General features: G+C 49.9%; 2 protein-coding genes and 3 long non-coding RNA genes across 7 annotated transcripts; 3 read left to right on the top strand and 2 right to left on the bottom strand.

The window, feature by feature from the left end:
• The first annotated feature begins 60,036 nt into the window (after positions 1 to 60,036).
• On the top strand, positions 60,037 to 105,118 carry SLC25A33 (solute carrier family 25 member 33). 2 transcript variants are annotated; one of them, XM_015147599.2, is made up of 7 exons: positions 60,037 to 60,295; positions 76,069 to 76,248; positions 91,820 to 91,897; positions 94,478 to 94,578; positions 97,329 to 97,395; positions 101,993 to 102,273; positions 104,648 to 105,118. In XM_015147599.2, exons 1-7 carry the CDS (start codon positions 60,240 to 60,242, stop codon positions 104,848 to 104,850), a joined length of 966 nt encoding a protein of 321 aa, XP_015003085.1. In that variant the 5' UTR covers positions 60,037 to 60,239; the 3' UTR covers positions 104,851 to 105,118. The 2 variants fall into 2 exon arrangements, with proteins under 2 accessions (XP_015003085.1, XP_015003027.1); XM_015147541.3 differs by lacking the exon at positions 60,037 to 60,295 and adding an exon at positions 60,423 to 60,936.
• Positions 63,582 to 64,868, top strand: LOC144336499 (uncharacterized). Its single transcript, XR_013408357.1, has 2 exons — positions 63,582 to 64,226; positions 64,550 to 64,868. It is a non-coding gene; the product is annotated as an uncharacterized LOC144336499 (long non-coding RNA).
• Positions 72,134 to 78,456, bottom strand: LOC144336545 (uncharacterized). Its single transcript, XR_013408425.1, has 3 exons — positions 77,834 to 78,456; positions 73,763 to 75,631; positions 72,134 to 72,805 (listed from the first exon to the last, which is right to left on the bottom strand). It is a non-coding gene; the product is annotated as an uncharacterized LOC144336545 (long non-coding RNA).
• Positions 84,766 to 87,466, bottom strand: LOC144336526 (uncharacterized). Its single transcript, XR_013408386.1, has 2 exons — positions 87,332 to 87,466; positions 84,766 to 85,864 (listed from the first exon to the last, which is right to left on the bottom strand). It is a non-coding gene; the product is annotated as an uncharacterized LOC144336526 (long non-coding RNA).
• Positions 105,119 to 111,501: 6,383 nt separating the features above from the next.
• Positions 111,502 to 137,594, top strand: TMEM201 (transmembrane protein 201). 2 transcript variants are annotated; one of them, XM_002802162.4, is made up of 11 exons: positions 111,502 to 111,748; positions 118,564 to 118,684; positions 119,525 to 119,719; positions 121,114 to 121,290; positions 123,805 to 124,157; positions 124,771 to 124,974; positions 130,186 to 130,418; positions 132,691 to 132,762; positions 133,351 to 133,650; positions 134,602 to 134,739; positions 135,790 to 137,594. In XM_002802162.4, exons 1-11 carry the CDS (start codon positions 111,636 to 111,638, stop codon positions 135,885 to 135,887), a joined length of 2,004 nt encoding a protein of 667 aa, XP_002802208.3. In that variant the 5' UTR covers positions 111,502 to 111,635; the 3' UTR covers positions 135,888 to 137,594. The 2 variants fall into 2 exon arrangements, with proteins under 2 accessions (XP_002802208.3, XP_077831206.1); XM_077975080.1 differs by having other exon boundaries at positions 134,602 to 134,775; positions 135,604 to 137,594.
• Positions 137,595 to 141,351: the final 3,757 nt, after the last annotated feature.

Genomic DNA, 141,351 nt, shown 5'->3' with positions numbered 1-141,351 from the left:
CAAAAGGAAACTCCCTACCCATGAAGCAGTCACTCCTCCTCCTCACGCCCCATCACTCCCATCACCCACTAGTCAGCATTCTGACTCTATGATTTATGCATTCTGGGCATTTCATACAAATGGAGTCAGACATCTGCACAGCTCCCTTCTCTCCTTGTCCTGGCCTCCCTTCAGTCCCCGTGGCTGCCTCACCCCCTGCTTTCAGGGGCAGGCACATGGCCCAAGGTGTGCAAATCAGAGTCATCATGATTAGTTTCTGAGGGGAGCTTGTGACTCAATCCCAGCCCATGAGAACACTCTCAGGACATCTGCTGAATCTGCAGGACAGGAGGCTGGAGTCGCTGGCAGTCACCTTTGCTGCCACACAGGGCACACCCACCTGAGAATCAGACATACATGGAGGAAAGCAGAGACAAAGGGGAGGCCCATTCCTGTCAATATCACCTAAGCTCCTGGATCCAGCTCTGCCTGAAGGCAGAACTAGCCTTAGAGGCCGTTTACTTTTGAAAACCATTAATACCTTCTGTACTTAAGTTAGTTGGAACTAGTCTGTAATTTGCAACTAAAAGAGACCTGATTAACATTTGTGGCAAGCAGGACTCCACCTTCACTCTTCTGCCCTGGCACCTTCCCATTCCTTGTGGAATAAAATGCAACCTCCCTCTTAAGGGGTCCTTCCTCTCCTTTGAGGCTTTGTACCCCTGCCTCTCAGTTAACACACCAGCCCCACAATTTTTCTCACACACACACATGCATGACACACCCACACGCACACACACATATGCACCCACAGACACACACACATATACACACACATACGCACCCACACACATATACACATGCGTACACACACATGCTTCACACATATGCACACACATGCACATACACGTATACACACATATATACACACATATATACACACATGCATACACATATGCTACACATACATATGCACACACATGCACCCACACACACGTATACACACATATACACACCCGCATATACACATGCATACACACATGCTACACACACATATACACATACATGCACCCACAAACACACGCATATACACATGCATACACACATGCTACACACACATATGCACACACATGCACCCACAAACACACGCATATACACATGCATACACACATGCTGCACACACATGCACCCACAAACACACGCATATACACATGCATACACACATGCTACACACACTTATGCACACACATGCACCCACAGACATACGCATATACACATGCATACACACATGCTACACACACATATGCACACACATGCACCCACAAACATACGCATATACACATGCATACACACATGCTACACACACATATGCACACACATGCACCCACAGACACACACATATACACATGCATTTACTCACAAGCATACCCACACGCTAGACACACACACACAGGCACCCACACGCATACACATGTATACTCATGCACATACACACATTCATACACACACGCTACACACACACATATGCACCTACAGACATACACACACATATACACATGCATATACATGCATGCATACCTGCACACAACACTTCCTCCTGCCATAGGGTCCTTGCTCTTGTCTCCTCTGCCTGGACACTCTCATTGCCCCTCCCAGCCCCTAAACGCTTACTCATCCTTTCACACTCGATTCAGGCGTGACCCCATCCAAAAACACTTCCCTGACTCAGCACCCTGCTCTCCTCCATCTGGAAGGCAGCCTCCTGGGTCTCCCACAACCCCACATGTGGTTCCTCGCAGCACTGGCCCTCACGTTCCTGTCAGTTATCTGTCTGTGTCTCCCGTCCACCCCCAGCACAGCCACACTGCGATTTTTCAGGGCAAGGTATGTATCTGGCCATGGCTGCCCAGTACCATGCTTGGGCCATATTAAGACCTCAGTTCACCTTTGTCGAATGAAGGAATTAACACAATGTGCTGGAACACTGTTTTAAAAGAGAGGTTATTGGCCAGGCGCAGTGGCTTACGCTGTAATCCTAGCACTTTGGGAGGCCGAAGTGGGTGGATCACCTGAGGTCAGGAGTTCAAGACCAGCCTGACCAACATGGTGAAACCCCATCTCTACTAAAAATACAAAAAGTTAGCCAGACATGGTGGCATGCACCCGTAATCCCAGCTACTCAAGAGGTTGAGGCAGGAGAATCGCTTGAACAAGGAGGCAGAGGTTGCAGTGAGACAAGATTGCGCCATTGCACTCCAGCCTGGGAGACAAGAGCAAAAACTCCATCAAAAAAAAAAAAAGAGGTTATTTTCCAAGTTTTCTCCAAAGATACAGAGTTTAAATTTATGCCAGCAGCCTTTATCCAAGCAAGTGGCCAGCTCCCATTCTGTCCCATATTTAAGGATGCAATTTCTAATACTGCAGCCATCAGCTGTTGCTTCTGCTGAGGTCAACCTCTGGAGCCCCCCTGCTCCCTTGCCTGCAGTGGCTCACAGGGAGACCTCTGACACCAACAGCTGGAGGAGGGGTGGAGGTCGCCCCCCAGACCCAGTGATCTGACTAGGCCTTTCAACACCACCCAAAGTCTGTCTGATGCTCTCATAGTGACTGCATTCATGGGTTTTTGTTGTTGTTGTGTTTTTTTTTGAGACGGAGTCTTGCTCTGTCGCCCAGGCTGGAGTGCAGTGGCTCAATGTCAGCTCACTGCAGCGTCTGCCTCTCTGGTTCAAGGGATTCTCCTGCCTCAGCCTCCTAAGTAGCTAGGACTATAGGTGCATGCCACCACGTCTGGCTAATTTTTGTATTTTTAATAGAGGTGGGGTTTCATCATGTTGGCCAGGCTGGTCTCGAACTTCTGACCTCAAGTGATCCTCCCACCTCGGCCTCCCAAAGTGCTGGGATTACAGGCTTGAGCCACCCCACCCGGCCGCATTCTCGTTTTTCAATGTGAGAGCCCAGAGACTGTTAGACAGGGTCATCCACTGTCCCCCCCTTCCTCACTTGATTCTAACTTGGAGACCAGCAAAGATAGTGATGTCAGGCCTTTCGCCTGACCATCGCCTCTGGATGCCAGCTAAGGTGTGGACAGATGGGTGGGGCTAAGCTGGGTGACCCAGGACTGCTTGGAAACTGGCTACCAAGAGAGGACCTGAGCCAAAGGACCGAGATGCATAGTTCCTTCGAACTGCAGGCAAGACCAGTTATGATTCCTTGGGGTGGACTCGCTCCCCTGCTGGTGCCACCGTGGACTTGTCAGGGAGCAAAGGTTGTTTTTCCATGCCCCTTGGAGCTGCTGGGCTTTGGCGCCAACTGTCATATTTACCTCCCCTGGACCAGCTCCACACCCAGCCCCTAGAATTCTTTTCTTTTTTTTTTTTTTTTTTTTTTTGAAGTGGAGTCTCACTCTGTTACCCAGGCTGGAGTGCAGTGGTGCAATCTCGGCTCACTGCAACCTCTGCGTCCTGGGTTCATGTAATTCTCCTGCCTCAGCCTCCCAAGTAGCTGGGATTACAGACAGCCGCCACCACGCCCGGCTAATTTTGTACATTTAGTAGAGGCGGGGTTTCACCATGTTGGCCAGGTTGGTCTTGAACTCCTGACCTCAGGTCATCCTCCTGCCTTGGCCTCCCAAAGTGCTGGGATTACAGGTATGAGCCACCACACTCGGCTCCAGCCCCTAAAATTGTAATAAATTAGTCTCTCCTAAGACTTCGCCTAAAAGAACAAACAAGCCCCCCTTTCCACACTGTCCCGGGGGAACCCAGCACTGGCTGAGTGCCAGCAGGTGTGGCTTCTCTCCTGTACTCAGCCCGGCAGGTGCTGGCTGGCCCAAAGCTTCGTCCTCTGGAAGCCTCCTTCACCCTCCTGTCGTACAAGCACCTACTCTTCCCTCCCTGCCACGCGCTCACTTTGGGCTCACTTAGCGAACCTCCAAGTTCCCAGCCAGACCCAGCATCCGTGATGGATGACCCTGGAAACATGGACTCAGCTTTGAGATTCCTTTGGAAATTACAGTCAAAGCTTCCTTCACAGGGACTCATTTTTCCAGGAACATTTTCTACCAATTTGGGGAAGGTGGGAGTGTCTTATTCATTCATTCATTTACCCAGCACCTACACTGAGCCAGGTGCTCTGCCAGGTAATGGACGGGGCACAGATATTTCAGGCAGTGCCCACCCTGGACCCTACAACAGAACAACCAGGTGCTAGAAGAACACAGTCATAAAGTGCTCTGGGAACAGAGAGAAGGAGAGAGCTAGGGTACCTCTGAGGACTACCCTCTGTTCGTTTATGTCACAAAAACACATAGAACATTCTGTGCCACCATTGTTTTGCAGTGTGCAAATCTGTGCAAACCTACCCCCAAAGTCCAAGGGAGCTGAGAGGTAGAACAAAGAGGCTGATAAATTCTTTCTGAGAAAGGAACTTTTTTTCTCTGTCTTTGAGACAGAGTCTCGCTCTGTCACCCATGCTGGAGTGCAGTGGGTCCAGATCTCGACTCACTGCAACTTCTCCCTCCCGAGTTCAAGTGATTCTCTTGCCTCAGCCGCTCAAGTAGCTGGGATTACAGGCACCTGCCACTGCACCTGGCTAATTTTTGTATTTTTAGTAGAGACGGGGTCTCACCATGTTGGCCAAGCTGGTCTCAAACTCCCGACCTCAAATGGTCCACCTGCCTCGGCCTCCCGACATGCTGGAATCACAGGCATGAACCACCGCACCCAGCCTCAGAAAGGAACATTTAATAGGTACTTAGGTACAGAAGCTATCATTTCAGGCGGCCGCAGGGCAAGATGATGGATCCCTACGCCATTCACTCCCAGACCCAGGGCTTATACACCAATAGGGAAGCAATGTATAAGACAATTGTAGAGAAAGGTAAGCATGCCAAATGAATCTGTCTAAGGTCAGGGCTTATGGTCCAGGTTGTTCTGGGACTGAGTATGGTGGCTCTTACCCGTAATCCCAGCACTTTGGGAGGCTGAGGTGGGAAGATCTTTGGAGGCTGGGAGTTCAAGACCAGCCTGGGCAATATAGTGAGACCCTGTCTCTATTTATATTCTTTAATATATTTTTTGAAAGGTGATTTTGACCTAAAGGCAGAATTTGCTATAAGTACGTATTCTTACACAAGAGCAGTAGACAAAATAAAAATCTTAGAGGCATTCCTGGAACTGGTGTTAATCAGACGTCAACACAGCGGGTTAGTGTCCTAGACAGAGCTGCTTTGGCCTGCACACAGGCATTGTTCTAAGTATGTTACAAATGCTAAGTTGCTTAATTCTCATAAAGACTTTACGAGGCAGGCACTATTATTACCACATTTTATAGATGCAAGGGCACAGAGAGGTTAAGCAGCCTGCCCGGGGTCACCCCATTGCTAAGTGGCAGAGTGACATTTGTATCCCAGCACTCTGGCTCCAGGCCCCTGCTGTTAGCCACTGACAAGGCTGCCTCTGCTGATGGAGGGGCTCTCCAGCTGAGCAAGGGTGCCAAGCCTGAGCCAGCTGCCGGGCCACTCAGGGAGCGACACAGGCATATCTTGACACGAAGGAGCACAGAGGGAGCACTCTGGGAGCACCCTGCTCAGCCAAGCAACCTTGAGGTCAGAGGCCTGCCGAGCCAAGAGGCTCCAAGGGGAACTATGAACTCCCGGGCTGGACCGCTCCATCTTTGTTCACAGCCTTCAAGGGAGAGCTCCAAGGACCGTGTGAGTCTCCGCAGGGGAGCCATGGGAGGTGGCCTCCCCTCCCCAGACAACAAGGTTTGGTGCCTGCCCTTGAGTGAACGGTTTGTCCCTGAAGGAAAAACAAAACAATAAAATGCAGCTCAGGGTAAAGGATGTTCCCGCTGCTACTCCACCAGGGAGAGGGAGTGCACTCATGAGAAGGACTCGCTTTTGTAGAAGCAGGTATGTGTTTTTCCTGGCCTGGAGCCCATGACAACCGTGTCATAAACGGCGTGCCAGAGAGCGTGCTCTGCGTGCTCTGCGCTGGCCCCATGAGGCCCACATCACCTCTCCCAGAGGGCTGGAGAGCGAGCAGCAACACAGGAGGTTCCGGCAGGTCCTGGCCTTAAGGGTCACCGGCTCCTTGTGACAGCTGACTCCACTCCTGGAAAGAGGAAAAGGAGAAATCCTAGAACCAGGAGCCAATCCCATCCAAGTGGTCTCTGCCCTCAGAAACAGGCAATGCTGGAGACAGGCATCCCCCTCCAGGATGGAAACCACACGGGCCCCAATTTCTGTCTGTCCTGTTTGCCACTGGGTCCCTAAAATACCACTGGGTGTCTAAAATACCATTTTTTCTCTAAAGGATTCGATGTGAGAAGCTTAGGCTTTGCAGTTCACCAGTCTCGGTGCAAATCCTCCACTTGGGGCAAATCCTCCACTCCGCCATTGGAGAGCACACACGGCCTACAGCTTCTGAACAGATGAAGCCTTGTCCCAATCAAACGTTATATATGGACACTGAAATGGGATTTTCTTTTCTTTTTTTTTTTTTTTTTTTGAGAAGGAGTCTCACTCTGTCATTCAGGCTGGAGTGCAGTGGCATGATCTCAGCTCACTGCAACCTCCACCTCCCAAATTCAAGCAATTTTCCTGCCTCAGCCCCCTGAGTAGCTGGGGTTACAGGCACCCACCACCATGTCCAGCTAATTTTTGTATTTTTAGTAGAGATGAGTTTTCACCATGTTGGCCAGGCTGGCCTCGAACTCCTGACCACAAGTGATCCGCCCACCTTGGCCTCCCAAAATGCTGGGATTACAGGTGTAAGCTACCACTCCCAGCCTGAAATTTGATTTTCATATCATTGTCAGAGGTCATGAACTACTACCCTTTTTTTTTTTATTTTTTTTTTTTTTTGAGATGGAGTCTTGCTCTGTTGCCCAAGCTGCAGTGGTATGATCTCGCCTCATTGCAACCTCCACCTCCCAGGTTCAAGTGATTCTTCTGCCTCAGCCTCCTGAGTAGCTGGGATTACAGGCATGCACCACCACACCCAGCTAACTTTTGTATTTCTAGTAGAGATGGGGTTTTGCCATGTTGTCCAGCCTGGTATCAAACTCCTGACCTCAGGTGATCCATCTGCCATGGTGTCCCAAAGTGCTGGGATTACAGGCAGGAGGCAATGCGCCCAGCCATGAACTATTGTTCTTCTTTTGATTTATATTCCCAACCATTAAGAAAAGCACAAACTTGGCCTAGCGCAGTGGCTCACACCTGTAATCCCAGCCCTTTGGGAGGCTGAGGCTAGAGGGTTGCTTGAGCTCAAGAGTTCAAGACCAGCCTGGCCAACATGGCAAAACCTCATCTCTACTAAAAACACAAAAATTTAGCCCAGCATGGTGGTGTGCACCTGTAGTCGCAGCTACTTGGGAGGCTGAAGCAGGAGGATCACTTGAGCCCAGGAAGCAGAAGTTGCAGTGAACCAAGATCATACCACTGCACTCCAGTCTGGCAACAGAGTGAGAACCTGTCTCAAAAAAAAAAAAAAAAGTAAAAACCGTCCTTTGCTTGCAAGTTGTACAAAAACAGGCGGCAGGTGGGGTTTGGCCTGCAGGCTATAGTTTGCTGACCCCTGACACCTGATTTTGTGGCCACAGCCCCATGGAATTAAACCCAAATAGAAGGCTCCCAGTGCTCTGCCAATGAGGGATCCCCTGCCCCTCTGCATGGACCCCCATCTAACGACTGCAGTTCTCAGTTCTCAGTTCGCACCTCTCCTGTGGGCTCTCGGGATCATGCTTGCCCCTCCCTTTCCAGCACTCACTTGTTTTTTGAGACTCAGTTCCAGTGTCTCAGGCTCTGGGAGCCCTCTCTGGATACCCTGTAGGGTTCTGATGCACCTCTCTTTACTGCCAAGCCCCAGCAACTAGCCCCTCAATGCACTTGTTGCCAAGTCTGATGGTGGCGGTTTGTTACTTGGCCTCCTCCGACGGCCCGGAAGCTACTGGAGGGCCAGGCATGGGTCTTCCAGCTCCCTCTCCCAGTGCTTGGAACGTGGTACATGCTCTGTAAGTGCTCATTGGGATCCTCTGTCCAGCCCACTCCCTTCTCCTCCTCCTCTTCCTCCTTCCCCGAGTCTCTCAGCCTCTAAGATTGGCTGGCGCAGAACTCAAGACTGGAGTCTTGTTTTCTCCACCCACCTTCACATCGTAAGTGAGCTCTCCCCAACTCAGGGCTCTAACGTCATCTACATGGTGACAACTCCCAAACATATATCTCCAGCCCCAACTTTTCCCATGAACCCCAGATCTGGAATGTGTTTAGCCACTCTTAAGGTTGGCTTCAACTACTAACAATGAATAGATAAAGGAGGCAATTGACCTGAAATTGGTAAACATGAGGGCGAGTCAGAAGCGTTGAGGCATCGTGACCCCATGGGACAGAGGATTACAGAAGTCAAAGAAACTGTCCCAAGAGAAACCAGTCAAATGGGGCCGGGCATGGTGGCTCACGCCTGTAATCCCAGCATACTGGGAGGCCGAGGTTGGTGGATCACCTGAGGTCAGGAGTTCAAAACCAGCCTGGCCAACATGGTGAAACCCCGTCTCTACCAAAAGTACAAAAATTAGCTGGGCATTGGTGGCGGGTGCCTGTAATCCCAGCTACTCAGGAGGCTGAGGCAGGAGAATCGCTTGAACCCAGGAGGTGGAGGTTGCAATGAGTTGAGATCGTACCACTGTACTTCAGCCTGGGTGACAGAGTAAGACTCCATCTCAAAAAAAAAAAGAGAGAGAGAAAGAGAGAAAGAAAAGAAACCGGTCAAACGTTTGCTCAGCTCAGACCAGAGACCAGAAGCCCACTGACTGTTTACCCCTAATATTCCAAGAGCATCCCACTTCATCTGTTTGCTCCTTCATCCTTCGCCCCCTGGCGGGATGAAGATGATCTCTGGCTCTTCCACCCATCTGCTATTTGAGACTCTCCTAGAAGGAGCAGAAAGCAGGCGTGCTGGTCCTCTTTGCTGAACTCTCCTCCCAGCCTGTGTTCCAGGGCCAGAGCCCTGTCCACAGCCCAGAAGATCGAGGCTGCAAACCCACACAAACGTGTGAAAGAGGCAGAGAGCCTGGAGATGAAACGCCCAAGTTGGGGAGGAGATGGTCACTCCCGACAGAATAGATCCTGAGACTTGATCTTGTAAAACGTTGACTGTATCAAGCAATGGAGTGTTTCCAGGGCCCTTGGGAGACCATTATTCTCCTCAACGGGTTTTTGGCCCAGAAATCGTCTTGAACCTCAGCCTATCACTTCCTTTTCATAATAGCACTTCATTCCTCCTCCTCACATCCTCCCAGACTCTCCCCAACTTCTCCTTCCATCTGGACCCTTAGCATCAGTCAGCATGAGGCCGCGTCTCCCCCAGGTCTGTGCCACAGCCAAGCTGTCATTTCATCTCTCCTCATAATTAGGCCCGACAGCCTCTCCATCACTTTTATTGCCTTTTCTCCTCAAAATTCCCTCCAAAGTCATCACTGAATTCCATACGGGAAGACTCAAAAGAAAGGGAAGGCCCCTGATAAGAAGCATCCTCTTATTTCCAGGGGTGCTTTTTGGTGTGAGTACTTCTCATCAGCCTGATTACAGACGCGGCTGCAGCCAGATGGAGAATGTTTGCAATACTCACGGGTTTCTGTTCTGTCTGAGCCTGAATCCAGCCTGGGTTTTCTCCCCTCTTTCTGGCCCGCGTTTCTGCCCTCTCCGGATCCTCTTTGTCAAGCCGTAAGAGGAGACTGCTCCCTGTTATGTCTCTGTTTCTCCCCGCAGAACATTCCATCCGAGAGCAGAGCCAGGAGCCCAGTGGGGAATCTTGGAGCCCCAAGTCCATTCCCACCAGCTCCTCCTGTCACTCCAGCATCCTAGGCCTCCTGTAAATGTCAGTGGAGGCCAGACATATGTGGCTCATGCCTGTAATCCCAGCGCTTTGGGAGGCTGAGACAGGAGGATCTCCCGAGGTCAGGAGTTCAAGACCAGCCTGGCCAACATAGTGAAACCCCATCTCTACAAAAAATACAAAAACTGGCCAGGTGTGGTGGTGTACACCTGTAGTCCCAGCTACTCTGGAGGCTGAGGCAGGAGAATTGCTTGAACCCTGGAGGCAGAAGTTGCAGTGAACCGAGATAGCATCACTGCACTCCAGCCTGGGTGACAGAGTGAGGCTCTGTCTCAAAAAAAAAAAAAAAAAAAAAAGTCAGTGGAGCATCTCCCATGTGCCCAGCCTTGCCGGGGAGCTTTGCCACATTGTCTCATTCCATCAAACAAACAAACAAACAAACAAACAAAATCCAGGTTTATTTTTTCCTTTTATTTTTCCTTTTTGTTCCTTTCTTTTGAGACAGGGTCTCACTCTGTTACCCAGGCAGGAGTGCAGTGGTGCAACTGTAGCTCACTGCAGCCTCCACCTCCTGGGCTCAAGTGATTCTCCCACCTCCACCCCCCTGGGCAGCTGGGAACACAGGTGCCCACCACCACACAGTCCCAGCTACTCAAGAGGCTGAGGCAGGAGAATTGCTTGAACCTGGGAGGCAGAGATTGCAGTGAGCTAAGATCGTGCCACTGCACTCCAGCCTGGAGGACAGAGCGAGACTCCATCTCAAAATTTTTTTTTTATTTTTTGTAGAGACAGGGTTTCACCATGTGGCCCAGGCTGGACTTGAATTCCTGGGCTCAAGTGATCCTCCAGCTTCAGCCTCCCAAAGTGCTGGGATTACAGGCGTGGGCCACCACACCCAGCCACCTTAACCCTTTTTTTTTTTTTTTTTTTTTGAGATGGAGTCTCACTCTGTTGCCCAGGCTGGAGTGCAGTGGTGCAATCTTGGCTCACTACAACCTCCGCTTCCCGGGTTCAAGTGATTCTCCTGCCTCAGCCTCCCGAGTAGCTAGAACTACAGGCGCGCACTACTGCCCCCAGCTATTACTTTTTGTATTTTTTTTAGAGACAGGGTTTCACCATGTTGACTAGGCTGGTCTCGAACTCCTGACCTCGTGATCTGCCTGCCTTGGCCTCCCAAAGTGCTGGGATTACAGGCATGAGACACTGCACCCGGCCCTACCATTTTTAAGTGACACCAATATTGCTGGCCTGAGCAAAATGAAGGATGGGGCTGCTAGGAACAAGGATAGGGAGGTCTGGGAGAAGCAAGTTTCCACCAAGCAAACGGAAGTGGCTTTGCAGAAGTTAAGTATGAGCTTCTCAGCGAGCCTCCCGTGGAGAGGCTGAGGAGGCAGCTCGGCATGGAGTCTGCAGTAAGGGGACACTTGGGGCTGGACTGATGGCTGGGCGTTACTTACAGCCTGAGACCTGCTGAGAGCACCTGGGGGTGAGCTGACCAGCAGAGAAGCAATCTAAGGACATGTAAGCGTCAGCAAGCTGGCAGCAGACTGAGAAGGGGCAGTCAGGGAGGCAGGAGGAGGATCCAGAGTGCTGTGGTCCCAGAAGCCAGGAAGGACATGCAGAAGAAGAGGAAGGCCAGGTGCAGAGGCTCACACCTGTAATCCCAGCACTTTGGGAGGCCGAGGCTGGCAGATCACGAGGTCGGGAGTTCGAGACCAGCCTGGCCAACATGGTGAAACCCCATCTCTACTAAAAAATATGAAAATTAGTTGGGTGTGGTAACTCGTGCCTGTTATCCCAGCTACTCGGGAGGCTGAGGCAGGAGAATCGCTTGAGCCTAGGAGGTGGAGGTTGCAGTGAGCCCAGATTGCACCACTGCACTCCAGCCTGGGCAACAAGAGCAAAATCCCATCTCAATAAAAGAAGGAGGAGGAAGAGGAAGAGGAGAAGCAAGAGGAGGAGGAGGAGGAGGAGGAGGAGGAGGAGGAGGAGGAGGAGGAGGAGGAGAAGGAGAAGGAGGAGAAGGAGAAGGAATTTGTTTGCTAGTTGAGTAAGACCAGGGCTGAGACAAGGTCACCGGCGAGCTTGACAAGGCTGATTTCAGGGGAGCAGTGAGGGCAAGTGGCTACCCAGAGAAGGTTTCAAGGCCTGCCCCTCACCATGGTTCTAGAAGGAATCCTTAGACATCCTGCCCACCTCGCTGGCCAAAAGGCAGCTCCTGCATTTCAGTCTATTTTTTTAAACCCTCACCATTTTTACCATTCTAAAGTGTATAACTCACTGGTTTTTAGCATATTCACAATGCGGTGTCATCATCGCCACTGTCTAATTGCAAGACACTTTCATCACACTGAAAAGAGACTCCATACAACAGTCATTCCCCAGCCCCACCTCCCCAGCCCCGGGCAACCACTAATCTATTTTCTGTCTTTACCAATTCGCCTGTTCAGAATATTTCATAACAATGGAATCATACGCTCTGTGGCCTTTGTGTCTGGCTTAGCATCATGTTTTCAAGGTTCATCTATGTACCAGTACTTCATTTCTTTTTATAGCTGAATAGTTTTTCTTTTCTTTTTTTTTTTTTTTTTTGAAACAGAGTCTCGCTGTGTCGCCCAGGCTGGAGTGCCGTGATGTGCAATCTCGGCTCACTGCAATCTCTGCCTCTCGAGTTCAAGCAATTATCCTGCCTCAGCCTCCTGAGTAGCTGGGACTACAGGTGCGTGCCACCATGCCTGGCTAATTTTTATTTTTAGTAGGGACAGAGTTTCGCTATTTTGGCCAGGCCGGTCTCGAACTCCTGACCTCAAATAATCCACCCGCCTTAGCTTCCCAAAGTGCTGGGATTACAGACGTGAGCCACCGCGCCTGGCCTGAACAGTATTTCATTGTGTGTGTTTTTAAAAATCTACACATTCTAGACCAGGCATGTTGGCTCACGTCTGTAATCCCAGCACTTTGAGAGGCCAAGATGGGCAGATCACCTGAGGTCAGGAGTTCAAGACCAGCCTGACTAACAAGGTGAAACCCCGTCTCTACTAAAATACAAAAATTAGTCAGGCCTGGTGGTGTGCACCTATAATCCCAGCTATTCAAGAGGCTGTGGCAAGAGAATCACTTGAAACCGGGAGACAGTGAGCTGAAATCGCACCATTGCCCTTCATCCTGGGCAACAAGATCAAAACTCCATCTCAAAAAAAAAAAAGAAAAGAAAAGAAATCTACGCATTTCGTTTATTTGTTGATGGACATTTGAATTGTTTCTGCTTGGGGGCTATTATGAATAGTGCTGCTAGCGGCAAGTTTTTGTGCTGACATATGTTCTCAATTCTCTTGGGTATATACATAGAAGTGGAATTTCTGGGTCATATGGTAACTCCATGTCCAGCTTTCTGAGGAACTGCCAATCTATGGGCCATTGCAATCGATTTTCCAGTCCCCATAGAAATGTCTGGGGGTGGGGGGTTGGACCCTTGTGAACTGTAATGTCTCATCTCCCTGGTCTGATTCCCTGGGCGTACACATGGGCAGCACACATATGTACATTGTGGGATGTGAACCCGTGCTGTAGACCCCAACTCATCAGAGTCTGCTTTCCAAGGAGCCAGTTTCATCAAGCAGTCTAGAGGCTGTCGTAGTAATCTGCAACTTCCGTGTTCTGGACCAAGCTCGCCCAGGGAAAGGGCAGGAGGCCCAGGGGCCCCCATCATACTCTCAGCTCCAGCATGGGAGGGAACGAAGCCTGCTCACGGCTGGGCACAGTGGGTCATGCCTGTAACCACAGCATTTTGGGAGGTGAGACAGGAAGATCACTTGAGGCCAGGAGTTCAAGGCTGCAGTGAGCTATGATCGTGCCACTGCACTCTAGCCTGGTCAACAAAGACCCCATCTCAAAAAATCAAATAAGGCCGGGTGTGGTGGCTCACGCCTATAATCACAGAACTCTGGGAGGCCCAAAAGTTGGCCTTCGCCTTCGCCTCATGCACATCTCAGGTTTGTGTGTAAAGTTTCCCCCAGCAAGGCGTCTGCAATCTTGGCAGATCTCAGAGCGGGTCACCCAGGTTCAGCCCTTGCCCAGCCTCTCTGTCCTGGGCGGGTTAGCTTGGTCTCGGGCTCCCCCTGGCGGACACTGAGCCATAGAAAGCCGCATCTGGAGGCAGGTGGTGGCTGGAGCAAGTGTGACTTGTCCAGCACTTTCTCCCAGCCCACTGCGTGCCTGTCATAAGGTAGGTCCCTTCACACCCAGATAAGGTGAGTCCCAGCCCCTGCAAAACCTCTTTTCCAGTTGTTAAGAACATTATATTATGGAGAGTTTCAAACATTAAAAAACAGAATAATCTCATGAACAATTAACACTCGGCCGGGCACAGTGGCTCACGCCTGTAATCCCAGTACTTTGGGAGGCCGAGGCAGGTGGATCGCTTGAGGTCAGGAGTTCGAGACCAGCCTGGCCAACATGGCAAAACCCCATCTCTACTAAAAGTACAAAAAATTAGTGTAGTGACGAGCGCCTATAATCCCAGCTACTCGGGACACTGAGGTAGGAGAATCTCTTCAATCCCGGAGGCGGAGGTTTCAGTGAGCCAAGATCACACCACTGCACTCCAGCCTGGGCAACAGAATGAGACTCCGTCTCAAAAAAAAAAAAAAAAAAAAAAAAAAGCACTTGACCAATCGCGTTCTCATTTCATATTCACCTGTATCCACTACCCCCAACTGTACTATGTTAAAGCAAATCCCAGATAACATGTTATTCCATCTGCAAATATTTGCACATGCATAAAAGATACGGACTCTTTAACATCAACACAATGTCATTACACACACCTAAAACAATTGATTCAACATCACTCACTTATCAGTGTCATATTATCAACAGTCTTATCAATGACAGAAATGTTCTTTTAAAAAAATTTTTGTAGGGCCTCACTATGTTGCCCAGTCTAGTTTTGAACTCCTGGCCTCAAGAGATCCTCTTGCCTCGGCCTCCCAATATTGAAGTTTAATGTCATTGATGTCCCCCTGGAAATCGGGGTGCCACCAGGAAACTGGCTCTGTGGCCGGTGATCAGGGCTGGAGGATGGCTGACTTTTTTTGGCAGGAGTGGAGAGCAGTCAAGGGCTCCTAGTCCAGACTGTGGCCGAGCTATGGAGCAGGTGCGGGGAGAGGCCAAGCAGTGGCCTCCGCTGCTGAGTCCAAACCTGGTCTCAGGTGCTTGGAGTTCCTTGTATATTTCACACCACAGGATCATTCACAGGCTGACTCATTCTTCTCAAGAGGCTCAGAAATCTCAGAAGGACTTAGACAAATGCTGGTCATTTGAAAGAGTGTAGGGGTCAATTGTACAGTATTTTTCCTTTTTTCCCTGCCAGTGCCTCAGGTACATTTTCTGTTTAAAAAATAGCTTTTCTGTAAAAATGCGATAGAACCACAGAGAGTTGGAGAAACTAGGACAGAAAGACGAATAAAGCCCCTAGAGCTCCGACCACAGAATTCGCTGACTCAGTTCATTAACACATGACCCTGTTCATTAACACAACTGCAATCCCAGGCCACGTGCAAATCTAAATTATATGTTAAAATAGAAAACTCAGTTTTTTTCAACAAGTGATTTGCAAGTTAAAAACAAAAAGGTAAACAGAGAACCTAAAGATAAAAAGATTTAAATGGAAGAACAACCAATCTCAGTGGATCTTAATTCAAACTGATTTTTAAAAAAGAACAGCTGGGTGCAGTGGCTCACACCTGTAATCCCAGCACTTTGGGAGGCCAAGGAGGGCAGATCAGGAAGTCAGGAGTTCGAGACCTGGCCAACATGGTGAAACCCTGTCTCCACTAAAAATACAAAAATTAGCCAGGCTTGGTGTCGCACACCTGTAATTCCAGCTACTTTGGAGACTGAGGCAGAAGAATCACTTGAACCTGGGAGGCGGAGGTTGCAGTGAGCCAAGATCGTGCCATTGCACTCCAGCCTGGGCAACAAGAGCAAAACTCCATCTCAAAAAAAAAAAAATTCAATATTGTATATTGTGACCAACTCAGATGTCACTTTGGGCCAACACAGCCCTTTGAAATTTAGACAAACATGGCTCGAATGCCCTGATTTCACAGCCTGTGCAGGTCCACACTAAAATCACAAACACATTTGGGAAGCCGAGGCAGGCGGATCACTTGAGGTCTGGAATTTGAGACTAGCCTGGCCAACACAGTGAAATCCCATCTCTACTAAAAATACAAAATTTAGCCAGGCATGGTAGCAGGCACCTGTAATCCCAGCAACTCGGGAGGCTGAGGCAGGAGAATTGCTTAAACCCAGGAGGCGGAAGTTGCAGTGAGCTGAGATCACACCACTGCATTCCAGCCTGGGCGATAGAGCAAACTCTATCTCAAAAAAAAATAAAAATAAAAATAAAAATCACAAACACAGACACAGTCACACAATTTCTTCCAGTTCTCAGTTCACTCCCATCATGCTTCCCAGTCTGCTCTTCCGGCTGTGGCTGTGCCACCACCCAGCTGTGGGACAGCTCACCTGCGCCTGTTGGCCAGTGGCCTCCAGAATCCAGCCACATTCAGGATGTCCTGGGACTCACACCTTACTAACAAGGAAGACCTGGGGGAAGGGGGGACTTCAGGGCTCCCTCAAAGGAGGACACAGGGGTGGCTATTAGCTGGCCAGGGGCCCATTTACATGAAAGATGTCATCAGCCATCAGAGGACAATAACAGAAAATAATACAAAAAGATGTTATTGGGCAGGTGTGGTGGCTCACAGATGTAATCCCAGCACTTTGGGAGGCTGAGGCGGGCAGATCGCTTGAGGTCAGGAGTTCAAGACCAGCCTGACCAACATGGTGAAAGCCCGTCTGTATGAAAAATACAAAAATTAGCTGGAAATCGCTTGAACCCAGGAGGCAGAGGTTGCAGTGAGCCAAGATCGTGCCACTGCACAGAGCAAGACTTCATCCAAAAAAAAAGATGTTATCAATAAATACTTTATCCTCGACCAGGCAAGGTTGCTCACACTTGTAATCCCAGCACTTTGGGAGGCTGAGACGGGCGGATCACGAGGTCAGGAGATCGAGACTAACCTGGCAAACACGGTGAAACCCGTCTCTATTAAAAATACAAAAAATTAGCTGGGCGTGGTGGCGGGTGCCTGTAGTCCCAGCTGCTTGGGAGGCTGAGGCAGGAGAATGGCGTGAACCCGGGAGGCGGAGCTTGCAGTGAGCCGAGATCGCCCCACTGCACTCTAGCCTGGGCGACAGAGCGAGACTCCATCTCAAAAAAAAAAAAAAAAAAATATATATATATATATACACACACACACACACACACACACAAATTTTTATTTGGAGTTGCTGGGAGAGAAGGAGGGGCAGGTAAAGCCCTGACACCCTCTCCTTTCAGCATCACCTTTGCGTGTCTTAACACCCAGCCTCCCTCAAAAACCAGGTGGCAGAGCCCTTCCTGGACTTCTCGCTCATAGTGGAAGGGTCCTGGGAGGGGGCCTCTCTGCATTCCCCACCCTGGCAGCTCTGGCTTAGTGAGTGGATGGGCTACCCTGGGCTGGTGTGGGCATTCCGTGGGGAAGGAGTTTTGCCTCTCTCCGCCTCTTGGGGTGTGTCCTGGGAGAGCCCGAGGGGCAGAGCGGGGAGGGGAGGGGCTTGGTCTTCGTCCTGGGTAAGGTTGGTAGTGGCTGGGTAAAGGGCTTTAGGGTACCATCTTCCAGAGGGGCCGCCAAGGGTCCACCAATCTGGTTCTGAAGATGGCGGCTCAGGACCCTCGAGAAAGCAGGCGGGGAGAAGACTCAGCGTGGCTACCGTCGGGGACCTTGATTAGTAGGTCATACCGCAGTGCCCACCGCAAGGGTGGCCGCTGGGGAGGCGAGTGCGGTCCCGCCCCAAGTAGCGCCCCAGAGCGGCCGCTCCTCGTGCAGCCACCAGGGGGCGCAGCGGCGCCAGCAGGAAGCACGGGAAAGGGGCCGCGATGGCCTGCGAGAAGAATGCGCCCGCCGCCGGCCGCGCTGCGTCATGCTCTGCTACCCCTCGGTCCTCACCAGCACTGCGGGCATGGGGTGGTAACTACCCTAGCTGGAAGGTGAGGGCGCCGGGATGTAAGCCCAGGGGAAGGCTCTCAACTGCCCCCGCCCTTGCTTCTCAATCGCCCTGCACACAGCCTCCCCCGAAACCAAAACCCCCCCAGGAGAGTGTGGTACCTCCCTTACAATCGATATGTCATTGTCACTAAAGTCAGAGCTGACACTGGGGCTCACTCCTGGTAGTTTTCATCCTACGGGCTTTGACAAATGTAAAATGTGTTATAGCGTGCATCCACTATTGTAGCGGCATAAGAATAGTTGTACTGCCCGAAAAATCCTCTGTTCTTTGCCTGTTCACCGCTTCCTGCCTCCCCCAACTCCTGGCCACCACTGAACTATTTACTGTCTCCACAGTTTTGTCTTTTGCAGAATGTCACATAGCTGGAATCATGCAGCATGCAGGCTTTTCAGACTGGCCTCTTTCACTAGTGATATGCACTCAAGCCTCCTTCTGTCTTGTCTTTACTTGGTAGCTCATTTCTTTTCAGCACTAAGTAATATTCCACTGTCTGAAGTTCCACCGTTTTGGGGATTTTTGGTTTTCTGTTTTGTTTGTTTGTGAGACAGAGTCTCACTCCGTCACCCAGCCTGGAGTGCAGTGGCACAATCATGGCTTACTGCAGCCTGGAACTCCTGGGCTCAAGCAATCCTCCTGCCTCAGCCACCCAAGTAGCTGGGACCACAGGCACACACCATCATGCCTGGCTAATCAAAAAAAAAAAAAAAAAATTATAGAGATGATGTCAACCCGGGCATGGTGGTTCATGCCTGTAATCCCAGCACTTTGGGAGGCCAAGGCAGGTGAATCACTTGAGGTCAGGAGTTCAAGACCAGCCTGACCAACATAGTGAAACCCTGTCTCTACTAAATACAAAAAATTAGCTGGGTGTGGTGGCGCATGCCTGTAATCCCAGCTACTCGAGAGGCTGAAGCAGGAGAATTGCTTGAACCTGGGAGGCGGAAGTTGCAGTGAGCCGAGATTGCACCATTGCACTCCAGCCTAGGCAACAAGAGCAAAAACTCCATCTCAAAAAAAAAAAAAAAAGAGATGATGTCTCACTATGTTGCCCAGGCTGGTCTCAAACTCTGGAACTCAAGCGATCCTCCTGCCTCAGCCTCCTGAAGTGCTAGAAGTGCTAGGATTACAGGAGTGAGCCACTGCATCCAGCCCTAGCATATCTGTGGAAGGGAAAGGTGATCAAGATGATTGTGAAGTAAACTGTGACATAGGGCTGGAGAGCTGATATACCCATGAGCCAAGACCGTCAAGGGGCATTGCTGGTCTGATCAGCTGGAAGCAAACTGCTTCTGGTGGGCCTTATGGACAGGTATAAAGAGAAAGGCATTCATCAGATCAACAGCTGCATGCAGTACCAGGGACCAGACATGTGTGAACTTTGGAGTCACCACTTGGTTAAGTTTACAATAATCCACTATCAGTTTCCAAAGTCCATCTGTCTTCTGCACCAGCCAAATCGGAGAGCTGAATGCGGATGTGGTGGGGACCGCCACCCCTGCATCCTCCAAGTCCTTGATGGTGGCGTTAATCTCTGCAGCACCACCCCAGGGACGCAATGTTGCTTTTGATGTACTATTTTCCTAAGCAGAGGCAACGCTAATGGTTTCCATTTGGCCTTTCCCACCATAATAGCCCTCACTGCACAAGTAGGGAACCAGTGTGGGGATTCTGCTAGGTGCTAAGTATGTCAATTACGAATCTGGAACCAGGAAATAACCACAGGATGGGTTCAGGGATCCATGCGAGCCACCAGGAGTCAGACCTAAGCTAAAACTCCGTTGATCACCTGACCTCCATAAGATGTCCTTATGTTGCCCAGGCTGGTCTCAAACTTCTGGGCCCAATGATCCTTCTGCCTCGGCTTCCCAAAGTGCTGGAATTACAGGTGTGACCCACCACACCCAGCCCACAGTTTATTTATCTGTTCACCCATTGGAGGACATCTCGGTTACTTCCGAGTTTGGGTAATTATGAGTAAAGCTGCTACAAACATCCACGTGCAGCTTTTTGTGTGGACATAAGTTTTCAATTCATTGGCTGGATCGTATAGTAAGAGTATGTTTAGTTTTGTAAAAAACTGCCAAACTGTCTTCCAAGGTGGCTGTGCCATTTTACATTCCCACCAGCAGTGAATGAGGGTTCCTGTTGCTGCACATCCCCGCTGGCATTTGGTGTTGGTGTTGTCAGTGTTGTGGACTTTAGCTATTCTGTTTGTTTGTTTGTTTGTTTGTTTGTTTGTTTGTTTTTGAGATGGAATCTCGCTCTGTCGCCTAAGCTGGAGTTCAGTGGCACAATCTCAGCTCCCTGCAACCTCCGCCTCCCAGGTTCAAGCAATTATCCTGCCTCAGACTCCCGAGTAGTTGGGATTACAGGCGTGTGCCACCTCGCCTGGCTAACTTTTGTATTTTTAGTAGAGACGGGGTTTCGCCATGTTAGCCAGGCTGTTCTGATCCACATGCCTCAGCCTCCCAAAGTGCTAGGATTACAGGCGTGAGCCACCGTGCCGGCAACGTTGGCCATTCTAATAGGTATGCACTGTTTTCATTTTTGATTTACTTTGCAGTTCTCTGATGACATATGATATTGAACATCTTCTCATATCCTATTAGCTATCTACATATCTTCTTTGGTGAGGGGTTGGTCAGGTATTCGCCCCATTTTAAAATCAGGTTGCTCATTTTCTTATTGTAGAGTTATTTGTATATTTTGGTTTTTTGTTTGTTTGTTATTGTCATTGTTTTGAGACAGAGTCTTGCTCTGTCACCCAGGCTGGAGTGCAGCGGCACAATCTCAGCTCACTGCAACTTCTACCTCCCAGGTTCAAACAATTCTTGAGTCTCAACTTCCCAAGAAGCTGGAATTACAGGCATGTGCCATCACACCTAGCTAAATTTTGTATTTTTAGTAGAGACAGGGTTTCACCATGTTGGCCAGGCTGTTCTCAAAGTCTTGGCCTCGAGTGATCCGTCCCCCTTGGCTTCCCAAAGTGCTAGAATTACAGGCGTGAACCACTGTGCCGGCTTATTTGTATATTTTGAATAACAATCATGTGTCTGTGTGTTGGATTTTGTTTTGTTTTGTTTTTTGAGACAGGGTCTCATTCTGTTGCCCAGGCTGGAGTGCAGTGGTACAATCACAGCTCTCTGCAGTCTCAACCTCCCTGGCTCAAGCAATCCTCCCACCTCAGCCTCCCAAGTAGCTGAGACTACAGGTGTGCCACCACATCCAGCTAATTTTAACATTTTTTGTAGACAGGGTCTCCCTATGTTGCCCAGGCTGGTCTCGAACTCCTGGACTCAAGCGATCCTCCTGCCTTGTTCTCCCAAAGTGCAGAGATTACAGGCATGAGCCTCCACTCCCAGCCCAAACTTTTATCAGATATGTCTTTTGCAAATATTCTCTCCTGGGTTGTGGCTTGTCTCTGCATTCTCTTGACAGTGACTTTCGCAGAGTATAAGTTTTTAATTTTAATGGAACTAGCCTATCAGTTCTTTTTTTTTATGGATCATGCCTTTGGTATTGTGTCTGAAAAGCCCTCACCATACACAAGGTCATCTAGATTATCTCCTATGTTATCTTCTAGGAGTTTTATTGTCTTATGTTTTATGTTTAGGTCTATGACCCATTTTGATTTTACTTTTAGTGAAGGCTATAAGATCTGTATCTAGATTTTTGTTGTTGTTGTTCTGTTTTGCATGTGGAAGTCCAGTTGTTCCAGCACCATTTCTATTTTTTGTTTTCCAGCACCATTTCTTGAAAAGACTATCTTGGCCGGGTGCAGTGGGTCATGCCTGTAATTCCAGCACTTCAGGAGGTCGAGGTGGGTGGATCACCTGAGGTCCGGAGTTTGAGACCAGCCTGACCAAAATGGAGAAACCCCGTCTCTACTAAAAATACAAAAAATTAGCCTGGTGTGGTGGCACACACCTGTAATCCCAGCTACTCGGGAGTCTAAGGCAGGAGAATTGCTTGAACCCAGGAGGTGGAAGTTGCAGTGAGCCCAAATCACGCCATTGCACTCCAGCCTGGGCAATAAGAGCGAAACTCCATCTCAAAAAAAAAAAAAAAGAAAAGAAAAGAAAAGACTATCTTTGCTCTATTGTATTACTTTTGCTTTTTTGTCAAAGATCAGTTGACTGGGCCGGGCGCGGTGGCTCAAGCCTGTAATCCCAGCACTTTGGGAGGCCGAGACGGGCGGATCACAAGGTCAGGAGATCGAGACCATCCTGGCTAACATGGTGAAACCCCGTCTCTACTAAAAATACAAAAAACTAGCCGGGCGAGGTGGCGGGCGCCTGTAGTCCCAGCTACTCGAGAGGCTGAGGCAGGAGAATGGCGTAAACCCGGGAGGCGGAGCTTGCAGTGAGCTGAGATCCGGCCACTGCACTCCGGCCTGGGCGACAGAGCAAGACTCCGTCTCAAAAAAAAAAAAAAAAAAAAAAAAGATCAGTTGACTGTACTTATGTGGGTTGATTTATGGGCTCTCTATTCTGTTCCATTTATCTATTGATCTATTTGTCTATTCTCTCACCAGTACTACACTGTATTGATTACTGTAGCTTTAGAGTAAGTTTTTTTTGTTGTTGTTTGTTTGTTTGTTTGTTTTTCTGAGACAGAGTTTTGTTCTGCTGCCCAGGCTGCAGTGCAGTGGTGCTATCTCAGCTCACTGTAACTTCTCCCTCCTGAGTTCAAGCAATTCTCCCGCCTCAGCCTCCCAAGTAGCTAGGATTATAGGCACGCACCACCATGCCTGGCTAGTTTTTGTAATTTTAGTGGAGATGGGGTTTCACCATGTTGGCCAGCTGGTCTCAAACTCCTGACCTCAAGTCATCTGTCTGCCTCGGCCTCCCAAAGTGCTGGGATTACAGGCGTGAGCCACCATGCCTGGCCAAGAGTAGCTCTTGAAGTAGTGTCAGTCTTTCAACTTTGTTCTCCTTCACTGAGTTAGCTATTCTGGGTGTTTTGCTTCTCCAAAAAACTTTAGAATTGGTTTGTTGATATCCACAAAATTAAATGCTGAGAATCTATATATAAAGTTGGGAAGAACTGACTGGGCTCAGTTCACAATATTGAGTCTCCTATCCATGAACATGGATTATTTCTCTATTTATTTAGTTATTTGATTTCTTTCATCAGAGTTTTACCATTTTCCTCTGATCTTGTACATATTTTGTGAGATTTATACCTAGGCATTTCTTTTTTTGAGACAGATTATCTCCCTGTTACCCAGGCTGTAATGCCGTGGCTTGAACTAGGCTCACCAGAACCTCTGCCTCCTGGGTTCAAGTGATTCTCGTGCCTCACCCTCCCAAGTAGCTAGGACTACAGATATACACACCATATATGGCTAACTTTTGTATTTTTAGTAGAAACAGTGTTTCACCATGTTGGCCAGGCTGGTCTCAAACTCCTGACCTCAAGTGATCCACCTGCCTCAGTTTCCCACATTCTGGGATTACAGGTGTGAGCCACTGTGCCCGGCCTTATTTTTGAGGGATGCTAATGTAAATAGTGATATGTTTTTAATTTAAAATTCCACTTAATTGCTGGCATTAGGAAAGTAATTGACTTTTGTATATTAACCGTTATCCTGGAAACTTTCGTCACTAGCCTTCTCCCGGGACTGGCATCTCACCCTTTAGATTAGAACCCCATGACAGCAGGCAGTGGCACTGGGACATTTGAAGGCCTGGACAAGGCTGCCCTGTAAGGGTGGGCAGGGTGTGCACACTGCACACTGAAGAGAGAGGCATTCACATCACCTACATACTGGATATTGTAGATTTGTACGTTTTTGGTGTCAATTTCCTAGCAGTCAAGCGTCTTGAGGAAGAGATACTGTTTTCTAATTCTCACAGAGGAGGCTCTGATCCCGCGATGGCCCTGGTCAAGGCTGGAGTAAGCCGGCTGCCTCCTGTGCTGGGCGATACCGAGGACATGGCTGAATGAAGACAAGGGAAAGGGCTAGGAGGGAGAGCGTGGGTTCAGATGCAACTGCGGGCCTGCCGTTCTCTCTGTTCTGTACTTTCTCCTCCTGGTGTTGCCCACTGGGCCAAATGCAACCAGCTACTGATTAACAGAGGCCTCCGGGCAGCTGTGTGTGGCTTTTTCCAATGAACCAAGTGTGTAAACTTTTTCAAAGTCGAATGTGGGTCAAGAGGCATTAGGCAGAGAGGTTAAGAATAAGGCTCGTGGGGCCAGGTACAGTGGCTCACGCCTGTAATCCCAGCACTTTGGGAGGCTGAGGCGGGCGGATCATGAGGTCAGGAGATCGAGATCATCCTGGCTAACATGGTGAAACCCCATCTCTACTAAAAAGAATACAAAAAATTAGCCAGGCATGGTGGCGGGCGCCTATAGTCCCAGCTAGTCGGGAGGCTGAGGCAGGAGAATGGCGTGAACCCAGGAGGCGGAGCTTCCAGTGAGCTGAAGAGCCTGGGCTGCAGAGCGAGACTCCAACTCAAAAAAACAAACAAACAAAAAAGAATAAGGCTCGTGGAGTGTGACGAGTCATGGGTCTAGTCCCAGCTGTCCATGACCTTGGACAACTTATCTGATGTCTCAGCGTCTTTGTCTGTGGGTACAGTAGGTAGCAAGGGTACCTACCCTACAGCCTGTTGTGAGGAAGAGATATGAGTTTGCATGTAAATCACTTCACATGGTAAACCTTGATAGCAGAAACAAAGAATAAAACAGCGAAGGGAGGGTGACACCAGCACCCCCAGGACTGACTCAGCATTTGGGCCCAGGGGCTCTGCTACATTTAGGACCCTGAGAAAATGTTTTAACTCCTTTATAAAATCAGGAGGAAATGACCAGGCTTGGTAGCTCACTCCTGTAATCCCAGCTTTTTGGGAGGCTAAGATGGGCAGATCACTTGAGGTCAGCAGTCTGAGACCAGCCTGGCCAACACAGCAAAATCCCCTCGCTCCTAAAAATACAAATACAAAAGCTCCAGCTCCTAAAATTAGCTGGACGTGGTGGTGCACACCTGTAATCCCAGCTACTTGGGAGGCTGAGGCAGGAGAATCACTTGGAGCCAGGAAGTGGAGGTTGCAGTGAGCCGAAATGGCACCACTGCACTCCAGCCTGGGTGACAGAGGGAGACACCCTCTCAAAAAAATAAAAATAAATAAATAAATCAGGAGGAAAATGTGAATATAATAATAAATATATATCATAATGACTCCAGCTTGGATTTTGTCTTTATACCAATGTAGCTATAATTTTTAAAAAATTTTCACAAAGGAAGGTACTCACGAAAGAAGAAGTACCCAGGGCCTGTGAAAAGCACAGCACAGCCCTAAGTCCTATAAAATATGTTTTTGAAGCCTTGTCTCCAAGGACTTCAGTCTACTTTGTAAATAAAAATGAAACTCTCGGCTGGGCGCAATGGCTCATGCCTGTAATCCCAGCACTATGGGAGACCGAGGTGGGAGGATCGTTTGAGCTCAGGAGTTCAAGACCAGCCTGGGCAACGTGAGGAGACCCCCATCCCTACAAAAAAAAAAAAAAAAAAAATTAGCCAGGCATGGTGGCACATGCCTGTAGTCCCAGCTACCTGGGGGCTGAGGCAAGTGGGTCGCTTTACCCTGGGAGGTGGACATTGCAGTGAGCTATGATCGTGCCACTGAACTCCAGCCTGGGTGACAAAGTGAGACCCTGTCTCCAAAAAAAAAAAAAGAAGAAGAAGAAAAGGAAAGAAAGAAGGAAGGAAGGGAAGGGAAGGAAGAAGGAAAGGGAGTTCGATATGTCTGTCTCTGAGAAAGGACACCATTGGGGCAAATTCTAGGGAGAAGCTCTTGGGAGCACCTCCCCCTCCAGCCCATAGCTCCACTGTTTCCTTCCCACAGCCAAGATATTTGTCCAGAGGAAAGGTGGAAGGAAAACCTCACCTTTGAGCTTTTGAGGGCTTGAGTGTGTCTGGTGAGCAAGTATTGATCCAGTGATTTGATTCTGGGATTCTGTCCATGCTCAGATGCAGATTCTTATTGGAGAAAAAGAAAGAAAAAGCTTGGCACCGGTGACCCAAACAAGCCAGTCTGATCCAGGCACATTGGAGGCAGCCAGGGCTTATAAATAACCACGCCGGCCAGACCTGGAGGAGCCTGGGCCACACAGCCTGTCCCCACGAGGGGCCGGCGGCTCCTGGGCCCGAGTTTCACACCATGGCATCCGCTGAGCTGTTATTTCACTCCGAGGAGAGGAGGGAACACAGGGAGGTGGCTCAGGTGACTTTCCCGGGTGCCTGTTGTTCACTTGTTCTGGCCGGACAGCCGGACGAGCTCCCCAGCTGGCATTGGAAAGGTCACAGGGCTAAAGGTCACTTGCCTTGAATGAGCGTTCCTCAGAGCCCTGCACCTCAGGACCCACACCTGTTTATTATTCATTTTTTTATTTTATTTTTTGTTTCTTTTATTATTTTATTTATTTATTTATTTATTTATTTATTTTTGAGATGGAGTTCCACTGTTGTTGCCCAGGCTGGAGTGCAATGGCACAATCTCAGCTCACCATAACCTCCGCCTCCCGGATTCAAGCAATTATCCTGCCTGAGCCTTCCAAGTAGCTGGGGTTACAGGCATGTGCCACCACACCTGGCTAATTTTATATTTTTGGTAGAGACAGGGTTTCTCCATGGTGGTCAGGCTGGTCTCCAACTCCCGATCTCAGGTGATCCGCCTGCCTCGGCCTCCCAAAGTGCTGGGATTACTGGTGTAAGCCACCACACCCAGCCTATTTTTTTATTTTTTATTCATTGTTTTATTTTTTTGAGACGGAGTCTTGCTCTGTTGCCCAGGCTGGAGCGCAATGGTGCAATCTCAGCTCACTGCAAGCTCCGCCTCCTGGGTTCACGCCATTCTCCTGCCTCAGCCTCCCGAGTAGCTGGGACCGCAGACGCCTGCCACCACGCCCAGCTAGTTTCCTGTATTTTTAGTAGAGACGGGGTTTCACCGTGTTAGCCAGGATGGTCTGGATTTCCTGACATCGTAATCCACCCGCCTTGGCCTCCCAAAGTGCTGGGATTACAGACATGAGCCACTGCGCCCAGCCATATTTTTTTTATTTTTAAGACAAGGTCTCACTCTGTCCCCCAGGCTGGAGTGCAGTGGTGCAATCTCCACTCCATGCAGCTGGTTCACTGCAACCTCCATCTCCTGGATTCAAGCAATTCTCCTGACTTAGCCTCCCGGGTTCAAGTGAAGAGAACTTGGGTTCCAAACTCCCGCAGGTGCTTCACGCGGGGGCAGACCCAGCTTAAGCTGCAGGGACTCCAGCAATGGGCCTCTGCCAGTCAAATGTTTTTGCCAGACTTGCAAAGGGGAAGTGGTTAAATATGACCCCTTTCCATTTTGACCTCCCACTATGCACTACCCCTCCTGTCAGGGATCATTAAAATGGATGCAGGTGTTTGGGATCTGATGAGAAGGTGGGTTAAGTTTGGTGGTGAATATCTATGCAGTTTGTGGTCAAGTCTGTGTATGTAAAATTCTTATAGGAAAGGCTTCTGTAGCCAGGCATGGTAGTGCAGGCCTGTAGTCTTAGCTGCTCAACAGGCTGAGGCAAGAGGATTGCTTGAGGCCAGAGTTCAAGGCTACAGTGATCTATGATCACACCACTGCACTCCAGCCTGGGCAACAGAGCAAGACCGTGTCTTTGAAAAAGAAAAAAAAGTCTGGGCATGGTGGCTCATGCCTGTAATCTCAGCACTTTGGGAGGCCAAGGCGAGAGGATCACTTAAGTCCAGGAGTTCGAGACCAACCCGGGCAACATAATGAGACTACATCTTTACAAAGACATTTCAAAAATTAGCCAGGCATGGTGGCATGAACCCCTAGTCCCAGCTACTCAAGAGGCTGAAATGGAAGACTCACTTAAGCCCAGAAGGTCACGGTTGCAGTGAGCCATGTTCACACCACTGTATTCCAGCCTGGGTGACAGAGCAAGACTGTCTCACAAAAAAAAAAAAAAAATAGGCCAGGCGCGGTGGCTCAAGCCTGTAATCCCAGCACTTTGGGAGGCCGAGGCGGGTGGATCACGAGGTCAGGAGATCGAGACTATCCTGGCTAACACGGTGAAACCCCGTCTCTACTAAAAATACAAAAAACTAGCCGGGCGTGGTGGCGGGCGCCTGTAGTCTCAGCTACTCGGGAGGCTGAGGCGGGAGAATGGCGTGAACCCGGGAGGCGGAGCTTGCAGTGAGCCGAGATCACGCCACTGCACTCCAGCCTGGGAGACACAGCGAGACTCCGTCTCAAAAAAAAAAAAAATTGAAGAAAAGACTTCTAGAAACACTTTCACCATCCACTACAGCTCACCCTGAACAATGACAGGTCAGTGCGTCAGTGCGGGGTCAGAAAATGTGCTGCCAAGTGTAGGGGAAAGAATGCTGGGAACGCCAGGCTGCTGATTGAATTTTAAAGATTTTTTAAAGATCTTTTTTCCTGGATTAAATGTTTGTTTATACTGTTCCTTACTCCAGTCTTCTGGTCTCGTGGAGGGCAACACGAGAACAAGGTTGGTTTGAGTTCTGCTGTGTCGCAGGCACCGATTTTCCATCCTAGCGGGACATTCCACGGAGGCCAGGTGGAGCTGATGCTCAAAAGGAAAGTCAGGGAGGAGTCAACACGGCAGCCCCCAGCACACAGGTGCTTATCAAATCCCGGAAACGGAACGAGTCACCAGACAGACAAGGCAGAGTGGGAAGTGATACAGGAGTTAAGAAAAAATTGCTTAGGCAGATAGCGAAGGTACAGAAATCTTCAGTAGGGTTTTCCTTTTCATGAAAAGCAGCCCAAAATTGTTTTCCCTTCTGACAAAGAGCAGCCCGTAAAATCGAGCTGCAGACATAAATGCCGGCAGGTGTGCCAATCGTGTTCAAGGTGGCGGCTCCATCTTCCCTTCTCTTGTCTGCTCGCACATGTATAGTAAGGAGCAGACAAGACGACCCGGCCAAGGGGAAAGTCATTTGCATAATAAGATTAGGGTAGGGCAGCCAGCCTTCTGGGCACACTATGTAACTATGATGCTTGATCAAACCAGTCTGTGAGCCCTATGTAAATCAGAAACTGCCTCCTCAAACGTGACTGTAAAATCCCTCCCATTGCCTGGACGTGGTGGCTCACACCTGTAATCCCGCCACTTTGGGCGGCCAAGGTGGGTAGATCGCCTTAGGCCAGGAGTTCAAGACCAACCTGGCCAACATGGCGAAACCCCGTCTCCACTAAAAATACAAAAATTAGCCGGGCATGGTGGTGGGTGCCTGTAGTCGCAGCTACTCAGGAGGCTGAGGATCGCTCGAACCCAGGAGGCAGACGTTGCAGTGAACCAGAGGTTGCAGTGAGCTGGGATCATGCAATCACACTCCAGTCTGGGCGACAAAGTGAGACTCCGTCTCAAAACAAAAACAAAATCCGGCGCCTCCACCACTGGCTGGCCTTTTCCTCTCAGAAGTCCCCTCTCTCTCACTAGAAAAAGAGTTGTGTCCTCTTTCTTTCTCTTTCTCTTGCCTGTTGAACCTCCACTCCTAAATGCCTCATGTGTGTCCGTGTCCTAAGTTTTTCTGGGGCAAGACGACGAACCCCAGGGTATTTGCCCCAGACAACACAGCTGCTTCAGAAGGGTGGGCCTGGGACCCAGCACAGCGGACAGAAGATAAGGAGCCACAGAGGAGGCCACGCCAGGCAAGCAGGGAGGGCGAAGGGAAAGCAGCAGAGGCAACGCGGGGAAAAGACAGCTTTCATCACCTGGAAGCCATGGCATTCCGTGATCGGTTCTTTCTGCCCCGCTGAAACTGCCATTACAAAATTTGAAAGACAGCTGACCTGACCAACTCCATCTTGCTTCTAACCTCCAAGTTGTCCTGGTTCATTCCTGGGTGTAGGCTGAACTAACTTTGGGAAGAACTTAGTTTAGAGTTTATTTTTATTTTTATTTATTTATTATTTGGACACAGGCTCTTGCTGTGTTACCCAGGCTGGAATGCAGTGAGCCAAGATTGTGCCATGATGGAACCTCCACCCTCCAGGTGTAAAAAGTAAAATAGAAGTTCCTCTTCAAAGATGTTCTTGCGCATCTAATTAGGAATAAATAGTAACATCTTTTAGAAGCAAAATTTATTGAAAGACCTGTGCTAATATTCTTAAATATCCGCTAGCCATAATAAAGAAATTGATGTGGCCGGGCGCGGTGGCTCAAGCCTGTAATCCCAGCACTTTGGGAGGCTGAGACGGGCAGGTCACGAGGTCAGGAGATCGAGACCATCCTAGCTAACACGGTGAAACCCCGTCTCTACTAAAAAATACAAAAAAAACTAGCTGGACGAGGTGGCGGGCGCCTGTAGTCCCAGCTACTCAGGAGGCTGAGGCAGGAGAATGGTGTGAACCCGGGAGGCAGAGCTTGTAGTGAGCCAAGATCCGGCCACTGCACTCCAGCCTGGGTGACAGAGCAAGAATCCGTCTCAAAAAAAAAAAAAAAATCAATGTACTTTATGTTCTTAGCTCCCACAATTTAGCCTAAATGTTTGTCCTGGCATGCTTACACTGGTCCAAGCAAGCATTAGGTCATAGCCTGTTCCTCTTCCTTATTTGAAGGTGTTTTTAGCTTTCTCAGCATTCCACGAGTTACTTCCTCCTTCCTTTGTTCTCCTCTGTCTTTGCTTCTTTTAAAAGTTCTAAGTTGCGGCCAGGTGCGGTGGCTCACGCCTGTAATCATAGCACTTTGGGAGGCCGAGGTGGGCGGATCATGAGGTCAGGAGTTTGAGACCAGCCTGACCAACATGGTGAAACCCCGTCTCTACTAAAAATACAAGTTAGCTGGGCATGATGGCACATACCTGTAGTCCCAGCTACTCAGGAGGATGAGGCAGAAGAATCGCTTGAACCCGGGAGCTGGAGGTTGCAGTGAGCTGAGATTGTGCCACTGCACTCCAGCCTGGGTGACAGAGCAAGATTCCGTCTCAAAAAAAAAAAAGTTCTAAGTTGCTAAGCTGCTAGCCAATCAGGACAAATGCAGAATATGAGGTCCTGTTCCAGCCAATGGAAACCAGACACAGCAGTAGGGTGGATGCATCAAGTTATAAATGACCCTGTCTCCTTTGTTTGGTGTACTCTTGTGGCAAAACTGCTGGCGAGGGTACCCTTTCTGTAGAAAGTAAAAAATTGCCTTGCTAAGGAAATTAAATTTATGTTCAAGTGCTATTTCTTTACGGCACCAGGGAACAAGCATTCCTAACATGGGTTCAAGTGATTCTTGTGCCTCAGCCTCCTGAGTAGCTGAGATTACAGGTGTGTGCCACCACGGCCAAGCTAATTTTTTGTATTTTTAGTAGAGACAGAGTTTTGCTTTGTTAGCCAGGCTAGTCTCAAGTGATCTGCCTGCCTTGGCCTCCCAAAGTGCTGAGATTACAGGGGTGAGCCGCTGCACCCTTTTTTTTTTTATAGTTTAAAACAGACAATAACAGCCCTTTCCCCAAACAAACGTTCCTCTTGCCTAGGAACTCGACTGCCTTTGCGGGACTAACAGATTAACCAAAAGATTAGGAATAATGGTTTAGGAGTCATGCAGCTGCAGACTACAAGATTCTGACCCTCTCCAAACTGCTCCTGGGGATAACATCCCTGTTGTGAAACCTAAAACCAATGCTTGAGATATTTTGCAGACCCTGCACTTGATGGATCAGCTGGCATCACCCAGATCAGTAAACTGGCTCATCTGATCTTGTGGCCCCCACCAAGGAACTGATTCAGTGTAAAATGACAGCTTCGAATCCCTGTGATTTCATCTCTGACCTGACCAATCAGCACTGGACTCACCGTCCCCACCCCCACCAAGTTATTCTTTTTTTTTTTTTTTTTTTTTTTTTTTTTTTTTTTTTGAGACGGAGTCTTACTCTGTCGCCCAGGCTGGAGTGCAGTGGCGCAATCTCGGCTCACTGCAAGCTCCGCCTCCCGGGTTCATGCCATTCTCCTGCCTCAGCCTCCCGAGTAGCTGGGACTACAGGCGCCCGCCACTGCGCCCGGCTAATTTTTTCTATTTTTAGTAGAGACGGAGTTTCACCATGGTCTCGATCTCCTGACCTTGTGATCCGCCTGCCTCGGCCTCCCAAAGTGCTGGGATTACAGGCGTGAGCCACCGCGCCCGGCCGACCAAGTTATTCTTAAAAACTCTGATCTCCAGCAGGGTGCAGTGGTTCATGCCTGTAATCTCAGCATTTTGGAAGGCCGAGGCAGGTGGATCACGAGGTCAGGAGTTAGAGACCAGCCTGGCCAACATGGTGAAACCCCATCTCTACTAAAGATCCAAAAATTAGCTGGGTGTGGTGGCACGCGCCTGTAATCCCAGCTACTCAGAAGGCTGAGGCAAGAGAATCTCTTGAACCTGGGAGGCGGAGGTTGCAGTGAGCCAAGATTGTGCCATTGCACTCTAGCCTGGGTGACAGAGCAAGACTCCGTCTCAAACAAACAAAATAAATAAATAAACTTTGAAAATGAGTGAAGACTTTAAGACCAAAGACAAACGGTGCCACTCATAAGTACTGTCCTCTAGTTGCTAAAGTTGTTTCTCATGGAATGAACTTAACAATTCAGAGCCACTACACACCACTTATATTAGGATTAAACAAGTAAATAGATGGTGGATGGCGGGGGCCAGGTTTCTCACTGTTGGAGAGGAGAGGTAGAGATGGGTAAGGGAAAAGGTTAGAATGAACCATGTGATGCTGGATTAGAGTTGGAGACATCAGTGTTAATTCCTTTTAGCTGAACATAAACACAGATGGATAAATATGGAAAGTATAGATATGTGTATATACACAGGTTATTTTTGTCTATATATTTCCAGTTTTGTCCACTGAGAGAGTGGAGAACAACACCACCCAAGTAGCAATGAGCAGTGAGGTCTTGATTTCTTTTTTTTTTTTTCTTTTTTTGAGATGGAGTCTTGCTCTATCACCCAGGCTGGAATGCAGTGGTGCAATCTTGGCTCACTGCAAGCTCTGCCTCCTGAGTTCACGCCCTTCTCCTGTCTCAGCCTCCCGAGTAGCTGGGACTATAGACGCCCGCCACCACGCCTGGCTAATTTTTTTTGGTATTTTTAGTAGAGAGGGGGTTTCACCATGTTAGCCAGGATGGTCTCGATCTTCTGATCTCATGATCCGCCCGCCTCAGCCTCCCAAAGTGCTGGGATTACAGGCGTGAACTACCGCGCCCGGCCAAGGTCTTGTTTTCTAATGCATTCTCCCCAGTAAAAGAAACCAGGGCTCTTTGGAGAAATGACTGATTCCAAAACTGGAGTGGGGTCTTTTTTTTTTTTTTCCGAGACAGAGTCTTGCTCTGTCCCCCAGGCTGGAGTGCAGTGGCTCAATCTCGGCTCACTACAACCTCCACCTTCCCGGTTCACGCCATTCTCCTGCCTCAGCCTCCCGAGTAGCTAGGACTACAGACGCATGCCACCACGCCTGGTTAATTTTTGTATTTTTAGTAGAGACGGGGTTTCATCATGTTGGCCAGGCTGGTCTCGAACTCCTGACCTCATGATACGCACAGCCCCCCCCCCCCAGTCTCCCAAAGTGCAGAGATTACAGGCATGAGCCACCACACCTGGCTGGGATAGGGTCTTTGTAAGATAAGCTTGAAGCATCTTGTAAAGTCAGAAAGTAAGGAAGAGCTTAAAAAACAAAATGATGGGGTGATGACAAAGGAACAAAGAGCCAGCTGAAACAGCTGAGTGCCAAAAGAAATAATATTGCATTGAATAACAACTCAAAGGATAAACTAAATACCCAGGAGCCCACGTTGATACAAATAAATAAGTAAATAACTGGGGGAGACAAATCTCCAGTACAGAATAATTCTAAATAACTTTTTTTGCCAGGCGCAGTGCAGTGGCTCACATCCCTAATCCCAAAACTTCGGGAGGCCAAGGCGGGTGGATCACCTGAGGTCAGGAGTTCTAGACCAGCTTGGCCAACATGGTGAAACCTCATCTCTGCTAAAAAGAAAAAAATACAGGCCAGGCACAGTGGCTCACTCTTGTAATCCCAGCACTTTGGGAGGCCAAGGGGGACGAATCACTTGAGGTCAGGAGTTCGAGATCAGCCTGGCCAGCATGGTGAAACCCAGTCTCCACCAAAAATACAAAAATTAGTCAGGCGCGGTGGCTCACGCCTGTAATCCCAGCACTTTGGGAGGCCGAGACGGGCGGATCACGAGGTCAGGAGATCGAGACCATCCTGGCTAACACAGTGAACCCCGTCTCTACTAAAAATACAAAAAATCAGCCGGGCATGGTGGCAGGTGCCTGTAGTCCCAGCTACTCAGGAGGCTGAGGCAGGAGAATGGCGTGAACCTGGGAGGCGGAGCTTGTGGTAAGCCGAGATCGCACCACTGTACTCCAGCCTGGGTGACAGAGCGAGACTCCGTCTCAAAAAAAAAAAAATACAAAAATCAGCCAGGCATGGTGGTAAGCACCTGTAATCTAGGCTACTCGGGAGGCTGAGGCAGGAGAATTGCTTGAACCTGGGAGGCGGAGGTTGCAGTAAGCTGAGACTGCACCATTGCACTCCAGCCTGGGCAACAAGAGCGAAACTCCATCTCAAAAAAACAAAACAAAACAAAAATTATCCGGGTGTGGTGGCACCTGCCTATAGTCCCAACTTCTTGGGATGCTGAGGTAGGAGGATAGCTTGAACCCAGGAGGCAGAGGTTGCAGTGAGACAAGGTCGTGCCACTGCACTCCAGCCTGTGCAACAGAGTCTCTGTCGAAAGAAAGAGAGAGAGAGAGAGAAAGAAAGAAAGGAAGAAAGGAAGGAAAGAAGGAAGGAAGGAAGGAAGGAAGGAAGGAAGGAAGGAAGGAAGGAAGGAAGGAAGGAAGGAAAGAAAAAGTAAAGAAAGGATAAATGATAAGTCTGGGCACAGTGGCTCACGCCTGTATTCCCAGCACTATGGGAGACGCGCGGATCACGAGGTCAGGAGATCGAGACCATCCTGGCTAACACAGTGAACCCCGTCTCTACTAAAAATACAAAAAACCAGCCGGGCATGGTGGCAGGTGCCTGTAGTCCCAGCTACTCAGGAGGCTGAGGCAGGAGAATGGCGTGAACCTGGGAGGCGGAGGTTGCAGTGAACCGAGACCGTGCCATTGCCCTCCAGCCTGGGTGACAGAGTGAGACTCCATTTCAAAAAAGAAAAGGAGAGAGAAAGAGGGAGAGAGAGAGAAGGAAAGAAAGAAAAAGAAAGAAGGAAGGAAGGAAGGAAATATTCTAACCCAAGCCTCAGTGAACGCTTTGTTAAGGGCTGAATAGTAACTATTTTCAGCTTTGCAGCCACACAATCTCTGACCTGGGTGTGGCTAGGTCCCAATAAAACTTTATTTATAAGCAGGAAAATGTGAATTTCTATGCTTTTCACATGTTGCACAATATTCTTTTTTCTTTTTTTTTTTTTTTCTCCCCAAGCATCTAAAAATGTAAAAATCATTCTTACCCAGACCTGGAGATACAAAAACAGGCCTACCCATGGACTGTAGTCTCATGAGCCTTCTGCTAATTTAAAAATCCAGATGTATAATAAATGTATGTCCTGACATATGACCCTGGGACAGATTACTCAGTTTTTCTTTGTTTCAATCCCTGTGGATGGATCTGATTCCTGATGTCAAATCTGAGCTATAAAATATATAAAAGTTGGCCAGGTGTGGTGGCTCATGCCTGTAATCCCAACACTTTGGGAAGTGGGTAAATTGCCTAAGCTTAGGAGTCCGAGACCAGCCCAGGAAACATAGGGAGATCCAGTCTCTATTAAAAAAACAAAAATTACTCGGGCATGGTGCCATGCACCTGTAGGCCCAGCTACTTGGGAGGCCAAGCTAGAAGGATCACTTGTGCACGAATGAGCCGTGATTGCGCCACTGCACTCCAGCCTGGGTGACAGAGCAAGACCCTGTCTCAAAAACAAAAAAAGAAAAAAAGAAAAAAAATCAATATATAGTTAAGTGAGGGTTATTTCCACAGATAGATGTCCCTACATCCACCCCCTCCTAGGGACTTGATATTTGAATGAAAACACGTGCTCATGGTCACCTTCCCAGCTGCTCCTCATTCAGGACTTGTGACTTAATCTGCCATCCAGGAACAAGATGCTTCTAAAGTTCTGGGGCTGGAAATGTGATCCATGATCATCAGGGGTGCCTGTGAAGGTGCAGAGGAGGGGGCCAAGTCCCCACCATGTCCTCACTGTATGACCAGGGTGGAAGAGCCAGCCCAGCTTCTGGGCCAGAAGATTGGCTTGTCTGCTTGCCTAAGAAGTGCTGGCAACTCCAAGCTTCTCCTGGAGGATTAGATGATCCCCACCCCCACCACACCCCACCTCCCTCAGAGGGAAAGCCCTTGGCGTGAGAGGGAACAGCTGTAGGAAGAAAACATCACCAGCCCTCTCCTAGGACACCAAGTTCCCAGGGACTGCAGGCATCCTGCCAGGACAGGCCAGTCTCCCATGGACTCAGAAATAGGGAAGGGAAGGCAGCCCCAAGTCAGCCCCACGTGCCTCAAACTAAGAGGTGCATTTAAAACCCCACTGATTATGTGATGACTTGCAGTTTGATTTTTAAAAAACTAAAACAAACAAAATATACTGGTGCCCACACCTTGAAGGGAGACTCCATCTAAAATCCACAGATGATTTTTTTTAAAAATGAAATGCCAGGCACAATGGCTCACACCTGTAATCCCAGTACTTTGGGAGGCCGAGGCAGGCGGATCACTTGAGGTCAGGAGTTCGAGACCAGCCTGGCTAACACGGTGAAACCCCATCTCTACTAAAAATACCAAAAATTAGCCAAGCGTGGTGGCACATGCCTATAATCCCAGCTACTTGGGAGGCTGAGGCAGGAGAATGGCTTGAACCCAGGAGACAGAGGTTTCAGGGAGCCAAGATCGTGCCATTGCACTCCAGCTTGGGCAACAAGAGCAAAACTCCATCTCAAAAATAAATAAATAAATAAGAAAAAGAAATGAAATGTTACGATGTTCATGGACAGCGGTTCTTGAAATCAAGTTCTACCTCTCTTTTGCAGTAAGACTCTCCCTTGATGAAGGGATAAGAGGGAGGTTGGGGAGGGCACACCTTCCACAATCCCGTTAGCTGTTCGTGTTACACAGGCGATGCAATAAAAACCAGAGCAGGAGAGACACACAGAAACAAATGTGTCTCCATGGGGACATCGCTGGGGCACTGAGGGCGCAGGCAGAGGTGTGGTTAGCGAGGGCTGGGGAGGGAGAGCAGCCAGGGCTCCACATGGAGGTGGCATTGGAGGTGACTCTACCAGCAGGAAAGGGCAGGCAGGGGCACAACATGTGCAAAGGCTCAGAGGCATGGCAGATATCACATGGTGAAAGGATCTGCAATTACGTACATATATAATTTTTGAGGCGGAGTCTCTGTTGTGCAGGCTGGAGTTCAGTGGCATGATCTCGGCTCGCTGCAACCTCTACTTCCCGGGTTCAAGCGATTCTCCTGCCTCATCCTCCCGAGTAGCTGGGGTTACAGGCATGCACCACCACGCCTGGCTAATTTTTGTATTTTTGGTAGACATAGGGTTTCACCATGTTGGTCAGGCTGGTCTCGAACTCCTGACCTTAGCAGATCTGCCCGCCTCAGCCTCCCAGAGTGCTGGGATTACAGGCGTGGGCCACTGTCCCCGGCCGGATCTGGAAACGTATATCGGGGAGTTATTTGAAATGGTGAATTTGGGTTCACATTCTGCTGGGCTCCTCAGACAGAAACCCCGTATTGCTATTGCTGAGTATACGAGACTTCTGCGAGACTCCCCCCAAGCACTGTCACCTGGGACTGTTTCACTGAACAAGGCAGACTCGTCAGGGACCCACCTGTGTCCCCTCAGCCAGCCCCAAGTCACCCTGCAGGCTCCTGTGGCTTCCCCATCCTCCATGAGGACACACCTCTGCCGTGGGGGCACACAGGCTGAGGAGTCAGGAGCAACCCTGAACTAATGAGGATTGAGACTCAGTGGCAAATGTCCTGCCTCCTCGCCTCCCAGAGGGACCTTCTGAGCTGCGTCCGCACAGTCTCCCGCGGGCCCTGCAGGATTGAGCACCAGATCCCAACAGCAATGACAGCGGTCGGTTTGCTCACCCTCACCTCCTTCCTCTCTCCCCTCCTTCCCCTCCCTGTGCTTCCTGGGACCACATCCCAGACGTGTACTCACTCCCAAATCCCTGTGCACCACCCAAAAGGTGGTGCTTTTGAGAAAACCAAAGGCAAATGTAACTTTCCAATGTGGTGCTCTATGCATCACAAAAGCAGTATAAATTGCAGCCCTAGACACACTGAGGCAGGCCAGTCTGGAGGGCAGTGGTGCGATCGATCTCTGTTCACTGTAACCTCGGCCTCCCAGGTTAAAGCGATTCTTCTGCCTCAGCCTCCCAAGTAGCTGGGACTACAGGCATGCCACCATGCCCCGGCTAATTTTTGTATTTTTAGTAGAGATGGGGTTTCTCCATATTGGTCAGGCTGGTCTCGAACTCCTGGCCTCAGGTGATCCACCCACCTCAGCCTCCCAAAGTCCTGGGATTACAGGCATGAGCCACTGCACCCGGCCTAGGCACACATTTTCAAAGGAGCTTTTTACCCTTCCCCCTTGATGCAGATGGACAAGCTGACTTCCTCACCTACCTTTGCTGGCAGGTATGGGAAAGTTCATGCCTCATAGAGGCTGCAGCCCCTGGAGGGCCCCTTACCTGCATCCCTACTTCCTCAGCCATCTGAACGTGCACAGCGAGGCTACAAAGTTCAGCAAACAACTCAAGGGAGGGAGTTCTGACCCCTGGAGATTTCTCATGGTTTTATGAAAAAATAGTATGGTCAGTTCCTTAAAGAATTAAACATAGAATGACCAGGTGATCCCGAAATTCCACATCTGGGCATGTACCCAAAAGAACTGAAAGCAGGGACTCAGATAGATATTTGCACATTCACATCAGCATTATTCACAATGACCAAAAGGTGGAAGCCACCCAAATGTTCATCCATGGATGAAGCAATAAACAAAATGCGGTCTATCCATACAATGGAACATCATTCAGCCTTCAAAACGGAGGAAATTCAGGCCGGGCGTGGTGGCTCACGCGGGTAATCCCAGCACTTTGGGAGGCCGACGTGGGTGGATCACCTGAGGTCAGGAATTCAAGACCAGCCTGGCCAACATGGCAAAACCCCGTCTCTACTAAAAATGCAAAAGTTAGGCATGGTGGTGAGCACCTGTAATCCCAGCTACTCGGGAGGCTGAGGCAGGAGAATCGCTTGAACCCAGGAGATGGAGGTTGCAGTGACCCAAGATTGCCCTGCTGCACTACAGCCTGGGCGACAGAGCAAGACTCTGTCTCAAAAGACCAAAAAAAAAAAAAAAAAGGAAGGAAATTCTGACACATGCTGCATCATGGGAGACCCTTGAGGACGTTGTGCTCAGTGAAGTAAGCCAGACCCAAAATGACAAATACTGTGTGATTCCACTTGTATGAGGTACTAGAAATGCAAAGTCATAGAAACAGAAAGTAGAAAAAAAAAAAGAAACAGAAAGTAGAATGGTGGATGCCAGGGCCTGGGGGAGCAGGGAATGGGAGTGGTGAATGGGGACAGAGCTTCAGTTTAGGAAGATAAAGTTCTGGGGGTGGATGGTGGTGGCAGTGACACTGTACTTAATGCCACCAAACTGTACACTTAAAAGTGGTTAATATGGGCCTGGTGCACTCACGCCTGTAATCCCAGCACTTTGGAAGGCCAAGGCGGGCAGATCATGAAATCAGGAGTTCAAACCAACATGGTGAAACCTTCTATCTCTACTAAAAATACAAAAATTAGCTGGGCATGGTGGTGCATGCCTGTAATCCCAGCTACTGGGGAGGCTGAGGTAGGAGAATGGCTTGAACCCAGGAGGCAGAGGTTGCAGTGAGCCGAGATTGTGCCACTCCAGCCTGGGTGATAGCAAGACTCCCTCTCGGCCGGGCATGGTGGCTCATGCCTGTAATCCCAACACTTTAGGAGGCTGAGATGGGCAGATCACGAGGTCAGGAGATTGAAACCATCCTGGCTAACATGGTGAAACCCCATCTCTACTAAAAATACAAAAAAGGCCAGGCGAGGCGGCTCACACCTGTAATCCCAGCACTTTGGAAGGCCCAGGCAGGCGGGTCACGAGGTCAGGAGATCAAGACCATCCTGGCTAACACGGTGAAACCCCATCTCTACTAAAAATAGAAAAAATTAGCCGGGTATGGTGGTGGGCGCCTGTAGTCCCAGCTACTTGGGAGGCTGAGGCAGGAGAAACTCTTGAACCGGGGAATCGGAGGTTGCAGTGAGCCAAGATCATGCCACTGCACTGCAGTCTGGGCAACAGAGTGAGACTCCGTCTCAAAAAACAAACAAACAAACAAACAAACAAAATTAGCTGGGCATGGTGGCGGGCGCCTGTGGTCCCAGCTACTCAGGAGGCTGAAGCAGGAGAATGAGGAGAATGGCGTGAACCCAGGAGGCGGAGCTTGTCGTGAGCCGAGATTGCGCCACTGCACTCCAGCCTGGGTGACAGAGCAAGACTCCATCTTAAAAAAGAAAAAAAAAAAAAAAAGACTCCCTCTCAAGAAAAAAGAAAAAAAAAGGTTAATTTGGTAAATTTATGTTATATATATTTTATTACAATTATAAATAAAGAAGAAAACTGCTTTGTATTTTAAAGGAATTTATTGTCTGTAATCCCAGCACTTCGGGAGGCTGAGGCGGGAGGATCATTTGAAGCCAGGAGTTTGAGACCAGCCTGGGCAGCAAAGCAAGATCCCATCTCTAGAAAAAATTACAAAAAATCAGCCAGGTGTAGTCTGGGCAAAACCTGTCTCTACAAAAAATACAAAAATTAGCCGGATGTGGCAGCACGCACCTATAATCCCAACTACTTGGGAGGTTGAGGTGGGAGGATGGCTCAAACATGGGAAAGGAAGGTTGCAGTGAGCCGAGGTCTCCCCACTGCACTCCAGCCTGGGCGACAAAGCAATCCCCTGCCTGAAAAAAAAAAATTAGCCAGGTGTGGTGCCACCACCTGTAGTTCCAGCTACTATGGAGGCTGAGGTGGAAGGATGGTTTGAGCCTGAGAGTTCAAGGCTGCAGCAAGCTATGATTGCACCACCGCACTCCAACCTGGGTGACAGAGCGAGACTCTATCTCTTTTATTTATTTATTTTTTTGATGGAGTCTCACTCTGTCACCCAGGCTGGCATGCAGTGGTATAATCTCAGTTTACTGTAATCTCGGCCTCCTGGGTTCAAGCAATTCTCTTACCTCAGCCTCCCAAGTTGCTGGGACTACAGGCACCCGCCACCACGCCCGGCTAATTTTTGTACTTTTAGTAGAGACGGGGTTTCACCATGTTGGCCAGGATGGTCTCGATCTCCTGACATTGTGATCTGCCTGCCTTGGCCTCCCAAAATGCTGGGATTACAGGTGTGAGCCACTGCACCTGGCCTATTTATTGTTTCATCTTGGATCTGTAGGAGTTTTGTAGTAAGGGGGGCTTTTTAGGATCTCAGATGTGTCATATTTCTAGAAGCAGAGGCACTGGGACTATATTGGTCAGGGTTCTCCAGAGAAACAAGACCAATTATAAATAATTGGATAGATATGGATATATAGAAAGAGATCTAAGATCGGGCACCGTGGCTCATGCCTGTAATCCCAGCTACTAGGGAGGCTGAGGCAGGAGAATTGCTTGAACCCAAGAGGTGGAGGTTGCAGTGAGCTGAAATTACGCCATTGCACTCCAGCCTGGACAACAAAAGCAAAACTCCATCTCAACAAAACAAAAAAGAGAGATCTATTATGAGGGATTAGCTCACAGGATAATGGAAGCTGAGAAGTTCCATAATCTGCCATCTGCTAGCTGGAGGCCCAGGAAAGCCAGTGGTGCTATTCTAGTCAAAACCCAAAGCCCTAAGAACCAGGGAAGACAATGGTATAAGTCCTGGTCCAAGTCTGAAGACCCAACAACGAGTAGCTCCAATGTCCAAGGGCAGGAGAAGACAGATGTCTCAGCTCTAGCAGAGAGTGAATTCACCTTCCTCTGCCTTTTTGCTCTATTCAGGATTGGCCAATGCCCACTCACATACATGAGGGTAGATCTTTTTTACTCGATCTCCCAATTCAAATGCTGATCTCTTCTGGAAGCATACACATATATCAGGAGAACCCACTCCCGATGGTTACGTGAGTTCTTCTCTATTTCCTAAGTGTCTCAGCTGGTTTTGAGAAATAAAGGGAAAGAGCACAAGAGAGAGAAATTTAAAGCTGGGTGTCTGGGGAACACATCACATGTTGGCAGGATCCGTGATGTTCTCCGAGCCATAAAACCAGCAAATTTTTATTAGCAATTTTCAAAAGGGGAGGGAGTGCACGAATAGGGTGTGGGTCACAGAGATCACATGCTTCAGAAGGTAATAAAATATCACAAAGCAAGTGGAGGCAGGGCGAGATCACAGGACCACCGGATGGGGTGAAATTAAAATTGCTAATGAAGTTTTGGCACACATTATCATTGTTAACATCTTATCAGGAAACAGGGTTTGAGAGCAGACAATCTGACCAAAATTTATTAGGTGGGAATTTTCCTCATCCTAATAAGCCTGGGAGCACTACAGGAGACCGGGGCTTGTTTCATCCCTTCAGCTTTGACCATAAAAGACGGCAGGCTTCCAAGGGGGCTGTTTAGAGGTCTGCCCTCAGGGGCGCATTCTCTTTCTCAGGGATGTTCCTTGCTGAGAAAAAGAAATCAGCGATATTTCTCCTATTTGCTTTTGAAAGAGGAGAAATATGGCTCTGTTCTGTCCGGCTCACCAGTGGCCAGTTCAAAGTTACCTCTCTTGTTCCCTGAACATCGCTGTTATCCTGTTCTTTTTTCAAGATGCCTAGATTTCATATTGTTCAAACACACATGCTCTACAAACAATGTGTGCAGTTGACACAATCATCACAGGGTCCTGAGATGACATTCATCCTCCTCAGCTTATGAAGAAAATGACGGGATTAAGAGATTAAAGTAAAGACAGGCATAGGAAATCACAAGGGTATTGATTGAGGAAGTGAGAAGTGTCCATGAAATCTTCACAATTTATGTCTTATGCCTGCAGTAAAGACAGGCATAAGAAATTATAAAAGTATTAATTTGGGGAACTAATAAATGTCCATGAAATCTTCACAATTTATGTTCTTCTGCTGTGGCTTCAGCCAGTCCTTCCGTTCGGGGTACCTGACTTCCCACAACACACATACACACACATACACACACACACACACACACACACACACACACAATGTTTTACCAGCTATCTGAGTACTCTTAGCCCAGTCCAGTTGACACATGAAATTAACCATCACAGGGGCCGAGGACAGTGGCTCATGCCTGTAATTTCAGCACTTTGGGAGGCTGAGGTGTAGCAGGACAAGCCTCAGACAAAACCCCTTAGACACCGAGTTAAAGAAGGAAGGGCTTTATTTGGCCGGGAGCTTCGGCAAGACTCATGCCTCCAACAACCGAGCTCCGTGAGTGAGCAACTCCTGTCCCTTTTAAGGGCTCACAACTCTAAGGGGTCCACGTGAGAGGGTCATGATTGATTGAGCAAGTAGGGGGTAGGTGACTAGGGGCTGCATACACCTATAGTTAGAAAAATAACAGAACAGGACAGGGATCTTCACAGTGCTTTTTTTAATGCAAGTAACTGATTAGGTCAGGGGTCGATCTTTAACTACCAGGCCCAGGGTGCAGCTCCGGGCTGTCTGCTTGAGGATTTCATATCTGTCTTTTAGTTTTTACTTCTTCTTTCTTTGGAGGCAGAAATTGGGCATAAGACAATATGAGGGGTGGTCTCCCCCCTTAGAGGCAGGCAGATCACTTGAGGTCAGGAGTTCAAGACCAGTCTGGCCAATATGGTGAAACCCCATCTCTACTAAAAATACAAAAAAATTAACCGGGTATGGTGGCGCACACTTGTAATCCCAGCTACTCGGGAGGTTGAGGCAGGAGAATTGCTTGAACCTGGGAGACAGAGGTTGCAGTGAGCCTGTCTGGGCTATAAAGCAAGACCCTGGCTCAAAAAGAAAGAAAGAGAGAGAGAGAAGGAAGGAAGGAAGGAAGGAAGGAAGGAAGGAAGGAAGGAAGGAAGGAAGGAAGGAAGGAAGGGAGGGAGGGAGGGAGGGAGGGAGGGAGGGAGGGAGGGAGGGAGGGAGGAGAGAGAAGAGAGACAGAAAGAAAGAAAGAAAAAGAAAGAAAGAAAGAGAGAGAGAGAGGGAGGGAGGGAAAGGAAGGAAAGAAAGGAAAGAAAGGAAGGAAGAGAGAGAGAGAAGGAGAAGGAAGGAAGGAAGGAAGGAAGGAAGGAAGGAAGGAAGGAAGGAAGGAAGGAAGGAAGGAAGGAAGGGAAGGAAGGAGGGAGGGAGGGAGGGAGGGAGGGATTAACAATCACAGGGACCAAAGGATGAATCTGGGCCTTGTCAGTCACTCAGAATCCCCATCAGCTCCAGGGTGCAGGCTCTGGAGCTGAGTCTTTTCTGCAATCCTGTCCACACTGTTGGCTTTGCAAGCCAGTTTGTTCTCCCCAGATGTGTGGTTCAGCCACGTCTCAAAGTCATGAGGCTTGAATGAAGTTTCAGCGTATGAAGCAGGATGTGTGGAGACAGTCCCTGGATAAGAGGGTAAAACCACCTTGTCCAGGTAAAAGTCCATGTCTACACCCACACAACCTGCCTGGCCTGGCACCAACCCTGCCTGCTTTTCCATCCCCCCACATCTCTCACCCCTGGCTACCCAGGCGTCAGCCACACGGACCTCCTTTCAGTTCCTCACACAATCCAAGCTCGTTCTGTGGAAGGAAACTATCTTGGGCCCCCAAAATCACTAAGCTAAAGGGAAAAGTCAAGCTGGGAACTGTTTAGGGCAAACCTGCCTCCTAGTCTATTCAGTCATTCCTCTGCTCACTGAGATAAATGCATATTTGATTCCCTCCTTTGGAAAGGCTAATCAGAAACTCAAAAGAATGCAAACTTTGTCTCTCACCTACGTGTGACCTGGAAGCCCCCTCCCCACTTTGAGTTGTCCCGCCTTTCTAGACCAATGTTTTTTGTTTTTTTTGTTTGTTTGTTTGTTTTTGAGACAAAGTTTCACTCTTGTTGCCTGGGCTGGAGTGCAATGGCACCATCTGGGCTCACCGCAACCTCCACCTCCCGGGTTCAAGCGATTCTCCTGCCTCAGGCTCTTGAGTAGCTAGGATTACAAGCGCCCACCATCATACCCGGCTACTTTTTGTATTTTTAGTAGAGACGGGGTTTCACCATGTTGGCTAGGCTGGTCTCGAACTCCTGACCTCAGGTGATCCACCCACCTTGGTAACCAAACTGCTGGGATTACAGGCGTGAGCCACCACGCCGGAACTGAATGTCCCTCCTTTTGAAGGCTGAATGATGTTCCGTTGTATAAAAAAAGAAAAAAGGAAAGAAAAAAAGATGTTCCATTGTATGTAGAGACCACATTTTGCTTACTCATTCATCCCAAAGTGCTGGCATTACAGGCGTGAGCCACCGCACCTCGCCTGGACAAAACTAATGGGTTTTTTTTTGTGAAATGGTTCACTCTTATTGCCCAGGCTGGAGTGCAGTGGTGCCATCTCGGCTCACCACAACCTCTGCCCTCTGGGTTCAAGCGATTCTCCTGCCTCAATCTCTTGAGTAGCTGGGATTACAGGCATGCATCACCATGACTGGCTAATTTTGTATTTTTAGTAGAGACAGGGTTTCTCCATGTTGGTCAGGCTGGTCTCAAACTCCTGACCTCAGGTGATCCGCCTGCCTCAGCCTCCCAAAGTGCTCCCAAAGTGGATTACAGGTGTGAACCACCGTGCCTGGCCACCAATGTTCATCTTACACGTGTTGATTGATGTCTCATGTCACCCTAAAGTGTATACAACCAAGCTGTGCTCTGACCACTTTGGACACATGTCCTCAGGACCTCCTGAGACTATGTTACCAGCACACGTCCTCAACCGTGGCAAAATAAACTTTCCAAATTAACTGAGACCTGGCCAGGTGTGGTGGCTCACACCTGTAATCCCAGCACTTTGGGAGGCCAGGGCGGGTGGATCACGAGGTCAGGAGTTCAAGACCAGTCTGGCCAACATGATGAAACCACCTCTCTACTAAAAATACAAACTAAAAATTAGCCGGGCATGGTGGCAGGTGTGGTGGCTGGCTGTGCCAGCAGCCGATTAGATGGTGCTCACCCACGCTAAAGGTGGGTCTTCCTGAGGGTGGGTCTTCCTCTCCCAGTCCACTGACTCAAACGTTAATCTCTTCTGACAACACCCAGATATGTTGTAGGAAAATCCCAACACTTTGGGAGGCCAAGGCAGGTGGATCACCTGAGGTCGGGAGTTCAAGACCAGCCTGACCAACTTGGAGAAATCCCATCTCTACTAAAAATACAAAATTAGCCGGGCTTGGTGGCGCATGCCTGTAATCCCAGCTACTCGGGAGGCTGAGGCAGGAGAGTCGCTTAAACCAGGGAGGTGGAGGTTTCGGTGAGCCGCGATCAAGACACTGCTCTCCAGCCTGGGCAACAAGAACGAAATTCCGTCTCAGAGAAAAAAAAAAAAGAAAATTCAGGTTCTTGTCACACGACCAGGAAAGACTAGGCTCGCAGACACTTTAAAGGGTGAGAAAAATGAAATTTACTGGGCAAAAAAGGAACAAGGGGAAACAGGAACTCTCAGCAAAGGGAGGGTCCTGCTCGCAGGTTTCCCACCTCACAGATAGAATCCCAGGTTACCACCCAGGAACGGGAGAGTCCAGATTCCTCCCCACCACTGCAAAGGGCCCAAACTTCCCAAGGCTCCATCCCAGTGTGCACTCCTCCCTGTATGCAGGCCGGTTAAACGATCTCCAGGGAGCCCTTTTTCCTTGGCTGTCTCAGATACATCCAGAAACAATACTTTGCATCCTTCAATCCAATCAAGTTTACATTTAATATTAACCATCAGTGGGCCGGATGCAGTGGCTCATGCCTGTAATCCCAGCACTTTGGGAGGCCGAGGCAGGTGGATCACGAGGTCAGGAGTTTGAGACCAGCCTGGCCAATATGGTGAAACCCTGTCTCCACTGAAAATACAAAAATTAGCCAGGTGTGGTCGCGCACACCTGTAGTCCCAGTCACATTCCTGTAAGTGGCAGAGCATGCCTTGAAGTGCTCAGTGTTCATGAGTTCTGATGGTGAGCATCTCACAGGCCCTAATGAAACCATGGCTGGGGCAGCCAGAGCCCTCTGGTAATAAGAACCCGGTGCATCTCCTTCCACACCTGTCTTTCCTTCCTTTCCCCTCACTGGCAACAGATTTACAAATAAACACAAAGAGAACTGCACACGGCAGCTCATGCCTGTAATCCCAGTACTTTGGGACGCCAAGGCAGGTGGATCACCCGAGATCAGGAGTTCAAGACCAGCCTGGCTACCATGGGGAAACCCTGTCTCTACTAAAAATACAAAAATTAATCAGGCATGGTGGCAGGCATCTGTAATCCCAGCTACTTGGGAGGCTGAGGCAGGAGAATCGCTTGAACCCGGAAGGCGGAGGTTTCAGTGAGCCAAGATCATGCCACTGCACTCCAGCCTGGGCGACAGAGTGAGACTCTGTCTAAAAATAAATAATTTTTTTTAAAAAATCCCCACAAAGAGGTTGGTCAAGGGGAAAGTTGGCTTACAGGTCGGCTTAATTTATGTCAGAGGAAGGAAAGCTGGGAATGCTTCCTGCCTAGTCTCTAATCCATCCTGGGAGTGGGTAGAGCACAGACTGGAGCTGAAATGCACTGGTTCGAATCCTCTGTGCCTCAGTCACCTCATTTGTAAAATGGGGACAGCAATAAAATAGTCCCCACTTGACAGTGTTGCAGGAACAATTGAGTCAATATGACGAAAGCGCAGAGCCGGCACTCTCTGGAAGTTCGCTAGGGTCTGGATCCCTTCTGCAGGCCTGCACCTCTGTTTTGCTGGGCCTAGAGCGGCAGTGTCCCAGCTCTGCCCTACTTAGACTGTGGTGATGCCAGGTCTGCAACCTGAGCCAGCTCCCCTGGGAGGGCAGTGAACAAAGAACAATTTCTTGGTGGTGATGAAATCTTCAAAGCCCCAGGGCTTACTGGCCCTCTAGAGAGTGTCCTGATTCTGCCTCCCAGGCAGTTGGTCTCAGAAAAAAAAAAAAAAGCCCATTGAAAAATGAAAGTGACTTCTCAGAGCCTGAAGCTGCTCCGCCTCTCAGCAGTTCCCTGATGCATGCAGAAGTCACTGCTGGTGCCGTCAGCAGGAGCCTACGCCTACCTGCATTGTCTGCCCTGAGCCTCTGGGACTCCCAGCTTTATTTTTATGTCTTATGTCTTTTGTCTACCAGTTACCCTGTTGGCCAGGCATGGTGGCTCACGCCTGTAATCCCAAAACTTTGGGGGCCGAGGTGGGAGGATTGCTTGAGCCCAGGAGTTCCAGACCAGACTGGGCAACAGGTCAGCCCTGTGCTCTCTCTTGCTTTGCCCCACCTCACTCATTGCTTGGAAGCTGCTGTGGGTCCAGACGCTGTGGCTTCTCCCTAGGAGATGGCCACATCCATGGTGATGCCCCTGGCACAGCACCCCTTGGTATTCAGAGTAGCTGGCACTGGGTATCAGGCTGAGGAGAGCAACACTCTGGAGACAAGAACATAGAACCCACTTCGTATGCTGAGGGTCCTCCAAGTCTCTCGCCCAGTAGCTTTTCCAACTGGGCAGCTGCCCGCCCACAATCAATGTGGCTTAAACTCACACACACACACACACACACACACACACACACATATATATTTTGTTTTTTTTGAGATGGAGTTTCACTGCGTTGCCCAAGGTGGAGTGCAATGGCGCGATCTCAGCTCACTGCAACCTCTGCCTCCCGGGTTCAAGCGATTCTCCTGCCTCAGCCTCCCAAGTAGCTGGGATTACAGGCATCTGATACCACGCCCAGCTAATTTTTGTATTTTTAGTAGAGACAGGGTTTCGCCATGTTGGCCAGACTGGTCTTGAACTCCTGACCTCAAATGATCCACACGCCTCGGCCTCCCAAAGTGCTGGCATTACAGGCGTGATCCACGGTGCTTGGCCGGTTGAAACTCATGTTGCGGGCTGGGGACCGAAAACATGACAATCATGGGGCTTCTGCTTACTGGGCACTTTCTCTGGCTGAGGCACAGTTAACGTCTGTAATCCTCACCACAACCCTGTGAGCCAGGTCCTGTTGAGGCAGTTCCATCTGCCCTCAACAGTTTGGGAAACATTATCAGAAAGGTTATGTGAAGTGCCCAGGGTGCTGGGATTTGAACCTACGTGGCCTGACCTAAGGGAGCGTGTGCTGACCTCTGCCGCAGCTCTGAGTTAAGCACTGCCATTCTGCAGGCAGGGGTAGCTGGGTTCACATCATAACTCCGCACAAGTTATTAACCTCTCCCAAGCTCAGTTTGCTCATCTATAGATTGGGAATAAGAGGCGCCTGGCCGCCATGGCTCACACCTTTAATCCCAGTACTTTGGGAGGCCGAGGCGGGCGGATCACCTGAGGTCAGGAGTTCGAGACCAGCCTGGCCAATACGGTGAAACTCCATCTCTACTAAAAATATAAAAATTAGGCTGGGCACGGTGACTCATGCCTGTAATCTCAGCACTTTGGGAGGACGAAGCAGGCAGGTCACCTGAGCTCGTGAGTTCGAGATCAGCCTGACCAACATGGAGAAACCCTGTCTCTACTAAAAATACAAAAAATTAGCTGGGCATGGTGGCGCATGCCTGTAATCCCAGCTACTTGGGAGGCTGAGGCAGGAGAATTTCTTGAACCTGGCAGGTGGAGGTTGCGGTGAGCAGAGATCACTCCATTGCACGCCATCACACTCCAGCCTGGGCAACAAGAGCAAAACTGTGTATCAAAAAAAAAAAAAAAAAAAAAAAGCTGGGCATGGTGGTGGGCACCTATAATCCCAGCTACGTGGGAAACTGAGGTAGGAGAATCACTGGAACCCAGGAGGCAGGAGTTGCAGTGAGCTGAGATCATGCCACTTCATTCTAGCCTGGGAGACAGAGCGAGACTCCATCTCAAAAAAAAAAAAAAAGAAAAGAAAGAAAAGAAAAAAGAAAAAGGACATGGCTTGTTGGGGGCCTAAATGAGTTCAGGTATGTGAAGTGCTGGCGGGTGGTCAGTGCTCAAGGAATGTGCTCCTGCAAGTGTGGTCAGCACGGGCTCTGTGACCTCGGGCAAGCACTCAGCTCGGCCAGCCTTGAGAATACTCACTTGCAGGGTTGTCGGGTGGATGAAATGAAACAGAGATCCACAGTTCTTCACCCACAATTCTGAAACCCAAAAGCCCAGGGAGCTGGAGGTTAATTCCCTTGACAGCAGAGCCCAACATGACTCCATTTAGAGGCAAACTGACGCAGTTTCAGGGTGTTTTTATTTTATTTATTTTATGTTTGGGTTAGGTATTTATTTATGTTTTTGAGACAGCATCTAGCTCTCTTGCCCAGGCTGGGGTGCAATGGTACAAATTTGGCTCACTGCCACCTCCATCTCCTGGGCTCAAGTCATCCTCCTACGTCAGCCTCCCAGATAGCTGGGACTACAGGCACCTGTACCTGCCACCATGCCTGGCTAATTTTTGTATTTTTTGTAGAGATGGGGTTTCACCATGTTGGCCAGGCTGGTCTCAAATTCCTGAGCTCAAGCAATCCACCCACCTCGGATTCCCAAACTGTGCTGGGATTACAGGCATCAGCCACTGCTCCCAGCCTCCGGGGGTGTGTGTGTGTGTGTGTGTGTGTGTGTGTGTATATATTAATCTTCACTCCAAACTATGTACCATAACTAGCCTCATTGTACAAGTGAGGAAACTGAGGCATGGAGAGATTATATAACTTGGCAGTTTGGCAACAGAACCCTATGCTCTACTTAGCCTCTCAGAAGTAGAGACAGAGGGAAGAGTGGGAGGGAGGGAGGGAGGAGGTAGGGAAAAGGGCATTGTCTACCCTGGCAGTAGCTGCCCAGCCAGTCATTCCCATGACAGTGTCATGTCATCAATTCATTTTGAGCAGCTGCCGAATTCCAAGCATGATTCAAAACACATCAGAGGCCAGGCGTGGTGGCTCACGCCTGTAATCCCAGCACTTTGGGAGGCTGAGGCGGGTGGATCACCTGAGATCAGGAGTTCGAGACCAGCCTGGACAACATGGCGAAACCCTGTCTCTACTAAAACTACAAAAATTAGCTAGGTGTGGTGGCGTGCACCTGAATCCCAGCCACTTGGGAGGCTGAGGCACAAGAATCGCTTGAACCTGGGAGGCGGAGATTGCAGTCAGCCGAGATCACGCCACTGCACTCTCGCCTGGGCAAAAGAGCAAAACTCCATTTCAAAAAAAAAAGTTAAAGCACACACACATTAGAAACACAAGTCTGGGCCTCTTGGACTTGAGATAGTGCACCATAGGTGCCTCCTTATAAGAAACAATCATGAACGTTTGCGGTCAGGGACAAAGAGCTCACAGAACGTGTTGGGAAAACACGTTCCAGCCTTGTAGGCACAGGGCAGGACTCTCAACAGGCAGTGGCTTTTCCTTGTCAGAGCTGGAACAACACAGGCCTTTCATTAACGAGGCCTGACTTGCAGTCTCATTAGGCCCATAGCTGGAAATCTGGCTCAGGCTGGATGGGTTGAGGAGAAATGAGACCAGGGACCTGCTGGGTATTTGTCCTTTGCCCCCAAATTGCACTACCTGCTTCTGCTGCCCCTGGGCAGAAATAGGCCTCACAGCTTCCTCTCACCCTAAGTGAGGCCTCCAGAGAGGTCCAGCCCCAGCCTTTGGCTCTCTGCTAAACTGAAATGCTCCTTACAACCCCCTGCAAAGAAATGAAACCCCAAACTTTTGGGAGGGGATGGAGGTTTTTCCAATAGCCAGCAGTTTTTGCAGAAAAACAAGGATTAAAGAAGCAATTAGTGGTTTGCCAACAAGCAATCAGAGGACAGAGCAAAAGAAATCCACAAGTCAGCAGGAAGCCTCAGGCCCTTCAAATTTGGAATGGTTACAAGAAGTCCAAACAAGCTTCTCCTCTTCCACCCCACCAAGTCAGAGACCCAGGGACACCTAAATGAATCTCTGAGTATAACTGTCTGTGAACTTCCTCCCCTCTACATCTGGCATGTCATACGTATCTACATATATTTATGTCTATAATCCACTTTGCTTTTTTACTTTATAAGTCCTTCCTTCCTTCCTTCCTTCCTTCCTTCCTTCCTTCCTTCCTTCCTTCCTTCCTTCCTTCCTTCCTTCCTTCCTTCCTTCCTTCCTTCCTTCCTTCCTTCCTTCCTTCCTTCCTTCCTTCCTTCCTTCCTTCCTTTTCTTGACAAAACTCTTGCTCTATTGCCCAGGCTGGATGGAGTGCAGCGGCACTATCTCAGCTCACTGCAACCTCCACCTCCCGGGTTCAAGCAAACCTCCACCTCCTGGGTTCAAGCAATTCTCCTGCCTCAGCCTCCCAAGTAGCTGGGATTACAGGCGCCTGCCACCCTGCTCGGGTAATTTTTGTAGTTTTAGTAGAGACAGGGTTTTGCCATGTTGGCCAGGCTGGTCTCAAACTCCTGGCCTCAAGTGATCCACCCACCTTCAGCCTCCCAAAGTGCTGGGATTAGAGGCGTGAGCCAACTCACCTGGCCTACTTTATGGTCAACTTTTCTAAAATACGTTATAATTAACGTACAATAAAATGCACCCATTTTAAGTATAACTTTTAACGAGTTTAATTCTCAATGTATGGGCTGGGCGCAGGGGCTCACGCCTGCAATCCCAGCACTTTGGGAAACTGAGGCAGGTGGATCACCTGAGTTCAGGAGCTCAAGACCAGCCTGGCCAAAATGATAAAACCCCATCTCTACCAAAAGGGCATGGTAGCGGGTGTCTGTAATCCCAGTTACTCAGGAGGCTGAGGCAGGAGAATTGCTTGAATATGGGAGGCGGATGTTGCAGTGAGCTGAGATGGTGCCATTGCACTCGAGCCTGGGCAATAAGAGCAAAACTCCGTCTCAAAAAAAAAAAAAAAAGAAAGAAAGATTTTCATTGTATGTATACATCCTGATCAAGGTATGAAACATTTTTGTCACCCCTAAGAAGTTTTTTCCAGCCTCTTTGCAGTCAGTCCCCTCCTAACCCCGGCCCTGGGCATCCATTCACTCATCTGTTCTCAGTCACTAAAGATCAGTTTTACCTTTTTTAGAATTTCATATAAATGAAATCATATACTTTTTATGTCTGGTTTCTTTCTTTGTTTTTACTATTATTTTTTAATTATTTTTTTGAGATGGAGTCACGCTCTGTCTCCCAGGCTGGGGTGCAGTGGTGCAATCATGGCTTACAACAGCCTCAACCTCCCAGGCTCAAGAGATTCTCCCACCTCAGCCTCCAGAGTAGCTGGGATTACAAGCACACGCTACCATACCCAGCTTATTTTAAAAATTTTTTATAGAGTGAGGGTCCGTCTGTGTTGCCAGACTGGTCTTGAAATCCCAGGCTCAAGCAATCTTCAGCTTCTCAAAGTGTTAGAATTACAGGTGTGAGCCACCACGCCCAGCCTCAGGCTTAAACCATCCTTCTGCCTCAGCCTCTCAAGTAGCCAGGACCACAGGTGTGTGCCATCACATCTGGCTGTAAAAATAATTTTACACTTGATCTTAGGCAAAAGGATGAGAAGGGATGTAAAAATACTTTTTTTTAAAAAATTTAATATTAAAATAGAGATGGGGGCCAGGTGTGGGTCCTCACGTCTGTAATCTCAACACTTTGGGAGGCTGAGGCAGGCAGATCACTAGAGGTCAGGTGTTCAAGACCAGCCTGGCCAACATGGTGAAACCCTGACTCTACTAAAAATACAAAAAAATTAGCCGGGCGTGGTGGCACATGCCTGTAATCCAGTTACTTAGGAGGCTGAGGTAGGAGAATCGCTTCAACCCGGGAGGCAGAGGTTGCAGTGAGCCGAGATGATGCCACTGCACTCCAGCCTGGGTGACAGAGTGAGACTTCGTCTAAAAAAATAAATAAAAATAAAAAAAATAAAATAGAGACGGGGTCTTGCTATGTTGCCCAGGTTAGTGTTAAACTCCTGAGCTGAAATGATCCTCCCACCGTGGCCTCCCAAAGTGATGAGATGACAGAGGTGAGCCACCGCACCCAGCCTGTAAAAATAATTTTTTTTTTTTGACACGGAGTTTCACTCTTGTCACCCAGGCTGGAGTGCAATGGCGCGTTCTCAGCTCATCACAACCCCCACCTCTCAGGTTCAAGCGATTCTCCTGCCTCAGTCTCCCAAATAGCTGGGATTATAGCCGTCCACCACCATGCCGAAGTTAATTTTTGTATTTTTAGTAGATCCCTGTGGGCCAGGCTGGTCTCGAACTCCTGACCTCAGGTGATCTGCCCGCCTCGGCCTCTCCAAGTGCTGGGATTACAGGCCTGAGCCACTGCGCCTGGCCTAAAAATAATTTTAAAAAATTTTATATTAAAATTGTTTGCACCTGGGCACAGTGGCTCAAGCCTGTAATCTCAGCACTTTGGGAGGCCGAGACGGGCAGATTACGAGGTCAGGAGATCGAGACCATCCTGGCTAACACGGTGAAACCCCGTCTCTACTAAAAAATACAAAAAAACTAGCCGGGCGAGGTGGCAGGTGCCTGTAGTCCCAGCTACTCGGGAGGCTGAGGCAGGAGAATGGCGTAAACTTAGGAGGCGGAGCTTACAGTGAGCTGAGATTGCGCCACTGCACTCCAGCCTGGGCGACAGAGCAAGACTCCAACTCAAAAAAAAAATTGTTTGCAGCTAGCAAAAACTTTTTTTTTTGTATATTGACCTTATTTCCTGTGATCTTGCTAAATTCACTAATTAGTTCTAGTAGTTGTTATATAGATTACTTAGAATTCTCTAGTAAACAGTTACATCATCTGTGACTGAAGACAGTTTCACTTCTTTCTAATCTTTACACATTTTTTTTTCTTTTTCTTGCCTTACTGCACCAACTAGGGCCTCTAGTGCAACATTGAGTAAGTAGTAACAGCAAATATCTTTGCTTATTGCCAATCTTAGGGGCAGTTGGTCAGTTATTTAATGTTGTGTGTGATGTTAGCTGTAGGTTTGGGGTAGACACTTTGTATCAGATAGCAGAATTCCCTCCTGTTCCTAGTTTGCTGAGAGCTTTTTTTCATGAATAGGTGTTCAGTTTTGCCAAATGCTTTTTTTGCATCAATTTACATGGTCATCAGGTTTTTTTCCATTATTCTCTCTTTCTCTTTCACTGTTTTTTTTTGTTTGTTTGTTAGTTTGTTAGTTTGTTTGTTTTGCTGTTGACACAGCCCCAGGAGGTCCTGGGAACATGTGTCCCTGTTATTCTTTTAATATGCTGAATTACATGGATTGATTTTTGAATGTTAAACCAACCTCTAATTCCTGAGCATCTCTCATTTCGTCCTGATGTATTATCCTTTTTCTATATTGCTGGATTTGATTGCCAATGTTTCACTAAAGGTTTTTATCTATTGGAATCTCTGTTGTATACCCAGTACATGGCCATGGCCAATGCCCGAGTTGGTGTCAGAGAGCTCTAGAAGTCTGGCTGGCAGACGAAGGGGGCCATCCTAGTCAGGGAAAACAGCAGGTTCAAGCCAGGCACAGTGGCTCATGCCTGTAATTCCCAGCACTTTGGGAGGCCAAGGCGGGCGGATCACCTGAGGTCAGGAGTTCGAGCCCAGCCTGGCCAACATGGTGAAACCCCGTCTCTACTAAAAATACAAAAATTAACCGGGCATGGTGGCAGGCGCTTGTAATCCCAGCTACTTGGGAGGCTGAGGCAGGAGAATCGCTTGAACCCGAGAGGCAGGAGTTGCAGCGAGCCAAGAACGCACCATTGCACTCCAGCCTGGGTGACAAGAGCGAAACTCCATGTCAAAAAAAAAAAAAAATTAGCCAAGCATGGTGACACACTTCTGTAATCCCAGCTACTCAGGAGGCTGAGGCAGGAGAATCGCTTGAATCTGGGAGGTGGAGGTTGCAGTGAGCCAAGATGGTGCCACTGCACTTCACCCTGGGTGACAGAGTGAGGCCACCTCTTAAAACAATAGGCCAGGTGCCGTGGCTCACACCTGTAACCCCAGCACTTTGGGAGGCTGAGGTGGGCGGATCATGAGGTCAGGAGTTTGAGACCAGCCTGACCAACATGGTGAAACCCTGTCTCTATTAAAAATGCAAAAATTAGCCCAGTGTGGTGGCACGTGCCTGTAATCCCAGCTACTCAGGAGACTGAGGCAGGAGAATTGCTTGAACCCAGGAGGCAGAGGTTGCAGTGAGCCGAGATTGCGCCACTGCACTCCAGCCTGGGAGACAGAGCAAGACTCTGTCTCAAAACAACAACAATAACAACAGGCTGGGCATGGTGGCTCATGCCCAGCACTTTGGGAGGCTGAGGCGGGTGGACCACCTGAGGTCGGGAGTTCGAGACCAGCCTGACAACATGGAGAAACCCCATCTCTACTAAAAATACAAAATTAATCAGGCATGGTGGCACATGCCTGTAATCCCAGTTAGTTGGGTGGTTGAGGCAGGAGAATCACTTGAACCCGGGAGACGGACGCTGCAGTGAGCTGAGATCGCACCATTGCACTCCAGCCTGGGCAACAAGAGTGACACTTGGTCTCAAAAAAACAAAACAAAACAAAACAAGAAAACCAAAACAACAACAACAACAAAACAGCAGATTCAAAGGCTGGTGCGTGAAAGATCATTGCACCAGCTGCTAAGTAGCTGTGTGACCTTGGGCAAATCTATCCTGCTTATCCCTAAAAAGGCAAGGAAAGCAAATGGGCTACCAAACATTGTGAGTATTCAATGGCACCTTGGGAAAGGTCTTGAAAAAACAAAACATGAAACGCCTTAGGAAAATTCTAATAGGAAGGCAGCCTTGCTATTGACAAGGAGGTGGGGAGGCCTGTCTGTCTGTGTAGCAGAGCACTGTACTGACAATACTTGGGAAAAGAAGGCAGGAGACCAGGTGCTACCTTGGAGTTAAGAGCCTGGGTCCCAGCCTCAAACATCTCTGTGAGCAAGGAGCCATGATGAAGGGCTGTGCTCTAAGGATAGCACTTCCTAGAGCTTCAAATCCTGCCCAGAGGCCCGGTGCGGTGGCTCACGCCTGTAAGCCCATCACTTTGGGAAGCCTAGGCAGGCAGATCACTGAGGTCAGCAGTTTGAGACCAGCCCAGCCAACATGATGAAACCCCATCACTACTAAAAATTAAAAAAAAAGTAGCCAGGTACAGGGGCAGGTGCCTATAATACCAGCTACCCAGGAGGCTGAGACAGGAGAATTGCTTGAGCCCAGGAGGCGGAGGTTGCAGTAAGCTGAGATCATGCTGCTGCGCTCCAGCCTGGGCGACAAAGCAAGACCATTTAAACAACAAAATATAGATAGATTAGATAGATAGATAGGTAGGTAGGTAGATAGATAGATAGACAGACAGACAGACAGATAGAGCAGGCAAGATGGCTGGGCGCAGTGGCTCACACCTGTAATCCCAGCACTTTGGCAGGCCAAGGTGGGCGTATCACCTGAGGTCAGGAGTTCAAGACCCGCCTGACCAACATAGTGAAACCCCATCTCTACCAAACATACAAAATGAGCCAGGTGTGGTGGCACATGCCTGTAATCCAAGCTACTTGGGAGGCTGAGGAAGAGAATTGCTTGAACCCAAGACGTGGAGGCTGCAATGAACTGAGATCGTGCCATTGCACTCCAGCCTAGGCAACATGAGTGAAACTCCATCTCGAAAAAACCAACCAACAAACAAACAAACAAAACGGGCCAGGTGCGGTGGCTCACACCAGTAATGCCAGCACTTTGGGAGGCTGAAGCAGGCGGATCACAAGGTCAGGAGTTTGAGACCAGCCTGGCCAACATGGTGAAATGCTGTCTCTGCTAAAAATACAAAAATTAGCCGGGTGGCATGTGCCTGTAATCCCAGCTACTCAGGAGGTTGAGGCAGGAGAATCGCTTGAATCCAGGAGGCAGAGGTTGTGGTGAGCCGAGATCACACCACTGCATTCCAGCCTGGATGACAGAGCAAGACTCCATCTCAAAATAAATAAATAAATAAATAAATAAATAAATAAATAAAAATTTAAAAAATAAAAATAAAAAATTATTTATTTTTACTTTTTTTTTTTCTTTTATAGAGACAGGGTTTTGCCCCGTTACCTGGGCTGGTCTTGAGCTACTGGACTCAAGTGATCCGCTCTTCTCAGCCTCCCAAAGTGCTGGGATGACAGGCATGAACCGCTGTGCCGGGTTTTCTTTACTTCTTTTTGTCAGATATCTCATGTCCTGGTATGGTTTCCCCTTCTCCTAGGCCTGGGAGCAATTGGTTTAATGGTAATCACTGTATTTGCATTTTGGAGGACTGCGCCTAAGAGCTGTTTTTATTTAAAGAGTCCCAGCAATCAAATACAGATTGGATTGCTAGCTCGCCTGTTTCCACACAATTCCCTCCTACTTAAACTCTCTCTGTTTACACGCAGGACTTCTAACTGCTAGTTCTGGTCAAGGTACAGCTTTCTGGAGCTCTGAGAGACGGAAGAGAAAGGGTTGGTGCGCTCTACAGGTGAATGGTGGGCTGTTGAGAGAGAAACAGACATAGTCCAAGGTAACAGGAAAGCTTCTGGCACTGGTGCCTGTACAGTCAGTGGTGTCACTGCCAGGACAGGAAATAGGAGAGGCAGAGCAGGTTTGGGGGAGGGGAAGAATGATAAGTTCAGTTTGGGAGCTTTATTCATTAGCTCCTTGGGCATTACTAGGTGGCAGGTACCATGTCAGGAACAACCGTGAACAAAGAAGATCCCTGCTCTCCTGAAGCTTACATTCCTGTATGGGAAGGACAACTTAAATAAATCAACAAACTGCAGAAGCCTGGTTCTATAGTCATGTGACAGACTGCTCTGCAAAGGCGGCCAGGGAAGACTCCATCTTGGGGAGACCTGGAGATTAGACGATGTCAGGCTGAGTATGACAATGACCCAGGGACATAGCCTGAGAGAAGCTGTTTGGATATCTAGGTCTGGGCTGGAGATGATCAGAAAAGAAGCAAAAAGCCTACTGCAAAATATGCGCAGCATATAATACTACTTATAAGGAGATGAAAAATACACATAATGATAATGATTATTAATTATTTGAGACAGAATCACGCTCTGTCGTCCAGGCTGGAGTTCAGTGGCACGATCTGGGCTCACCGCAGCCTCCGCTTCCCGGGCTCAAACGATTATCCAGCCTCAGCTACCCAAGTAGCTGAGATGACAGGGGTGCGCCGCCTCGCCTCGTCCAGCTAACTTTTGTATTTTTAGTAGAGACACGGTTTCGCTATCTTGGCCAGGTTGGTCTGTAACTCCTGGCCTCGGGCGATCCGCCCGCCCGCCTTGGCCTCCCAAAGTGTTGGGATTGCAGGCGTGAGCCACAGAGCAGGGCCTCACTGATTATTTGAGGCTGTTTAGGTTACGGTTTTTTAGATTCTGGGTTTTTTTCCCCTAAACGGGGTAGTGAGTACAGAGGCGTGAGATGTAACACGTAATTTGTACACCTTTTGCACACGTAAATATCACAAAGTAAACTTTTAAAATAAGGCAAGGCCTAGGGCCTCGCGAGGTTTCTCTGAGGACCGAGGACCAGGCAGTCACAGCTAGTTTCCACTGCCTCCACGCTCCGGCCTAGGCCAGCCCCTCTCCCCAGTCATCCGCTCGGGGCTGGCTCCGCCCCAGAACTGCGCAAACTCCCCGCCCACATCTGCTTCCTAACCAATGGGCGCTCGAGATTTGGGCCCACACCCCCGTCACGCCCCGCCCCAGACTCGCGCGCCGCGTGTCGTCACGGCCCGGCCCCCGCCACGTGACGGCCGCGCGCCGGGCTCTCGCTCCCCGCCGGGCTCGCGCCTCAGAGGCCGGTGAGGCGCCGGCGGCCACGCCGCGGAGGGCGCGGGCCGAGCAGAGCCGGGCGTTGAGGCCCGCGCGCGCATGGAGGCGTTGCCGGCAGGCCCCTGAGGGCAGCGGGGAGACACGACCCGGCGACCTCGCGCATCCCTCGAGCCGCCACGCGCTCTCGCCACCGGGCGGCGACGGGCCGCGGAGCCGGAGCGGCCATGGCGACGGGCGGCCAGCAGAAGGAGAACACGCTGCTTCACCTCTTCGCCGGCGGGTGAGTTTCCGGGCCCAGCCGCGCGCCCCGCCGCCTGCGGTCCCCTCGGCCTTCGTCCCGGGCGCGGTCCCAGCCTCCCGCGGCGGTTACCGGCCCTCCCCGGGCTACGGCGCCGGCGCCCGGGAGGAGGAAGTCCCGGCGTCGGGGGCTGGTGGGCAGGGCCAAGGGAGGGGGTCGGGCCTTCCTCACCCCCTATCCTGACCGCAGCCCCCAGGGCGGCTGTGCCCCGCCGCCCGTCCTCCCCGCGGCGTCCCCAGCTTTTTCCCATTCTGAACAGTCAGTGGTCGGTGAGTGTTGCTCGGCGGCGGTCCTGCCTGGACGCTGTGGCGCGGTCCCCCTCCCCCGCCCCCTTCTCCCGGGGCCTTTCCCGAAGCGCAGCGCCTCAGAGCCCGGGGCAGGATCGCTGATGCTCGGGTGTGCCCGAGGTTCTTCAGGGCAGTGCGGGAGGTCATCCGGACGGGCAAAACGGTCTGCGGACGTTGGACGCCAGCAAGGCCTGGATGGTGCTGGGGAACGGTGATGCTGGCGGCCACACGCGGGATGGCTAAGCCTGGGACCCGGACTAATATGAGGTCTGGAAGGTGTGTTGAGACACTTCTCGCCGGCTGGTGGACGCTTCCAACGCCGGAGACCGCAGAATTGTAAGGTGTTCGTTGTTTTGAAAGCTGCATTAGGTCTATGATCAGGCACCTTTTTTCCAGCGGAGACAATGCATTTTTAGGAGGTTGAGTTCTGCGGTTAGGAAGGGAGATGATTTTTACCTCCCTGCCCCTCACCACCTCCCCCCTTCCTCCTCCTCCCCCCTGCGAGGAGGTAAAATATTTTTGAGTATTAGTAATTTTCTTTTTTCCTTTATCACAGCCGGTGGCTTGGGGTCCTTTCGGAGTCTTCCAGATGTTTGGGGTCTTAATTTGAGGACCTCATGGGCCTGGCACAGCAATTTTTGAGTGTAGGATATTTTGCATAAAATAGTTTAACCTGGATGATCATCTTGGCTTGAGTAGTTTAGTTGCAGCCTGGATTCCTACCTGGATATGTTCCTTACAACAATGGTTGAGAAACTTACCTTCGAAGATGATTGATGAAAGCGTCCCTGACCTTTTTTGTGCTTGTATTGTGGGCAGTCACCAGGTTACTTTAACCAAAAACTTTGGTGGGTCTTCATAGATAGGAAGAGTTTCTCATTCATCTCTTCCCTGTCATTCCCTTGCAACCCTTCCCTCCATGACTCCATTGAGACTTCCTTTGTGTCTTTTTTTGTTGCTGTTGTTGTTGTTGTTTTGAGATGGAGTTTCGCTCTTGTTGCCCAGACTGGAGCGCAATGGTGTGGTCTTGGCTCATTGCAACCTCCGCCTCCCAGGTTCAAGCAATTCTCCTGCCTCAGCCTCCCGAGTAGCTGGGATTATAGGCATGCACCACCACGCCCGGCTAATTTTGTATTTTTAGTAGAGACGGGGTTTCTTCATGTTGAGGCTGGTCTCGAACTCCTGAGCTCAGGTGATCCGCCTGCCTCGGCCTCCCAAAGTGGGAGAGCCACCGCGCACGGCCCTTTGTTTTGTTTTGTTTGAAAGGGAGTCTTCTTTTGTCGCACAGGCTGGAGTGCAGTGGTGCGATCTCTGGGCTCGCTGCAACCTCCGCCTCCTGGGTTCAAGGGATTCTCCAGCCTCAGCGTCCCGAGTAGCTGGGATTACAGGCCCCCGCCACCACGTGCGACTAATTTTTTTTTTTTTTTTTTTTTTTTTTTTTTTTTGAGACAGTCTCACTCTATCTCCCAGGCTGGAATGCAGTGGCGCCATCTCGGCTCACTGCAAGCTCCGCCTCCCGGGTTCACACCATTCTCCTGCCTCAGTCCTCCAGAGTAGCTGGGACTACAGGCGCCCGTTAACCTTTTGTATTTTTAGTAGAGACAGGGTTTCACCGTGTTAGCCAGGATGGTCTCGATCTCCTGACCTCGTGATCCGCCCGCCTCGGCCTCCCAAAGTTCTGGGATTACAGGCGTGAGCCACCACGCCAGACTGAGACTTCCTTTCAGAGTAACACAAGGGGGAAGCTTTCTTAAATTAAGCCACTCTATATAAATTTGTCTTTCTTGGGAATTTTAAACAAGTTGGCCATTTTTTTTTTTTTTTTTTTTGTCTCATACGTTTTTTAAGCCAAGAAGGAGCATTAAAAAAAAAAAAAAAAAAAAAAAAAAAAGAATTTCTGCTCAGTGATTTTGACTTACTGTTTTTAATGAGGTGGTTTTTGTTTTGTTGTGTGTGTTTTTTTTTGGGGGGGGGTTTTGGGTTTTTTTTGAGACAGAGTCTCTGTCACTCAGGCTGGAGTGCAGTGGTGCAATCTTGGCTCACTGCAAGCTCCGCCTCCCGGGTTCATGTCATTCTCCTGCCTCAGCCTCCCGAGTAGCTGGTACTACAGGCGCCCGTCACCACGCCTGGCTAGTTTTTTGTATTTTTAGTAGAGACGGGGTTTCACAGTGTTAGCCAGGATGGTCTCGATCTTCTGACCTCGTGATCCGCCTGCCTTGGCCTCCCAAAGTGCTGGGATTACAGGCATGAGCCACCGCGCCCAGCCAGTGAGGTGGTCTTTTAAATTTTTTCTTTGTATTCCAAGCCAGGAGAGTTGCTTGTGGAGAAACCTCTGTTGAGGCGCACTGTGAAATGGATGGCCCTGTCTTGTTGAATCTCCCTCTGTACCCTTCACTGTGCCCTCTGGCTGCCAGATTCTCCTGCTAGGGCACTAGCCTTTTACCTTGTGATGGAGTAAATCTGCAGTGGCCAGCAGAGTTCTCCTGCTTGATTAAGATGTAGGTAGTTTATTAGGATATCGCCTGAAGCCATTGTATTTAACAAGTTTCCCTTCCTGTATTGGCAGCAGTTTGAGATTCAAGAAAGAAACGACAGCTTCCAAAAGGATGTTTTCAGAGTAACTAATTGGATTTTGATCCACTCTCACTAGCCTAAAATATTTTACTTCACTTTCTGTTAGGGAAGAACATGAAAGGAGCTGAGTGTAAAATGGCTGTATTGTATGGTTAAAATGAATCCACCCAGAGGTCCCACCTACTTCGGTGGAATATGTGCTGCTTTGCTCCAAGTAACTAGTTGACACGCCACTGTTGTTAAGCTGGCGTGTTTCCAAAAAACGAGGTGCACTTCCTTTGAAAAGAAGTCAGAGCCCCTACTTTAAAAATCTGTCACATTTCTCTTGTTTATTGAATAGCCATTGGAAACTATAACAGCAAATAAGTTTAATACTGTTGCAAATTAATGATACTGAACAAGCGTTTCTTTTTTTTTTTTTTTTTTTTTTTTTTGAGACGGAGCCTCACTCTGTCGCCCAGGCTGGAGCGCAGTGGTGCAATCTCTGCTGACTGCAGCCTCCGCCTCCTGGTTTGAAGAGATTCGATTTGCGTGCCTCAGCCTCCCAGGTAGCTGGGGTGTGTGCCACTACGCCCAGCTAATTTTTGTATTTTTAGTAGAGATGGGGTTTTGCCATGTTGGCTAGGCTGGTCTCGATCTCCTGACCTCAGGTGATCCACCCACCTTGGCCTCCCAAAGTGCTGGGATTATACAGGTGTGAGCCACCACGCCCTGCCTGAAAAAGTGTTTTATTTTATTTTTATTTATTTATTTTTGATACAGAGTTTCACTCTTGTTGCCCAGGCTGGAGTGCAGTGGTGTGATCTCAGATCACTGCAACCTCTGCCTCCCAGGTTCAAGCGATTCTCCTGCCTCAGCCTCCTGAATAGCTGGGATTACAGGTGTGCGCCACCATGCCTGGCTAATTTTTTAATTTTTTTTAGTAGAGACGGAGTTTCACCATGTTACCCAGGCTGGTCTCCTACTCCTGACCTCAGATTATCTGCCTACCTGGGCCTTACTTCCCTAAGTGCTGGGATTACAGGCATGAGCCACCACACCTGGTCGATTAAGTAATTTCTTTTTTTTTTTTTTTTTTTTTTTTTTTTTTGAGACGGAGTCTTGCTCTGTCACCCAGGCTGGAGTGAAGTGGCCGGATCTCAGCTCACTGCAAGCTCCTCCTCTCGGGTTCACGCCATTCTCCTGCCTCAGCCTCCCGTGTAGCTGGGACTACAGGCACCCGCCACTTCGCCCGGCTGGTTTTTTGTATTTTTTAGTAGAGACGGGGTTTCACCGTATTAGCCAGGATGGTCTCGATCTCCTGACCTCGTGATCCACCCGTCTCGGCCTCCCAAAGTGCTGGGATTACAGGCTTGAGCCACCGCGCCCGGCCAAGTAATTTCTTTCTAATCTCCTATCATTGCTAATTTTTTTGCCATTATAAATACCTAGACATCCTGATGTCTACATGTGTGCTTTATTTCCTTTAAATAAACCAGTACAAGTACAATTGCTGAGTCAAAGGTTTTTAAGGTTTTTGGTACCTACACAGCACATTCATAAACTGTCTTTCAGGGTGAGTGAGTTCTGCATGAGCTTACCTTATTTATTGATGTTTACTGCCTTTAGGGTTTCTGCTGTCTTCTGCTTTCTTCCCTCTTACCCTCATATCTGGGTGATATTGTTAAAAAAAAAAAAAGAAAGAAAGAAAGAAAGGAAGGAAGGAAGGAAGGAAGGAAAGAAAGAAAGAACTCAAGCACATTTTATTGTACAAAACCTGTCTTTTTTTTTTTTTTTTTTTTTTTTTAGATGGATTCTCTCTCTGTCGCCCAGGCTGGAGTGCAGTGGCACATTCTTGGCTCACTGCAGCCTCCACCTTCCGGGTTCAAGCAATTATCCTGCCTCAGCCTCCCTAGTAGCTGGGATTAAAGGCACATGCCACCATGCCTGGCTAGTTTTTGTATTTTTAGTAGAGACGGGTTTTACCATGTTGGCCAGGCTGGTCTCAAACTCCTGTCCTCAGGTGATCCGCCCACCTTAGCCTCCCAAAGTGTTGGGATTACAGGTGCGAGCCACTGGACCCAGCCCTGTCATTCCTTTTCTGTTGTTTAAACCACCTCGTCAAGAAGAACTCAGAAGTGCTCTGAGGTGGCCCTTCTGTGTGTAGGCTTGATTTGCTGAAGACGAAAATCGTATAAATTTTCCCCATCAAATAGCATGGGGGTTCTGGTTCTGTTAGTGTTAGTGATGTCCTTCATATGCTGGGCAGGCACTTCACATAGCACAGTGCCCATTTAGATCTACCCAGTACCTGAAATAGCTGTCCTTAGATTTAGAGGTTGATCCTGGATTAGTTGCTTTGGGTCTTATTTTTATGGCATGCTTTTTTGTTTCGTCATCCTAGCCTTTAAAATGTATTTTGATGGGAATATGGTATCTCTTTAAGATCTTAAACTAGGACAGGCGCGGTGGCTCACGCCTGTAATCCCAGCACTGTTGGAGGCCGAGGCAGGTGGATCACCTGAGGTCAGGAGTTCAAGACCAGCCTGGCCAACATGGCAAAACCCCATCTCTACTGAAAATACGAAAATTAGCTGGGCTTGGTGGCACGCGCCTGTAATCCCAGCTACTTCGGAGGCTGAGGTAGGAGAATCGCTTGAACCTGGAAGGCGGAGGTTGCAGTGACCCGAGATCGCTCCACTGCACTCCAGCCTGGGGGACAGAAAGAGACTCCATCTCAGAAGAAAAAAAAAAAAACAAAACAAAAAAATTAAACTATAATAAAATGCAGATATTTTCAAAATTCAGTTTTCCCACCTAGTATGGGCAGCTGTTGCCAGGTGTACTCAGATACTTTTCCCTACAAATTAAATCTTTATTGGGTGATGGTTACTTTTTTTTTCTTCTTCTTTTTTTTGAAGAAGCATCTCTGTGACCCAGGCTGGAGTGCAGTGCCATCTCGGTGCCATCACTGCAACCTCCACCTCCCGGGTTCAAGCAATTCTCGTGCCTCAGCCTCCCAAATAGCTGGAATTGCAGGCACGCACCACCACGCCCTGCTATTTTTTGTATTTTTAGTAGAGACTGGGTTTCACCATGTTGGCCAGGCTGGTCTCGAACTCCTGACCTCAGGTGACCTGCCCACCTCAGCCTCCCAAAGTGCTGGAATTACAGGCGTGAGCCACCGAGCCCAGCCAATGCCAGGTTTCAAGTAAAACTTTACAAAAATTTACAGTGTATACAGAAAAGCACCTAGTGTTTTTCAAATAGCACGATAGAGGTAGCAGGTGAAATGGCGGTTACTAAACCTCCAAAGATTAGGATTGCAGGATGTCTGGCAGTATCATTTGTTGGCAGAATGTGGATAAGCTGTGAGCCTGGCAAGCAGTTTACCATCAGCGGGGTAGTGATTATTATCAGAAAAAGCATACAGACCTTGGTTTTAGTGCCTGATATGCATGTATGCATAGGGAACAGAGGCTCTTGTTGAAGACAGTTGGTTTTTACAAATTTTCCTTGATAGTTTAAACTCAGAGTTAAAAAGCACAATTCTGTGTGCATAATTTAAAATTTTATGACTTCTGATCACATAAAGATACTTCTTAAAAATCCCAGTATATATTATAGTAGTAATGTTGTAGTTTTACTCTGCTGTCAACTGGAGGTGAGGTGCCTAAGCCACAAGGGGAAAAATTAAACTAGGGCGGTATGGGTGTAAAAGGATTAGAAGGTTAACTATATCTTCATGTAATAAATATAAGACTTCAATTTTGGAAAGGAATAATGAGAGAAGATAGAGGAATGGGGAGGGGAGTGGGGTTTTTTTTGTTTTTGTTTTTTTTTGAGACGGAGTTTTGCTCTTGTTGCCCAGGCTGGAGTGCAGTGGTGTGATCTCGGCTCACAACCTCCGCCTTCCGGGTTCAAGCGATTCAAGGGGAGCCTATTTTTATCTTTTAAGAAAAGGAATACATAGACCAGGTGTGGTGGCTCATACCTGTGATCCCAGCACTTTATTTTTATTTATTTATTTTTTTTTGAGATGGAGTCTCACTCTGTTGCTCAGGCTGGAGTACAGTGGTGAGATCTTGGCTCACTGCAACCTCCGCCCTCCGAGTTCAAGCGATTCTCCTGCCTCAGCCTCCTGAGTAGCTGGGATTATAGGCACCTGCCACTGTGCCTGGCTAATTTTTTTTTTTTTTTTTTTTTGTATTTTTGGTAGAGACGGGGTTTCACCATCTTGACCAGGCTGGTCTTGAACTCCTGATCTCGTGATCTACCCCTCTCGGCCTCCCAAAGTGCTGGAATTACAGGCGTGAGCCACCTCGTCTGGCCAATTCTAGCACTTTAAAAGGAGGCCGAGGCAGGTGGATCTCTTGAGGTCAGGAGTTCAAGACCAGCCTGGCAACATGGTGAAATCCCATCTCTGCTAAAAATACAAAAAAATTTTAGCTGGGCATGGTGGCGCAGGCCTGTAACCCCAGCTACTTGGAAGGCTGAGGCAGGAGAATCGCTTGAACCTGGGAGGTGGAGGTTGCAGTGAGCCAAGATCACGTCACTGCACTCCAGCCTGGGTGACAGAGTAAGACTCCGTCTAAGGAAAAGAAAAGGAATACGTAGTTAAAAACGTAAAAGGTGCAGAAAAACTTCAATTCGTAGTTTCTTTTTAAAAAATTAGTCAAATAGACTTCAAAGAGTATCCCTTGTGACTACTTTTAGACATGTAGTTTAACCACTGTTACTAGCCTTCCTGCCACTGGATTCAAATCCTTCAGATGTTTGCTATGAATGGAATATCCCACAAAGAAATTTCTTTTACTTTTTTTTGAGACGGAGTCTCGCTCTGTCACCCAGGCTGGAGTGCAGTGGCGCAATCTCAGCTCACTGCAAGGTCCGCCTCCTGGGTTCATGCCATTCTCCTGCCTCAGCCTCCCGAGTAGCTAGGACTACAGGCGCACACCACCATGCCTGGCTAATTTTTTGTGTTTTTAGTAGAGACAGGGTTTCACCGTGTTAGCCAGAATGGTCTCGATCTCCTAACCTCGTGATCCGCCTGCCTCGGCCTCCCAAAGTGCTGGGATTACAGGCATGAGCCACCGCGCCCGGCCCCACAGAGAATTTTCTCTGCACTTTGGCATCAGTGACTGACTAGAACACTGTTACCTTAGGAGCAAAATTAAATTAACGTCCAGGATGTTTACTCAGAACTGTTAAGACAAGCATAAGTCCCAACTGGCCTTTGGAAGATTATTTATATTAGTAAAACTCTTTTTTTTTTTGAGACGGGGTCTGGCTCTGTCGCCCAGGCTGTAGTGCAGTGGCAGGATCTCAGCTCACTGCAAGCTCCGCCTCCCGGTTTTACGCCATTCTCCTGCCTCAGCCTCCCGAGTAGCTGGGACTACAGGCGCCCGCCACCTCGCCCGGCTAGTTTTTTGTATTTTTTGTAGAGACGGGGTTTCACCGTGTTAGCCAGGATGGTCTCGATCTCCTGACCTCATGATCCGCCCGTTTTGGCCTCCCAAAGTGCTGGGATTACAGGTTGAGCCACCGCGCCCGGCCAAAACTCTTTAACTGCTTTCTTGAAAAGTTTAGGTATACATTTTTTTTTTTTGACTAGGCTCGTTTAGGGGGCATTCAGTTGCAAGTAATAGAAGATTCAACTTCAAACTGGCTTGATTATGGGTACAAAAACCTGAACTCTAGAAGGAGCGCAGGCTTAAGGTGAGGGCTTAGCTGAGCAGTTCGTCAGTGTCACCAGGAGGGGCCCACCCATGCCCGCTTGGCCTCCAGTAACTTGCTTCATTGTAAGGCTGGCCCTGCTAGCCACAGAAGGGCTTCCAGTAGCAGCTCCTTGTATTTCTCCCACCATTGAGCAAGTCTTCAGGGTAATTCTGGACGCACTAAGACATGTACCCCTTGCTCTAAACCAGTCATTACTCCCAGGGAAATTATGCTGAGTACTTGGGCTGAAATCATATGCTCATCCCTAAACAGATTACAAGGCAAAGTGGATGTTATGATATGGACGGGCTTCAGTGAGTCAGGCCAAAACTAGACATGAGTTCAATCCTGTCCACACTGTGTGGCTTAAGAAATTGGGGATCTTGGCCAGGTGCAGTGGCTCATGCCTATAATCCTAGCACTTTGGGAGGCCAAGGTGGGCAGATCACCTGAGTCAGGAGTTTTGAGACCGGCCTGGCCAACATGGTGAAACCCCGTCTCTATTAAAAATACAAAAATTGGGCCGGGCGCGGTAGCTCACGCCTGTAATACCAGCACTTTGGGAGGCCGAGGCCGGTGGATCACGAGGTCAGGAAATCGAGACCATCCTGGCTAACACAGTGAAACCCCATCTGTACTAAAAATACAAAAACTTAGCCAGGTGTGGTGGCGGGCACCTGTAGTCCCAGCTACTCGGGAGGCTGAGGCAGGAGAATGGCGGGAACCCGGGAGGTGGAGCTTGCAGTGAGCCGAGATTGCGCCACTGCACTCCAGTCTGGGCGACAGAGCGAGACTCTGTCTCAAAAAAAAAAAAAATACAAAAATTAGCCAGGCATTGTGGTGCATATCTGTAATCCCAGCTACTCAGGAGGCTGAGGCAGGAGAATTGCTTGAACCCAGGAGGCAGAGGTTGCAGTGAGCTGAGATTGCGCCACCCTGGGCAACAAGAGCGAAACTCCGTCTCAAAAAAAAAAAAAAAAAGAAATGAGGGATCTTGCTAAGACAGAGGAAGAGGGGGATGGATGCTGGGGAGGCAACCAGCAGTGCCACCAATCCATTATATGGTCTTCAAATAGTACCCATTTTTTTGGTCTAGAGCAGGGTTTCTCAACTTTGGTTGGATGATTGATTGTGAGGGATGGGCTGTCTTGTGTATTGTAGGATGTTTAGCAGCATCCCAGGCCTCTACCCACTAGATACGAATAACACCCTCTCTCCCATTTCAAAACCCAAAATGTCTTCAGACATTTTGTTACTGGGGTGGGGACAAAATTGCCCCAATTGAGAACTACTGGTTTAGAATAGTGGCCTTCAAAGTTTTATTTTATTTTTTTAAGTTTTTGTGGGTTTCTTGTTTGTTTTGGGTTTGTTTGTTTGTTTGTTTTTTTCTCCCTTTCTGTCACTCAGGCTGGAGTGCAGGCTCACTGGATCATTGCTCACTGCAGCCTTGGTCACTGCAGCCTTGACCTGCCAGGCTCAAGCGATCCTCCCACCTCAGCCTCCGGAGTAGCTAGGTAGCTGAGACTAGAGTAGCTGGGACTACAGGTGCATGCCACCATGCCTGGCTAATTTCTGTAGTTTTTATAGAGATGGGTTTTCACCATGTTGCCCAAGCTGGTCTCAGAATTCCTGAGCTCAAGCAGTCTGCCTGCCTTGACCTCCCAAAGTGCTGGGATTACAGGTGTGAGTCACTGTGCCCAGCCATGGCCTTCAAACTTTAATCATACACTGCTATGATTAAAATGTTTGTGCATATCTTATGTATAATTATATTACCCTATTACTTTGATACATATTATAAGACCTATACACAAAATAGAAATTAAATGGGCTGGGCGCGGTGGCTTATGCCTATAAACCCAGTACTTTGGGAGGCCCAGGCGGGTGCATCACCTGAGGTCAGGAGTTCAAGACCAGCCTGGCCAACATGGTGAAACCCTGCCTCTACTAAAAATACAAAAATTATCCAGGTATGGTTGGCACACACTTATAATTCCAGATATTCATGAGGCTGAGGCATGAGAATCGCTTGAACCTGGGAGGCAGAGGTTGCAGTGAGCCAAGATCACGCCACTGTACTCCAGCCTGGGTGACAGAGTGAGACTCTGTCTCAAAAACAAAAAACAAACAAAATAGAAATTAAATGGTGGAGTTTATAAACAAAATGTTATTTCTTTCTGTATGCCAGTAGGTCATGGTGCACATCTCTTAAGAGTATGTAACCCAGTTTGGAGATTCCTTGTCTAAAATACTGCTTCCCAGTCAGATTAGTTAATTTTCCAACTATGTGAGGCTAATGCTGTGTCAGCATGTAACTGGCAGTTGAATATGACTTTTCCTACTGTCTGAGCACTGGCTACTGGAGCCCTCAGATGAACCAAGAGGATCCTAGTCTAAGACTTAGGTGGAAGAACCTGCCTTGCTGCCATTGACCAGACTGTTTATGAGAGAAGAACGGTTGTGGGTGTCAACACTGGGGCCTGTGGGCAGAGAGGATTTTCCTATTATTGTCCCCAACTCTATCCCCAGCCCTTAGTAGGTCTGGGCTACAGACTGAGAGAGCTTGTAAGACAGGGAGACTGGTAGCTTACTCTGTGGCCAGATGCCTCCTACAAGTGAGAGGCTGGTGCATCAGCCCAAGCCAACAGGATGAGAAGGAACTGGGTGGTGTGCTTGGGAAGGACACTCAGTGACTCCCACTTTGAGCCAATCTTGTTAACTCCTAGAGGTCCCATTGCCTTGATGTCAAGGAGCATGGGTACCAAAGGAAGGGAAGACACCTAGTTCTGCCCACAGGCTCCCCAGGGCAAGTAAGGCAGAAAAGAGATGGGTGGATGAACTGCTGGTGGGATCATTGAGAATTCCCAGTGTTGAGACTCATAGTAGGTTGAACGCCATCTACAATGAAATAACATTCACCAAGGCCTCCAGTACATCACAAACCTTTTTTTTTTTTTTTTTTTTTTTTTTTTTTTTATACGGAGTCTTGCTCTGGAGTGCAGTTGTGCAATCTCGGCTCACTGCAACCTCTGCCTCCCAGGTTCAAGCGATTCTCCTGCCTCAGCCTCCTGAGTACCTGGGATTACAGGAACCTGCCACCATGCCCAGCTAATTTTTGTATTTTTAGTAGACACAAGGTTTCACCATGTTGGTCAGGCTGGTCTCTCAAACTCCTTACCTCAAGTAATCTGCCTACCTTGGCCTTCCGGAGTGCTGGGATTACAGGTGTGAGCCACCATGCCCGACTTATTTATATATATACTTTTTTTTTTTTTTTTTTGAGATGTGGTCTCACCCAGGCTGGAGTGCAGTAGTATCATCTCAGCTTACTGCAGCCTTGACCTCCCTGGGTTCAGGTGATTCTCCTAAGTAGCTGGGACTACGGGTGCACACCACCACACCTGACTAATTTGTTTTTATTTTTGTAGAGATGGACTCCAGCCTGGGTAACAGAGCAAGACCCTCTCTCTTTAAAAAAAAAAAAAAAAAAAGTGAATGTGGCCTGCCACCTTGAAAGAGGTCACTGATTCACTGTTACTAGGGCATTTGCTGTTTTGGACAAACATACCATCCTTTGATTAGCGGCATAGACTTGGATGACAGTTGGCCAAAGTAATGAGTGCAGTTTCCTTAGGGACAAAGCAAAGGGGGTTGACCTGTATGGTATTTGAACTTACTGGCTTTCTATGAAAAGATTTACCCAGAAGCTCTTTTTTTCAATGATTTGGAGTTACGTTATTGAACACAAATAGATTTCAGGTATTTCTTTATTTTACTATGTTGCTGGTAAGTTTTTCAGGATCTTTAAATGTTATACTTTTTAGGCATGTGGTTATTATGACAGGTAAGAATATTTTGTATGAATAGACATGGGTTAGAAAGTTTTTACGTCTAACATTTTTATTTTTATTATTTATTTATTTATTTGTTGAGACTGAGTCTTGGCTTTGTCACCCAGGCTAGAGTGCAGTGGTACGATCTCAGCTCACTGCAACCTCTGCCTCCTGGTTTTTTTTTTTGTTTTTGTTTTTTTTTTTTTTTTTTGAGACGGAGTCTCGCTCTGTCGCCCAGGCTGGAGTGCAGTGGCTGGATCTCAGCTCACTGCAAGCTCCGCTTCCCGGGTTTACGCCATTCTCCTGCCTCAGCCTCCCGAGTAGCTGGGACTACAGGCGCCCGCCACCTCGCCCGGCTAGTTTTTTGTGTTTTTAGTAGAGACGGGGTTTCACCATGTTAGCCAGGATGGTCTCGATCTCCTGACCTTGTGATCCGCCCATCTCGGCCTCCCAAAGTGCTGGGATTACAGGCTTGAGCCACCGCGCCCGGCCACCTCCTGGTCTTAAGCCATCCTCCCACCTCAGCCTCCCGAGTAGCTGGGGCTACAGGTGCACATCACCAAACCCAGCTAATTTTTAAATGCGTGTTCTTGGTAGAGACAGGGTTTCGACCTGTTGTCCAGGCTTGGTCTCCAACTCCTGAGCTCAAGTGCTCCACACTCCTCGGCCTCCTAAAGTGCTAGGATTACAGGCATGAGCTGCCATACCTGGCCACTTCTATCTTTTTTTAAATATTTCTTACTATAGCCTATTTTCTTTAGATATATTCTAGTGCTTAGAGCAAATTACACAGACCACTATTAAGCTAGGCCCACAACTTGATTAAAAATAAAAATAGGCCAGGCGTGTGGCTCACGCCTGTAATCCCAGCACTTTGGGAGGCCAAGGCGGGTAGATCACTTGAAGTCAGGAGTTGAAGACCAGCCTGGCCAACATGGTGAAACTCCGTCTCTACTAAAAAATACAGCTGAGACCTGTAGTCCCAACTACTCAGGAGGCCGAGGCACGACAATTGCTTGAACCCAGGAGGCGGAGGTTGCAGTGAGTTGAGATCGCACCACTGCACTCCCAGCCTGGGTGACAGAGTGAAACTGTCCCCCCAAAATAAATAGGTAAATAAATAAAATAATCCCTCATGGGGATTTTACTTCATTCATTACTTTCAGAGTCTGTGTTAGGTACTAGGTTTGCTTCTAGATTTCCAACATTTGCCTCTCGTGGAATAGGGAAACTGCATAAACATTCTATATGTCCAGGCCTGTTTTTCCTTCCTGTTGTTACTTTTCCCAGGCGGAGATGCTGGTGCTCTATCATTTTTATTGACCCACCTATTTTATGCCAGGTGCCTGGTATACTCTAGTTGCAAGAATGTATGTACTGCTTTTCTCCAAGGAGCTCCCAGTCTAGTGAGAAATACTTTTTTTCAAATACTTAGAAATCTTGGAAGACATTTTCCTTGAAATCTCAGTTGAATAATTCATTTGCTTAGTAAATACTGTTTAGGAACTTGTTGAGCCCTGATGCCAGGGATGGAAAGATAAGTAAGGCCCTAGGTGTGGATCTTGAGGAAATCATCAGATTATAGAAGGATGTTTTCCAGAGTGAGGCGTAGGCATGGGTGAGGATGCGTCTATGGCCCTTGACATTGTTAATTATAACTAGCCCATCAAACATGTTATTTCACTGGTAGTATTGTTTAAGAGATGATGGATGTTAAGTATTTTAGGATAAATAAGTGAGTTGTCTTGAAGAAAAATATTTAATAGTAATTCAGGTAATATCTTGATATGAATATGTTATAAGGGTAATACTCAAATGTTTGGCTTAGGGGAACCCTGATCCAGAGAGACAGTGTGCGAGGTGAAAACACAGGATTAACTGATTAGTTGTGAATGAGGGAAACACAAGGACTTCATTGTTGAAAGTGATTAATCAGATTTTTTTTTTTTTTTTTTAAAGACAGTCTTGCTCTGTCACCCAGGCTGGAGTGCAGTGACACAATCTTGGCTCACTGCAACCTCCGCCTCCCACATTCAAGCTATTCTCCTGCCTCAGCCTCCTCAGTAGCTGGAATTACAGGCATTATAGGCAGGCGCCACCAGACCCGGCTAATTTTTGTATTTTTTTTAGTGGAGATTGGGTTTCACCGTGTTGGCCAGGCTGGTCTCGAACTCCTGGCCTCAGGTATCCACCTGCCTCAGCCTCCCAGGGTGGTAGTATTACAGATGTGAGCCACAGTGCTTGGCCGAAAGTAATTAATCAAATTCTAAGAAGGGTCTGTATTGGGGTAAATATTGATTTTCAAAATAGTATATTCACCTGAATGAACTATTTTGTTTGAATGTGCAAAAATACTTTTCTAGAGTATTCATTGCAGCATGGTAGTGAAATTGGAAATGACATGAATGTCCAACAGTAGGAAATTGTTTAAAATCTTATCAATTGATAAGGTAGAGATAGTATGAAGCCATTGCAAATGATGAAGCAGGTACATAATTTGCCATAAAAGAATACCTAGATTGCACTCAGAATACCTAGATACTGGGAAGGGATTAGGTGAAAATGGCAAGAATGGAAAGCCCCAAAGAATGTGCTAACGTGGGAATAGTAGTTATCACTTTAGCTCTGGGATTTCAACTTTTTTTTTTTTTTTTTTGAGATGGAGTCTTGCTCTGTTGCCCAGGCTGAAGTGCAATGGAGAGATCTCCACTCACTGCAACCGCTGCCTCAGCCTCCTGACTCCTGAGTAGCTGGGATTACAGGCAGACACCACCATGCCCGGCTAATTTTTATATTTTTAGTAGACATGGGGTTTCGCCATGTTGGCCTGGCTGGTCTCGAACTCCTGACCTCAGGTGATCCACCCGCCTCAGCCTCCCAAAGTGCTGGGATTACAGGTGTGAACCACTGCAGCCGGCCAATTTCAACTAATTTTATTAATCTCTGTTGTGTTCTAGCTTCCTTTTTTTTTTTTTTTTTTTGAGACGGAGTTTCACTCTGTCACCCAGGCTGGAGCGCAGTGGAGCGATCTCGGCTCACTGCAAGCTTTGCTTCCTGGGTTCACGCCATTCTCCTGCCTCAGCCTCCTGAGTAGCTGGGACTACAGGCGCCTGCCACCGCGCTTGGCTAATTTTTTTTTTTTTTTTGTATTTTTAGTAGAGATGGGGTTTCACTGTGTTAGCCAGGATGATCTCCATCCCCTGACCTCGTGATCCGCCCACCTTGGCCTCCCAAGTGCTGGGATTACAGGTGTGAGCCACTGTGCCCAGCGTGTTCTAGTTTTAAAGAGAGAAAGCTAAACTTCGCATTCCATTGTGTAGAGAATAGTATAGCTTCTCTGATCTGCTTTGATCCCTTCTTACAGGTGTGGAGGCACAGTTGGTGCTATTTTCACTTGTCCACTAGAAGTCATTAAGACGCGGTTGCAGTCTTCGAGATTAGCTCTCCGGACAGTCTACTATCCTCAGGTTCATCTGGGGACCATTAGTGGAGCTGGAATGGTGAGACCAACATCTGTGACACCTGGACTCTTTCAGGTTCTGAAGTAAGTTCAGTCTCTATTCAGTCTTCTTTGCTCCTGCCACCTGCACACCCTGTACCACCACTGTCAACCCAGAATGTTCATCAGGCTTATCAAATGTGACGTTCTGTTTGCATAGCCTTGGTCCTAACTTAAGAATTAGGTTACTTTACCAATACCTTTGAGCTGTGACCTTGCTCCCCTGGCAGCGGGGGTCCCAGTGTACATGTGACCATCATCCAGGGTAGTTAGAGTAAACCTAGCAAAGCAAACCAAAAATCCACGTGTAAATTGTTGCATCACATTGTCGCTCTTGCTCAAAGCTCTTGAGGGAAATGAAGAGGTGGTAGAGTAAAATTTTAAATTGCACAACAGAAGAGTTGTGAATATTTTATTTTATTTTATTTTATTTATTTTGTTTATTTATTTTTTTTTTTTGAGATAGAAGAATCTCGCTCTGTTTCCCAAGCTGGAATGCAATGGTGCGATCTCGGCTCACTGCAGGTGATCCGCCCACCTCGGCCTCCCAAAATGCTGGGATTACAGGTGTGAGCCACCGTGCCCAGCCACAAATATTTTTAAAAGAAACAAAAATTTTTTTTTTTTTTTTTTTTTTTTTTTGAGACTGAGTCTGGCTCTGTCGCCCAGGCTGGAGTGCAGTGGCCGGATCTCAGCTCACTGCAAGCTCCGCCTCCCGGGTTTACGCCATTCTCCTGCCTCAGCCTCCCGAGTAGCTGGGACCACAGGCGCCCGCCACTTCGCCCGGCTAGTTTTTTGTATTTTTTAGTAGAGATGGGGTTTCACCGTGTTAGCCAGGATGGTCTCGATCTCCTGACCTCGTGATCCGCCCGTCTCGGCCTCCCAAAGTGCTGGGATTACAGGCTTGAGCCACCGCGCCCGGCAAAAATTTTTTTTTTTAAGACGGAGTTTCGCTCTTGTTGCCCAGACTGGAGTACAATGTTGCCATCTCGGCTTACCACAACCTCCGCCTCCTGGGTTCAAGCGATTCTTCCACATCAGCCTCTCGAGTAACTGGGATTACAGACATGCGCCACCATGCCTGGCTAATTTTGTATTTTTTGTAGAGATGGGGTTTCTCCATGTTGGTCAGGCTGGTCTCAAACTTCCAACTTCAGGTGATCCGCCCACCTCAGCCTCCCAAAGTGCTGGGTTTACAGGCATGAGCCACCATGCCCAGCCGTGAATATTTTTTAAATAAACAAAAATTTTTTTTTTCTTTTTTTTGAGATGGAGTTTCGCTCTTGTTGCCCAGACTGGAGTGCAATGGCACGATCTCGGCTTACCACAACCTCCGCCTCCTGGGTTCAAGCGATTCTCCCGCCTCAGCCTCCCGAGTAGCTGGCTGGGACTACAGGCACCCGCCACTAAGCCCGGCTATTTATTTTGTATTTTTAGTAGAGATAGGGTTTCACTGTGTTTGCCAGGATGGTCTGGATCTCCTGACCTCGTGATCTGCCTGCCTCAGCCTCCCAATTTTTTTGCTTTTTATTGGGAAATATTTTTAAATGTATAGGAAAGTGATATTTAATAAAATGGGTTTTAAAGTTTGTTTTATACCTGAGCTACCTGCCCATTTTATTATTTTTACTGTTAAAAATAATTCATTTGCTTATAAAGTAGCTAAATATTCTTAAGTCAAATTTGGCATATCAGTCTATGCTTAAGGTAAAATCAAATTCAGAAGAGAACTGATTATCTGATTTTTAGCTCAGGACCTTGTACTTTGAGATGCTCTATAAATAATAGTTGAGTTTAGCTGAGCGTGATATTCAAATGTTTGAAACTGATTCTTGGGCAAGAGTATTCAAGAAAGACATTCATCAAGAAAGCTATCAGTGTAGAGATTTATTTGGGAAATGTTAGAAAAAGAAGTAATAAAATGGAGATGCTCTGTTTTAAAAACCACACATTTAACACTCTTTTTTTTTTTTTGAGACGGAGTCTCGCTCTGTCACCCAGGCTGGAGTGCAGTGGCGCGATCTCCACTCACTCACTGCAAGCTCTGCCTCCTGGGTTCACACCATTCTCCTGCCTCAGCCTCCTGAGTAGCTGGGACTACAGGCGCCCGCCACCACGCCCAGCTAATTTTTTTGTATTTTTAGTAGAGATGGGGTTTTACCATGTTAGCCAGGATGGTCTTGATCTCCTGACCTTGTGATCTGCCTGCCTTGGCCTCCCAAAATGTTGGGATTACAGGCATGAGCCACCACAACCAGCCACATTTAGCACTTTTAGGCACAATTTAGATGAGGCAGGATGAGTTGGAAAGTGCTTAATTTATGTTTAGGTACGTTTTGTTTGTTTTTTTTGTTTTTTGAGACAGAGTCTCGCTCTGTCTCCCTGGCTGGAGTGCAGTGGCCGGATCTCAGCTCACTGCAAGCTCCGCCTCCCGGGTTCACGCCATTCTCCTGCCTCAGCCTCCCGAGTAGCTGGGACTACAGGCGCCGCCACCTCGCCCGGCTAGTTTTTTTTTTGTATTTTTTAGTAGAGACGGGGTTTCACCATGTTCGCCAGGATGGTCTCGATCTCCTGACCTCGTGATCCACCCGTCTCGGCCTCCCAAAGTGCTGGGATTACAGGCTTGAGCCACCGCGCCCGGCCAGGTACGTTTTGTTTGTAAAACCTAACTATGAATCACTCGGGCATTCATGCCAAATGTGTGCAAAGGTACATCTAAGCTTACTGAGCAAAACTGAATAGCAAGACTAGATGTCAAGGACAAGTGAGTGCATCAGAAGCCCAGCAAGGGAACAGGAGAGATTGGTGTCCAAAACTCCAGGAGAATTGGGGTTTTTGTTTGTTTGGTTTCTTTTTTGAGACAGATTGTCACTCTGTCACCCAAGCTGGACTGCAGTGGTATGATCTTGGCTCACTGACACCTCTGCCTCTTGGGTTCAAGCGATTCTCCTGCCTCAGCTTCCCGAGTAGCTGGGATCACAAGTGTGCACCACGATACCTGGCTAATTTTTGTATTTTTGGTAGAGACAGGGTTTTACCATGTTAGCCAGGCTGGCCTTGATCTCCTGACCTCAGGAGATCTGCCTGCCTTGGCTTCCCAAAGTACTGGGATTACGGGCATGAGCCCCTGCGCCTGGGTGAGAATCAGGTTTTTAAATTAAATGCTAAGAAGAGGAGTGGAGACACTGAGTGAGCAGGAAGGTTGGGGGTGGGTACAGGAGGGACAGAAGCACAGAGATGTGGAGGGACACTTTGCTCTCAGGACAGATCTGAGTCCATGGCCCCCAACAAGACAGGACGGTGAGAACCCTCCTGCTTTGCCTTTTCACATGCTTAGGCAGTGCCAGTATCCTGGTGACACCTTTCTTCTAAAGAACATGCAGTGCTTTGGACATAAGGAAACTGAGACAGGTAATGTTACTTCAGTAACATTCAGAATGAACTTCCTCTTGCCAAATAACTCATGACTAGTGAATTTGGATTTACTGTAACTGGGGAACTGTTACCCAAAAGTGTGGGTGTCAACAGGGCCAAGCATGGAAGGTAAATGGGAATGTTTCTCCATTTTAGGTTTTACAGGATATGTGGGTTGAGTGTCACTTATCCGAAATGCTTGGGACCAGAAGCAATGTGGATTTCGGAGTTTGGAATATTTGCATTTCTTTCACCATCATGTTGTCACTCAAAAAGTTTCTGATTTTAGAACATTTTGGATTCTTATGGCTTTCTAATCTCCAGTAAATCCACCCCCCCGTAAGAGATACTGTGTGTGTGTGTGTGTGTGTGTGTGTGTGTCTGTGTGTCTGTGTATGTGTGTCTGTGTGTATCTGTTCCCTCCCGTCAATTAGGGAAATTGTTTAGTAAAATTTAAATCAAAGAAAAAAAAGCCACTCCGTGTTTTAATACAGGAACAACTTCCACACCACACAAAAGACAAACTATTTTCGTTACAGGGCCACCGGCTTCATTGGTTAACACAGCCACAGCTACACAATAATGAGCCATCACTTACATATGAATACTTTAATTTTTTTTTTTTTTTTTTTATGAGAGAGTTTCACTCTTGTTGCCTAGGCTGGAGTGCAATGGCGCAATCTCGGCACAACCTCTGCCTCCCAGGTTCAAGCGATTCTCCTTCCTCAGCCTCCCAAGTAGCTGGGATTACAGGCATGTGCTACCACGCCTGGCTAATTTTGTATTTTTATTAGAGACAGGGTTTCTCCATGTTGGTCGGGCTGGTCTCAAACTCCCAACCTCAGGTGATCTGCCCGCCTTGTAGCTGGGATTACAGGCATGTGCTACCATACCCGGCTAATTTTGTATTTTTATTAGAGATGGGGTTTCTCCATGTTGGTCAGGCTGGGCTCGAACTCCTGACCTTAGGTGATCCGCCCGCCTCGGCCTCCCAAAGTGCTGGGATTACAGGCATGAACCACCGCACCCAGCATGAATACTTTTAAAATCAGTTTATTTTATTGATATCAAAATACAAACAATGGCGTTATTAAGTAAAATTTTAGTTATAATGTTTTGTTAGGAAGGTGTTTGTAAAGTGACATTTTTCACCCAAGAGCTATTGTATTTAAGCTTTATTTCCTCAACTTTATTACATATTTTAAAAATTCGGGGCTGGGCACGGTGGCTCATGCCTGTATTTCTAGCACTTTGAGGGGCCAATGCAAACGGATTGCTTGAGCCAGGAGTTTTGAGACCAGCCTGGGCAATGTGGCGAAATCCCATCTCTACAAAAAATGCAAAAAATTAGCTGGGCATGTTGTCATGCACCTATAATCCCAGCTACTCAGGAGGCTGTGCTTAGGAGTTGAGTATAACTGAGCATGATACTCAGATCTCTGAAACTGATTCTTGGGCAAGAGTGTGTTCAAGACAGACATTTATCAAGAAAACTACTTATCAGTGTAGAAATGTATTTGGGAGCCGGGCATGGTGGCTCACACCTGTAATCCCAGCACTTTGGGAGGCTGAGGCGGGCGGATCACGAGGTCAGGAGATCGAGACCATCCTGGCTAACACAGTGAAACCCCGTCTGTACTAAAAATACAAAAAATTAGCCGGGCGTGGTGGCAGGCGCCTGTAGTCCCAGCTACTTGGAGGCTGAGGCAGGAGAATGGCGTAAACCTGGGAGGCGGAGCTTGCAGTGAGCCGAGATGGTGCCACTGCACTCCAGCCTGGGCGACAGAGCAAGACTCTGTCTCAAAAAAAGAAAAAAAAAGAAATGTATTTGGGAAATGTTAGAAAAAGACGTAATAAAATGCAGGTGCTCTGTTGCAAAAACCACACATTTAGCACTTTTAGGCACAATTTACATAAGACAGGATGTCCTTGAGCCCAGGAGACCAAGGCTGCAGTGAGCTGTGATTGTGCCACTGTACTCCAGCCTGGGCAATAGAATAAGACTGTGTGTCAAAAAAAAAAAAAAAAAGAAAGATTCTCTCACACAAGTATTTAATAACTTTCAAGTAAAGGACTACTTTAGAAAAATTGTGGGTACATAGTAGGTGCATACATTTATGAAGAAAACTCCTTTTAGGTAGTAGTATTTCATTGATTTTTCACAACCTTCACAGATTAGTACTCAGGTGTGATATTACCTCTATTTTAGAGAAGAGAATATGCAGGTTAAGAGTTAAGTGACATGCCCAAAGTCATGTTCAAAGTATATCCATCTTGTTTCTAAGAAAGACTTGAAGCCGCTAAAGTAAAGTAAGAAACGAACAAGCCCCAGACACAAGGCTGAGCCTCTGCTGCTTCTCTGCGAAGGCAGCAGCAGTTCCCAGCTCAGAGACTCCTAGGACTACACCCTCCTGCCTCCGTGGCTATTGCTTCTGTTTCCTTTGCTGTCTTGCAGCCTTACAACCTCTGGCTGTTGGAGGGTCCAGGGCCCAGACCCTGGCCTTCTCTAGCTACTGCCACTCCCTCTGTGGGCGCACTTAGTTTCATGGCTGTAAATACCATCTGTAAACTGGCAGCGTTTCTGCTCTGAGCCTCACACGCTCCATCCGGCTACCTGTTTGACAGCTTGGATGTTTATTAGCCATCCAAGAGTAACATGAGCAAAACAGAACTCCATAAAACCTGCTGTTCCCAGAGTCTTCGCTGTCTCTGTTAGAGGCAGCTTCATCTTTCCAGCTACACAGATCTCAAGCCTCATAGTCATCCTTGGATCTTATTTCTCAACCTTGCAGCAAAATCCTATCAAGTCTATCTTTAAAATAAATACAGAATCTGACCCCTTTTCACTACTTCCTCCACCACTGTCCTGATGGAAGCCACTGTATCTCACCTATATTGGTGCATTCGCTTCCTGACTGCTCTGTTTTGAAAGCTTGCTATCCTCTACCCTCAGTCTGTTCTCAGCAGAGCACCCAAAGAACCCTCTGCTCAGATCCTCTGTTCAAGAGTTGCTGTCTCCCTCTGGGTAAGAGCTACAGCTATCCCTGCGGCCTACTAGGCTCTACACGATTGTCACCCTTCCCATTACTTGACTTTTTATTTCCTATTTTCCCCTTTGCCCCTCCAGCCTCCTTTTTGTTCCTTTAAAAGGCCAGGAACATTTCCCACCACAGGGTGTTTGCAGTAGACATTGTCTGCATGGCTGACTTCCACTGTTATCGCCTTGCAGGAAGACCCTAAAGTGAACATGCTATTTAAAATCAAACTCTCCCCAACACCCCAGCCTACCTTCCTGCTGTATTTTTATCCGTCACACTTACATCCATCAACATACAGTGTAGTTTACTTATTTATATTCTTTTCTCCTTCTTCACCACCCCCTCTTCTTTGGAGGTAGTGACTTTGGTTTGTTTTGATTACTGAAATCATCCCCAGGCATCGAGAATGTTGCCTGGCACATAGCAAGCATTCCATACAAATTGAACGCATGAGTTTTGGTATTTCAGGAAGATACTGCATATAAAGGGCTTAACACCCTCCCTCCATGTAAATAATAAAAGCTTCTGTCATTATAATAGCTACTGTCTGCTTTTAAACACAAGGTTGTTTTTGGTTTTTTTAACCTTAAAGTCTTTTATCTCTTAATAGAGGCCAAAAAAGGGGAATATCATATTGCGTAATTCTCATATGAAGAAAGCGTACTTACTCTTCAGGGGAAATGTGTATCTTTTCCTGTTAATAAGTTCTAAAAGCAGAGTCTATAACTTAGGACTTACATAAAAACAATATACCAATGTAGGAAGCTTTAGAGTGGCTTAAGAGAGGGTGGCTCCTTTACAGGCTGCTACCATGTGGGTTGAAGCCACCATCCTCTCTCACCTGGGTTATTGTACAGCTTTCTGGTTCTTCATTAACCATCCCTAAGCTAACAGCACAGTGGTTTACAGAGAGGGTCTTTATCTAGTAAGTGATCAAACAAGAACAAGGGTACAGGCTTTGGTCTTATCTACAAAGCCCATGTTAGTTTCCTGTTGACATTTTTGGAAGACTGTGTGTTTATCAAAAACCCATACAAGGCTGGGCACAGTGGCTCATTCTTGTAATCCCAGCAGTTTGGGAGGCCAAGGCAGGTGGATCACCTGAGGTCAGGAGTTAGAGACCAACCTGGCCAACATGGTGAAACCTCATCTCTACTAAAAATACAAAAATACATGGCAGCACATGCCTGTAATCCCAGCTACTCGGGACGCTGAGGCAGGAGAATCACTTGAACCTGGGAGGTGGAGGTTGCAGTGAGCCAAGATCATGCCACTGCACCCCAGCCTGGGCAACAGAGCGAGACTCCATCTCAAAAAAAAAAAAAAGAAAAGAAAAAAAACCCATGCAAATAACATGGTCATTCGTTTAAAAGTTGTCTGCTTATGGCCGAGCGCAGTGGCTCATGCCTGTAATCCCAGCACTTTGGGAGGCCAAGGCGGGTGGATCACGAGGTCAGGAGATGGAGACTATCCTGGCTAACACGGTGAAACCCCGTCTCTACTAAAAACACAAAAAATTAGCCAGGCATGGTGGCGGGCGCCTGTAATCCCAGCTACTTGGGAGGCTGAGGCAGGAGAATGGCATGAACCCAGGAGGCGGAGCTTGCAGTGAGCCGATATCGCACCACTGCACTCCAGCCTGGGTGACAGAGCAAGACTCCGTCTCAAAAAAAAAAAAAAAAAGTTGTCTGCTTATTAATGGTCTTACTCATTTGGGGAATACTACTTTAAAAGACTTGTCAGAGAACGGAATTTATTTATAGGAAGTTTATTTTTCAAAATTCAAAGAAAAAATGTTCTCTATTCTGTTAAAGAAAAAATATTCTCCATTGAAGAACCTATCTTTTTTTTTAAATAGTTACTTAAAAAGCAAAAAGGCAATATGTTAACAGATTCAGGCATCTGCTATTAAATTTGCCAGAGTAATAAATAGTATATGTATTTCAGGTATCTGCTTTTTAAAAAAATAAAAATCTTCTGGCTTAATATTTTCCAGCAGAGTTCTTACTGTTTAAACTGCTGAGATACATTCTTTTTGTTTTTTCTTTCTTTTCTTTTTTTTTTTTGAGACGGAATCTTGCTCTGTCGCCCAGGCTGGAGTGCAGTGGCCCGATCTCAGCTCACTCACTGCAAGGTCCACCTGCCGGGTTCAAGCGATTCTCCTGCCTCAGCCTCCCGAGTAGCTGGGACTACAGGCGCCCCCCCCCACGACACCCGGCTAATTTGCTTTTGTATTTTTAGTAGAGACGGGGTTTCATCATATTAGCCAGGATGGCCTCAATCTCCTGGCCTCGTGATCCGCCCGCCTCGGCCTCCCAAAGTGCTGGGGTTACAGGCGTGAGCGCCATGCTTGGCCCTCTTTGTTTTTTCAAGTGCCTTTGTCATCTGAAAAGTAATGTGTTAGTGATCTCCTATCTATCTTTTAGGAACTGCAGTGTTCAGATGAGACATTTCTCTTGGATTAGTCTGTGGTATTCATATTATGATATAAAACTAGTGAAGAGAATAAAATGCTCCAAACAAGACCCTGATTTTTTTTTGTTTTTGTTTTGTTTTCATCTTTTTCCTAAATGAAAGTTTGTGACTGTGGGAAAATGAGTCTGGATCCTTCTGGGCTTGGTTTTGCAGCTGAAATGTACCATTTATAGTAGGATCTTAATTGTTCCAGAAAAGTTTTGTAAACATCCAGCTAGGTTAGAAGTTTGGATTATGTAACAGATTTGGCTTTTTGCCAACTGTTAATATGTGTAACTATGGAGACCGCCTTTCTTAAGTTCTTAACAGGCCTGAGTCACTTCGGGACACAAGTTCCCTACTGCATTATGGATGAGCCGCTTCAAGCTTCCTGGAGCCAGAGATTCCCTTAATTGTGTTTAAATGACTCCTGAAGCTAAACAGGGTACATTAATCTGGACCACAGAGAGGATCTAAACTGAACACAATTTCTCGATACTCTTAGCATTTGAAAATCTTGATTATGTGCTATATTATAAAGTATAGGCCGCTTCAACATGTTACTTGAGAGAGGTTTTAGTTCAGAGAGCTCAGTCTTTTAAAAGAGCAATACTGCTTGAACCTAGGAGGCGGAGGCTGCAGTGAGCCGAGGTCGTGCCACTGCACTCGTCTGGCAACAGAGTGAGACTCCGTCTCGGGAAGAAAAAAAAAAAAAAAAGCAATACTCGTGGTGGCTCATGCCTATAATCCTAGCACTTTGAGAGGCCGAGGTGGGCGGATCACCTGAGGTCAGGAGTTCAAGACCAGCCTGGCCAACATGGTGAAACCCCATCTCTACTCAAAATACAAAAATTAGCCAGGTGTGCTGGCACACGCCTGTAATCCCAGCTATCCGGGAGGCTGAAGCAGGAGAATCGCTTGAGCCTGGGAGGCAGAGGCTGCAGTGAGCCGAGATGGAGCCACTGCACTCCAGCCTGGCCGACAGAGCAAGAACTCAGCCATCTCAAAAAAAAAAAATTAGTAGGGCGTGGTGGCTGGCACCTATAATCCCATCTACTCAGGAGGCTGAGGTAGGAGAATTGCTTGAACTCAGGAGGCAGAGGTTGTATGGGATCACTTACAAGGGCCTGGTCTTACACTTGTCAGTAAAGAAAATGATTTGATTAGAAAATAAGACTACTGTCTCTCCATAATATTTTTATGTAATTTAATTATATAAATGGGCCAGGTGCAGTGGCTCACGCTTGTAATCCCAGCACTTTGGGAGGCCAAGGCGGGCATATCACCTGAAGTAGGGAGTTCGAGACCGACCTGACCAACATGGAGAAACCCCATCTCGGCCGGGCGTGGTGGCTCAAGCCTGTAATCCCAGCACTTTGGGAGGCCGAGACGGGCGGATCACGAGGTCAGGAGATCGAAACCATCCTGGCTAACACGGTGAAACCCCGTCTCTACTAAAAAAAAAAAAAACAAATATGAAAAACTAGCCGGGCGAGGTGGCGGGCGCCTGTAGTCCCAGCTACTCGGGAGGCTGAGGCAGGAGAATGGCGGGAACCCGGGAGGCGGAGCTTGCAGTGAGCCGAGATCACGCCACTGCACTCCAGCCTGGGCGACAGAGCAAGATTCTGTCTAAAAAAAAAAAAAAAAAAAAAAAAAAAAGAGAAACCCCATCTCTACTACAAATACAAAATTAGCTGGGCGTAGTGGCAGGTGCCTGTAATCCCAGCTATTTGGAGGCTGAGGCAGGAGAATCACTTGAACCCGGGAGGCAGAGGTTGTGGTGTGCCGAGATCACGCCATTGGACTCCAGCCTGGGCAACAAGAGCAAAAACTCTGTTTAAAAAATATATATATATACACACACACATCTATATGTACGTATATATGTGTATATATATGCATATACATACGTATATATATATACACACATACACATGGGAATAAGGTCTGGCTTACTACTTTTTAAAATAATAGCTTTTTTTTTTTTTTTTTTTTTGAGGAGTCTCTCTGTCCCCCAGGCTGGAGTGCAGTGACATGATCTCGGCTCACTCCAGCTTCTGCCTCCCAGGTTCAAGCAATTCTCCTGTCTCAGCCTCCTGAGTAGCTGGGACTACAGGTGCATGCCACCACGCCTGACTGATTTTTATATTTTTAGTAGAGACAGGGTTTCGCCATGTTAGCCAGACAGGTCTCAAACCCCTGACCTTAAGTGATCTGCCCACCTTGGCCTCCGAAAGTGCTGGGATTACAGGTGTGAGCTACCACGCCCAGCCAATAATAGCTTCATAGAGATAATTGTTTTAGTAGATTCTTTAGTTTTTTTTGTTGTTGTTTGTTTGTTTGTTTGTTTTGAGACAGAGTCTCGCTCTGTCACCCAGGCTGGAGTGCAGTGGCACAATCTCAGCTCACTGCAAGGTCCACCTCCCGGGTTCACATCATTCTCCTGCCTCAGCCTCCCGTGTAGCTGGGACTACAGGCACCCGCCACCACACCTGGCTAATTTTTTTTTTTTTTTTTTTTTGTATTTTTAGTAGAGACAGGGTTTCACCGTGTTAGCCAGGATGGTCTCGATCTCCTGACCTCGTGATCCGCCCACCTCGGCCTCCCAGAGTGCTGGGATTACAGGTGTGAGCCACCACGCCCTGCCAATTCTTTAGTATTTCAACAAAAGGTCATGTTGTCTGTGAATAGACATAGTTTTACTTTTTTCTTTCCACTCTTTTTCGTCTAATTGCTAGCCTACTTTTTAGGAAAGCTCTTTTTGAAGGTACAGATATTCTTTATTTTAAACATCCAAAAATTAGGAGAAGAAAAGCTAAGATTCAAAATTTTATTTATACATTCAGAGAATCTAGAACATGAAAAGTTGCATAGTAATCTGAGGAAGGAGAGCTGGAAATAGATGAAACCTTAACATTATCCAGTATGCCATGGACCAGAATGTCAGCTGTACCTCTTTTGCACCAAAAACCAGCTTAATTTGGGAAACTTTCCCTGTGGAGAAAGTGGAAGTTGTAGAAGTAGAACTGACAGGATTTACTTTACTATTAGCTTTACAGGAACATCTTTTCCGTAAAGTGAAAGATCTTTTCATCATACTTTCTGTGTGTTATAATGAAGGTAAAACATTCTATGAACTTTTTTTTTCCTTTCTGAGACAGAGTCCTGCTCTGTTGCCCAGGCTGGAGTACGGTGGCATGATCTCGGCTCACTGCAGCCTTGCCTGCCGTGATCAAGTGATTTCTGGCTAGTTTTTGTATTGTAGAGACGGGGTTTCACCTTGTTGGCCAGGCTGGTCTCGAACTCCTGATCTCAAGCGATCCACCCGCTTCAGCCTCCCAATGTGCTGGGATTACAGATGTGAGCCACTGCTCCCAGCCATTCTATTAACTTTTGACTAGCATATGATTATTTGTGAGCTATATCAACCTTGAGTGCTATCAAATGGACGGTACTAGTAGTAAAGAAAAATCTCAGTAAGAAAAGGAGATTAAATTAGAGAAGACCCTAATATAACAATGTAAATTCTATCGGATACCATGGAAATTGAACCATTGAAAAGAGTAAATTTAACCAACTTGAATACCTGTGCTGCAGCAGAAAAATGCCTCTAAGAGTGTTCCATACAATCCTTTTAGGATTTTCTGAGTCGCTTTTAATCGGAAACAATATTTAACTTTTTTTTTGTGAAAAGCACATTGGCGAAGTTATAGAGAAATCGGAACTCCTTTTACGTTGCAGGCGGGAATGTAAGGTGGTATAACCACTATAGAAGACAGCCTAGCGGTTTCTCAAAAAATTAGGCATAGAATTACCATGTGATCCAGCAATTCCACTTGGATTCCACAAAAGAATCCAAAGCAAGGACTCAAACAGATATTTGTACACCCATGTTTATAGCAGCACTATTTATAACAGCCAAACATGGAAGCAACCCCAAGTGTCCATCGATGGATGAATGGATAATAAAATGTGGTGTATACAGCAGTGGAATCATATTCAGCTTTTAAATAAAGGGAAATTCTGGGTGGGCACAGTAGTTGTAATCCCAGCATTTAGTAAGGCCAAGGTGGGTGGATCACTTGAGGCCAGAAGTTCAAGACCAGCCTGGCCAACGTGGTGACACCCTGTCTCTATTTAAAAAAATATATATATATATGTATATATATGTGTATATATATGTATATACATATACACACACACACACAAATTAGCTGGGCGTGGTGGCACTCACCTGTAATCCCAGCTACTGGGGAGGCTGAGGCACAAAAATTGCTTGAACTTAAGAGGTGGAGGTTGCAGTGAGCCGAGATCACCCCATTGCACTCCAGCCTGGATGATGGAGTGAGACCCTATCTCAAATAAGTAATAAAATAAAAAGAAGGAAATTGTGACACATGCTACAACATGGATGAACCTCAAAGACCAGGTGAAATAAACCAGTCACAAAAAAAGATGTGATGCCACTGATAAGAGATACCTAGAGTTGTCAGATTTATAGAGACAGTAGAATGGTGGCTGCCAGGGCCTGACAGGAGGGAGGGCTAGGGAGCTGGTGCTTAATGAGTGCAGAGGTTCTGTCTGAAAAGATGAAAAGGTTCTGGAGGTAGATGGTGGTATGGTGATGGTTGCACAACAGTGTGGACGTACTTAATGCCACTCAACTGTACACTTAAAAATGGTTACAATGTGGCTCACGCCTGTAATCCCAGCACTTTGGGAGGCCAAGGCGGGTGGATCACGAGGTCAGGAGATGGAGACCATCCTGGCTATAACACAGTGAAACCCTGTCTCTACTGAAAATACAAAAAATTAGCTGTGCATGGTGGTAGATGCCTGTAGTCCTAGCTACTTGGGAAGCTGAGGCAGGAGAATGGCATGAACCCGCGAGGCGGAGCTGGCAGTGAGCCAAGATTGCGCCACTGCACTGCAGCCTGGGCAACAGAGCGAGACTCTGTCTCAAAAAAAAAAAAAGTTACAATGATAGATTTTTCTATTATGTGTATGTCACCACAAAAAAAAAAAGTTTAAAAGAAAAAGCAGTTGGCTGGGCCCAGTGGCTCACGCCTGTAATCCCAGCACTTTGGGAGGCCAAGGCTGGTGTATCACCAGGTCAGGAGATTGAGACCATCCTGGCTAACGCTGTGAAACCCCATCTTTACTAAAAATACAAAAAATTAGCCGGCCGTGGTAGCGGGCGCCTGTAGTCCCAACTGCTCAGGAGGCTGAGGCAGGAGAATGGCATGAACCTGGGAGGCGGAGCTTGCAGTGAGCCGAGATTGTGCCACTGCATTCCAGCCTGGGTGACAGAGTGAGACTCCATCTCAAAAAAAAAAAAAAAAGCCATCATGGTATAATCTTTGGACTTGAGATACTTACTAGACTTTGGTTTTAAATAACCATCATCCTGTCCATGAAAATTATTAGAGTTTTCTATTCCTTAAATTCCACCTTCCCCCCTCCCACCAACATTTTTTTTTCGTTTGTAATTTTTGAGACAAGGTGTCTCTCTGTCGCTAAAGCTGGAGTGCAGTGGCGTGATGATGGCTCACTGCAGCCTTGACCTCCCAGGCTAAGCTATCTTCTCACCTCAGCCTCCTGAGTAGCTGGGAGCACAGGCACACACCACCACATCTGGCTATTTTTTTTCATTTTTTGTAGAGATGGGGTTTATACTGTGTTGCTCAGGCTGATTGGGAACTCCTGTTCAAGTGCCTGGACCTCCCAAAGTCCTGGGATTACAGGTATAAGCACTGAGCTGGCCCTATTCCTTATATCCCTGTGTAAGTTTCTACTATATTAGGTAAAGATCTAGAAGATAGGATTGTTAGAAGCAGTAAATCCAAAAGAAATCTTTGAACCTATTTCTCAGTTAATCTTATTATGATGAGGAAATTGTTCCCTGTGTGGAACCCTCTGCCAGATATTCATCCTACTTTCACAGGATTTCATTGTCTAGTACAGACTCTGCACAGCTTCCTCCTGTGTTAGGCCGGTCGTGGTGGCTCATGCCTGTAATCCCAGCACTTTGTGAGGCCGAGGCGGGCAGATCGCCTGAGGTGAGGAGTTCAAGACCAGCCTGACCAGCTTGGAGAAACCCCATCTCTACTAAAAATACAAAGTTACCTGGGCCTGGTGGCGCATGCCTTTAATCCCAGTTACTCGGGAGGCTGAGGCGGGAGAATCGCTTCAGCCTGGGGAGCGGAGGTTGCAGTGAGCCGAGATCAAGCCATTGCACTCCAGCCTGGGCAACAAGAGTGAAACTCAGTCTAAATAATAAATAAATAAATAAATAAAAATACAAAACTGGGTGTGGTGGTGAGCGCCTGTAATCCCAGCTACTTGGGAGGCTGAGGCAGGAGAATTGCTTGAACCCGGGAGGCAGAGGTTCCAGTGAGCTGAGATCATACCACTGCACTCCAGCCTGTGCAACAGAGGAAGATTCTGTTTCCAAAAAAAAAAAGAAAGGCAGAAAAATAAAATATGTCTAACTGATGCTTTTTGAAGCATGTTTTTTTCACTGTGTTAATGATAGCAGTATTCTACAGACATTACAATACATTCTGTATTGTAACCAAATCAGATGAGAGTCGAGCTTGAGATCTCTCAAACATTTTATTGTCTCAAGGAACTAATGAGAAGGTTGACTCCTTATCATTTTTAATAGACCTTGCCTGAGGGGTTTTAAAGGTTTGTCTTTTCTTATTCAGGTCGATCTTGGAGAAAGAGGGACCAAAGTCACTTTTTAGAGGCTTGGGTCCAAATTTGGTTGGAGTTGCACCATCAAGGTAAGCATTAAACTTTCCAGCTAGCCCGTGCTAAGCAGTGTGGAATTCTGGGTCCTTTCTTACCAAAGGGTGATGCTGCTGAATGACCAGTGTCTTTTTTCTGTGTTGGATTTGCCTAAATGTAGCAGACATAGCAAATAGTTATTGAGAATTGTAGGTGTGTCTTCAGTGTGTGAAAGAGATTCTACTTACCGTATTCTTCATATTCTTAAGTGTGAAAATTAATCTGCTATCATTACTGTAATGTACTCTAAGTGTTTGCTCCTCTAAGTATGGCATGCGGCCAGCAGCATTAGTACTGTCTGAGAGCTTGTTATAAATACACAATCCCAGGGCACATCCCAGACCTACATCAGAATCTGCATTTTAACAGAACCCCCGGGTGACTCCAACGCACTTAGAAACACTGATCCAGAGGAACTGTAAAGGCTTTTAACTTCACTTTCTATCAAATGACATCCTCGTATTTTTGCAGGGCTTCTCCTGAAAGCCTGTTTGAAATATACAGAACTGTACTGTCACAGTATATAACGATAGTTACTGGCCACAAGGAGCTGTTTAAATGTAAATTAATCAGAATTAAAGGTTCAGTTGCTCAGCTCCCTGGCCATATTTCAAGCATTCAATCTCCACATGCAGCTCATGGCTACTGTATTGAAGAGCAGAGATACACGGCATCCCATCTTGGCAGAAAGTTCTCTTGGATAGATGGGATAGAGAGGATAACAATGTATGATTGATTGTGAAAGTAACAGAGACAGAGAGAGAATAGCATATCTGGAAAGCAGATTAAAAACTGCCTCCAGGCTGGGCATGGTGGCTCACCCATGTAATCCCTGCACTTTGGGAGGCCGAGGCAGGTGGATCACCAGAGGTCAAGAGTTGGAGACCAGCCTGGCCAACTTGGCAAAACCCTGTCTCTATTAAAAATACAAAAATTAGCCAGGCATGGTGGCGGGCACCCGTAATCCCAGCTACTCTGGGGGCAGAGGTTGCAGTGAGCCAAGATCATGCCACTTCACTCCAGCCTGGGTGAAAGAGCAAAACTCATCTCAAAAAGAAAAAACAAAACAAAAAAACTTCTTCCAGAAAGGACCTCCTGAGAAGGGAACTGGGTGGCAGGGGCAGGACACTTAACTTGTCATACTCCAAGAGACTTGAAAGAAAATGAAGTCTTTCAACAAAAATGAGAATGTTGTCTTATATAGGGTGAAGACCAAAAGCTTATAGAATTCCTCCAGATCAGTGCTCCAATTTAAACATAAATTGGCTGGGTGCAGTAGCTCACACCTGTAATCTCTGCACTTTGGGAGGCCGAGGCAGGCGGATTACTTGAAGTCAGGAGTTTGAGACCAGCCTGGCCAACGTGGTGAAACCACATCTCTACAAAAATACAAAAATTAGCTGAGCGTGGTGGCATGTGCCTGTAATCCCAGCTGCTTGGGAAGTTGAGGCAGGAGAATGGCTTGAACCCAGGAGATGGAGGTTGCAGTGAGGTCAGGTCACGCCACTGCACTCCAGCCTGGGTGACAGAGCAAGAACGCCATCTCAAAACAAACAAACCAAAAACATCACCTGGGGATGTTGTAAAAAGGCAGACTTTTTTACTGCTTTTGTTCCTTTAGAATTTTGTAGCAAGTATGTATGATGTATTTAAAAACAGAAAGTACTAGTCTGTGAGATGATCTGGGGTGTGCATTATTCATAGATGGGAAACTACTGCCCATCTGTAGTAAACAAAGTGAGAAGAGCCCTTGCTGCTCACAGGCAGTGCTCCTACAGTGTAACCCTGGTAACCTGATGCAGATTCCTGGCTGCCTCACCCATTTAGAACAATTGGGGTTTAGGGGAAAAGGAAGACTTTTATAACACAATAATGATAAGTAGTTAAGATCCTGAACTGAAAAATATATTCTATGATTAAGATTCATTGGCCAGCAGAAGACAGAAACATTTTCCCTGCATTGCTGGTGAAAGAGCAGGAAAAGTGCCAAGTAGCTCCTATTTCCCAGCCCCAAAAGCGGGAAGATAGCAGGGGGAAAAGTGAAGAGAAAACAAAGGTGATGGGACCACTCTGTGGTAGTCAAGGCAGGGGGTGGTGGAAGGACTCTATGAAAACACAGGTATGATATGATGGCTGCTCCTGTGTGATCCTGAGTCATGCAAAAACAGTTCAAATTATGTTCGACATTCTCATTTTGGCACAAGGTGAAAAAGTGTGGTCTACTCTAGAAACATAAACAAAAATTTAAAACTTCCAATGTGTTGATGCTTAAAGGATTAGCATTTATCCAGAACGAAGAATGTAAAAGGACTTTATAGATGTTTTCCCCAAATCTCACTTTCCTCAATTATTTTTGAACACCTCTGTCATCACTAAATCATTTCTGGAGGGACACACAAGAGCTTCCTGAACGTGCCTGTGGCAGGTTTTGGTTTTAGCACAGGCGAGGACAAGATTTTTAGGTGCGTGGCAGTGTCTTTCCCATTTTATTTTCTGAAAATTTTTCAGGTATTCTGGAGGGACATATAAAGTTGCACTATGATGATTTCTTTATAATGTTCTCTTTGTTCTAACAGGGCTGTATACTTTGCATGTTACTCCAAAGCCAAAGAGCAATTTAATGGCATTTTCGTGCCTAACAGCAATATTGTGCATATTTTCTCAGCTGGCTCTGCAGGTATGTCACCCTAGTGAGCGAAGAGAGGGTTTCTCTCGCTTTTCTAAAGCATGCATTCTGCCAAACAGTTTTTCCAGGAATTAGAAATTAGCTCCTTTCTTCCTTTGCACCTAAAATTGTTTTTCTAAAGCTTTATATTACAACTGATAGGAGAGTGACAGCGGTTTGTAGCTTGATTTTATTTTCCTTGCCCACTAAAGCTCTTTATTTGCCCTCAAAATTTACATGTTCTATGCATGCTATTGGTATTTTGTTCTTCTAAAGGAATATTCATAGGTTTTTCATGTCTTCCTGTTTGCCCATCAAATTATATATGTATATAGATTTATTTATTTTAATTTTTTTTTTGAGACAGTCTCACTTTGTCACCCAGGCTGGACTGGAGGGCAGTGGTGCAATCTCGGCTCACTGCACCCTCCTTCTCCCAAGTTAAAGTGATTCTTGTGCCTTAGCCTCCTGAGTAGCTGAGATTACAAGTATTTGCCACCACGCCTGGCTAATTTTTGCATTTTTAGTAGAGACGGGGTTTCACCATGTTGCCCAGGCTGATCTCAAACTCCTGACCTCAAGTGATCCACCTCCTTGGCCTCCCAGAGTGCTGGGATTATAGGCATGAGCCACTGTGCCTGGCCCCGCCCCATCAGATGATTTTCTAAAATTAGAGTTTCTTTCTTCAGATTCCCCACGGGGTCCCACACACCCTGTGTACAATTGGCACTCCTGTCCCCAACTATGGGTTATGCAGTGAGGGTGTCGGGCTTGCAGTGGAGTTTTTCAGGAGGGTCAGTGGAGTTTTTCAGGAGGGTCACAGCTCACAGGGCATCTGTTCTCTTTTGAGGGAACCATTCCACTTCCTAATGAAAAGCCATAGCAGGACTTCTTCCCCAGGATGTACTTGTAAAACATGAACGCGTAGCTATCTGAGAGAAGGGAAGGCTCTTTTTTTTTTTTTTTTTTTTTTTGAGACAGAGTCTCACTCTGTCGCCCAGGCTGGAGTGCAACAGCAAGATCTCGGCTCACTGCAACCTCCTCCTCCCGGGCTCAAGGGATTCTCCTGTCTCAGCCTCCCAAGTAGCTGGGACTACAGGCACGGGCCACCACACCCAGCTAATTTTTTGTATTTTTAGTAGAGGCGAGGTTTCACCGTGTTAGCCAAGATGGTCTCGATCCGCCTGCCTCGGCCTCCCAAAGTGTTGGGATTACAGGCGTGAGCCACCGCGCCTGGCCGAGAAGGCTATGTCTAGAAGGCTGTATAGAGTTCTATGTCCATTTAAACAGAAGGGGTTTTTTTGTTTTTTTGTTTTTTTAATTGGTTTTGTTTTGTTTTTTGTTTTGTTTTGTTTTGATACAGGGTCTGGTTCTGTCGCCTAGGCTGGAGTGCAGTGGCATGATCTCAGCTCCCTGCAATCCCCACCTCCTGGGCTCAAGCCATCCTCCTGCCTCTAGCCTTCTGAGTAGCTGAAAGTACAGCCGCACACCAGCATGCCCAGCTAATGTTTTTGTATTTTTTGTAGAAATGGGGTTTAACCATGTTGCCCAAGCTGGCCTCGAATTCCTGAGCTCAAGTGACCCACCTACCTCAGCCTCCTAGAGTGCTGGAATTGCAGGCATGAGCCACCACGCCAGGCCTAGAAAGATATTTTAGAGAACTTAAATTGGCATTTTACAAAAAAATTGCATCTCCTACTAGTCTGTAAGATGTACACACCATTTTTGTTTGCCATTTGTTACTCCAGATACAAGTGTGACCAACCTGTCTGAATATTTATAGCTAATTATTTCTAGACCCCGAATAGAAAATGTTAAAGTTGCTTTATACAAGGAAGCCGTTTCTATGTAATACAGAGCTCTGAGGAGGAAAGGCAGAGTTCCAAAACAGGTTGCTCTTTGCTTAAAGATAGGCCAGTAGTGAGTTACCATAAGCTAACAACTATTAATCCGTTTTGTAACTTTTGTAAAGTTAACTTAGAACCCTTGATAAATAAAGCAGACCTGAAGGAAGTTCTTAAAAACAGTGTCGGCCGGGCGCGGTGGCTCACGCCTGTAATCCCAGCTCTTTGGGAGGCCAGTTAAATTATTTCTGGATCTGAGGCTTATAAATTGAGTTTTAGGACAGTTATAATTTTTGGTAGGAATCACATTAACACAGATATCAACAGTACCATCTAGAGGTTGAAAAGACTAGAAGGGATTCCAGAAAATCAAGAGAAATTTATTTTAGATCTAGCAATACCAATAGATGTTACAATTGACGGGGAAACTGAAGCTTCTATCTGCAGGATAGAAATGTAACTGCTTCCAGCTGGGCGCAGTGGCTCACGCCTGTAATCCCAGAATTTTGGGAGGCCAAGGCGGGTGGATCACGAGGTCAGGAGATTGAGACCATCCTGGCTAACAGGGTGAAACTCCATCTCTACTAAAAATACAAAAAATTAGCTGGGTGTGGTGGCAGGCGCCTGTGGTCCCAGCTACTCGGGAGGCTGAGGCAGGAGAATGGCGTGAACCTGGGAGGCAGAGCTTGCAGTGAGCTGAGATCGCTGGAGTGATCACTGGAGTGCCCATTGCACTCCAGCCTGGGCAACAGAACAAGAATCTGTCTCCAAAAAAAAGAAAAAGAAATATAACTGCTTCCTACTGTCTTTTTATTAGGCCATTGAAATCCTGATTTCAAAGTTTATTATATGATAATAGACATCTTTAATAAGTATTGACTATGTACAGTGTTGACCTTTACTGTTTTTTTTTTCCAGCTTTTATCACAAATTCCTTAATGAATCCTATATGGATGGTTAAAACCCGAATGCAGCTAGAACAGAAGTAAGTTATTATTTGTTCCTTCCTTAATGAAAGGATTTTTGGGATTTTTTTTTTCTTGCCCGAATTCCCCCACATCTCTAAGGAATGAGATATACAGATTCCTTAGCTATCCCCCTCCTCGTTTTCTTAATTTAAGTGCATGCAGGATTTCTTTTGCATTGAGGTTTGTGTTGTGAGCATCATTGGAAGATGAGGGCGACAGAGATGACAAACGGGAAGGAGGGGATTTCTCTGGTTGCGTTCCCTGATCCGCAGTCCCGCCTGTTGTCTCAGAGAGTCAGTGACTGTCTCTCCTTTGCAGACCCCATCCCAGTTGAAGTGCTGTGGGTTCTCCTCCAGATGGTCTCCCTCTCAAAAGGGAAGACAGTAAAGGCAGAACTCTGAGTGTCCTCGGACCTCAAAGGGCTAATTTTAGTCTCCAAAGGCCCTAAACTGTAATAGGCTTCTGCCCTCGAACTCCAGCCAGGGGTTTGTAACATTTTGTAGGGCTGTGGATTCCTTTGGTAGTCTGGTGACACCTGCAGTCCCTTTTTAGAATAATGTTGTTTTTTGGGTGGTTTTTTTTTGGTTTGTTTTGTTTTGTTTTGTTTTTGAGATAGGGTCTCACTTGCTGCCCAGGCTGAAGTGCAGTGCAATCTCAGCCCACTGCAATCTATGCCTCCCAGGTAGAATAATGTATTTTTTTTCCCTTTTCTTTTCTTTTTTTTTTTTTTTGAGACAGGGTCTCATCTATCACCCAGCCTCAACCTCCCAGGCTCAAGCAATCCTCCTGCCTCAGCCTCACCTCCTCACTAGTTTGAGATCACAAGTGCATGCCACCACACCCAGCTAATTTTGTTTTTCTTATAGAGATGGATCTTGCCATGTTGCCCAGGCTGGTCTCAACTCCTGGGCTCAAGCAATCCTCCTGTTTCGGCTTCCCAAAGTGCTGGGATTACAGGCGTGAACCACCACACCAGGCCTTACAATAAGGTTTTTAAAAATATACTTATCAGTGATATAGTAGTATGCCTCTTTAACACATTAAATTAACAAGATAGTAGTCCAGTAACTGCCATAATTTCTAAGAAATGATAAACCGTGTCCTGTGATGTTTTCAACAAATATAATGTGACATGAAAATATTTCTGTGTGTGTCAAATCACAGGTACTACTACTAGTACTACTGTGGCCTGTTTATTTACATTTGTAATAAATACGATTAATCCAAGCTAATGGAACCCGGTGTAAAGAGTGTTTTAAACTTATAATCAATAAAGCTAAGTTTCATCTAAGTTGTAAAAAACCCTAGCTGAAATGAAATAAAGTACGAAGGTGGCTTTAATACTTCTGAAGACACAATAGCTAAGACCCAAACTGGGATTAGATACCCCACTATGCTTAGCCCTAAACTCCAATAGTTAACAATTTAACTTTTGGATTTCGGTTAGGGATTAGGGTTAAAGATGCCATTTTCTCCCCAGTCCAAGTGAACGAACTACCAGCATTCTATTAAGAACCCCTGTATTACTGTGTTGCCTGGAAATGTGTACACTGGAAACTTCTAGCCAGTCCACTCTGATTTTCAGCTGCCTCTAAAGAAAGGAGGCAGGCTGGACGTGGTGGCTCATGCCTGTAATCCCAGCACTTTGGGAGGCCGAGGAGGGCAGATCACAAAGTCAGGAGTTCGAGACCAGCCTGGCCAACATGGTGAAACCACGTCTCTACAAAAAACACAAAAATTAGCCGGGCGTGGTGGCATGCACCTGTAATCCCAGGGAGGCTGAAGCAGGAGATCGCTTGAACCCAGAAGTTGGAGGTTGTAGCTGAGATCGCACCACTGCACTCCAGCCTGGGGGATAGAGTGAGTAAGACTGTCTCAAAAAAAAAAAAAAAAAAAAAAAACAAAACGTGGTTAGTTCTAGGGAGCTGTAAGACAGAAAGTGTGGTTGGCGTGTAGTATGTGCATCTGCTCCGAGGAGAAGGGAGTTATGGAAGAATAAGGCTGGAAGAGCAGGGGAACCCAATCCTTCCCAGGCCTGAAAGGGAATTTGGAGTTGGACTTTGAGAGCAGTCTTGGGAAATGGAGGATGGAAGTAGGGGGTTTTCCAGGGGACGTTCAGCAGCTAAGTTTGGAGACATTTGAAGTTGCCACAACTTAGGTGGGTGTTTTTGGTGTCTAGTGTGAATAGAGGCTGCAATGCTGCTAAACATCCTACAAGGCACATGACAGCCTGCTTCTCCCCAAACTGAATGATCTAGCCCCAAATGTGAATAGTGCCAAGGGTGAGAAACTCTGGATGTTTTGTTTTGAGATGGAGTCTTGCCCTGTAGCCCAGGCTGGAGTGCAGAGGCGCATCTCAGCTCACTGCAAGCTCCGCCTCCCAGGTTCATGCCATTCTCCTGCCTCAGCCTCCCGAACAGCTGGGAATACAGGTGCCCGCCACCATGCCCAGCTAATTTTTTGTATTTTTTAGTAGAGACAGGGTTTCACCATGTTAGCCAGGTTGGTCTCGATCTCCTGACCCTGTGATCTGCCCGCCTCGGCCTCCCAAAGTGCTGGGATTACAGGCACCCAGCCTCTGGATGGGAGTTGCGTGGTTGGATTTGTGTTAGAAAGGTCACTGCGACTAAGGAGCGGGAACAGTCTATGCGGAGATAATAAAGGGAGAGAGGCCAGTTGAGACTGAGTGAAGCCCAAGGGCCCCAGGTCTGCGCCTGCTTGGAGGGGTCTGTGACGTGTGACCGGTGCACAGCTGACTACGCTCATCCAGTGGCTCACTCCTGCCTTGCAGCCAGGCAGTTCATAAATGCTTTACGTCCTGGGGTAGGAGCCTCTAAACCTGAGGCTTTTCATTTGCTGTTTTATTTTGATGTTTTATGATTTTATAAATTTAGCAATAATTAGAATCTATTTGGAGATGAGTGCAATCAGAAATCTAATAAGTAGCCTCACCAACAGGTTGGAATGTTCCTGTTTTTCTTTTTTCTTTTTTTTTTTTTTTGAGACGGAGTCTCGCTGTGTTGCCCAGGCTGGAGTGCAGTGGCCGGATCTCAGCTCACTGCAAGCTCCGCCTCCCGGGTTTTTACGCCATTCTCCTGCCTCAGCCTCCCGAGTAGCCGGGACTACAGGCGCCCGCCACCTCGCCCGGCTAGTTTTTTGTATTTTTTAGTAGAGACGGGGTTTCACCGTGTTAGCCAGGATGGTCTCGAACTCCTGACCTCGTGATCCGCCTGTCTCGGCCTCCCAAAGTGCTGGGATTACAGGCTTGAGCCACCGCACCCTGTTCCTGTTTTTCTTTCTTATTATTTATTTTTTTGTAGAGATGGGGCCTCACTACATTGGCCAGGCTGGTCTTGAACTCCTGGCCTCAAGCAGCCCTTCCGCCTCAGCCTCCCGAAGTGCTGGGATTACAGGTGTGAGCCACTGCGCCTAGCCCTTGTGATCGTCCTTTACCTTTAACTTAGTCCTGTTTTCCACTGAAAGCATTCCCTGTGTCTCACGGCCTTGTGACTTAATCTAGCAGGTGTACCATGGTCAGCTATCTGGATTGTTCTGATTGTTTTGCAGTTGTAGTTCCTCTGTGATGAGCCTTACTGCTGCCTGCAGCTCTTTCTAAAATTAGGTCAAATGTTAATGTTTTTATGAACATGTTTCTATGACTCTTGATACAGATGTAGCGAGTATTCTGTGGGCCTGTCAGATGTGCCAGCTAATTGGTCTGGCCTCAGTGGGCTGGGGGTCAGCTGACAACAGTACAAAGATACGTGGGAAAAACTCTTCCTCAAACCATGTTTTTCCTCCACTGTCACATCACAACAGTCATTGACACAGAAGATGACTTCTGTGACCAAATGTGCAGGGGGTTTTCCCACACACTGAGCAGTGGACACCAGCTGGGTGTCCTCTCGTTCAGTTCCGACACTGTCTACCAGGAGACAGCCCCATAGATTGGGGGCTTAGCCCCCAGGACTGCCCACCCCCCACCCACCCACACACCAGTTGCATGTCTGGGCCTCCAGAGCTTCTGAACGACCAGCTTCAAGTTGGGGTTCCCATGCCCCTCTCTTTGGATTCTATTAATTTGCTGGAGTGGCTCACAGAACTCAGGGAAACACTTAATATTTACTGGTTTGTTATAAAGGACATCGCAAGGATACAGAAGAAGAAATAGGTAGGGCCAGGTACAGAGTAAGGGACGCGGAGCTTTCATACCCTCCCCAGGGGCCACCCTCCAGGAGCCTGCATGCGATCAGCTCTGAAAGCTCCCTGAACCCTGTCCTCTTGGGTTTTTCTGGAAGCTTCATGCCAGCAGCATTCCTTCCCCCAAGGGATAGAAGGGGACTCTCATGGAGTAAGATCAACAGGGTAGGGACATTAGAGGATGGCCTTGGGGCAGGCGAAAGGAGATTGAGGGACTATCAGAGGCTGCCCCTGTGGCCTCACATACCCCACACTGTAACAAAAGACAAGGGCTATGAGAGTTAGGAGCCAGGAATGAGGATGAAAACAGGTATCCTAACACCACAAGGAAGACGCATTCTCCTACTGTGTGATAGCTCTGTGTTCCGCCATGATGTGTCTCTTTAACAGCCTGTGCTGGTCTCTTTTATGCAGAGTGAGGGGCTCTAAGCAGATGAATACACTCCAGTGTGCTCGTTACGTTTACCAGACTGAAGGCATTCGTGGCTTCTATAGAGGATTAACTGCCTCTTATGCTGGAATTTCCGAAACTATAATCTGCTTTGCTATTTATGAAAGTTTAAAGAAGTATCTGAAAGAAGCTCCATTAGCCTCTTCTGCAAATGGGACTGAGAAAAATCCCACAAGTTTTTTTGGACTTATGGCAGCTGCTGCTCTTTCTAAGGGCTGTGCCTCCTGCATTGCTTATCCACACGGTATGTTTTGCTTTTGTTCTTCCAGAGCAGTAAAACAGCTGTCAGGTTTGTCATTTGTGGGTATATCTAGACTTCTGTGGCACATGCTGAGGCACAGGATCCCTGCAGGTAAGGTCAGTGAGTACGAGGGAAACGGCTCTAACCGCATGGACGGAGGTCACGTGAGGGGTGGGAACTCGACCTTACTCAGCTCCAGCTGATTATAGCCAAAACTTGCTGTGCAGAAACGCAGGCCCTGGGTTGCTAAACTTCTGCTGTTTTCAAGGAAGCTAAAAATCTGGATTGTATTTAATATTCCTTGAATCAAAATAATAATATGGGAGCCAAACTTAAAAATCACTCAGCCTCGGCCGGGCATGGTGGCTCATGCCTATAATCCCAGCACTTTGGGGAGGCTGAGGCAGGTGGATCATGAGGTCAAGAGATTGAGACCAGCCTGGCCAACACAGTGAAGCTCCATCCTTAAGAAAAATAAAAAATTAGCTGGGCATGGTAGCACACACCTGTAGTCCCAGCTACTTGGGAGGCTGAGGCAGGAGAATTGCTTGAACCCGGGAGGTGGAGGTTGCCGTGAGCCGAGATCAAGCCACTGCACTCCACTCTGGTGACAGAGCAAGACTCTGTCTCAAAAAAAAAAATAAAAATAAAAATCAGCCTTCATTTCTAATGGAGCCTTAAGTAAGGCTACTTTGGGTAAGTTTATTTTTTTAAGTTATGGAATTGTTGACCTACTGGCCTACTTGTTTTTAAAAATGCTTAGTTTATTGTGCCATGAAAAACAGGGTTTATTTTCATAAGCCTACTTACTGTCAGCTATGACAAATGAATACAGTCAACTCAGTAACAGGTGCTGAGTCCCCCTTGTGTCCTGGGACACTAAGCTGACCCCAAAGGACATGTGAGGAAAGAGGTCAGTGATGCCTCCCAGGGTCTGAGGTCTGTGTGAGGGCAGAAATGATGAATGTCCAACTGTAGGTGTCTGGGAAGGAGGCCCAGGTGGGCAAAAGCTAGCAAAAGGAGAGGGTGGCTTTTGAGCCGGGCAGAGTAGAAAATGTTTCCAGGAGGAAAAGAAAACTGAAAAGTATAAGAAAAGAATTCGTTGAAGATATTGCCATACTTCATACAAATTACACCTTCAGTGAAATTAGCATTTGCTTAATTGGGAGTAGAAAACTGTGAATTATTTTAACATTAAGTCCCATTCAAACTAAGCTTTTCTTTTAACACCCTCCCCCCACTTTTTTTGTTTTTTGAGACTGAGTCTTGCTCTGTGCCCCAGGCAGGAGTGCAGTGGCGCGATCTCGGCTCACTGCAAGCTCCGCGGTTCACGCCATCCTCCTGCCTCAGCCTCCTGAGTAGCTGGGACTACAGGTGCCCACCACCACGCCCGGCTAGTTTTTTGTATTTTTTTAGTAGAGACGGGGTTTCACAGTGTTAGCCAGGACGGTCTCGATCTCCTGACCTCGTGATCTGCCCGCCTCAGCCTCCCAAAGTGCTGGGATTACAGGCTTGAGCCACCACGCCCGGACTTTTTAACCCCTTAAAAGTTATTTTGCTGTAATCCCAGCACTTTGGGAGGCCAAGACGAGAACATCACCTGAGAAAAGGAGTTCGAAACCAGGCTGGCCAACATGGCGAAACCCCGTCTCTACTAAAAATACAAAAATTAGCCAGGCATGGTGGCGGGTGCTTGTAATCCCAGCTACTCAGGAGGCTGAGGCAGGAGAATCACTTGAACCAGGGAGGCAGAGGTTGCAGTGAGCCAAGATCGTACCCACTGCACTCCAGCCTGAGTGACAGAGTGAGATTCTGCCTCAAAAAAAAAAAAAGTTATTTTGTACTTTTGTGTATATGTAAGCGTCAATAGTTGACCAAATCCTAGAGTTGGAAATGGTTCTAAAAAGAACTTAATTTTTCATTATCTCTCTAGGTATATGACTTTCCTGTCCAAATACAGCTGAGGTGGGAAACAGACATAGTTATAACCTTGACAATTTTATTTTATTTATTTCTTTTTTGAGACAGAGTCTTGCTTGCTCTGTGGCCCAGGCTGGAGTGCAGTGGCACGATCCCGACTGCAACCTTCACCTCCCGGGTTCAAGCGATCTTTATTCCTCAGCCACTCTAATAATAGGCGTGCACCACCATGCCTGGCTAATTTTTGTATTTTCAGTAGAGACGGAGTTTCACCATGTTGGCCAGGCTGGTCTCCAACTCCTGGCCTCAAGTGATCCGCCCACCGCTGCCTCCCAAAGTTCTGGGATTACAGTGTGAGACACCGCAACTGGCCTAACTTGACAGTTTTAAAGTTGCGTGCTGTGGATTCTTTCCCCATTTAATATGTGGAGTAAAGTAGGTCTTTCTCTCTCTGCAGAAGTCATAAGGACAAGGCTCCGGGAAGAGGGCACCAAGTACAAGTCTTTTGTCCAGACGGCGCGCCTGGTATTCCGGGAAGAAGGCTATCTCGCCTTTTATAGAGGACTCTTTGCCCAGCTTATCCGGCAGATCCCAAATACTGCCATTGTGTTGTCTACTTACGAGTTAATTGTGTACCTGTTAGAAGACCGTACTCAGTAACATGCCAGAAAATTGTGCTCTAGAAGAATAAAACTGAAAAACTCTAGAGAATTTTTCCCCCATTGATGTTTAGAACGTTTGAGACTGAAACAGGAAAGGCCATAAAATATCTGGCTAATATCACCTGTTGGACATTTCCTTTTGGATTCATGCTTTCTGGAAGGTTTAAATTCATTAACGTTAATAGTTAATTATAACATTTTTTTTAACTTAAGAGGATTCAGGGTTAAGCACCAACTAAATTAAATCATGCTATTTAATTTAAGTATACATTTGGCTTGTGTCCTCTTTTATGCTCACTGTACTATGAAGGACTTAAGTAGTTCAGATAAACATGCCCTAGAAATGCATAGAAAAATGATAAAGTCAGAATACAACTTGTTTTGTAATCTGACTTTAAGATCTTGCACTGCTAGATAAGGAAGAAATGTCACATTTTGGCTGGGTGCAGTGGCTCACGTCTGTAATCCCAGCACTTTGGGAGGCTGAGGCAGATGGATCACCTGAAGTCAGGAGTTCCAGACCAGCCTGGCCAACATGGCGAAACCCTGTCTCTACTAAAAATATAAAAATTAGCCAGGCGTGCGCCTGTAATCCCAGCTACTTGGGAGGCTGAGGCAGGAGAATCACTTGAAACCCCCAGGGGGCGGAAGTTGCAGCCAGCCAAGGTCGTGCCACTTTACTCCAGCGTGGTTGACAGAGCGAGACTCTATCTCAAAAGAAAAAAAAGCGTCACATTTTGATGGTGGTGTGTGGACCAGGACAAACTTCCCAGCAACTTTTCTCCTTCGTACATTTCTGATTACATGCAGATTGATGATCTAAGCTTTCAGACTACTGAGATGAATATATATAACTTTCTGACACTAAATATTTTAAGCTATAAAAAATTTCCTGAAGTTATCCTCTTCTCCCTACTTTGAACCAAAGGCAAGAATTTTTAAAGAACTGTTTATCAGTGGCCTGGCTCCTGGATATAGTTTCGGAAGTTAAGACCAGTTACCTTGTTAAGTGTGTGACAGCACAGCTGACCTGTTTGGCTGTGAATCCAGAATGTGATGAAGAACGGTCATTCCCACTGAGGTCTTTAGCCCTATTCTTGGACCTCTGCTTTTGCAGAAAAGGAGCACAACATAGGACTATGGCTCACCCGTCAGAGAGCTCACCTTTATTCCGATAGAAAGCACTGGGATTATTTATCCTAGTTCAATGTTAAAAAAAAAAAAAAAATTTAACCCCAGCACTTTGGGAGGCCGAGGCGGGCGGATCAGGAGGTCAGGAGATCGAGACCAGCCTGGCTAACACGGTGAAACCCCGTCTCTACTAAAAAAAAAATACAAAAAAATTAGCCGGATGTGGTGGCGGGCGCCTGTAGTCCCAGCTGCTCGGGAGGCTGAGGCAGGAGAATGGCGTGAACCCGGGAGGCAGAGCTGGCAGTGAGCCAAGATCACGCCACTGCACTCCAGCCTGGATGATAGAGTGAGACTCCATCTCAAAAAAAAAAAAAAGGGTGTTACCCCCTTGGTTTTAAAGCAAATTTAATGAGGGAAGAAAAAGATGATACTAAGAAGGCAAGTAAAGCCCGTAGTCTTCCCATTAGCTGTCACTGGAATTTCAGTATATTGTACATGAAGGTGGGTTTTCAATCGAACGTCTAGAAAGATACTCATTTCTAATACCTATGCACTGTAGTTTCAGGTTTACTTGCAGACATTCTGTTAGGGTTAAGAGAAGGATATTTCCAAGTTATATTTAAATCGAGTTTACTTTTATTCACCTTTATATAGTCATAAAGGAAGTTAACTGGATTCTTGACTCTCTAGTATAATTGCTCCAACAACTATATAGAAGTCAAAATGAGTGACTTTAGTGAAGCTTCTGTACTTTACAATACATGATAGGAATGCTATTCCAGAAGTTTTGTTTTTGAGATGGAGTCTCGCTCCGTCTCTCCCAGGCTGGAGTGCAGTGGCACGATCTCAGCTCACTGCAGCCTCTGCCTCCCGGTTTCAAGCAATTCTCCTGTCTTAGCCTCCTGGGTAGCTGGGACTACAGGCGTGCACCACCACACCTGGCTAATTTTGTACTTTTAGTAGAGATGGGGTTTTACCATGTTGGCCAGGCTGGTCTCAAACTCCTGACCTCAGGTGATCTACCTGCCTCGGCCTCCCAAAGTATTGGGATTACAGGAGTGAGCCACCATACCTGGCCCGCCCTACACCCCATGCCCTTTTTGTTGTTACTGTTTTCAGACAAGGTACCACTGAGTCACTGAAGCTGGATACAGTGGCAAGGTCATAGCTCACTGTAACCTCAAACTCCTGGGCACAAGGGATCCTCCCACCTCAGCCTCCCAAAGTAGCTTGGACCACAGGAAAGTACCACCATGCCCAGCTAATGTTTTTTCATTCTTTGTGCAGACAAGGTTTTGCTATATTGCCCAGGCTGGTCTTAGACTACTGGCCAGAAGCGATCTTATCTCCTCAGCCTCCCAAAGGACTGGGATTACAGAGTAACATCTTATTTTAATATTCACATTCCTATTTTAGTATTCATATTCGATGATGGCACTTAGCAACATCCTCCTATATCCATATTAAAACCCGTTTTCCAAGATTGTATCTAATATGAAGGTGTAAAATTGCTTTGTTTTCACTCATTCTTGAATGAATAAATTAGATAGTAACTAATTATAATTTTAGTTTTCTGCTTCTCCTGCCCCAGAGCATGGAAATGCAAGCTGCTTAGGCAACCAAAGTAGGAAAGAAGTGATGTTTCCTCTATAAGCTTTACAGTTTAAAGCTCATTAGCTTTAAACATGGGAAATATCTGTGGTTTTTCTCTTAATTTTTGTGAGTATATAGGAGGTGTATATATTTATGGGGTACATGAGATGTTTTGATGCAGGCATGCAACGTGAAATAAGCACATCATGGAGAATGGGGTCTCCATTTCCTTCAAGCATTTGTCCATTGAGTTGCAAACAATCCAGTTACACTCTTATTTTGAAAGGTACAGTTAATGTTGGGGCTGGGTGGTTCACGCTTGTAACCCCAGCACTTTGGGAGGGTGAGGCAGGCGGAGGATCGCTTGTACTCAGGAGTTCGAGATCAGCCTGGCAACATGGTGAAACCCTGTCTTTATCTAAAAAAAAAAAAAAAAAGCTGGGTGTGGTGGTGGTGTGCACTTATGGTGTCAGCTGCTCCAGAAAATGAGGCAGGAGAATGAATGACTTGAGCCCAGGAGGCGGAGTTTGCAGTGAGCTGAGATGGCACCATTGCATTACAGCTTGGGTGACAGGAGTGACCCTGTCTCAAAAGTACGGTTAAATTATTATTGACTGTAGTCACCCAGTTATGCTTTTTTCTTTCTCTTTTTTTCATATAAAGATTTTTTTTTTTTTTGAAACGGAGTCTCGCTCTGTCGCCCAGGCTGGAGTGCAGTGGTGCAATCTCGGCTTACTGCAACCTCCGCCTTCTGGGTTCACGCCATTCTCCTGCCTCAGCCTCCCGAGTAGCTAGGACTATAGGCACTCGCCACTACACCTGGCTAATATTTTGTATTCTTCAGTAGAGACGAGGTTTCACTGTGTTAGTCAGGATGGTCTCGATCTCCTGACCTCGTAATCCGCCCACCTCAGCCTCCCAAAATGCTGGGATTACAGGCGTGAGCCACCGTGCCTGGCCAAGATTTTTTAAATAAAAACTTTTTTTTTTTTGAGATGGAGTCTGGCTCTGTGGCCCAGGCTGGAGTACAATGGCATGATCTCGGCTCACTGCAACCTCTGCCTCCCGGGTTCAAGCAATTCTCTTGCCTCAGCCTACCAAGTATCTGGAATTACAGGTGCCCGCCACCACACCTGGCTAATTTTTGTATTTTTGTATTTTTAGTCACCATGTTGGCTAGGCTGGTCTCAAACGCCTGATCTCAAGTGGTCTGCCTGCTTTGGCCTCCCAGAGTGCTGAGATTACAGGTGTAAGCCACCTCACGGTAGCTCACACCTGTAATCCCAGCACTCTGGGAGGCTAAGGAAGGAGAATTGCTTGAGGCCAGGAGTTCAAGGCCAGCCTGGGCAACATAGGGAGACCCTGTCTTTACAAAAACTTAGTTGAGCATGCACCTGTAGTCCCAGCTACTTGGGAGGCTGAGGTGGGAGGATCCCTTGAGCCCAGGAGGTTGAGGCTGCAGTGAGCCATGGGATCATGCCACTGTACCCCAATCTGGATGACAGAGCAAGAGGGGCATCTGAGCCTGTAGAATGGTCTGACTCCAAAGTCAAGACCTGACAAACCATTTCATTCCATTTACTTAAGAATTACAGATCCATGGATGATACCACTGATAATGCACATAACAGAATTGGCCACATAAAGATTCCTTTGGGTGGGACATGCAAACAATCTTCCTTGGGAAGCAAATGGTACTTAAACACAATTGCTGTTTTGAGGGAAGATAAACCTTAGATGATTATTTTGTGTGCTCATGGCTGGTGAAAGCATCAAGACTGCATGGAAAGGCTTTTGCTGGGATACTCACAAGAAAGGAGGTCCAGACCCAAGTGAACCTCCAGGTTTCCTGTCTGCTTCACTCTCCAGTCCTCTTTCCCACCTAGTGAATGTGCGTGATTCGGGTGTGGACAGAGGAACTGGCTGCAGGAGCAAAAAAATATTTGCCCTTAACCTGTCACTACCCACAAAGAGTTTACAATGTTAACCTCCGGGAAAAAAAAAAAAGCAAACTTGTCAGAACAGTGGAACATAGTGTGTAATGAGATACAAATATTTTCTGTTTACTTTTTAAAAACTAGTAATTTAGCTGAAATCAATAATGAAACACAGTGACTCTTCCTCTCAAATCTCCCACCACCAGGTAGTCAGTTTGCAGTTAAGCGTTAACTATCCTTCACTTCCTACAAGCACATAAGGCTTTATTTAAGCTTTGAATATTATTTAAAAATCAATCTGCATGTTGCTTTTTTCTTTTTAATTTTTTTTCTTTTTTTTTTTTTTTTGAGATGGAGTCTCTCTGTTGCCAGGCTGGAGTACAGTGGCATAACCTCAGCTCGCTGCAACCTCCACCTCCTGGGTTCAAGCGATTCTCCTGCCTTAGCCTCCCGTGTAGCTGCGACTATAGGCGCGCACCACCACACCCAGCTAATTTTTGTATTTTTAGTGGAGACCAGGTTTCACCATGTTGGTCAGGATGGTCTCGAACTCCTGACCTTGTGATCCGCCCCTCGGCCTCCCAAAATGCTGGGATTACAGGCATGAGCCGCCATGTGCACGGCCTGCATGTTGCTTTTTTGTTGTCGTTTTTGTTTTTTCGAGAAGGAGTCTCCCTCTGTCACCCAGGCTGAATCTTGACTCATTGCAATATCCGCCTCCCGGGTTCAAGCAATGCTTGTGCCTCAGCTTCCTGAGTAGCTGGGATTACAGGCGTGCACCACCACGGCCGGCTAATTTTTGTATTTTCATTAGAGACTGGCTTTCACCATGTTGCCCAACCTGGTCTTGAACTTTTGACCTCAGGTGATCTGCCCGCCTTGGCCTCCCAAAGTGCTGGAATTACAGGTGTAAACCACCGCGCCCCGCCTGCTTGTTGCTTCTTAGAAACAATGTATCATCCATCTATGCCAATAACTCCAGATCTGGCTGGCTTGCTTGCTTGCTTCTTTCTTTTCTTTTCTTTTCTTTTCTTTTCTTTTCTTTTTTCTTTCTTTCTTTCTTTCTTTCTCTTTCTTTCTTTCTTTCTTTCTTTCTTTCTTTCTTTCTTTCTTTCTTTCTTTCTTTCTTCCTTTCTTCCTTTCTTCCTTTCTTCCTTTCTTCCTTTCTTCCTTTTCTTTCTTTCTTCTTTCTTTTTCTTTTTTGAGAAGGAGTCTGGCTTTGTAGCCCAGGCTGGAGTGGAGTGCAGTGGCGCCATCTCGGCTCACTGAAAGCTCCGCCTCTCGGGTTCCCGCCATTCTCCTGCCTCAGCCTCCCGAGTAGCTGGGACTACAGGCGCCCGCCACCACGCCTGGCTAATTTTTTAGTAGAGACGGAGTTAGTATTTTTAGTAGAGATGGGGTTTCACCGTGTTAGGATGGTCTCGATCACCTTGTGATCCGCCCGCCTCGGCCTCGGGAAGTGCTGGGAGTGCGGCCACCGCGCCCTGCCTGGATCTGGCATTCTTTCTAATGGTTGCGTTATGTTGCGAACTATGGCTGTCCTATGATTTATTTAACCATGTCCCTATCCGTGGATGATCGTGTTTCTAAAAAACTAGTTTTTCAACCATCGGAGCGGCTTAAGGAGCTGCTAAACAGCACTGGGCGCAGAGGCTGGGTTTGACTAGACAGGATTAGGGAGGGGGAAAAAGACTAATTACAAGCAGTTGCGTACTCTGGAGATGCTCCCCTTCGCAGAAGCTCGGTGTACTGTCTGCAGCCAGACCTCCCCGCCTGGCGGCGGGCGCGGGAGGCAGAGGGCGGGGCTTTCCCACCGGGCTCCGTGCCCCGCCCTCCCCGCACCGCCTTCCACCTCCCGCCGCGTGGGGGCGCTCCCGGGCCGGCGCTGTCGCTTCCGCCGCCGCCCCGCCCACCCGGGCTCGCCCCGCGTCCCGATTGGCTGCGCGACGGGAGCGCGCCGAGTCAGGGGGCGGGCCCGCGCCCGCTACAAAGCGGCGAAGGTCACGGCGCGAGGTGGCGCGCGCCGCCTCCCCGCGTTCCGCCTGCGGCCCGCGGCCCCGGCGTTGCCGCCTCCTGCCCGCCTGCCAGCCTGCCGGCCTGCCGTCCCTCCACGCGGAGAGCCATGGAGGGAGTGAGCGCGCTGCTCGCCCGCTGCCCCACGGCCGGCCTGGCCGGCGGCCTGGGGGTCACGGCGTGCGCCGCGGCCGGCGTGCTGCTCTACCGGATCGCACGGAGGTGAGTGCACGGCTTGGCCCCACGCGGCCCTCGGCGCCGCCCGCCGGGCCCGCCCCCGCGCCGCCCCGGCCCGCTGCCCGCCTCCGCGCCGCCTTGGCCCGCTGCCCTCCTTGGCCCGGACCTGGCCTGCCCGCGGGCGTGTGGAGACCCCCCAGCGCGCGCCGCCGCCCCCCGAAACCGGGTTGGGACTGCAGTCGGGAAGCGGCTGCGGAGTCAGGGGGGCGGCGGGGACTCCGGGAACGTGGGGTGCGGGCGGGAGCGCGGCGCGGGGCCCACAAACTTCCTCCGGGAGCCGCGCGGGGCTGGAGCCGGTGCGCGCGGGCCGCCCCTGCCCTCAGCCCGGTGCTGGGCCCCGGTGTACAGCGATGCTGGCGATCGCGGCTGGCGCTTGCCACTCGGCATGTGACGTCCCAGGTGTTTTTCTACACGCCTCACATCCGCGCGTTTCAGAGCCACAGCCCCTGCTTCCACTAGAGCAGCTGAGGGACAGGGAGGCTGAGTAAATTGCTGTTAACGAGAGGAATCATGGTTTGAGCCCATGGAGCCTGTAGGGCAGATCCCTAGAATGGGCTGCCTCCCAGAGGTGGGCAAGGCCTGAGATGCCTCAAAACAGTTCATGACGGGCCGGGCCACCCTCATCCCTGCCCCACTCACGGGCCATGTGGGCTCCCGTGTTCAGATCCGGCCTCTTTCATCGGCCTCCATCGCCAGGCATAAAAGCTTAGTGGCCTCTTGCTTCAGCAGAGCCTCGCAGGTAGCTTACTGTTTCTCCACCTGATCCACCTTTCCAGAGAGCAGGGGGGAAATTGGGGTTGTGAGAACATCCTAGAAAGAGTGGATGGGTTTGCAGCATTCAGCAAGGGATGCAGGGAGCTCACACCCTTAAGTAAAAGGGGAGAAGGGACTTGCCCACTCAGCGGCAGAGCTGGGGTTTGAACCCTGACCGTCTGGCTGGTCTGTGTGTTCTTCCTTAACCCATACCGGTGCTGCTTCTCTCCTCCAGGGGGAAGACAGGGGGAAGACAGGGAAAAAGAAGTACAGGCGGTTGAGTCGCAGAGGCTTCCCAGAGGAGGAAGGGATGGGAGGGACATCAGCTGTGTCTGGAGGATCAGCCAGATGTGACTAAGGAGGGTAGCTGGGGACTGAGTGACCCCAGCCCAGGGGTCCCTGACAACCAAGTCTCTCCGTGTCAGTTTCTGCTGGATTCTGGAAGCCGGGCATCTGCAGGACCAGCTTGTCCAAGCCGGTGGTTTTATACCCAGGGGACTGAGGTCCAGAGACCTCAGGTGATTTGCTTAGATTCCCAGAGCATGTTGCCAGCTGAGCTGGTCCAGCACCCGGTGTTCTTCCTGGACGAGGCTGCCTCTCAGCTAAGCCAGGATGAGGGGTGTTGCCCCAAGGATCAGAGCCTGGGCAAGGGGATAGTCTCCCAGCCACACAGCACCTCTGTTGTAATTATGGAGGCTGGGCTTGGACTGGGTGGCTCACTGTGCCGCACACTGCGGCTGTCCTCAGGGGTCCTGTCTCCCCTTCCTGCCCTGCTGGCCACAGCGCTCCATCTCCTGAAACAAGAGTCTGGGGCCTTGAAGAGGTATTGGGCTAGCTGGTGCCAGGGGAACTAGGAGGGTGCCTGGAAGTCCTTTCACGCCCCTGACAACACCAGTGGGTCATGGTGTGGCATTGGGACCCTTGCTGTTGATTGGGCCGAGAAGGGCCAGCCTTTCCCAGGATGCTTTCAGATGCCCTCACAGAGCACTGGGTTTCACCTGGAGGTCATAAATTGGCCATTGTCACGATTCAGAAGCCAGACCAACCTAGCAAGAAGTTGAGCCTTCCTCCGAGAAGGAGAGTGCTGTGACAGTGAGGAACCAAACATTGACTTTGGCTGCAGTGTGGGTTTTGAATGACCCTCGGGAGGGCATGTAAGGAGAGCTGTTTTTGGAAGGCGACTTGGCTGGGTGGGTGTTTGCAGGCTCAGCATAGAGATGGCAGAGAGGAAGATGTAGAGGGAGCGGGCAGGTCAGCCCCACCTTGTGCTTTAGGACTGGCCGAGGCACCTGGGAAGGAGGCTGCTTCTCTGAAGGACTGAGTCCTCCCACAGCCTCAGTCAGGGCCTGTCCTGGCTTCCCCACGCATGGAGTCCTCTTGCTCCCATGATTGTTACTGATGGGAGCAGCTGATGGCTGGAAGCACAGCACACTGTCTCCTCATGAAACCGCCAGGGCGGGCCGTACTGTTCTCCCATTTTACAGATGAGGAAACCAGAGCTTGGGGAAGTTGGGCTACCTGCCCCATATTACCCGGCTGTTAAATGGCAGGCCCCTGCCTCGCACCAGAACTTCAGCTGTCAGCCCAGCTTCAACCTCCAGGTGCTCACGGAGCCCCTTGGCTGCTTCTCTGCACCCATGGGAAGACACCATGGTCAGCGCAGATGCCCCAATTTCACTTCCCCGTGTCCAGGCCATTGGGAAGGCTGTGACTTTTAGGCCTCCCTGTGCCCTGGACGCTGCTGCTCGGGCGCCTGTCCTCAGCCCTCTTCAAACGATGCCCAGGATCCATGCTCTGCCAGCACATCCCTGCACACACCACCGTCCCGCCTCCGGGGCTTTGTTGATGTTTACTGGGATTGTCTCCTTTCTAGTGTTTGGGGACAAAGAGGATGCAGCCTCCCAGAGGAACACAGCAGAGCCTCATTCTGGAAGTCAGAGTCCACTGTACCCCTCCCGTTTCCAGGCTCACCCCTCCCACTCACTGTCCTGCTGCTGCACGCTCTCCCTGAGCGACCGCCGCACCCTGGGCACACATTGGGTGGTCCCCTCCCTCTGCCATCTGCCCTGCTGGTGAGCACAGCTGTGTTTCAGGGCGACCGCAGATGCCCCGCTTATTGGCCTCTGTCCTGTGGCATCTGTCACCAGCTGCCCTGGGAGGTCGTCTTTCTTGTCTTGCTCATGTTTGCATCTCCGCCAGCCTAGCGTGGTTCTTGCTTAACTGATGGGATGTTCTGCTCACACCAGGCTGGGGTCTGACCCTAGAATGGTGGATTGGGGTGTTTTCCATCCTGGTGGTGGAGTTACTGCTGTGGATTCAAGTCTGTTTTGCTTGGAGATGGGCAGTGCTAAGTTCTGAGTTGCATTTTGATGCTGCTGTCGCTGAAGCCCAGGAGGCCTCTTCTCTGGTCCTTCTGGTTCAGTGACACACAGTGTTGCCCACCTAAGCAGGAAGTGCAGGCGAGGAGCTGCTTGGGAGGCTGGCCTCTGGCTCCCTGGGCCCCTGAGGGAACCTGACTCTTACAGTCTTTCCAACCCCCCGCTGGGGCCAGCACGTAGCATCCAAGGTCCCGAGCAATGTACTAGGCCCCTGTCTGAGGAGGTGGTGATTTCCCAGGGCTGGGCAGAGACTCCGGGAGATGGCTAGCCTGCTACAGCCACTGAGCTCCCCAGGGCAGGGACCAGGCCCCATCCAGTGCCCCCTCTAGCAGGTGCCCCCTCCCTGGCACATTCCTAGGCTGAGGACCCAGTGCTGGGCTCACACCTAGAACAGAGCCCCTCCCACCTGCAGGGAATAGTGAGGCGTCCCGCAGGAGTTGTTTTAGTACATGTCCGTGCTCAGGGCACTGGAGTGGTGTCATCATTAAGGACACGTGCCCGTCTTGTTTTCCCTCAGGGTGTATGTTGGGCTTGTGGACGGGGCAGGTACAGAGCGTGCAGCTGCCCTAGCTTTTTCTGAGGGACCCATCTCCCTCCAGGCTTCCTCAGGCTTCCCAGGGGCTCAGCATCAAGCTAGCAGGAGCTGGGTGAGTGGCCTCCAGGCCCTCGTGTCCACCCATCCAATGGGAGCTATAGGGCCAGCTGCTGTCCCCCCAGAGCTGGGACCGTTATGGGCAGGGGCAGCCCCTCCAGGCCCGAGCTCCCCTCTTGCTTGTGTTGCAGGGACATTCTGTCATGTCACCTCAAACCTTGTACACCAACTGTGGTTTGTCCCAGAGTCAAGGATGGAGGTTGTTAGCTTACAGAAGAGAAGTGAGCTGAGGGGTTTATCAGGGAAACTTGGGGGCGTCTCCCAGAGCAAAAACAGGGTCCAGTCTAGGCTGGCTCAGAAGAGACCGGCCCAGATGCTGCCTCAACAGGCTGGGCAGAGGCACGCATAGGCCAGGAGCCAGGACTGCCCCCACCTGTGTGGGGACCTTCTCCGAGCTGTGGACAGTGTTTCGCATGAGGTCATGTGTCTGACGCCGCCACGCTGGCGCCTGGGGGACCTGCAGTTCATGCCCAGCTCCCCATCGCCCCCTGGCCTACCTGCCCCTCGGGACTTTTCAGGGCTTGCCCCCAAAGGCACTGTGGGAAAGGACCCCCTAGCAGGTAGGGCCCGCCTGGCCAAAGTGGGTGGCAGCTGCTCTGGCCATGAGAGAGCCCACCCTCAACTCTGGCAGGGATTACCCAGGGCTGAGAGTGACCGGAGTTAGAGCTGCTGGCCCCAGGGACAAGGGCTAATCCCTTGCCTCCCCCGTCCCCTTCCAGGCCGGCTCATTCTAGATCAGTGGAGCCATTTCCCTAGCAACAGAGCTAGAGATTCAGAATGGAAACATGACTTCCTGGGGTGGGCGGGGCTTCATGGCAGGCGCCCTGGACAGAAGCCACAGCCCCTGCTCAGCTGTCATTGGTCCCCCAGGCAGGCTCAAGGGTTGACCTTCCTTTTCAAACAGGGTAAGAGAGCCGAGGGGCCCTCCATGGGGACAGGAAGCCCATCACCCAAAGGCAGTTGGGTGCAGTGCCTTGTCCCTGCACCGGGCTCTGGGGTATGGGGTCACACAAGCAGGTCATCACCCATCAGGATACGCCCCTGTGCACAGTTACAAAGAAGCCTGTAAAACAGGTAGTAATTAGCACAGAGAAAGCCATGTGCTTAGTTGCCCGGGAGTGCTAGATGCGGGCACCGCAGCAGAGCAGGTCTCCACACGCCCCAGAGCGAGTCTCCTGCCCTGGCTGTTTGTGTAGTTGGCGCCCGGTGGCGCTGTCCTAATGTCGAGCACTGAGCGCCTCTCTGCATTCTCCTTGAGGATCCTCACAGTGGCCTCTCCTGAGGCAGGGATGCTCAGCAGCCCCCTTTGACAGGTGAGGGATGAGACGGCGGCCCTAGAAGGCAGAGCTGCTCTCCGAGGCTGTGCCTGTTGCTGTGCTGCCTGCCTAGCTGGCTGGCCCCGTTTTGTCGCTGGTCCGCAGGCCTTGCCCACTGTCTCCGTGCTGTTGACAAGATGTAGCGGTCCTTGTCCTCTGTGAGGGCTCGGGCCTGTGCTGGGGCAGGGGGTGTGGGGTGAGAAGGGTGTGGGCCGAGGCTGCTGATGGAGATCCCAGCTGCCCTTGTGGGCCCCGGGCCTTCCCCGCAGGGCCTGGTCCCATCTCCCCTTCTCTCCCAAGCCTCCCCACCCTCAGTGTAACTTGGCTTTTTTGGGTACGTACTCTAGGCCAGGCACTGTTAAGTGCATCCCACGAGTAGTCCCTTGTGGGGGAGGTGCTTTTGTCCCCAACTGACAGGTGATCAGACATCTCCCTTCATCTGCCCCTGGTCAGAAGCGGGTGGAGGGGAGGGCCGGGCAGCAGCAGTGGTGTCAGAAGCGGGAGCCCTGCTTCCCAGGGCCCAGCCTCCAGCCTCTGGCCAGCCCGATGGGTTAGGGGCAGAGCTGGCACTTTGCTGAGCACAACACCTTTCTGTCTTGTGTCACTGCATCCTTGCAGCATGCAGAAGCCAGGGTCATGTGGACACTGAGGCTGAGAGCACGGGAACTTCCCGGGGCTCCGTCGTCCTTTCTCTGAGCAGTACCTCAGGATGAAAGGCCAGAGGGCCATGCTCTCTGGTCCTGTGGACAAGGGGGGCCATCTGTGCAGGAAGTGGCTGCCCACTTTGGCAGGGGCCTAAGCGGTGTCCTTGAGCTGGAGGTGGCCCATGGGGGAGAGGTGGGGAGTCGGAGCAGCAAAGCTGGGGCCCCAGGGCTCCCACAGCTGCTGCCTGTCACCCACATTGTTTCTGGATTCCTGGAACTGGGGGGGTTTGTTGGGCAGTGGCGGTCTCTCTCCCTACCCCTCCCCAGGCCCCCAGTGTCCCACAGCCAATGAGGAGGGTAGAGGGGGGCCCAGAGCATAGATCCCACAGTGTCTGGGCTGGGATTATCCCGAGGCCCCACCTGTCACCACACGTGTAGCCAGCAAGGGCCACTGTCCCCTCCACCAGAGAGGGTTGGCCCCAGACTGGGCAGCTGTCACTTGCTCCCTCCCCTCAGCCTCCTTGGCTCTCACATCCTGGGACTTTCTCTCTCTGGAGCACAGGAGGCCCCTTTCAATCTGGAATATCCCTGGGGCGCACCCTTTCTGCAGCCCAGGATCGAGGACCTCGTATGGGAGGGGTGGTCCTAGAACCTGGTCCCAGTCAGCCCTGTGGTTTGGCCAGCCCTAACTCCTGTTGCCCTCCATGTGAGCCCCAGGTCACCAGGAGCTGGTGGCCCAGGGTCCCCATGTGGCTGCACTGGAGCCTAGGGATCTGGTGAGGCCCCAGCTGGCCTCCCCTTGAAGACTGAGAAGCCCAGGTTGGCCGTGGCCTCCCTGTCCGGTCCTCCTGGGTGGACGCAGCTGCACCCAGTCTGTGTTTCTCTCCTTCAGAGCCCTTGTTCCTCCTGTCAGCCTGGGGCGAGCACGTCCAGCTTTGCGTCCCCAGATCCCACTCCCAGCACCTTTTCCCTGGTGGCCCTGGGGCAGGGCATGGAGATCCCTCTCCAGCAGGTGCTGGGGTCTTCCAGGCCGACCCGCTCTTTCCTTGGTCCACAGGATGAAGCCAACGCACACGATGGTCAACTGCTGGTTCTGCAACCAGGATACGCTGGTGCCCTATGGGAACCGCAACTGCTGGGACTGTCCCCACTGCGAGCAGTACAACGGCTTCCAGGAGGTGTGGGTCACAGGCAGGCGGGTGGGTGGGCTCGTGGGGGTGGGGATCCTGAGATTGCACCTTGAGACCACCTGGTGTCCCTGCCCTGCCCCGGGGCTAGTGGACCCCACACCCTGTCCTCTCCAAGCCCTGAGTGTAGTGTGTCATGTACATTGTCTCACTCAATTCTCACCACTGCCCTGGTGCTGTCCCCTCACTCGAGGAACCCGGCGCAGGGAGCCATGGCAATTTGTCCAAGGTTATCCCACTAAAAGTGGCAGATTTCGGGTTCACACCCAGGTCTTTCTGGCTCTGCGTCTCATTCTCTGTACTATATCAGGGCTAGCAAACCTTTTCTGCAAAGGGCCAGATAGTATTTTCAGCTTTGGAAGTCATTTGGTCTCTGTCACAACTGCTAACCCTGCTGAGCCACTGTAGATAATACAAGAGTGACTTAGCCGGCCGGTGTCCCAGCGAAACTGAACTGCAGAAATAGGCAGCCCTTCCACGGGCCACAGTGTGCCGCCCCCTGGACTAGACCGGGCTTTGCAGACTGAGCTCCGAGAGGGCGGGGCTCTGAGGACAGAGGCTGGCTAGAGGTGTGTGGGTGGGCGGCGGGCTGCAGGCCCTGCTCTGTGCTCGGGCTAGGTGGCCTTTGGGTTCCATGGAGATGTCTTGAGAAGAAAAGCAGCTGCTGTTGTGTGCAAAAAAATAAAAAAGAATGGAGATGTTTGAGATCTACTGTCACTTGCCTGGAGCAGGCCCCCAGGGATATCACCAAGCCTGAGCAGGCTGGGAAGGCCTGCCCACCCATTGGTAAGGGGCTCCCCACCGACCTCAAGTCCCACCTCTATCCCGCAGAATGGTGACTACAACAAGCCGATCCCCGCCCAGTACATGGAGCACCTGAACCACGTGGTGAGCAGCGCGCCCAGCCTGCGCGACCCCTCGCAGCCGCAGCAGTGGGTGAGCAGCCAAGTCCTGCTGTGCAAGAGGTGCAACCACCACCAGACCACCAAGATCAAGCAGCTGGCCGCCTTCGCTCCCCGCGAGGAGGTGAGGCCGGGTTGGGAGGGGAGGGGCCCTGGCTGGGGCTGGGGGTGCTTAGAGCAGCGGGGGGAGAGGCACGTGCAGGGTGCTGGCTCTGGGCCTCTGGCCCCTGCTCTGCTAGACAGCGGCTTTTCTGTCCAGAGTGCCCAAAGGGGCCCCTCATCCTGGCCGCTGCCAGCACATTCCAGGATGTGTTAGTTCTTCCATCCCCCGTTGGAGCTGAGCTGCTTCTCCCCGTGTCTTACGGTCACTGCTCTCTGGGTTCCAGGCCTAGGAACACCGTGGAAACCTCAGCACCTGCCAGTCCAGAGGAATTTGTCCCTGGGCAGAGGGAGGAAGGGACCTTGGGCTCCAGGTGGGGCTCTTTTGAACCCACTCTGTCCTGTTTCTCTGAATCAGCCTTGCCTGCTGGTGGCCCTGACAGTCTGCTGTGGGGTTGGTGGAGGATGCCACTGGCTTCTGGGAGGTGGAGGAAGCTAGACATTGCTGAGAGGCTTGGCATTAGGAGCTGGGCTGAGCCGGGAGCCTTGCCTCGCCTGTGCCCTCCGTGAAGTCCAGGAGCCTTGCTTACCGGCTGCTCCTTCCTGCCCTCGGCCAGCCCAGGGGGTCCTGTCACCTCAAGAGGCAGGTCCCAGCTGGGGCCCAGAGACACGGGCTTTCCTGGGGTCCAGTCTGGGAGGGAGGGAGAACAGAGGTGAACTCAGGCCAAGGCAGGGATGGGGAACCTGCAGGAAGGGGAAGGCGGGGTGACTTGGCAGCCAGGCAGCTTTTTCGGCATGCTTGGTCCCAGCAAGGGATCACACTCCTCACCCTCCCGGCCCTGCAGGCCAGAACATTTGCTCCCTCAGAAACAGGGGGGGAGAGTCGCAGTGCTGCACATCTGAGGGGTGGGAGGAGGGGACTTGTCTTCTGGGCTATTCCAGAAGCCGAAAGAAACCTTCAGCTGCCACAAAGAGACAGGCCTGGCCAGGGATTCTCTAGCATTTAAGGGGAAGGGCAGGCACCACAGTCTGGGTTGTCCATCTGCCCCAGTCCAGGCAGTGTCAGCCCGCAGCCACCTTCCCCCATGTTCACCCACCTTCTTGGAGCTCTGCATCTGGGGAGCAGACCCTGAGCTCCTGGCCTGCAGGTGCATCCCTAGAGCAACAGAACCTTGTTAGTGTCCCCATCACTTGTGGGCCCTGCCCTGGATTGGCTCTCACTCCCAGTAGCCCACATGGCTATACACAGTGGGCATTTGTCCTGTTGGGCAGAGGGGAAGCAGGTTCAGAGTGGGGTCGACTTGCCCCGATCATCCCCTACTAAGTGGCAGGTCAGGATCTGATTCCACGTCTGACCTGTAAGACGGAGGCAGCTCAGCCACCCCTGCAGATGCCGAGCCTATTCCCCCCACCCCGCAGGGCAGGTATGACGAGGAGGTCGAGGTGTACCGGCATCACCTGGAGCAGATGTACAAGCTGTGCCGGCCATGCCAAGCAGCCGTGGAGTACTACATCAAGCACCAGAACCGCCAGCTGCGCGCCCTGCTGCTCAGCCACCAGTTCAAGCGCCGGGAGGCCGACCAGACCCACGCACAGGTGAGAGGCAGCATCCACAGGGCGCGGGTGGGGGCGTTGAGTTTGTTCAGGAAACCCTCCCAGGAGACTGGGCCCCAGTGACCAGAGGGTAGCTCTTCAGAGCTGAGCCGCTTTATTTTTACTTATTTTTATTTTATTTTATTTTATTTTATTTTATTTTATTTTATTTTTGAGATGAAGTTTTGCTGGGATCACAGGCACGCACCACCACGTCTGGCTAATTTTGTATTTTTAGTAGAAACGGGGTTTCTCCATGTTGGTCAGGCTGGTCTCAAACTCCCAACCTCTGATGATCCACCTGCGTTGGCCTCCCAAGGTGCTGGGATTACAGGTGTGAGCCACTGCACCTGGCCTTTTTTTTTTTTTTCTTTCCCAAACAGAGTCTCGTTCTATCACCCGGACTGGAGTGCAGTGGCACAATCTCGGCTCACTACAACCTTGCCTCCCGGGTTCAAGCGATTCTCCCATCTCAGCCTCCCAAGTAGCTGGGATTACAGGCAACTGCTGTCATGCCCAGCTAATTTTTGTGTTTTTGTAGAGATGGGGTTTCACCATGTTGGCCAGACTGGTCTTGAACTCCTGACCTCAGGTGATCCTCCTACCTCGGCCTCCTGAAGTGCTGGGATTACAAGCCTGAGCCACCACACCCAGCCTTTTATTTATTTTTAATTTATTTTTTTTTTTTTGAGACACAGTTTTGCACTGGTATCCAGGCTGGAGTGCAGTGGCGTGATCTCGGCTCACTGCAACCTCCTCCTCCTGGGTTCAAGCGATTCTCCTGCCTCAGCCTCCTGAGTAGCTAGGATTATAGGCACGTATTACCACAGCTGACTAATACTTGTATTTTAGTAGAGATGGGGTTTCACCATATTGCTCAGGCTGGTCTTGAACTCCCGACATCAAATGATCCACCAGCCTTGGCCTCCCAAAGTACTGGGATTACAGGCGTGAGCCACCACACTCAGCCTCCAAATAACTGTTTCCATCCTTTTGTCAAGTTCTCACCAAAAATTCCTATTGTGATTTTCTTTATTTTTATTTTTTTATGTTTTTTGAGACGGAGTTTCGCTCTGTCCCCCAGGCTGGAGTGCAGTGATGCGATGTCGGCTTGCTGCAAGCTCTGCCTCCTGGGTTCACACCATTCTCCTTCCTCAGCCTCCCAAGTAGCTGGGACTACAGGCGCCTGCCACCACATCCAGCTAATTTTTTTTTGTATTTTTAGTAGAGATGGGGTTTCACCGTGTTAACCAGGATGGTCTCGATCTGACCTCGTGATCCGCCTATCTCAGCCTCCCAAAGTGCTGGGCACACCCGGCCCCATTGTGATTTTAATTGGAACTGACATAAATGGACAGATAACTGTGGCAAAAGTTAACCTTAAAAGTACAGTAGTAAGTTATTCAGACCAGGAACAAGGTAGTCAGAATGAGAACCAAAAGCTCCAGGACAGGGTCCACCTGGTGTGCTGCTGTGCAGACATGTGGCAGGGCAGAGGTGGCATGGCTGTGTCCCAGCTACAGACTGGAAACCATATACCAATCAGACCCAGGTCACATCTAGGGACACAAAGGGGTGGATAGGAGTTTCTTTGTGGGGGTAGATTTTACTACTTAACCTCCATATCTGATTTTTTAAACAACCAGAATATTCTATCAACTGAGTACTATGATAAAAATTAGTTTTAGCCGAATGGTCCTGGGCTTAAATCCTGGAGCCACTGCATACCAAGTATGGGCTTTATACGTGGCCCTGTGCAGTTTCTCGGCCTCCCTGAGTGTGGTTTCCACAGCTATAAACGGGTCCAGGACTTTGGAGTGCACCACCAAGGCTGCGAGGAAGACGAATGCAAATGCCAGGAAAGTGCTGAGAAACAGCGGGGCCACCCCAAAACCCATGCTCAGATACGTACATAACAGACGCATGGTGATACCAGTCACTGTCCCGGGACACCCACCCTGGCTAACGACATGCAGGGGACTGGGGAGCGGGGTAGGGAGGTGGCCCGATGGGCATGTTGCTTCCCCAAAGTAAAGGGGCTCAACTTGTCCGGGTGTGGTGGCTCATGCCTGTAATCCCACCACTTTGGGAGGCCAAGGCTGGTGGATCACTTGTGGTCAGGAGTTCAAGACCAGCCTGGCCAACATGGTAAAACCCCGTCTCTACAAAACAAAATACAAAAATTAGCTGGGTGTGGTGGTGGGCACCTGTAATCCCATCTACTGGGGAGACTGGGGCAGGAGAATCGCTTGAACCTGGGAGGAAGAGGTTGCAGTGAGCCAAAATAAGGTCTCTACAATATGGAAAGATTTCTTTAAACGGAGAGTGTGGTAGAGCAGCGCTCCTCCCCACCCAGAAGGGAGGCAGGCCAGTGGAACTCAGTGGTGAGTTTTTGAACCAAGCGCAGGATGTGTGGGAATGTGGGTCTGGCCGGAACCCCTCAAAGAGTGACACCAGTGATGGCTGGGGGTGGCTCCCTGGCCATCTCACTAACCTGCCTCTCTTCCTCCTCTGCAGAGCTTCTGCTCCTCCACCGTGAAGTCCCCAGTCCAGGTCATCCTGCTGCGTGCCCTCGCCTTCCTGGCCTGCGCCTTCCTACTGACCACCACACTGTATGGGGCCAGCGACCCCTTCGCCCCGGGCACCACTGTGCCCCTGGCCCTGCCACCTGGTGGCAATGGCTCGGCCACACCTGACAATGGCACTGCCCCTGGGGCCGAGGGCTGGCGGCAGCTGCTGGGACTGCTCCCCGAGCACATGGCGGAGAAGCTGTGGGAGGCCTGGGCCTTCGGACAGAGCCACCAGACGGGCGTCGTGGCACTGGGCCTGCTCACCTGCTTGCTGGCAATGCTGCTGGCTGGCCGCATCAGGTGTGCATGGGGCTGGGAATTGACAGGTGGGGGACTGTGTGCTGGATTACTGTCTAGGGTGGGGGCCAAGAGACCCCATTGGGTGCACAGCCCTAGGCTGAACTCCACTATGTCGCTGGTACAAGCCCAGGGACTGGGAGTCATAGGTGAGGTGAGGCGGCACAGCAGACGCCCTCTGAGCCAGCCCTCTGCACACCCGCTGTGAGCTGGGCCCAGTCGCCTCGTCTCTCCTCCTCGGGCTCTGTTAAGTCAGGATAATGATAACCACCTGCCTCCTGGGTTGTGGGGCTTACGTGGGAGGCTCTGGAGTTCCCTGAGTGGAAGCGTGTCCTGTGAGTGCCGTGTCCCCGTTGCCCCTCCTCACCGACTCAGAGGAATTTTCCTTAGCCCTGTTACAGGCTGGAACCTAGAGGCCAAGGAGAAACACTGAGCCACCTGCTCGGAGCCGGGCAGCGTGTGAGTGTGAGGGGTTCTGAGCCCGCGCTCTCTCCTGGCTCTGGACTCTCTGAGCAGGGCCAGGGATAGACAGAGGAGGCAGAGGAGGCAGGAAGGAAGGCATGGACCCAGGAGGTCTTGTCCTCCCCTGGGGTGACCCCACTGCTTTCCCTTTCAGGCTCCGGAGGATCGACGCCTTCTGCACCTGCCTGTGGGCCCTGCTGCTGGGGCTGCACCTGGCTGAGCAGCACCTACAGGCCGCCCCGCCCAGCTGGCTGGACACGCTCAAGTTCAGCACCACATCTTTGTGCTGCCTGGTTGGCTTCACAGCGGCTGTGGCCACAAGGAAGGCGACGGGCCCGCGGAGGTTCCGGCCCCGAAGGTCAGAGAAGCAGCCGTGACTGCGGGGGGAGGACACGCGATGCTCAGGCCCAGGCTTTGCCCGGTCCGAAGCGGGCCCCTCTCTGTCCTGCCCTTTTTCACCTGCTCACGCCCTCCCACCCCCACCCTACAGCCCCAGGTCCTGGCCCAGTCCCTCCACTGCCTCGAAGAGTCAGTCTGCCCAGCCTTTTCCTTTCCGGCACCACCAGCCATCCCCGAGTGCCCTGTAGCCACTCACCACTGCTGCCACCTCTCTGGCCAATGGCCCTTTCACTGGCCTGGTGACTGGAACGTGGGCATCACCCACACAGGCTCTGACCCATGGCTTCCTGCTGGTAGCTCCAGGCACCCCCATCTCACAATGCCGTTTCCTGGCTCTGACACTGTTGAGTGAGGAGCCTGGTCCTGTCTGGTGGTGACAGGGGCTGCAGGCTGGGCCCCTGGCATGCCCTAACCATGCAACAGAGTGAGGCTGGGGCAGCACAGAGCCCCCACCTGGCCCCTGAGGAGCACCTGCGGTCTGTCCCCTTGGTCCTGCTTGTGGCTGGACCGGCCCTGCAGGAGATGGTGGAGCCGTCAAGGAGGCAGGGCTGCTGCTCTGTGTCTGCTGCTCGGCCTCTTGCTCTGAGACCCTCCCGAGTCCCTGGGAATGGAGAGTGCAGTTCTCGGGCCCAGCCTGGCCTTCGCTAGGAGTTTGGGGAGTGAGACCCTGCCTGAGATGGGCAGTAGGAGCCTGTGTTGACCTTGGGGAATCTGAGCTTTTCCAAGGGTAAGGGACCCAGGGTATGCAGGCCTTCAGTGACATCAGGTTGTTGTCATCCTCTCCCTCCCTGGCCTGTCACGAGCTTCCCCAGGCCCTGGCAGTGGCTCTTGGATGCTGCCGAGGCACCTGCTCGCCATGACCCAGCCTCACTCTGCCCTCCAACTTAGGTGAGGGGGCAGCCCACAGACCTGCTGCTCAGTAGCAGGGCCTGGCCAGGTCCCTGCTGTTCCCAGCCTCAGTTTACCATCTATGAAATGAGAGGGACCCCTCTCCAGAGCCCTTGGGTGCCAGCCTTAGTGGGTGTGGGGATCACATGAGGTGGCTCATGAGGACACGCTCTGGAAGTCGAGGGGCTGCCACGTGCAGAGGAAGTTCCCGGCCTGGGGGCTTCATCCAGGGGTCCCAGTCAAGAGTGGCCCGAGGCCATCCTCCGCCAGGCATGTTCCCTCTGGCTGCCCACTCCCTCGGGGCCCGCATGTCCTGCCACTCGCCACTCTGAGCACGAGCTCACCTTCCAGATGTGGCCAGGGTGTGCCAGCTCCTCTCTCCTGTGTGTTGGAACCCGGGGAGGCAAGAGCAGATCACAGGTGCATGAGGGTTACACCCGCCAGCTGGTCTGCTGGGATGGGAGTGGGGGGCGGGTGCCAGGCCTCACTGCTGTGAATCTGCCACGCCGGGGGTCCTGGAGGTTGCCCTACCTCAGTGATTGGGTAGCAACTCACACCTCACCCAACTTCACGAGTAAGGAGCCCAGATGCCTCGGGAGACCCTCAGGGGCTTCTGTGGCCTCTGTGCCCGATGACCTGTGGGGCTTCAGACAAGGCCTCAGCATTACTGGGCTCAGCTTGTTCTGTGTGGAGTGTGAGGTGAGGAAACCCCTCTGAAAATATGTCGATGGGGCCACACTTCCCACTGGTTCTGCAGTGAGGAGTGGGGCTGGGTGAGCCGAAGCGGCCCCCAGTGGTGTCTGCCTGAGGGGCAGGGAACCACCTGCCTGTCCACTCACGCCGCCTCCACCCCACAAAGAGCCCGTCTGAGAGAAGGACGTGGCGGAGCCAGGATGAGACAGCGTCCTGTCGGCTGGCCATGCTGTTGCTTGCGTCTCGAATCTTCAGTTCTCGAGGAAGTGTTGACAGTGTGATGCTAATTTCTGCTTTTCTTGGCATTGGGTAGAAGCAGGACATCTGTGTGTATGTGTGTATTTAAATTAGATTATTTATAATAACCAGAGCCAGCCCTCGCACTGGCCAGGATCCTCCTGCCGACTGATGTCGCTCCTGCCCTCTGCCGGGGTCCGGAACGCCATCTCAGGAGGTAGCTCTCAGCAGAGTGAGGATTCCTGCTTTTTTCAGAGTTTTGTGTGACTTTCTAAATTATCCATCTATCCCTTAAAGTTTCACTATGTGGAGAAAATTCCAGCACTTTTGAGTGTTGTGGCAACAACCGAGGGAGTGCAGGCATCACTGTGTTGTGGCTTGTTGACTGGGAATGTCACCCCTGCCAGGGAACTCCTCCTCAGAGGGGACGTAGGACGGCCATCAGACCTTCCAGGGTCCAGGTGGGGTCATCCCGGTAACAGGTGACCGTCTCTGAGACATAAGCGAGGTAGATTCGGCCATCCTCACTCTCAGACTTGGGGTCCCCACCCAGGCCAAGCAGACTCCCTGTACCCCTTGCCTGGGAGCAAACCACCAGGACGCAGTCTCCACGCCGCACCTGCCGCGCCCCGCCCTGCCCTGCCCAGGAAGGAACCTGTGACCTTTCTGTCTGTGACTGTTGCCGAGTCTCTGTCTCGTGTCGTAGAATTGTGGATAATTGTCTAGTGACCCTTTCATCACTGTAACCATTGCGCCTGGCCTAGATGTCGTGTTTTGGATGCTGTGTTTTCAATAAATGCCTCTGGGGCCCTGCTTTTACCCGCTGGCGTCAGGTGCCGCGTCTTTCTTCTTTTCTTTCTTTCAGAAGGGCTCTGTGCCAGGGCTGGGGTGGGCAGCTGCGTTTGGGGTACAGACACGTCCACAGGAGTCAGGTTTGGGAGTCAGTGACAATGACACCAGCTGGCTTAGGGGGCCCAGCTCACCTCGCTCGCCTTTGCTCGATCGTATTTTTTCCATCTAAATAAACTGCTGCTTAAAACGTGGTCTCTCTCCTTCCACTCCTGACGTGGGCTGGGATTGGGTCGGAGAAGACCAGACATCTCCCCTTGTTATCAGATGAGTGTATCCGTGCCGGCACTCCCCAGCCAGCATCCAGGCCTGATCCTGGCCTCTTAATCCCTCTCTCAGACATGGTTTGACGGCACAGGGCAGTCGGGGGGCCTCTCACCAAAGGAAATGTCAGCACCTTTGGAGTTCTCCAGGGTCCAACAGATTGGGCTCCTTTAGCTGGGGGAGGCTCGCTGCGGCCCCCGTACAGAGCCCAGCCCCTCATGCCCAGCCCTGCGAGCGATTTACGAGGTCTTGCTCGTTGAGTGATGTTCCCACATATCACAGTGAGGGGGTCAGACTGCCAAGGAACTCCCCACAGCACCATCTTCAGTGGCACCAAACTGGGAACAACAGCACCTGTGCCAGGTAGCCAGGAGATTCAGCTTTTTAGGACTGAGGCAGCCCCGGGGGGTGTGAGCAGGAGCTGGGAAGACTGGGGACGCACTGGCAAGACCCAGCCGCTCCTGCTGGAGGTGACCCCTCGGGGCCAGGAGCTGCGGGGCCCAGCCGACCACCTCATACTCACAACACACTAGGACCCTTCTTTCATGCGTCCCCCAACGGTACTCGCAGGTCACTGGGAGACCTGGTCACCCTTGGCTGACTCTTGGCTATATCTGTGCTGCCGGGCAAGGTAGGCACAGGAAACCCAGCGTGGAGCCCTGCTGCCATCTGCTGGGGGCGCTGCTCGAGGCCAGAGCCCTGCCCCACAAGCTCCCTCCCATGGAGGGTCATGCCCTAAGGTCCCAGTCACACCTTCACTGCCCCTGCCTGAGGGTGCCCTCAGGGTCATTCCCTGAAGTCGCTGCGCGGTCCTGCCAAATGGAATCACAGTTCTAACATGACAACACAAAATCTCGTCTTCTGTGTAGAGGTGGAGCCTTCCCTGGAGTCTTGAGGGCAAAGCAGCGGGCATTGGGCCTGGGAAGCACAGGTCAGTGGGCAGAGCAAGGGTGTGTCCAGTCCTGCTGTCCAGGCCCTTCCCCAGGGTCCCGAGCTCAGCTGCCTTGATGCCCAATTCCGCAAACATGGCCTCGCCTTTGGTTCCGAAGTCCCGGTGACCTCCTGGTACCTTGGAAGGCATTAGAAAGGTTACATGATTCTCTGGGAAGTCAACAGGTGGCCTCACACTTTCCTTATAAAACTTTATTTTAGAGGGAAAGTAGCTGGGAGGTTGGTGGCGTGCGGCTTGGCTAGCAATCCCCGAGCATTCAGTCGTGATGGGCACAGGTCCCTTAGCCAGCTCCCGGCTCCTGCAGGGCCTGGGCCAGCTTGCCCGCTCACCAGCACGTTGTCCGCTGGGCTCCTTTGTCCCTTGGCACCGAGGTAAGGCTGGACCCCCGGAGCTCCGTCCAGACGGTGGACTAATGTATTAACTGCCTCTGTCCCTCTCTTCCCTCTGTAATTGGGTGCCTTAATCAGAAGCATGGTTGATGTTCTGGCGTGGGGCCATCGGGTCCTGCTGTGTGATTTGTACCATCTCGAGTTAAAGAGACACTGTCACCTTCCGTCTTTCAGGCAGCCTTGCGGTCGTTGACGGGTCTCTTGTAAGTTCGGTTTCGGCGTTTTCCCGTGAGAGCCCTTCCGGGGGATTCCAAGGCCTGGCTGCCCCCCAGTTCTGCTCTACCAGGAGCTTCAGAGGAGTTTCCAGAGTGCAAGGCCAGAGCACAGGAGGCAGCCTCCTAAGGGCAGAGCTGTGGGAGAACTTCCAGGAATCATGCCTGGAAACAGAGGGTGCCCAGAGCCGTGCTGGGGCCTGACTTCCTGTGATCCAGGCCCGTCTGGGAGATGAGCCAGGGTGTCCCTGAGCCCGGCCGCTCTGTGGGGAGGCTCGGCACAGAACAAGAAGTGGCAAGGAGTCCAAGTCCATTAACCTTCATTGAGTGCCTGGCACAGGGCTGGGCATTTTTGCTTCAAGGCGAAAGGGTTGGCATGAGGTTGGCAAGGGCGACAGTGTCACTTTAATACCGAGACTCGTAGTGGAGATAGTTTGCTGTGAGTCGAGGGGTAGGAGGGGGCATGCGGGGAGGGCCGGGTCTTGCTGGCACCTCCCAGCCACCCGCTCCTAATGGCGTGAATGCGGTCGGATTGCTTTTCTGCTTTCACTAACGCACGCCTTCTCTGGGACCCCAACTGAGGCCCCCACCTTGCACCGTGGGAGAGGGGTGGGACCCACAGAAAGGCGGCCTCCAGGACCTCCCGCTGACCCTCTTCTTGTCCCGTGCCTGACGGGCCCTTGCAGGTTCCTCCCAGGAGACTCTGCCAGCCTCTTCCCTACCAGCCCCAGCCTGGCCATCCCTCACCCGAGTGTCGGAGGCTCTCCAGCGTCTCTGTTCATCCCCAGCCCGCCCAGCTTCCTGCCCCTTGCCAACCAGCAGCTCTTCCAGTCTCCTCGACGGGCCTCACCCTCCTCATTGCCCGGCCGCCTCAGCCGGGCTCTCTCTCTGGGAACCATACCCTCTCTGACTCGAGCAGGTAAGGGCTGCCCAGGCATTGGCAGACAGGGCTGGGGGCAGCTGGGACGGAACTGTGGGTGGGCACATAGTGTAGGGAGGGCCGGTTAGTGTTCCTGCTACAGAGACAGGCAGAATGGAGCTTTGAGCCTCAGTTTCCCCTCAAAGAAATGGGGCTAGCTAGGAATAGGTGGCTCATGCCTTTAATCCCAGCACTTTGGGAGGCCAAGGTGGGAGGATGGCTTGAGGCTGGGAGTTCAAGACCAGCCTGGGCAACATAGGGAGACGCTGTCTCTACAAAAATGGTGTTTTAATTAACTGGGCATGATGTCGTGCGCCTGTAGTGCCAGCTATTTAGGCTGAGGTGGGAGGATCACTTGAACCCAGGAGTTGGTAGCCGCAGTGAGCTATGATCACACCACTGCTCTCCACCATGGGCAACAAAGCAAGACCCTGTCAAAAAAATAAAAATAAAGTGCCCAGAATTGCCACATCATCTGGGAACCCCAGCATGGCCCCTTAGTCCCAGCTCTGGTGACATGACCTTGGGTAAATGTGTGCGCCGTGCTGTGCCCTAATCTTTTCCTCTAAAATTGCAACATGCCCCTCAGCAAATGGGGCCACTGCAGTTATTCTAGGGGAGGAGATGCTGATAACAGCCAAGGCCCTCTCCTGTCATGCGGTTAAAGGGCAGGCCATTTTGCGCACACGCCGAGGTTTATATTAGGATGCTTTTGCTTTTCCCCTAAGCAGAGATACCCCCGTTTTCAGGGCACCCCAGCCTGGTGGCACTTGAATGGAACTTGGGGTGGGAGGCGCCAGGAGCAGCCCTGCCCTGGGCCTGAGCACTCCGAGTAAACTGTGCACACTGGCCGAGGCGGTGGAGCTCAGGGACTGCTGTGTCAAGCCCCTTGGGAGGGGAGCGTGGCAATCCCAGGGCCAGTTCCGGCCTCTGAGGCAGGGCCTCCCGCGGATAGAGAAGAACAGGCAATCTGCCTGTTGAGGCTGAAGGCAGGGACACAGTAGCGGCCTGTCTGAGGTGGCAGCAGAGGTCTGTGGGGCGCAAGCTTGTCTTGGAGTGTCCGGTGACAGATGGGACCCCAGTCTCCATTGCCAGGGTGGTTGGGGGGAGGAACCTGGTCTCCATCGCCAGAGGGTGGGTCGGCGGAAGGAGTTCCTGCAGGGCTTTGGCTCACGTCTTCAGAGACCCGCTGGAGCGCGCTCAGGTGCTGTGGCCAGAATCCAGCTTGCTGTCTCCCTCTCTGTCCTCAGTCTGCTGCTCTGCTGCTCTGCCGCATGCCTCATCCCTGTGTCCTGCAGCGCATGCCCAGCAGGAAAACGGCCTCTCCCAGCATCCATAGAATGGGTTCCAGAAGGACCCTGGGTGGCGTGCTGGGCTCTTGTGACCACCCTTATCCAGCCTATGCCCTGGCCTGGTGAGGGGAGGGTTATCTGCGTGCTGCAACAGACCCTTCAGAGCCTGCAGGTGGCAACAGGACACGAGGCAGGCAGTCGCCTCGTCCCACATTCAGCTCTCAGCCAGCCACTTGGAATTGGGGCCCCTGCCCTTGGGGCGCATGCACCTGATTTAGGAAAAGGCAGCGTGGTCGGTGCTACCTGGGTTCGAGAGCGCAGGCAGGCAGAGCCTGCGATTAGTGGAGAAAGTGGGACTAGATGGCTGGAAAAGCTGGCCCTTGTGTGGGAAGAAGAGCATGGATTGAGGAGTAGACAATATGCCTGGTGCTGACTCTTCTCACCACCTGCCATGAGCCATGAGCCTCGGTTTGTGTGTGTGTGTGTGTGTGTGATACGGAGTCTCGCTCTGTCGCCCAGGCTGGAGTGCAGTAGCGCCATCTCGGCTCACTGCAACCTCCACCTCCTGGGTTCAAGTGATTCTCCTGCCTCAGCCTCCTGGGTAGCTGGGATTACAGGCACCCCGCCACCACACCCGGCTAATTTTTTTGTATTTTCAGTAGAGATGGGGTTTCACCATATTAGCCAGGATGGTCTCGATCTCCTGACCTCGTGATCTGCCCACCTCAGCCTCCCAAAGTGCTAGGATTACAGGCATGAGCCATCATGCCCAGCCAGAGCCTCGGTTTCTTTATCTGCAAAAAGGGAATGTGCCCAGCACCCCTCAGATGGCAGTCCAAGGGATCCGGGAGCACCTGTGTTTTCATGAAAGCACATTTGTAAAGAGCAAAGGCTGGATTGGGATTTCACCAGAGCCTTTGTGGGGGCCTCTGCCCGTAGCCCACAGGCCTGATGTGTTGTCTGCTTCTCTCTGTCTCCAGACTCCGGCTATCTGTTCAGCGGTAGCCGCCCACCGTCTCAGATGTCTCGATCTGGGGAGTTTCCCGTTTCAGGTGAGGAGGACGGAGAGCTAAGGGGGGACGGGGCAGCATGAGGCCCGGGCGTTCCAGAGCACAGTGGTTTGTGTGAGCTTTGGGGTCAGACAGGCCTCAGGTGTGTGTTCACATCTCAGCCCTGGGCAAGTGACCCTGTGCCTCAGTTTCCACCTGCGTGACATGGGAATGGCAGTCGCTAGGATCAGATGGTACCATGCTGCTCTGCCATCCTCAGCAGTGGTCATGGCTGGAGTTGGTGCACCAGGTGCCAGCTGGCAGCAGGGCCTTGGGTGAGCTGGCCTTGTGGCTCCAGGGTTTGCTGCTCTCTGGCCTTGCTCTCAGCGGATGGTGCCCGGGGCTTTGGATGGGAATCAAGGGCAGGAGGTCGTGGCTGAGGCTCCAGGATCTCTCCCCTCCCTCAGGTGCCTGGTAGCGGGCAGCCCCCTCCTCCCTCAGCTGTGCAGCAGGACCTCCCCCTGCCCCCAGTCTCTGCACCTTTCCTTTCTTCCCGGGTTAATAGAAGAAAGCCCCCAGAAATGAAATAGTGCATCGTAGCGTTGCGGTGACAAGAGCCCACGTTCATATCATCTTCCTCCCTCCCTCCAGATTACTTTTCTCTGCTGTCGGGGAGCTGCCCCTCCTCCCCACTCCCTTCCCCAGCGCCCTCCGTGGCTGGCTCGGTGGCCTCCAGCTCCGGCTCTCTGCGCCACCGCAGGCCCCTCATCAGCCCTGCCCGGCTCAACCTGAAGGGACAGAAGCTGCTGCTGTTCCCATCACCCCCTGGAGAGGCCCCCACCACGCCTAGCAGCTCAGATGAGCACTCTCCTCACAACGGCAGCCTCTTCACCATGGAGCCGCCCAAGGTTCCCCGGAAGCCGCCCCTGCAGGACATGAAGCACGCCCTGGGTACGGCCTTCTGAGTGCCCCAAGGTGCCGCGGGAGGGCCTCTGCTGCCAAGAGGCCTGGCTGTGCAGCGGTGGGGGGGCTCATCCTTGCTCTGACTCCAGTGTGTGCCTTCCTGCCCTGGAGCTCTAGGCACCCCATTGTGGCTCTCATGACTCAAACCCTCTGGGACATTGCCCTCTACTGGCTGATTTCAGTTTCTCCTTTTGCAATTGACCTTCAGGGTCTTCTGTTCCTTGGAACTGATCGAAAATACATCACGCATTGCCAGGTGCGTGTGGTCACAGATAGTTTCACTCAAATGGTGCTGTACTGCAAAGCATTTAAAATTTTTAAAGTTAGCCCCCAACCTTCAAAACCTACAACTTTCACATGAATTTGTAGATTTCCTTTTTTTTTTTTTTTTTTTTTTTTTTTTGAGATGGAGTCTCACTCTGTCACCCAGGCTGGAGTGCAGTGGCGTGATCTTGGCTCACTGCAACCTCCTCCTCCAGGGTTCAAGAGATTCTCCTACCTCAGCCTCCCAAGTAGCTGGGACTACAGGTGCACACCACCATGCCCAGCTCATTTTTGTATTTTTAGTAGAGATGGGATTTCACCATGTTTCCCAGGCTGGTCTTGAACTCCTGGCCTCAAGTGACCCACCCACTTTGGCTTCCCAAAGTGCTGGGATCACAGGCGTGGGCCACTGCACCCAGCCTCGAATGTTTAGATTTCCTGTGTCTCTTACAATGTCAGAGATCTGGTCACCTTGGCCCTGAATACTGGCAGACAGAGGTGGCACGACAGTGGGGCAAGGACCTGGCCCCCCACTGTCCAGGGTGGATGAGTGGCTTGGGACAGGCTGGCTCACCACTTCTGACAACTGTCCTTAGAGTGGAAGTGCAGCTGCCCCACGTCTGTCCCTGGGGGGAGCCGTGAGCGCCACTGAGATGCACACCCTTCTCTTTGCAGACCTGAGATCCAAGCTGGAAAGAGGCAGTGCCTGCAGCAACCACTCCATCAAGAAAGAGGACGACTCTTCCCAGTCATCCACCTGTGTGGTAGACACCACCACCAGGGGCTGCTCGGAGGAGGCTGCCACTTGGAGAGGTCTGCACCCTGAGGTGTGGGAGGGGAGGGGGGCAGGCACGCATCCAAAGCCACCATCTCCCCCTGGTGGGTCCAGAGCGCTGACAGAATCTTCCAGGACATTGCAGTCCCTGAGTGGCCAACGAGTAACCCACCTGGCGCCTCTGAATCCAGGATCAGGGACTCAGTAGACGGCACTCCCACCGTCGGGGTTTGGGCCCAGATCTGCACTATTCCAGTGGCTTCTGGCCCCGGGCAGCTGTTTAAATTAACTGAATTGAAATTAAATCAAGTTTGAAATATTGTTCCTGAGCTGCACTAGCCATATTTCAGGTGCTCAGTAGGCACCTGTGGCCCGTGGCTGCCATCCTGGCTGGAAGTGCCCAGAGAGCCTGGGCACACCGGGACCACATCACGCTGGGGCTGTAGCCCGCACCAGGTGCCGAGCTGCCTGGCTCAGATCCCAGGTTCTCTGCTCACTGACCCCGGGCTCAGGGGCAAGAGACCAGGTCATCAATCCACGTTGTCACTCCCCGGGTGGGGAGGGGGTGTGTATTCAGGGAGACGGATGGATCAGCAAGCAGGGCTTTTCCTGGGCAGATCATTTTGCACTGACTCCCGAAGCCAGTGCTGCCCCAGACTGCAGGGTGGCCCGGCAGCTTGGGGGCTTGGTGAGGACGCAGGCTGCGGCAGGCGGACCTGAGTTGGCTGCTTATTCCCTCGGAGGCCTGGACGGGTGCTCCTGTCCCCAGCCCCCCATGTCCTCGTCTGTAAAGTGGCCGTTGTGGTCACTGCCTCATCGCCCAGGCCCCAGCTCATGACAGCCCAGCCCACGGCCTTCCTGGTGGCTCAGGGTTATGAAAAGCTGTGCCTTCACGGAGGCAGGGATGGGGGATCTTTCCTGCTAGGGAAGCCTTTGGCCAAGAGAATTGGGGGTGAGCCTCACCAGCCTCGGGGAGCACCCTGGGCAGAGCCTTGAGCTCCCCACAAACTGCATGCTCTGGGGAGCTGTTCAGCTGCACAGCGACCTCACCCACACACACGTTTTGACGGGGTCTCTCTGCTTTGCAGGTCGTTTCGGCCCCTCCCTGGTCCGGGGCCTGCTGGCCGTGAGCTTGGCCGCCAATGCCCTCTTCACCTCGGCGTTTCTGTACCAGAGCCTGCGCTGACCCACTATTGGAGCCCCTCGGAGGGGAGCAACCCGGTGCCTGTTGCTTCACCACTGCCGGCCTCAGGACCCTCCCTGGAGGGGCTGCCGCCTCTGCCCTCATCTCCAGGGCCTTGACCTCACTGGACTGTGACTGTCCTCAGGACACCTGCCCCTCCTCACCTAACGGACTGCAGGGCTGAGTGTGTGTCTGGGATCACACTCTCTGCCGCCCACCTCCTTGGCTGACATCGGCTGTGTTTGGTGCTGACACTCTGATCCCGAAGCCAGGGAGCCCCAAGGGGCTGCATGACCCTGGGGTGCCCCACACCGTTCAGCCCTGCCTGACAGGGACGCCAGTACTACTGTAACTGCAGCAGGAGCTGCCCGGCCTGCCTTCCGGCCCCACGCCCACAGGCGTGGTCACATCTTTGTACTGTACTCCCCTGTCCCACCTGGGGCAACCTCAGAGCCCCACTAAGCTGAAGGCCCCCTGGGGGAGAGGGAAGCATGGTCCTTGTCATCTGCCCTGTCTTGCCCCTTCCTGTGGAGTGGGCAGAAGGGTGCCCGGGATCCTCAGAGCTCCCAGGTCTGAGCAGCCAAACGCCCAGCGCAAGCCCCTGCTCCACCCTCCCCTGCCAGATGCCCCCCGCTTTGTGACCTCTGTTGACCTTCCAGGAAGCAGTCCCATTACCCTGAGAACGCAGAGAGCCCTGGCCCGCCTCGCCCTGTGTTTCCTTCAGCTGCGCATGGAACTGCAGGGCAGGCTGACGGGGGCCTTCAGATCTCAGATGAGACTGCACCCCTTCGCTCACCCTCCTGGGCACCTGCCTCCCTTCAGCCCCGAAGAGTCCCACCTTCCCCTGGTTCTCCTGCCCACTCCCCTGCTGGGGCTCCTTCCTGGCGCTGAGGAGGGACCCTCCCGATGCTGTGAGGCAGAGAGGAGGGACTGTGCGCCCGTGGCTCTCAGAGCCCCCCCGCCGTCCTGCCCTGGGCCTCGGACACGGGCCTGGGGCAGCGCGTGTCTGCTGGTCGTGTGCTTTTGCCAGTTGGAGAAGAATCAGCTGCCTCAGTGGATTCTGAGACTCACTGTGGGGCGGGAGGAAGGGTCTTCACTCTGCCATTCAGGGATAAAGTTTAATTTTATTTTTCTACACATTTTGCCAGGTCAGGCATTTTGCTAGTAAGCAGGATGCCCCCAACTCTCCCTGCCATGGAGGATTCATTTTTTTAAGCTTTGGGTGCTTTTTTAATACTTTTTTTTAACGTGGGGAAGGAGCTTGCTCTGACGTCACCCTCCTCTCCCCTGACTCCTATCCTGAGAGCTGTGGATGCTGCCTCCTGCCCTGCCTACCCCTGAAACATGAGGGACGGGGGCCCCAGGACAGCGTCAGGACCTTTGAGTCCAGCTGCCCGCAATGGTTCCAACTCGGAGGCAGCGCTTCACGGTCCCCATTTTTGTATAGTGGGCGTGTGTGTCAAGGTTTTTTATTTTTTGCTTAACCAAACTCCATTCCCAAATGCCCTTCCTCTCTGGCTCTGAGGGCGCGCCCTCAGCCAGGCAGCCTGGCCTCTCCTGCCCAGACCTGTGGTCCCAGCATCCCCCAGAGCCAGGGTACAGGCCCGGCGGGAGGGGGTGTTATGTTTTAGTTCAAACAGAAAACACAACCTTATTTTTCTTTACAAAAGCAAAAAAGGAAACCAAAAACGATACAGCCTTTGAATGATGCTTGCTGGCTGTTTGTATTCGTTTGCCTGGGCAGCTTGGGCCCTCCAGGTAGGGCAGGGTCCTGCTAAGGGGGCTCTCATCCACTTTCTCTTTCCTCTTCAGTGGGGGACTCGGGTTGGGGTAGCCACAGTGTGACCGGACAGTGTCCCTGGAGGGGCTTAGGGATTTGGACAGGAGACTCGCTGCCTGGCGGAGCCTGGGCCAGAAGGACACCCCAGAGTTCACTGCACAGAGAAGGGTGTTCGGGCAGGAAGCACTTGGCTCAACTCCAGAAAACCTGAGTCCACCAGCCATCCCCGACAGTCCTTGCTCCTGGCTGCGGGGACCAGGGTCAGCATGTAAAAAACACCTTGTCTCCCTCAGAGAGGGCTTGGAGCTGCTGCACGGCTCCAGGCTGAGGCGGCGGGGATGGGGAATGGCCAGGGTGTCACAGCACAAGCTCTGGGGCCACCTTCCTGGTGACAGATCTGCATTTCTGTTGGCTTCAGTTTGACACGGAAGTAACAGGATGGCCATCCAGGGCTGATGTGAGGACCTTAAGCCACAGCACAGTGCACGGGGAGCCCTACCACGGTGGCCTGTCATTCTGGCTCAGTGCCCAGCGGGCAGGAGGACTACAGCCGGCGAGTGGCAGGGGACTGGCTCCCAGGGGCTGGCAGGACCAACCTGAACCAGACCCTGAGGGCAGATGAGGGTGTAGGGCTGGGCCGGCTCCCCACCAGGAGCTGCCTGCAGTGGGAGCCCCAAACGCCTCTGAGCTCACTAACCTCAGGTCCTCAAGATGTTGGGAATATCATGTTTCAACCTGAGGTCCAGCAGCCGCTTCAGGTCCTACCCAGGCCTGGCATGGAGAGGCCAAGTGAGGGCAGCAGAGACCCGAGTGCCGTCAGCTGGGAGGGTTCTCCCCGCCCTGGGAGCACCAGTAGTAACGCCATCTATGGTTTTCTTATCAGAAGGTAAAACATTTATGTAGAAAACCTAGAAATAGAAGTGAGCAAAAAAAAGCCTCATAATCCTGGCATTTAAGATATTGGCGTCTCTTTGTGGTGGTTTTGAGACGGTCTCGCTGTCATCCAGGCTGGAGTGCAGTGATGCAATCATAGCTCACTGCAGCCTCAACCTCAGGGGCTCAAACATTCCTCCCGCCTCAGCCCTCTCAGTAGCTGGAACTGCAGGTGCACACCACCACGTGCAGCTAATTTTTGTTGTACTTTTTATAGAAAAGGGGTTTCACCATGTTGCCCAGGCTGGTTTCATATTCCTGAGCTCAAGCAATACACCCACCTCAGCCTCCCAAAGTCCTGTGATTACAGGTATGAGCCACCGTGCCTGGCCAGAATCTTCAGTAGAATGATTTACCTCTCAAGAATTATCCCAAGGGTCCAGCATAAACTCATGCCTGTAATCCCAGCACTTTGAGAGTCCAAGGCAGGAGGATCTCTTGAGCCCAGGAGTTCAACAGCAGCCTGGGCAATAAAGTGTAAACTCATCTCTACAAAAGTATTAAGAAAATTAGCTGGGGCCAGGCGCGGTGGCTCACGCCTGTAATCCCAGCAGTTTGAGAGGCTGAGGCGGGTGTATCAGGTCAGGAGATCGAGACCATCCTGGTTAACACGGTGAAACCCCGTCTCTACTAGAAATACAAAAAGTTAGCCGGACGTGGTGCTGCACTCCAGTCTGGGCGACAGAGCGAGACTCCATCTCAAAAAAAAAAAGCTGGATGTGGTGGCACATGCCTGTTGTCCCAGCTACTGGGGAAGCGGAGGCAAGAGGATTGCTTGAGTCCCTGGGAGGTCACGGCGGCAGTGAGCTGTGATTGCACCACTGCCCCGCCTGAGTGACAAGAGCAAGACCCTGTCTCAAAAAGATGCTAAAGGCCGGGCGCGGTGGCTCAAGCCTGTAATCCCAGCACTTTGGGAGGCCGAGACGGGCGGATCACGAGGTCAGGAGATCGAGACCATCCTGGCTAACACGGTGAAACCCCGTCTCTACTAAAAAATACAAAAACCTAGCCGGGCGAGGTGGCTGGCGCCTGTAGTCCCAGCTACTCGGGAGGCTGAGGCAGGAGAATGGCGTGAACCCGGGAGGCGGAGCTTGCATTGAGCTGAGATCCGGCCACTGCACTCCAGCCTGGGCGACAGAGCGAGACTCCGTCTCAAAAAAAAAAAAAAAAAAAAAAAAAAGATGCTAAAGCTTTTTTTTGTGTGTTGCATTACAGAAAGGTACAGAAAAATTAGTTTTGCTTTAGAAACCTGTCCCTGGTTCCCAGGCATCTGCCATAGTGCAGTTGAAAGCTCATCAGAAGATCAGGAAGGAACTTGGAGAGGGGAAGAGAGGCAGGCAGGGTGCCCGGCACCACCCCTCTCTAGCAGAGAAGCTCAGTTTTCTTAGGCAGGGTTTCAACTGAGATGAATTTACAGGTTGAGGTAAAGAAATCATTTTGGGCCGGGTGCAGTGGCTCAGGCTTGTAATCCCAGCACTTTGGGAGGCCGAGGTGGGTGGATCACCAGAGGTCGGGAGTTCAAGACCAGCCTGACCAACATGGAGAAACCCTGTCTCTACTAAAAAATATGGCCGGGCGCGGTGGCTCAAGCCTGTAATCCCAGCACTTTGGGAGGCCGAGGCGGGTGGATCACGAGGTCAGGAGATCGAGACCATCCCTGGCTAACATGGTGAAACCCCGTCTCTACTAAAAATACAAAAAACTAGCCGGGCGTGGTGGCGGGCGCCTGTAGTCCCAGCTACTCGGGAGGCTGAGGCAGGAGAATGGCGTGAACCCAGGAGGCGGAGCTTGCAGTGAGCCGAGATCGCGCCACTGCACCCCAGCCTGGGCGACACAGCGAGACTCCGTCTCAAAAAAAAAAAAAAAAAAATATATATATATATATATATACACAAAATTAGGCATGGTGGAGCATGCCTGTAATCCCAGCTACTCAGGAGGCTGAGGCAGGAGAATCGCTTGCACCCGGGAGGCAGAGGTTGCAGTGAGTGAGCCAAGTTCACACCATTGCACTCCAGCCTAGGCTATAAGAGCGAAACTCAGCCTCTAAATAAATAAATAAGCCATCTTGGTTTTGGTGGGTTTTAGCTTCTTTACTGCAAACCGTTTTCTCAGTAAGGTCTTTATGACCTGTGTCTGTGCTAACCCACTTTTTTCTGTTTTACATCAGAAAAATCTACTGATTTTTCTTTTTAAGTTCAAAAACTAGCATTACCACCCACCATGCCAACCAACTAGCCGTGTGGCACTGGACCCCTCTGTGCAACAAGAAAGGGCCTAGGTGACCCCTGTTTCTTCTGAGGGACGATCAGAGGCAGGAACTCTCCCCCCACCCCCACCATAGGTGTCTTCTGTGGGGTCCAAAGTGGCTCTACCACTGCAAAATGCTTTCTGTGATAGCCACTGAGGGAGGGTATCTTGCTACAAAGGCAGAGGGAAGTGGGGAAAGCTGTTTTCAGTCCTTAAAGGGCCGAAGTGCAGCCCCCTCAGCTTGGTGCCGACTCGGAGTTCTCCACACACCCTCTCACCAGCCCCCAAGTGTGCGTGTCCAGCCCCGTTCACCGGGTGGGACTGAGCTGGACCACAGTGAAGGAGAAGAGGAATCCGGGATTTCCACAGCAGGTTCTTTCCTTAATTCATCCGTCCTCGACCACTGTGCAGCCATCAATGTGGTGCCACTAGCACGTGCCAGGCTGTGCTGGGCCCAGGAGATACAATGGTGAGCAACACTGAGCTGTCCCTGTCCCAGAGAGC

Source organism: Macaca mulatta, chromosome 1, assembly GCF_049350105.2.
Source record: "Macaca mulatta isolate MMU2019108-1 chromosome 1, T2T-MMU8v2.0, whole genome shotgun sequence".
NCBI classification, from domain to species: Eukaryota; Metazoa; Chordata; class Mammalia; order Primates; family Cercopithecidae; genus Macaca; species Macaca mulatta.
This window is presented reverse-complemented; position numbering and strand designations above follow the sequence as displayed.

Excerpts from the sequence above, each read along its gene's own strand:
- SLC25A33 (XM_015147541.3), top strand. The coding sequence starts at position 60,815 with ATGCTGGCGGCCACACGCGGGATGGCTAAGCCTGGGACCCGGACTAAT. Across the intron at positions 91,898-94,477 it reads GTTGGAGTTGCACCATCAAG|GGCTGTATACTTTGCATGTT; the intron begins GTAAGCATTAAA and ends TTGTTCTAACAG. Across the intron at positions 94,579-97,328 it reads TTTCTCAGCTGGCTCTGCAG|CTTTTATCACAAATTCCTTA; the intron begins GTATGTCACCCT and ends TTTTTTTTCCAG.
- TMEM201 (XM_002802162.4), top strand. The coding sequence starts at position 111,636 with ATGGAGGGAGTGAGCGCGCTGCTCGCCCGCTGCCCCACGGCCGGCCTG. Across the intron at positions 124,158-124,770 it reads CTGCTGGCTGGCCGCATCAG|GCTCCGGAGGATCGACGCCT; the intron begins GTGTGCATGGGG and ends TTTCCCTTTCAG. Across the intron at positions 130,419-132,690 it reads ACCCTCTCTGACTCGAGCAG|ACTCCGGCTATCTGTTCAGC; the intron begins GTAAGGGCTGCC and ends CTCTGTCTCCAG.